This window comes from Muntiacus reevesi, chromosome 1 (genome assembly GCF_963930625.1).
Source record: "Muntiacus reevesi chromosome 1, mMunRee1.1, whole genome shotgun sequence".
Taxonomy (NCBI): Eukaryota; Metazoa; Chordata; class Mammalia; order Artiodactyla; family Cervidae; genus Muntiacus; species Muntiacus reevesi.
In genome coordinates, this window is record NC_089249.1 from 275,501,486 (window position 1) to 275,645,664 (window position 144,179).

The following is a 144,179-nucleotide window of genomic DNA, read 5'->3' on the forward strand; positions in this document are numbered from 1 at the left end:
CATAGCACAGCCAAAAAAAAAAAAAAAAAAAATCATTAAAAAAAAAAGGAGAAAATAATGCTTTAAATAAGCTTGGAGGCAGTTTTTTTGCATGCAATTATACTTAACATGCCACAGTTTTTCTTTGCTATAGTTTATTTAAAAATAAATTGTGGAATAATGCAGGAACAGTGAATATCTTATTTTAGGCAAATTGGAAGGTATTTCAAATGCTATTCATATAAATGATAGAGCCATTTGGTCTCTGATTTACTGGAATAAATATGACAAGTCATTTATTATCTCCTTGGCAGCAGAATAGCTGGAAATGGAGATACTAGTTTTGATGTAATTCAGAGAATTGTTAACACTTATAACTAACCTTATATATACATATCTGTAACACATTTTCATGTGCAAACTGTAATGGCAAAATTAAAAGTAAAATACTTTGTTTTTCTGATATTCTCATGTTGAACCCAAAGGTAAAAGAATATTGATTATTAGAAAACTGTTGGATCCTTCAGAAAAAAGTCAGTAAATATTTTGAAAAATACCTACAGACTTTATAAACTCCTGCCAAATTGTCTAGCCTCCATCACTGCCTTCAGTCGTGATAAAATTGCCAATTTCATGGGCTGTGTCTTGTAACTGTTCACAGGCTTTTCTTAAAACTCTCTTCCTTCAGTTCCTATGAAGTTAAGCTTAGTTTTCTCTGTTGACTCATGCCTTCTTTATTTCCTGTTTCAGCTTCTCTTCCCCAACTGCTAAATAATTTGTCAAGTGTCCAATTCTTTGTCTATGCTTTCTCCCGCATACTTTTTATAAACTCTATGGCTTCAAATTTTACTACTAAGTTAAGCATATCTTCAGCATCAGATCTCTTATGGTTCCAGTTCTAATTTCAGCTCCCCATCCATAAAATTCATATATGTATCTTATGTAATATTTATAATATGGGCATAATATTATCCTATGGAATATCCTATCCTATAATAGGACATAACTAGGACATAATCATATCCTATGTAATATCCTGTCCTATCTGTAATATTTTGGGCACCCAGACCTTTCTGACCATGCAGGGCTTGGGGACTCTGTCTTCCTCAGTTGCATTTGCCTCCATGTTCTGATCCTAAATACCAATCACCTCTCTAACTAAAATCTCTAGGCTCCAGATCAATACATTCAATATCTTCAATTGACTCTTAATAGCTGCATGTTAAAGTCAAAAAATTCTAGCAATTCAGCTTACACACGGAGCCCTTCACTTACCACCTTCTCAATTTGATCCTTTCCTAATGCTCTTCGCCTCATTGAGTTGTATCCCTCCCCATCACGTGTCACAAACCATGACATGGGGATTATCCATCACTCAGCCCAATCATGACAGTCCAATCATCACTATTGGTTTATTTAAACCTACCAGTGTCTTTCTAAATATTACCATATAGCGTCCTGACTGTTTTATGCACATAAGCATTTATTTTTTCTACTCTTATTTTTAACTGCAACTAGAATCAACATTCATTTTTTTCAAGTAGCTAAGATTTTATCCATTTCTTAAAATCCAAGTTTACAGTTCATTCCTTCTTCATCTCTTCCCTGATTTCCACTAGCTTTCAAGTTTTATTTGCTTTTAAAGTAGCAACGTAATGGCAAGCTATGGGCTTTGGTTATACCTATTTTTCAGATGTGCAATCTAAGGCTTAAAAAGAAAAATGATATGCCCAAAGTCACAGAACCTGTCAGTAATGGAGGAGGGCTTTAAAATCAGATGTATGTCACATAAAATTCATCCTTGTTGAAATATCACCACCCTCAATGTTGTCTTTCTCTAATACACTTGTGTTATTAAGATGAAAGTTACCTTGAGCTTCCATTCTTTCGTATTCCCACCTAGAACCTCCTAGAGAGAGGAACTGCTGCTTCATTCACTCACTTAATAAATGCTTTCATCTATGATACACCTGGTGCCACATGAGGATTTAGGAATATTGTAATGACATGTCATATTTTAAAAATATGTTTCCCACACAGCATATACTGTTTCAATGATCTTAATAATTATTAACAAACTATGAATATGCTCTATTTTTGTTTTAACATTATTAGTAATTTTCAGCAGATACAGGACTCTGTGAGTCTAATTATTGGAATCCTGAAAAAGTAAATTATAGTTGCCTATGATGTAATTCAGATGACTTTCTTTCAAAGAAATATATCTATAAAATACCCAGAGGTTCAGCCAACTTTTATACACCCTTTGAAAGATTATATAAAATTCAAAGTAGGAATTTACAAGCTGAGCTCAGAAGTGATTAAGTAAACAAATATGGATGTTTATGGCATAACAGACATAGTTTTCATATGATTAATAGTAGGTAGGCAGTGGAGTCAGTGGCTCAAATGTTCAATAAAAACCATAACTGTTAAATTTTGGGAAGATATGAGGGTATGATATGGTCTGCTGGATATGTTGAATGACCTAAATTCCGCCTCCTTAACCCCTGGCCCCTAGGACAGAACAAATGGGTACTAGGCTCAAATGGGGGTGGGGATAAATTAGTTCCGAGACGTTGGTATATCTGGAGCTGTGAATCTGTCTGGGAAGTTCAGCATATCCTCGATGGCCAAACAATCCATGCTTCAAGAGTTCAGTTCAGTTCAGTCGCTCAGTCCTGTCTGACTCTTTGCGACCCCATGAACCGCAGCATGCCAGGCCTCCCTGTCCATCACCAACTTCCGGAGTTTACTCAAACTCATGTCCATTGAGTCAGTGATGCCATCTAACCATCTCATCCTCTATCGTCCTCTTCTCCTTCCTTCAAGCTTCAAGAGTAGCTACTATGTTGAAAATAGGGCCAGTATGTCCGGAGCCATAAGAACGCCCTCTTCTCAGTTTGTATTTACTGGCCAGCCTATCCAGGGTAACTTTGAGGCTATCCATACTTTAATGATATTGATATCATTATCCTAACAACAAATATTTATTTAGTTGGAATCCAGGGCTTCGTGACAATTAATTTTAGCCATAATTCATATTGCATTTAGTCTTTTAAAATGTTAGAAGCACATTAATATTTAAATGCTGTCAGGCTTGTTTTTTTTTTTTTAGTGTCAGTCCAGGAAATGGCTGGCCTATTGTGTTGTGCTTGGTCGCGTCCGACTCTTTGCGACCCCATGCACTGTAGCCCCCAGCCTCCTGTGTCCATGGATTCTCCAGAGGAGAATACTGGAGCGGGTTGCCATGTCCTCTTCCAGGGGAACTTACCAACCCAGGGACTGAACCCAAGTCTCTGGCATTGGCAGGCAGATTCTTTACCAGCGAGCTATTATTTTTTCAGACCTGACTCTGCACAGCAGAAGGCCTTCTGCAAGCAGTCTGTCCCTAAAGAGTCATTAAGCATTGGGATCAGAGACACTTCACCTACTGACGGTCGGTTTCTGCCCTGAATAACCTGTTCTCAGACTCTCAGGTGCCCTGAAGTATAACTTTGAAATGGTAGGTGACATTCTGCGGCTTATTGTGTTCGCTCACAATGCAGCCCTTGATCATGTTGTCACTTCCCATGAAGAGACCACGCTGGAGAGTAAGTTGACTTTTGCTGTCTCTCCCTGGGAGAGTCAGGTCTTGAATTTTCTAACTTGATTGAACAATATTTCACCTGCCTGCAAAGCGACCATATGCTCACACTTTCCAATTGCCTTTAGACTTGCTAAATGCATTTATAGACAGAGAACAGTCACGAGGAAAAAGGTGGTGGATGAAATGAAGTCTTTTTCCCACTGCCCCTTTTATTATTGTGTTATAAAAACTCAGGCTCAAAACAGATTGAGGCAGATTTATCTTTTAATGAAAATCACCAGGAGGTTTGAAGTCAAATATTCTTATCTTTCTCTGCTGTCTCCAGTGCAGAAGAGAGAGCTGACCGTGTCACAGGGCTGACTGAGCCTTACGGTCCTAGAGGGAGCCACAGTGATGTTGCGGACTGACTTCCTTTGGAAAGGACTTTTAAAAGAGACAAAGAAGTCAGCATGCCTCCTTTAGGCTCCATTGTCCAAGGTGGTGCAAGTCAGCCTTTTCAGAGAGCAAAGGGCGGAAGAGTTCAAGGGCACTGTGTGTAGCAGAAAGCAGCAGGCTCTCAGAACGTTGTCAGGAAGCTGGCCTCGGCTGACTCGGGAGGCCTTCTGCAACCCTCACAGGCTTCAGAGCTCACCTGAGCTGCAGGTGGGAGGTTGGCAGGTCTCAACCTCTGGGCCCTTTCCTGGATTCCCCCTGCTGGGTCTGCACAGAATAAGTCTGGAGTCACTCCCTACCAGGCTCCTCCCATCGGCCATGCACCCGCCTCTTCCGCCGTCACTGTGGCCTCCCCACACTGTAAATAGACTCTCAGAAAGCTGTTTGGTGTGAGAGGGATTTTACAATTCTTTCTTGTCTTGGCTTTTCTTCTTACATAAAAATGTTAATTGCTCTGTTGGATCTGACCCTTGGTGACCCCATGGACTGTAGCCCATCAGGCTCCTCTGTCCATGGGATTCTCCAGGCAAGAATACTGCAGTGGGTTGCCATGACCTTCTCCAGGGGGTCTTCCAGACCCAGGGATCGAACCTGGGTCTCCATGCATTGCAGGCAGATTCTTTACCCTCTGAGCCACCAGGGGAACTTCTATATAAACTAGTGGAGAAATAACTTGGACTTCTTTTGCTTTCAGTTACTTCTTGAGTTTCAAACTTCATAATGGAAGAGACAGAGTGTTGGCATTGGGAAGCAGGAAGTAGAGGTAAGGAGAAAAATTAAGGAAATGGCATTGAAAAAGATTGTTATCAGTCCGCATTTCAACGGATGTATGTGAAAAGAGCACATGGGAAATACAGTAATGAGAATTTAATGTCATGATGATTGTAATTTTATGCCTAAGTACACTTAACATGACAAAGAATTCTCTTAATCTTAATTAGGAGTAGGTGGGGGCATCTTCATTTTTTTTCCCACTAACTGCTTAGCTCTTGGAACTAATTGCCTTCCAAGAGAAAGAGATAATAGAAAAACACGATTGCATCCTACATTCCGGAGAACATAAGGAGCATGTTGGGCTGTACTCTAAAGGCCCTTAAACTCTCTGCCTGCCCAGCTTCAAGACCCAAGAAACGGCCTTGAGTCAGTGACAGAGACATCAGTGGTTTAATGGATGGGTCAGTTTACAAGTCTGAAGAAAGTTCCTGGAGCAGCCCTCCACCTTGCGCGGCAGACAGCGGCCAAGACACGGAGGCAGACTTTGCTCCTGGAGGCCGGGGAGATGGCCACTTACCTGGGCAGTTGACATCAACTGGGCTCATCAGGTTGCCAGGGAAACCAACAGACGGGCGGGGGCGCCCCTCGCAGCCCCTTTGGTGAGAACAGTCACCAGCTGGGCCTGCGGCAAGTGTTGGGGGGAGGTCAGTGAGGTGAGTAGGGGGTAGGTGAAACATGTGCTGGTCAAGCGGGGGACACGCAGACACAAGAGGACAGCCGTCTTGACTGTCCTGGCCAGACACAGCATCACACTGATTTCTTGACCCTTTGAACTGGAGCAGCATCTCAATCTAGCTGGTAGTAATTAAAATGCCATACATCTAGCTATCTGACGGGCAGCTTTTACATTTGATGTACATTACTGTACAACCACTTCCTATGAATGAATTCCACGTGCAAATGGCAAAGCGAGCTTGAAAAACTGATTTGGGTAAGTTCTTCTGAATCTATTACCCCGAATGAAAGCCTCAATGACATTGTCTGCAGCTTAGTATTTTAATTATTTTTGTAAATTGGAAAGACAATCTTTCCTGAAACTAAGTATTGTCTGCTTCTCAGACTGGAAGAAAGAGTGCTGCATTTCTACATGGATGAACACCTGTGCCCGCAGTGATGGTTTTGGCTGTGTTTCTTTTCTAGTCTTAGTTTTGTTATTCTCGATTTTATTTTTCACTATGAAAAGAACTTCATATGTTTTCAACTAATAGAGATAAAAGTAAACTTTTTCAACCGGATCCAATTATGAACATAATTTTTATGGCACAATTGAATTTAACTTACAGTGTGTCTTAGAAAAATAAAATACAAAGAGGAATTTTTTTTTTTAGAAAGCTCCTTTCTTTCTATGTTCTCTCCTTTAGTAGAAGGTCTATTTTCAAAAGTTAGAAGCGCCTCCTATGCCTCAGATATTCCTAAAGGAGCACATCTGACATTATGAATAAAGAAAAACAGGCAATGCTAAAGGTAAACAAATTTCATTTTGTCTTATTTGCTCGGTGAATTTCTCTAAGATCAGAAAGTCTGTGTTTACTGTTTGTTGCTGTTTCGTTTTAAAAGGTCATTCATCATAGGCTAAATTGACTTCTAACACCATGAAACTGTTATGAATACCTGCCACGGAAAAGGTATTTTATAACCCTTTATTATGAGATGGTTAGATGGCATCACCAACTCAATGGACATGGGTTTGGGTAAGCTCCGGGAGTTGGTGATGGACAGGGAGGCCTGGCGTACTGCGGTTCATGGGGTCACAAAGAGTCGGACATGACTGAACGAACTGAATTGAACATGCAGATGACACCACCCTTGTGGCAGAAAGCTAAGAAGAACTAAAGAGTCTCTTGATGAAAGTGAAAGAGGAGAGTGAAAAAGTTGGCTGAAGGCTCAACATTCAGAAAACTAAGATCATGGCATCCGGACCCATTACTCCATGGCAAATAGATGGGGAAACAGTGACAGACTTTATTTTTTTGGGGCTCCAAAATTACTGCAGATGGTGACTGCAGCCCTAAAATTAAAAGATGCTTGCTCTTTGGAAGAAAAACTATCACCAACGTAGATAGCATATTGAAAAACAGAGACGTTACTTTGCCAACAAAGGTCCGTCTAGTCAAGGCTATGGTTTTTCCAGTAGTCATGTATGGATGTGAGAGTTGGACTATAAAGAAAGCTGAGTGCAGAAGAATTGATGCTTTTGAACTGTGGTGTTGGAGAAGGCTCTTGAGTGTCCCTTGGACTGCAAGGAGATCCAACCAGTCCATCCTAAAGGAGACCGGATCTGGGTGTTCATTGGAGGGACTGATGCTGAAGCTGAAACTCCAATACTTTGGCCACCTCTTGCGAAAAGCTGTCTCATTGAAAAAGACCCTGATGCTGAGAAAGATTAAAGGCAGGAAGAGAAGGTGATGACAGAGGATGATATGGCTGGATGGCATCACCAACTTGATGGACATGAGTTTGGGTAAGCTCCGGGAGTTGGTGATGGACAGGGAGGCCTGGCGTGCTGCAGTCCATGGGGTCACAAAGAGTCGGACACGACTGAGCTACTGAACTTTCTTAACTGAAAAGGGTGAACAAGTGAATGAAGCCTTCCTTGAATTTACTGTATAATTTTGATATCAGAAATTATTAAAATCTGAAGGATGAGCACCACATAAAATTTATAGCTTGAGGTACTTTTAAAAATCAATACTCAGTGCTACACTGACTTTCAATGGAAACAATTATAAGTTTTATTCTTAAATAGCAGGTTTATGGAATTAGACCTAGGATGTTTTCCTGCTTTAATCTTTTTAGCAATCAGAATTGCCAGCCTGAATATGGTAACCTTCAAGGCAACCATGAATCTTCAAATATTTTTAAAACGTTTCTTTTTCTCAAAAGTTAGTTTCGAGCACTTACTATGTGCCAGTGTGGTCCGGCCTAAGTCGTGTCTGACTCTTGCGACCCCATGGGTTGTAGCCCGCCAGTCCCCTCTGTCCAAGGGTTTTTCCAGGCAAGAATACTGGAGTGGGCTGCCATGTCTTCCTCCAGGGGATCTCCCTGACCCAGGGATCAAACCGTGTCTCCTGTGTCTCCTGCATTGGCAGGCGGATTCTTGACCACTAGTCCATCTGGGAAGCCCTAAAGGCAATGAATTGAGAAGGGAGTCACAGAAGCACGATGTAAGTCTCAAAGGTAGCATTCTAGTAAAGGGAAGTAGGTGATAAGTAGAAAGTAACATGTAGGTATCAGATAGCCATGAGTGGTGGGGAAAAACCCAAAGAGGAAAGGGAGATGGATATGAGTTAACATATTGTAATTAGGAAATGCCCATTGAGACTGTGGCATTTGGGAAAAGAGCCGAAGATAAAGAGGAAATGGGCCGAGGAGAAATCCAGGGGGCGCGGGAACCCGAGCGAGAAGGTACGGTAAGGAGTACAAAGGCTCTGAGGCAGAAGCGTGCAGAGATGTTAGCAGGCCAGTGTGACTGCGTGGAGTGAGGGAGCGGGCAGTACGAGAGGCTGGGCTTCGCAGGCGGCCCGGTGGTAAAGCATCTGCCTGCCAGTGCAGGAGACCCGGGTTCGATCCCTGGGTCGGGAGGATCCCCTGGAGAAGGAAATGGCGACCCAGTCCAGTATTCCGGTCTGGAGAAGTCCATAGACTGTATAGTCCATGGGGTCGGACACGACTGAATGCCTCCCTTTCACTGGGACTAAACCCAGATGACCTGCGTGCATTTCTCATACTGATGATCATCCTGCAAACCCCAAGAAAGGCTCCTTGGTGCAGGAGGTGGGGTAAAGAGGCGGTCAGGAGCCTGTTTCCATGTGTCCAGGCCTTCTTGCCAGTGCCAGAATCAGAGTTGATCACCACCTGCTATCTGACTTTTCAGGAAAGTCTGGAGACCAAGGGGAAGGAGTGCATGCTCGGCAGTGGAGGCGCAGAACAGGGAGACTGGTGTCCCCTCCCACTGGGCCCTGGAGCCTGGACTTCAGAAAAAGGCACTGCCAGGGCCCCTGTGTCCCAACACATTTACAGAGTCAATGTGCACAAGCAGTTTCTGCCTCAAAGGGGTCCACAAACCCTGCCCTTCACATGAAATGATTTGCATTCTGGGTCATCTGCAGATGGTTTCTAGTATTTTTCTTATTCAAAATGGAAAATAAAAGAGTTTAGGTTTAAACACATGGTGAAACCATTTTTGGTCAGAGTGCTCAAGGCCTGAGTATTGTGGCCAATGTCCAATTAGTCAGTGTGAAGAACTAGCCTCATAGGAACACAATTTTTTTTTAAAAGCATTTGATAATGGATTGAAAAAGTATCAACTCAGCTCCGAGACTTATTTTACTTTCTTACAATTGTTTTACTACATAGTAGTGTTTCTATTTTTTATTCTATATAGAAGGACACTATACATTTTTAGGGCTAAATTCTCTGACGAATGTGCTTCTTGCCTGACTAGATCTAACTTACGTTCCTCTTTAAAGCTGCAAAAATTTTGTGGATAACCCAGTGATATTAATACATAATGCTTCACAAGAAGAAATTTTGAGATCTTGAGCTGATCAAATTTTGAGTTGCAGCAGTTGGTGGAATGAGAACAAGATAATGCTGCAAGAAAGAAATAGTTAAGCAACTTCTATTGAGAATACAAAGGTGACAGAAAGGATGTGATCAACACTAATCGATGGTTAACAGTGAATTCATTTTCACTTATTCATTTCACTTATTAGTTTACTTACTATTTACTAAATATCAAACACTACAGTGAGAAAATGATCTCAAACTTCAAGCATTTCCATCATTAATTATCATCTTTGTGTAGACTCAAACACCTCCTCAATTGTAAAACTATAATTTTAGGTGAAATGAAAGCAAAACAATAGAAATCTCATGATTAATCTATAAACACTACCAATGCTAAAAAACACTGGCTTTGGAGATGTTAGAATATTAAAATATGCATGCCTTGGAATCAAGGAAACATGTAATTAAGTAATTCATCTGACTAAAAGTACCACAGATCTATGTGCTAGATACTTTGAGAGTCCTGAGAGGAACTCCAGTCATAACACACAGAACTGATGCGAAACAATCTCTGTCCCCAAGCTGTCACCGTTTTTTGCAAATTCAAAAAGTAACAATAAAGTTTGGACAGTGCTTTTATATGGGAAATACAGTTTGATGCTTGAGCTGAGGCTCAAATAATATACAGATTCTATTCACATAAAATGTGGTGGGTGCTAGGAAGGAGGTTCTGGCTAAACAGAATAGATAGACCAGAGGATATAGGGGGAAAAAAAAAAGGATGGTGCTGAAAAAAATGTAGTATTACTAGAACACGCTGTTTATCCCATGAAATTTAAGTGTCAAGAATGCAACTAAAGAGACCAAAAGATACAAGTTCTTAAAGGGTTGATAAGGAAGGAGTAATGGAAAGTCACAGTTAGACCTATAGTAGCTATTGTTTCATACAGTCAGGATCCTAGTCACCCTGAGTTCATCTTCTACTTGAGATACCCTTTTTCCTTTGGAGTGAATGGAATTAAATGTTTGTGGTAAAGGAAATGTTTACATGGAGGATCAACCTGCAATTAACAGAAACTTTTGACTTGAGGCTTACAGATGGGCATGTGGAGTACACCTTAACACATGCAGAGAAATTTCATGCTTGCATTTGGAAACCTGGAGGCAGGATGTCAGCTGAAAATTATTCGAGTATTCCAACAGACAGGCTACTTGAAATTTATGTTCACAGAACAGCATACTAAATAGTAGTAAAAATAACTCACATAGTGCCTACATTTATCAACATAAACATAGACCATGCCCATATCATGCTTAAAGAAAAATCCATCGGTAGAATGATCAAGTATGATTCCACTTTTACTGAGATTAAAAGCATGCATAATAAACGGTATATTATTTAATAATATAAGCATGTAGTAAAATTATCTTAAAAATCAAGGGTTCCTATATTCTATTTTGTTGTGAACATGTGTTAATATATATGTTAAGGTTTCTAGTAACAAATAAGATGATTATGAGAAACTAGTTCCTTTGCAACATTTGTAATACCCAGAGCCCTCAGGGCACAGTACCTCACTCGTTCTTCTCACCAGTAAAATTATTTTCTATTAACTATCACATCTTAGCATATCTAGGTGTCAGACTCATAAGGGTGTGATTGTTTTCTCTGGTTTACGGATAGCTTGAAAAGTAATTTCATGGCAAATAAGCACAAGAGCCAGGCCAGGCTAGGTCTTTTGTCTACAGCCCTGGAGTCCTTCTTGCATAGACACAACACAACAATTATTGACTGTGAAAGTCGCCCACAATTTATCAAAGAAGAACTGTGTGGAGCTCTGCTCTCCAAGTCAATAGTCAGGAGCTCTGTGTTGCTATTGAACACTGTAAAGTGGTTCAGGAAAAATCTTTGAGCTCAATATCTTGGGAGGAGTCAACCTATGTGTCCCTGATATTTTTGCCACCTCAGTTCAGTTCAGTCGCTCAGTCGTGTCCGACTCTTTGTGACTCCATGAACCGCAGCACGCCAGGCCTCCCTGTCCATCACCAACTCCTGGAGCTTACCCAAACCCATGTCCATTGAGTCGGTGATGCCATCCAGTCATTTCATCCTTTGTCGTCCCCTTCTCCTCCTGCCCTCAATCTCTCCCAGCATCAGAGTCTTTTCAAATGAGTCGGCTGTTCACATCAGGTGGGCAAAGTATTGGTTTCAGCTTCAATATCAGTCCAATGAACACCTAGGACTGATCTCCTTTAGGATGGACATCTTAGATCTCCTTGCAGTCCAAGGGACTCTCAAGTCTTCTCCAACACCACAGTTCAAAAGCATCAATCTCTGGTGCTCAGCTTTCTTTATAGTCCAACTCTCACATCCATACATGAGTACTGGAAAAACCATAGCCTTGACTAGATGAACCTTTGTTGACAAAGTAATGTCTCTGCTTTTTAATATGCTGTCTAGGTTGGTCATAAGTTTCCTTCCAAGGAGTAAGCGTCCTTTAATTTCATGGCTGCAATCACCATCTGCAGTGATTTTGGAGCCCAGAAAAATAAAGTCAGCCACTGTTACCACTGTTTCCCCATCTGTTTGCCATGAAGTGATGGGACCGGATTCCATGATCTTAGTTTTCTGAATGTTGAGCTTTAAGCCAACTTTTCACTCTCCTCTTTTACTTTCATCAAGAGGCTCTTTAGTTCCTCTTCACTCTCTGCCATAAGGGTGGTGTTGTCTGCATATCTGAGGTTATTGATATTTCTCCATGCAATCTTGATTCCAGCTTGTGCTTCATCCAGCCCATCATTTCTCATGATGTACTTTGCATATAAGTTAAATAAGCAGGGTGACAATATACAGCCTTGATGGACTCCTTTGCCTATTTGGAACCAGTCTGTTGTTCCATGTCCAGTTCTAACTGTTGCTTCCTGACCTGCATATAGGTTTCTCAAGAGGCAGGTCAGGTGGTCTGGTATTCCCATCTCTTTCAGAATTTTCCATAGTTTATTGTGATCCATACAGTCAAAGGCTTTGTCATAGTCAATAAAGCAGAAATGGATGTTTTGCCACCTAAGGACCTGATTTTGATAAAACAAGTCTTCTTGGTGAAGAGTTCTACCTTCTTTGAAGCTGGGTTCTTCAGATGGCTAAGTTTGGGGCTAGGTCTTCAACTTTCTCTGACTTCAAAAGAATTCATCTGTCTAAGCTCCCAGGGAGTCCTTTTCTTTATCATTCATAATGCTTTTCAACTGCCTGTCAATTAGACATTCAATCCCACTGTCATCTAAATGACCATTTCCCCTGTACCTCTTACTGGAGTTAGTATGTTATCTGAATTCTCCAGGTGGCAGAGAGTTCCACATCAGCTACTTCATAGTCTTAAAAAATGCATATTTATTTATTTAGCTGTGCTGGGCCTTAGTGGTGGCATGTGGGACCTTTAGTTGCAGCATGTGGGATCAAGTTTTCTGACCAGGAATTGCACCCAGGCCCCCTACATTGGGGAGGAGCTATCTTCTTCACCACTGGACCACCAGTGAAGACCCCAAGTGCTTCTTTTTTAAAATTTTTATTTATTTTTATTTTTTGGTCATGCCATGAGACATACAGGATTTTAGTTCTCCAATCAGGGATCAAACCAACACCCCCTAAAGTGGGAGGGCAGAGTCATAACCACTGGGCCACCAGGGAAGTTCCATATCAATGACTTCTGATGAACTGTTTTTAATCCCTTAGGTCACATCTATGGCCTCCTAGGGAGTTCCCTATGACCAAGTGACAAAGGGAAAATTCTGGTCTGGTTCTCAGATGGGCCAGCCTACCAGTCTGATGGAAGCTGCAGATACCTGCTGTGCTTCCACTCAGCCTAGCTACAGTTCTACAGGCCAGTTGTGAGAAAAGACCCTCCCAGTGGGCAGAGTTGGGGGTAGTATCACTGGTCATTCATTCTGCCGAATTGGGACCTAGACAGACAAAGATTGGAAGACAGGAGGAAGGAAGATTGGAGTATTATATGCTGAAGGATTTGGGATAAGGTACAAGGCTTGTGGATTATTGTATGTCTCACAGTAATGTCTGACAGACATTAAGCCTCTTTGACAGCAGAGAATTTCAGCCGGAAGGTGGACAAGATGGCCCGCAGGTCAGCTTATTTCTCAGCCAGCACAATGTTTGTATAATGGGCTGATGGATAGACTGTCCATTAGCGCTGAGAGGGAGCTATGTGTGAACCCAACGATGGGGGCTCCCTCTCACTCTGGCTGTTAGCTATTGTGACCACACCGAATGGATAAACTGTCAATGGCAGCAACCAGAGCCCTTGGTGTGAACAATCTGGCCCTCAATTTGAACAATTTGAAATTAGACCTTTTCAACCTCGGAGGAGGCAGCGATTTAATCTTACTAGCATTGACACAATTTTGGATATGGATTTGCTTTCCCACACACAGTACTGGGCCAGCCTTACCATCTAGGCTCTTACAAAATGCCGAATTCATCAGGATGAGATCATACAAACTTCCTCCTGTGCATAAGACAACTTTATGGCAAGTCTACTTGTCTCATCATACACCTTATCACCACAAAGTGTCAAACTAATAGGGTGAGGGGACTACCTCGTAACTGTTAAGTGAAATGAACGCTCAGAGCCTCAATACCTTGCAGGTTTTGTCTGCTGTCCTTAAGGTGTGCCTTATGTGTTAAACTAATGGCCGATATTCAGTGCAGGGTCCCTCATATCTATAACATCAGTTCCATAAGCAATATAAAGGTACCACTGGCTCTCTCCCCATTACCCTTGTCAATCCACTTTGAAAACTGTGTTTCATGTACTCACAATTTAGGCTCTTTTATAAATTTTGATTTTTATTGGGGAAATGTTTCTTCCGGGGAACACAGTAAAGACCTCAATGTACCGGAAGCTAAAATTAACACCTCATGGAATTTGGGCTGCTCATGCCAATGAGCCAGAGGTGCTGATGCTGGCAGGGTATTGACACTGATCATGACAAAGAGTCGGCATGCATGCTGTTTGTTGGGGAAGGAGGAGGGCTTGTCTGGGACCAGGAAGATTCACTGGGCATGTCATGGTGTTTCAGGGCCCAGAAATAAACCTGAGTGGATAATTGCAGCCATTTAGGTCCACCACACACTGTCGGACACGACTGAAGTGACTTAGCACAGAATACAGGTCTGCCACAGCCAAGTCAGCCAAGTGTCGGACTCCTTGAAGGTTGGGTCACCCCTTTGGGCAAGAAACCCACACGAGCTGCATGAAGAGCTCTAAGAAAGGAGATGATGAATACCAGTTATGACTTGGAACTGTTTACACATGATAGAACTATAGCTGCAAAACATCTCCCCACATAAACTCTTCTGTAAAGCTTACAGCCAGCCAGCAGTTTGGAGAACTGCATGCCGCTTGGGTGCTTTTCTAGCATATGTTTCACCTGTGGGAGCTAGCTGAGAATTCATGTGTGCAACTCAGAAGTTCAGGGAATTTACAACTCAGAAAGGAACTCTCAATGGGAGACAGGATCTGATGGGTAATTGCTGCTTCTTTACATTCCTTGAATCCTGAGATCCTTACCATAAATTTCCCCCGATAGTCCAAGTGGGATTATACACTCAGTATTCACAGAAGTCAATTTGAAAACATATCTTTTATATAGACTTTTTTTTCTCCTTTATTGTTACACTTTCCCCACATCTTAGCGCATTCAATATGCTATGTGAGTGTTTTTCAGTCAGTCATGTCTGACTCTTTCCGATCCCATGGACTGTAGCCCACCAGAATCCATGGGCTTCTCCAGGCAAGAATACTGGAGTAGGTTGCGATTCCCTTCTCCAGGGGGATCTTCCTGACCCAGGGATCGAACCTGAGTCTCTTGCATTGCAGGCAGATTCTTTATCATCTGAGCCACTAGGAAACCAAATATAATAGACTAGGTGGCTGTAATAGGATAGAAACCAAATATAACAAACAACAGGCATTTGTTACTCACAGTTCTGGAGACTGGGAAGACCAGATTCAAACCACTAGCAGACTGGTGTGCGGTGAGGGCCTGCTTCCTGGTTCAAAGACAGCCATCTGTCTCCTTGCTGAGTCCTCACAGGAAGCTGAGGTTAGCGAGCTCCCGGGTGTCCCCTCTACCAGGGCACTAATCTCTTTTATGAGCAACCCACCCTCATGACCTGATTACCTCCCAGAGGTCCTCCGAATACTGTGACACCGGGGATTGAGTTTCAACATAGGGATTTTGGAGGGATACAAATACTGAGTCTATGGTACCCTGGTTCCACACTTTTGCTTCTTGGGAGCATTTGTCCATTTGACTATTTGCACTAAAATGCCTTTGAGCTATGTTTTTAAAAGAACCTAGGCTGAGATGGTACAGCATCTGCCTACAATGCAGGCTTGGGAAGATCCCCTGGAGGAAGAAATGGCACCCCAATCCAGTACTATTGCCTGGACAATCCCATGGACAGAAGAGCGTGGTAGGCTACAGTCCATGGGGTCACAAAGAGTCGGACACGACTAAGCGACTTCACTTTCTTTCTGTCCTGTGAATATGACATACATATGCACATTTTTGTATGAATAGAGTCCTTAATTTTATTTCCTCCACATGTTCGTACATCTTCTGTTTTACAAAGCAACGGAATAGATAAGATCTCTAGGGGTGTGGAGATTAAAGAAGACAAGAAAAATCCTACTGAAACACATTTAAATAAGGACATAAAAAAAGGAGCCCACAGAGAAAGAAGGTGCAGTCATTCCCTGAGAGGTAATACTAGAAGGCTCACATTCCACGTCTTGGAAAGTCTAGGCGCATGGGATTTTGAAATTCTGGCATTATCCCAACATCAATCTTAAAATTCATGATAATTTGGAAACATGTACTGAAGTGAGAGAAATAAATCACTTTAAAAAGTCATTACTTGGAAGTAAGCACAAGATGCTTTCTTTCATGTGCATTCCTTCAAGCTGGAAACAAAGTAAATATTGAAACAGGGACATTTGGAAGTGGAGGCTTCTGTGTGGTGGATGATTTCAAAAGGTCTGTGGTTACTTGGTCTTGGTAGTGAGTGCTCGTTTTAGGGTGAATTTCAGCTTTATTGAAACTTGTAATTCAACAAGGATTCTGGGGAAATATGGTCAGGAGCCTGGGTGGAAACTGTGTTATTTCCATAAGCAGGGACTGTTGACTGTTTTAGTTTCTTAGGGTAATCGTTTCTCATTCTGGCTAGATTACAAACATAAACAAAAAACCCACAGCTAGATTCTGTTCTTTGGGTCATCTGTGTTAGTGGAGTATTGCTTGTCTTGATCTGACTACCTGACTACAAATCATACTCAAAATAGCCTGTGTCCTCTGCCTGGCCCCTGCTGTGTTCCCCTAACTCTCTGGGCACTCTAGGAGTAGAATCCTTGCCACTAAAGGATATGATTATTTATTTTCATGTTTGTTTCTTTCATCTAAATTTTGAAAACCATGAGGAAAGGTATTCCTCATGTTTCATGGAATATGCCAATAGGGAGTATTACTTTATAAATGTTGAATAAATGTAACTATTTTATAAGATATATTCTTTTTAGATAATACGTGCATATTTTATATAATACTTGCAAAGACAGACAGACTTGCAAAAACATGTTAACAGAGTTTATAAACTCACATAAGAAAATATGCCATCAGTGTCTGTAGAATTAAATAGAATTACCCCATAAATGAATGCCTATGTATTGATAAAAAAAAGTGGGACCGAGAAGCACGAATACAGATGATTATTCTGACAACTCACAAGAACACTAACAATTACAACGATGTCCATTGTCCATAGAAAAGTAGAAAATACGCCTACTTTTCTTTTGCTAAGCCTACTTTTGACCTTTGAGAGCTCAGCAAATAGGGTCTTACTAAAAGCCCGTATTTTCAAAAAGAAAAATCTTATTAGGAGAGTCTTCAAAAACATTTCTTCATATATGCACATGGTAAATATCACACATCGGAGCCTGCACCTCCCCTGTGGTTGCTCTGTACCTGAGAGACAAATGATGTATTTGGACCCAAGGACCTCATGCCCGATGGCGGAGATCAGCGCGCATCGAACCCGAAGCGGAACAGCTCTGCTGGAAGTGCGCTTTCCTGGAAACATCTGCTGCCAGCGGAGTGTGTTTACATTTTGGCAGCCCCGGCAGATGGGTTCTTAGACAGCCCACCTGTGTGCGGATGGAGGCTGGAGCGACGGAAGTGGCAGGACAGACTGCAGAGAGACCGCTTTCTGCGACGCACTGAGTGGTACTAGAAAATGCAAATTAGTGCCTCAGAGCAGGCTTTTTTTTTTTTTTTTTCTTCCTGTGCTATTAACGTTTCGAAGCTAACTAATTTGTGTGTTGTCTGGAATGAGTCATAAAGTTTAGGTTTGAGACTGCTCTTAGGAATGTAGTAGGATTACTATTACAGAACAGAGAATAACTGCTAGTAAAAATTAATATAAAGAGAGTAGAGAACAAATATATGCCTAAAATAGTTTCCTGTTTGAAAATATTCTTCCAAACGACTTTACCCTGCAGGAAAAAGAAAAACCACCGGGGAAAGGAAGCATCAGCCTTTCTAACCGAAGCTCTTAACGTTTTCTCTGTACTGTTATTTATATTCATAAGTGTTATCCAAGAAGCTGTTCTGAAGAACACAATTTCATATTTAATAGGATTTTTATACAAATTATGTATGACTTTTAAACAACAGAAATTTCTTCCTTTATTGCAAGATTTGGCCGATCTTTTCCTGTGTTAATAAATTTTCTGAATCTCCAGGGAAGAGACAGGCATACAGAGCTGTCATCCTTTGAGCACATTTTTGTGGTGTGAGTCCTGGACCAGTGTTCGCTTGTGTTTACTTGAGAAATTCCACGTTGGGGGCTGAGCCAGAAGTCAGAAATCTGGAAGCAAAAATATTTTTAACAGTGAGGTACTTATGTTAGCATTTCATAATTTGTTGATTGAGATTTCAGAAATTCAGCACCTACATGACTGAAATCTATCTTTTAGGAACAGACTGAACAATGCTTATATTCTTCTATCTGAGATCTTTTTATTTTTTGCTTTTATGGGCTTGTGCATGATGAAGCCAGTATGTAGGGGAAATCATTAAACTGCTCCTTAATTTGGAGACTAGGTTACTTCCATTTTCAGGAAAAGAAGGAAACTAATAAAAAAAAAATCAATATAAAATGGATGAACCTAGTCATTTGCAGAATTTCAACCTCAAGATATTTATGTAAATATTTAGTGCTAAATTGTTAATGGAGAGGAAACAGTCAGATTCAATCAAAATGTTTGTATAGAAATCTCATAATTAGACTTTAAGTGCAGTGCAATATATTTTGTGATACATAAATTCAGATTCTAACGTAAGAGTAATCCAGCTTCCCTGGAAAAATATAGGAAGCAAGAATTAACAGTATTTATGGAGAACCATACAGGAGGCACTGCCCTGGAAGGTGCAGCTCTGTCACTAGAGGTGATCATTCCTTTTTCACTTAGTAGGCTGCTCCCAAGTCTAAATTGTGACGCTGCCTATATGACTCTGCCTGTAGTTAGTGAAGAGTCGGACATGACTGAGCAACTGAACTGAACTGATAGACTTACCTCAGCTTTTAATCTGTGCTCACTAAATAATGAGTTACTTGCAAACTAAGTTTCCAAGGGAACTTCTTGCCAGTTAAAAAGTACTGGCATCAAAACCTGATGGTTAAGAAAGTGTACACTGAAGTCAGATGGACCACTTGAATTCAAATCCTTGTTTTCTCATTTCTGGGCTTTGTGACCTTTAGCAAATCACATAATCTCACATCTATAAAAATGGGATATTGCAGCTCGCATCTCACGGGCTCATGTTGAGGTCTGATTATATCCCAAGAATAAACAGGGATTGCCCACTGTGTATGGATCTTTGAAAGAAAAAAAATTACGCAAATACAAACAAGATTGATATTCACCAACCCTTGTTCATGGTTCACTGTTGGTCTCTAGCAAATATTTTAAAATTACAGAAGGTAAAAAGTGACCTCATGAAACTAAAGTTAATAATTTCTGGAGAAAATAATGCAGTCTGAAAACAGGTCAGTCAGTTCTAGAAAGCCATGAAAGCTTTAAAAATGCGGTTTTTAGGATCATCCTTTGGAAGATGAGCTGCAAACAAGAGCCAGTGGGTGCAATAGCATTTGCAATCCCAAGTCACAGGGCAGCCGTAAGAATGTGTGAGGACCTGCTGGCTTCTTCAGCCATGAAGCTGGACTGACTCGCTGACAGCAGTCACTGGGAGTACAAATTGGATATAAATGACTGTAGCTTACGTAACACTCCATTCCCTCAGCTACAAACGCAAGGCACCACACACACAAAAACTGTTCAGGATTTCCGGATGTCCATGAGGGTTTTGATATTGTCCATATTGCTCTGAATACACTTTAAAGAAATGACTGGCTAAATTGCAAATTGCTGGCGCTGACGGGGAGGGGAACCAGGAACCCTATGTAAACTTTTTAAAGCTGGTATCACCTTAGGTTGACATGCAAAGTGGAATAGACCTTGTAGATATAAAAGATAAGAGAAAGATGAAAAAAAAAAACAAAACGGGGTTTAATTTATTTTACAGTTTTACAAATGATAAAACAATAACACCCGATTGCTATACATAAACAAAAGGGAAACAGTGTTGAACAGAATGAACTTGACAGAATAAACCTCATCTTTCAATTCCACAAATGATAGAAGAAACAGTAGCAATTATTCTGTGCAGCAGTACTCTCTCTGTAAACTTTTTTTTCCCCCTGCTATATACATTTGAAACTCTTGTGCTTTTGCCTACACAAAGAAACAGTAATTATTAAAAGGTGCTACTTAAATGCGGAGACAATGGTTCTGGAGCCACAATCTGAAAACTGCAATTCAAATACATTGCCAGCTTGAAGACTTTTTTTTTTTTTAATTTTTTTAAAGATTTGGATATACTAGACCCTCATTGTAACTCTAGGTATGAACAACATAGAATTCAGTTACAAAGTAGATCCCTTTAAAGCAGGTTAGCAACTGAAGTTTCAAAAGAACTTCTTTATTCTAAAGAGGTCTTATCTCCAGAGTGCTTCACAGTGCAAACCCTGAAGACATGAGCGTAACACAAATCCAGTGTGTGTATATTACAGACTCTGTGTATACACACAGACACACATATATAGCATTGTATATATGCATCACACGTCTATTTGTACTATGTAGATATATCTATAGCACATATATAATAAAATATCTATTTCTAGGTGGGCTTTATTTGGATTTTCTTTCAACAGATAGGAACGATAACCCTTTCTCACTCAAGTTGTCAAACATTGGTATATTGATCATGTCTGATGGGGAAACTCTCAAACTGGTAGAGGTCACAACTAACTATACATAACTCTTCCTACACCCCTTCCACAATTATAGATACTCCCAACAATAACCACATAAAACAACTCTTTTATGAACCAAATACCACACTGTGTGTATTATGACTAACTGGCTCAATCAGAAATAAATTACTCTGTTCACCCTCTTCCTGCGTAGTAGCTTAATAACTAGATGGTATGTACACTACCTACAGCATTATTTAAATAAATTGCTTCTGTAAGCATATATGTAGAAATTCCCATTAGCAACTGATATACATTTCATTTCATATACAATACATAAACACATTTGAATGCCCAGCACCTTATTTCAGACAGAAAAACTTCCAGTCATTTCATCAGTCCTGTGGGCTCAATCATCAGATCTGCCCAGAAAAATCTGTTACTGATTTATTATTTTTTATTCCAGCAACTTAATATTAAGTATAGAACAGGCTGGGTAATAATGATGAAAATGTTTCCATGGCCTCTTCATGTCAACAGCAAGTAACAACCATGTTCTCGAAGGGACAGGAGTGTTTCACAGTCAGCTGCCTGCGTATTGCCAGGTACAGGTTTAAATCATGAAAAGGAAATAAAATATTAAAGCTGTGAACATAGTCTCAGAAGAAAAAAAAACACTCAAGAATTTCAAGTATGTACTTATAATTTGATTTCATCATGATCGCTTTTGCCCCCTGATTGGCTGGATCTGAATTCTTTTTCTCATTCTTGCCTTCAGTAATCTCCCTGCCCCACCCCTGTAAGAAGGCCACAGTGGATGGTGAAGGGGAGGGGAGATGGAAAGCGCTACGATAGGGAATGGGCTGGTCTTGTACAGGCTGTCTTCTTTGAACACTAAACGCCTTTAATTGAATTCATTCTTGAGTATTGAAAGTTCCCTGAGATGAACAAAAGTAGTCTCAGTCGATACTGAAGCCCTTTTTATATGCTGAGAATTTTCAGAACTGGGCAACGTATTTAGAGAACATAAAGCATAGGGTAAGAAAGCAATGTGAAGCGAAAAAGGCACTACTCAATGCATTTATGAGATAAACATCAACGCATGGACAGTGAATGTCTGGGATGCTTTTGCTGTGGCCTTAAAATTGTCTAAACACAGTTGTTGAAAGCACAGTCAAAATGGCAAGGTACCTTGATGCCACTTTTTACCTTCAATGAGTTCTGAGATGTATCTTATCTAAAAGAATTGACTTGTGACTTCAAAGTTTTTATTGAATTTAAATTAAAGACTACTCAAACAGCTTGTCTGCAAGTCCAAATTAAGTAATCACCTGCGTTTGATGAGTTGGGTATATCAGACTTTTCAAGTTTACATTCAAAACATGGACTTAATCCTTTAAAAACTTCCAATAATAAGAGGTTCAGTGATAAATTTCATTATATTCTATCAATTTTTAGCTATGTATCTCCTTTGTGGATTCTATTTTGTTTTATTAGAGACACATAAATTCTCAGAAAATATAATCTTCTCTATCCCAAGGTTCTATCATATTTTTAAAAAGAATACCACATATTATTAATATATTGAGAACTGTATTACTATGAATATCCTTTTTTTGATAACATATATGTATATGTATATTCTTTAGGCTATTTATTCTTTTTCAGGCCTTCTTCTCCAAGAAACAAAATATATATATCCCTCATACTATTTCTTCTTTTCACAGATTGCCTTCCCTAAGAAACAAGAAGTAATCTATTTTGTTTTAGGGCAAGAGTAGAAGTGGGAACGTAGCACTTCTGCTTTCTAAAGAAACAATTTACCATCAGAATTACCTACCAGTGTAGTAATTACCAGAAATTGGCCTGTTGGTCAATTCTGTTATATGTTAAAATTTTCAAAAATCACTTTATTAATAATTTCATGTGCTTCTCTGAAAACACATTAATGTGATGATGTGAATAAATTTAACTATAGAAAAAATATTGGTCAATTTAATTAATCTGAAGTTCAAAATACTGACATACAGTCTCACTGTTAAACCTCTTAAAATTATCTCTGTGATGAAAACAGCACTCTATTAATCATTTCTGTATGAAGAAATTTTAACAATCATCTACAGAGCAAGTCAGTCTTTCCATCTGAATTAACAAGTGGGATATCAAAGAACTGGAAGTCACATTTCAGACCTACCAGTCAAACATTTACTCTAATGGGCAAAATGCTTCCACAAAATCATTATGAAATGTAAAAGCCGTGGAATCTCCTTTCAAACAAAAATGAAGTTTGAGTTTGGAAAATTTAAAATACCTAGAGACAATTTTTACATTAGTAGCATCCTGATATACTAATATGTTATTTTCATGAAAGGAGACTTGTTTCTCGTGTAGACACATCAGTATAATCTTTGGTACCAAAAGTAATTTTTTTTTTCCTGCTAATTTTACCATCTCAGATGACACAGAATTTGTCTTTCCTTTAGAATGGCTCAAGATTGCTGAGTGATACAGTTTAGCTGGTACCTTCTACACCATTCCTGGAGAATGAAATAGCAACCCACTCCGGTACCCTTGCCTGGAAAATCCCATGGATGAAGAAGCCTGGTAGGCTACAGTCCATGGGGTCGCAAAGAGTCGGACACGACTGAGCGACTTCACTTTCACTTTTTCTACACCATTGGAAAAAAAACTGGGAGGTTTACGGTTGTGCAAAACAAAACTTTTTTTACAAAGTTATTGTGTGATACCTGTTTAAAAATATAAGAACTTTAAAAACGATCACTTAAAGGTTACTTATCTCATTCATATTTATCTCAGAAAGGATTTCAAAGCACCCCGAATACCCAAACAAAAACAGACTCCAGAAGGCAAACAAGAACAGAAACAAAACATGAAGTTCATCATGATCAGACTCAGAGTCCTGACTGAAGGCGTTTCCTTGAGTTGTCTGACCTCACGGATTTCCCTGCTCAAACTGTTTCCATCGTGGTTTCTGCTGACAGGACAGTTCGGTTTCCCCAAGGGCTGAGTGGTGTTCCCGGCTTCCTCTTCTCATGCTTGGCGTTGCAGTGCCAGCCCGACAGTGATGAACGTTTTTGCTTCGTTAACTCGTGACGAGTGCATTGTTGGATCTTGTAAACACTACTGGTTATACATTCAAACTGTGTTCTGAGTGGAAGTGGCACTTACTAAGGACCCTTGAAGTCAAAATACTTAATTTTTAGAGCACTTTGCAGGTATGTCGTCAGCTGGTAGTGGATTTCTCATGAATGTCCTTTGATCACCTTTCAGGTAAGTGGTGGATGCTGCAACCCAGTCTTGTGTTGGATCCTGTTTTTCAAATCTTAGGAAGCATCTTCAGAAAAGAAGTGCATACTCAGTCTGTCTGTCTGTTTCAGGTGCTTTATTGCTTTATGCACTTTCCTGTCGTCAGTTTCAGAGCTCCTCTGTTATGTAGCACATTTAACGTTTTGAATTCTAACGGCATTCTATGAGGACTTGCATTGGAAAAGTACCTATATTTTAAGTCATCATAGTAATGATATTTGACAGCTTTCCCATTCAAATCCTTAGGGAATGGCCAGAATCCATACAGGTGAATTTCATCGCAGAATCTCGTGGCAAGTGTGTACATGAGCAGACCTGTGCTGGGCCTTTTGATGGGGACTTTGTTTGTCAGCCAGTAACTGGGAAGGAAAAACACACACAGAAGAAGTTAGAGAAGCATTCCATATAACCTATAGCAAGCATACTACGTATAAAGCAAATGAAATGTGAAAAGTAACTGTATAAGTGACATTAAAAAATTGCTGAAGAAGTAATATATTTCTCATGCATTTAGAAAATTGGATGCATTTACTTTATCTTTCTTATCCTTTATTTTCTTGCTTATTTTGAGCTCACATGAATAGCCAAGGGGCCTGGAATGTGAGTAAATATTACTGGGGAATCTTGTATTAAAAAGAACTAGAAGAAAAAAAAAAAAGAACTAGAAGAAAACATTTATAGAACCTGCAGAGTAGAATCTTCTCAGAAAGGGTTAAACATGACTGCAAAAGCCATAGCAATTGGGCAGTGATTAAGCAATTTTTTCAGAAAAAGAGGATTTGAAACTATGCCTACAGGTTTTCAAAATCTTTCATATTTCAATTAAAAATCCAAACATAAATGCTTTGCCTATAATATACTGACTTATTCAACTCCAATTTCTAAGTCACATTTTACTAAAGCTAATTAAGAATACTGCCTCAACCCACAGAAGAACGACAACATAGCACAAGTAACAAATATTTGTAAAGCGTTCACTGCTTATGCTGTTTAAAATTTGATTAGATAGAAAAATATTTTTCAATGCTGGTAAGTATTTTATACTATTCTTTTAAAAAGGCAATAAAATACTCCATAATGTTTGATCCATTTTTGTTGCCAAGCTTTGTTCACCTGAAAAGCATGCACACTCACAAGTTAATCATCACCTCAAACAGGAAAGCCTTCTTGCCACAGTCATGATCAGCTAAAGTTAAGTACCCTTGCCTGGAGAATCCCATGGATGGAGGAGCCTGGTGGGCTGCAGTCCATGGGGTCGCTAAGAGTCAGACACGACTGAGCAATTTCACTTTCACTTTTCACTTTCCTGCATTGGAGAAGGAAGTGGCAGCCCACTCCAGTGTTCTTGCCTTGAGAATCCCAGGGACGGGGGAGCCTGGTGGGCTGCCGTCTATGGGGTCGCACAGAGTCGGACACGACTGAAGCGAATTAGCAGCAGCAGCAACAGAGTTAAGGGAGAATGTGGATTTTCTTTGATATAAAAAGTTGTCTAGTTACACTGCCAGAGAACTCCTAATCCCAGGGACTATTAATTAGTGAGAACTTCCACAAAGGACTATACCTGCATACAAAACTCATTAGCACCCAGCTGCCAACGGCACCCCGTACAGGACGCCTCTCCCAAACAACAAGCAAGAAAAAAACCCAGAAGCAGTCATCAGCAGATGGGATTCCCACAGAAGCCCCAAATCATACCACCTCACACAGTCCTGTCCACTGCAGGGGAAAAAGGTAAACTCACCTCCTCCACTAGAATGCAGGCACAAGTCACCCCCCAACATGAAGCCAACACAAATCACTGGGCCAACCCTACCCACCGAGGGCAGAAACCAAATGGAAGAAGGAATACAACCCTCGAGCCTGGGAAAAGGAGACCTCAGACGGAGCAAGTTAGGGAAAAAAAAGACAAGACAGAAATATGGTGCAGATGAAGGAACAAGGCAGAAACTCACAAGATCAAAAGTTGTCTAGTTACGAATGAATTTAATAAATTTTGTTTTTGTTTTTGCTTTTATTATTATTTTCTATTCAAGGAAATATATAACTGGATATCCAAATATGCATATAAGATTGTTCTATTCTGGTCATTGCTGTGCTTAAATCCTTTCCTTAGATTTTACATAATGTTTTCTTTTTCTTTTCTAGAAAGTAATTTATGACGTTTTCCTGGCTGGATCAAATACATCTATCTACACTAATGAATACAAAAACCTAAATTTTGTTTCATTTAATTTGGTTAAAGAAATATTGGACTTTCAAACCTCACTACAAACATCCAAAACAGGGAAAATATACTTAGCTGTTATTATTCCTGTTTTTCTTTTTTCACTCCCCCCCTCCTCCTCTTTGAACCAGTATTGACCTTTTATATTTTTTATTTTTCTTGTTGGGTAAAGGGCACATGCTGAATGTGGTGAGCAATGTGAAATGCGTTATAAGCTTTCTGTTAATGCAAGTGTTTTGAGAACGCATATTCTCAGTAAAGAAGGTTATTAAGGAATTTTTAGAGAAGAACATCTAAGAATTTTCTCAAAACCCAAGGCATGATCAAACCCTGTAGCACATATACTGTTAACATCATGAAGAAACCACAGAAGGATTTCGTGCAAGGAGCATAAACTACAGCCTGGAGGCTTTGAAGAAACTTTGATACAGCCTGCAGCTCTCAGCTCTGAGAAAGCAGGTGTTCTTAAGATGAAATGGTTATTACAGGAAAGTTTTGTGAGCATGACTTGTGTGTGGTTACAAATGTCAGCTGAGGCAGTTGGTTAGTTTAAAAAGTGCATTTATAAATTTTTAAGTGAGTGAAGTAAGTTCAGTCAAAAAAAAATAATAATAAGATAATTTCCATCAGGGAATGTCAATTACGGGAAATAGTTTGGCCATATATGGTCTTCCCTGGTGGCTCAGACTGTAAAGAATCTGCCTGCGATTCAGGAGACCCAGGTTCAATGCCTGGGTCAGGAAGATCCCCTTGGAGAAAAAAATGGCAACCCACTCCAGTATTCTTGCCTGGAGAATTCCAGGGACAGAGGAGGCTGGCGGGCTACAGTCCACGGGGTCACAGAGTCAGACATGACTGAGTGACTACACCTGGCAGTATATTGGTCATGCTGAATTATCTTATTTCTAAAGTGGGAGAAAAATAGATAGGAGAAGAAAATGTAATACTATAGCATTTGTATGGGACGTCAAGGTCACATTATGTGTGATTACAAGATTATATTATAAATAACCCTTGTGATGTTTGGCTTACAACAATTTGAATAATTTTTAAAAAACTGACATTTTTTGAGAAATAATGAAAATAAATAACACCTTGTTGATTTCTAGAAAGAAATCACAGGAAAAAAGGCCTTAATAAATGGCATCAATATGTAACAGATAAATTGAAACAAAATCATCTAAAGCAGGTCAAGAACTAAAGTCATGATTATTATAGTAACATTCTGTGAAATTAAAAAAAAAAAAACATAAAGAGCCAATCCAAACACAATCAGTAAAAATTTGCTGAGTGTTTAATATAGCTCTAATGTTATGCTTGAAATTGTTTAGGCCAACCTAAACTATCAAGATTCAGTATTTGTCCAGGAACACAGTACAATTTTAAAGAATCTGTTGAGTATTTACTTATATACAAGCTGGCATTTAAAAACTATAAATTTCTTGTGAACAGTTCATCGAAATAGACTGTTAAGTTTTTAACTCTAATTAGGAAAAATGATGGAAAGCAATTAACTGATAAAATAATGAACTATTCATTCTCCAATTCAGTACAAGCTGTTCTAATTTTTATTTCAAATTCATATCTATTATAGTTTAAAATTCAGCAGTGTTTTCAATTCACCAAATAATCTAGTTTCCATATATCTATTTCTTTGAAATGAATGCAGAAGAAAAATATTACCTATACTCCAAACACAAACTGATAATTACTGCCACAAGGTACTGAATCCTTTTGTTTCCCTAGCTGTTTTGAATCAATATGTATTAAAACCATTCATAGACATACATAGGATATTTTCTATCAGCTAGGCTCAGTTTTATTTCAGAGACTATTAATCCCCCTTTACCTCCCTTCCTTTCTACTTTAATATTCTAATGCTCTGTCTTGTATGAAACAAACTCACCCTGGATTTGCCGTGTAACTTTCTATAGATGTAAAACCTTCCACAGATGTTACTGCTGCTCAGCAAGGTATCTAATCTACTCTTCCTCCAACACATCAGTCCCATTTCTTATTTCAAACAAACGCAACTTGAAATGCCTTCACTCATGACATTAGTGTGCTATAGAAGGCCAAATTTATTGTCAGAAGTTATGGGTGGGAATCCATAATATAATGCTTATGAGTCCTTCGGAAAACTACTTTACTTCTTCAGACTTTGGTTAATACTATTTAACATATAACATCGTTATAGCTCAGATGGTAATAACTGCAATGCAGCAGATCTGGGTTCGATCCTTGGGCCAGGAAGGTCCCCTGGAGAAGGGAAGGTCTACCCACTCCAGTACTCGAGCCTGGAGAATTCCACAGACAGAGGAGCCTGGTGGGCTACGGTCCGGGGGGTTGCAGAGAGTTGGACAGGACTCAGTGAGGAACACAACATCGTTAGGATAGAGTAAAAGAGGCAGTGAGGTCATAAGAACATAGCATAAAGCCTGACACAGCGGGGGCGGTGGTTTAGTCACTAAGGCGTGTCCTGCTCTTGTAACCCCGCGGGCTGTAGCCCGCCAGGCTCCTCTGTCCCTGGGATTCTCCAGGCCGGAATCCTGCAGTGGTTGCCATGCCCTCCTCCAGGAGATCTTTCCGACCCAGGGATCAACCCACAGTAAGTAACAGTAGTTGAACTTCCAGGTAGCCCACAAAACCCATTCTTCAATCCCGCGCCCACAGACTGCCTTCTCCCGGCAACATCTGAAACTACCAATGGGTTGGATGTGTCATTTCATCTCAGTGGTGTGTTTCCTTAGCTGAGAAACAAAACCATCTGACCATATATATGGCTTTAGGGTTTCCTCTGCTTATAAGATTCGATTGCTGTTTCAAATCTCTCTCCGAGAAGCTGCGTGCTCCCTGAAGCCGCATGAAACTCTTGTTCCAGCTCTAGCTTCCTCCTCCCCATTCTGTTCCCGTTACCTTCTTTAGTGTTTAATACACTCAAAGCAAATGCATTTGATGACCAATTGATATTATAATGGGTAATCACAAGCTTAAAATACAGAGTTGAGAGGTCACTGCGGATCTGGTCTCAGACACATCTCTGCACCACTGAAAACGTCACCTGTCTCTGAACGGTACCAGGCCCAAGCTCACCACCAGCTGTGTTCCGAAGAGCATCTGCCAGCTGCAGCCTCCAGCTCTCAAGGTCTCTCCCTGTAACTATGCAACCATTTTGGATTCCAACCGAGCTTTACTTAACGAGCACCCTTATTTCTTTCCAGGTCCAATTATAATGATTGATACACAGCTCATGTAACCAGGGGCTTCCCTCACAGCTCAGTTGGTAAAGGATCTGCCTGCAATGCAGGAGACCCGGGTTCAATTCCTGGGTCGGGAAGATTCCCTGGGGAAGGGGATGGTGACCCACTCCAGTACTCTTACCTGGAGAATCCCATGGACAGAGGAGCCTGGTGGGCTACAGTCCATGGACGTCACAAGAATCGGACACGACTTAGTGACTACACCACCACCACTCATGTAACTAACTGCAACCTTGAGCTTTTTTCCTTCATAAGCCCCCTCCCATTGTATAGTTTTGTGGTACACAATCCAAGTGTTTCTTGGATATATGTCTCCTGGGCAAATATATGTCTCCTAACAAACTCCAAATAAACACCTTTTTATTTCAATTAGGTCTCCATTTCTAAAATTCTGCCTAACATACTTAGTAGATGCTTCTTGATTTTAAAGCCTGCAACAGGTTCCATTTTATCTCATAATCAATTAGATAATAATCACCTCAGGAGCCAAAATACATGATTGTTTTCAGAAACCCAAGTTTTTGAAATAAAAGCAAAAAATATTACATTCAAAATAGTATTTAACATGATGATGAGAGCTCACACTCAACACACTGGCAAACAAGGAATATTAATTTGTATTTATATTTAAACAAAGAAGCCAAAAAGTTTAGAAGTGATATCATATTTTTTTTCCTCTTAAAATATTATTCTTCCTGAAATCAACCAAGAAAATTTCTAGAAGAATTTGAACATAGAGAATGAATTCCCACTGTGCCAACAGCTTTAATATTATACTATATGCTAAATATCCATTCAAGAGTCCAGAAATTATTTTCTCTGGGATGGGAGGTGGAGTACACAGTCCAGGGTGCCAGTACATTCTGAGTTCCAATGAATCTTCTGTATTTCTCCACTCATACTGACCTTCCCGCAACCAAACCTGGAGCTTGGCTCCAGAGGAAGATTCTGTTAAAGGTAAATATTGCGGCTTCTGGCTGTACAATGTCTGCAGAAATCTCAGACATTATAAAAGAATTCGTCTTCATCGTCTTTGCAGAAGATGTTTGCATCTTACCAATTCTACACTCCACTCCCCTAAACTAATTCTTTTATAATATCTGAATATTGTATTCAGGGATTGTGTCTTCCACGCTTGTCATTATTTAAGTTCATTGTTAGGAGGAGTATGTGTGTTCAGATTATAAAGTTTAAGACTTCAAAGCAATCATCCCTGGGCATACTGAAATGGAATATCGCTGCTGTTTTATTTTCAACTATTCAAATTGCCCTTTCACTGTATTCCCAGTCTGCAGCATACTACGTAACATGATTCAATTTTAAAAGGGCATAAAACTTATTTTTTTCATAAAACTCTTGTAACCTTCATGATACCTTTTAAGATTATTGAGATAGCTTGGCTTGTCACAAAACTAGGGTTGGTGATCATTTCTTAAAAAGAAAAGCACTTCACTGAGTTCTCACTGTACTCATTGAGAATAATTCAGTCCACCATGAGTTAATTCTTCCATTATTCCAGAGAAGCAAAAAGTGATGGATCTTATACCTAATTCTTATGTGAGGAAACAAAAGGACAGAGTAGCATATTTAATGAGATTTGGCAAGATAGGAGTAAAGCCAGGAGTAATTTATTAAAAGGTAGTAACAGTAATAATAATTTGTTATTTATAATGTGCCAGAGACAGTGTTAAGAGCTCTGCATATGTAGCCTTCTTCCTTTAACCCCCACCACAAACCTGTGTGTGTATATCACAGATGAGGACACCAAGGCTTGGGGAGACTCAATCACCAGATTAAGGTCATAGAATTTGAGAATGACAAGTCTACATCTATCTGGCTATGATGATTTCAATTTCAGCTAAAACAGAATAGGATTCCTTAGCTTCTACAAAGCCTTCATCTTGGAACAGCAAGCCCTTAGAAAAATCTGCAACATAGAGTTCACATCAGGAAAATTAAACAACTGCATGGTGTTGTGGTGATTGACAGTCTAGTATCAACAGTGATGTGCTTTATGCAAGGAACTGTCTTGGCTTTCTTTATTTTTCTCAAAGGTAAATAAGAGCTGACCAGTATAAAGCACCCACTTTTCCACATAAGCACTCTCAAAAGTGTTTGAAGTCAGAAGATGATTTCATAGTTTCAATATGTAACTTATTTAACCACATTGAAAATGCCAAAGGCAGTGACACTGAATCAAAGGGTAGGGATTTTCATGCAGATTTGAATAAGGCTTCTTAAAGTATTTTGAAGTGTCATTAAAATGAAAGCAGGAATTTGCAACCTCAAGAGGTCAAATTTATCAGTAAGTTTTTCTGTGTGTCCTTTATATGCAGAGCTCTGTACTGAATAGGTGATAAAAAGAAGACAGAAAATTCTTTCTGCTGAGTATACAGCAGTATACGGAGTATACTCGTAGTATACATACAGAAGATATTTTATCCACCTTCATAAGTCTAATTCATCAGAGGCATAGAGAACTCAGAGTTTCTGAAAAGGAATAGGGTTACTAATTTGGGCGAATATTCTACATTGTATTCGGTACCTATCTGTTACTTGATGTGTACTATAGGAATCAGTCTTTTGCCTGATTCTTTGACTCTGAATTCACTCTTCTTTTCATCTGGCCAGGTACACTGTCAGGTTGAGCATAGATATAGGGGTAAGAAACTCTAGATCCACTTACACTGCATTGGCTTTGTCAAGGTCTCATGTTTTATCACTGAATATGCAACTCTTATCATTGTGACATTACTAATTTCACTCCATATAGGTTCAAAGTACTCTCACATGTTCCACTTAAATCCTGCAACAGATGCTATAGGATATATTACTATCCCTGTTTCACACAGGTGCAGTTAATAGCTCAAGAAGTAAAAATAACTCATCCAATTCTGCTCATTGAATGCTTGTGTTGTTCACTGGCCTGTTGGTAAATGTTTTAAAGCAGACACTGGCTAGGGGAGAGACAGAGTTGCATTTTTGTAGTGCCTGCCAATTTCTGTGGTGTAAATATTCCCATCAGGGTTAATTGCAACCGACTAAGCTGACATCATACTGTAGGGTCCATCTAGTCAAAGCTATGGTTTTTCCAGTAGTCACATATGGATGTGAGCGTTGGACTATAAAGAAAGCTGAGCACCGAAGAATTGATGCTTTTGAACTGTGGTGTTGGACAAGACCCTTGAGAGTCCCGTGGGCTGCAAGGAGATCCAACCAGTCCATCCTGAAGAAGATCAGTCATGAATATTCATTGGAAGGACTGGTGCTGAAGTTAAAACTCCAATACTTGGCCACCTGATGCAAAGAACTGACTCCTTGGAAAAGACCCTGATGCTGGGAAAGATTGAAGGCAGGAGGAGAAGGGAATGACAGAGGATGAGATGGTTGGATTGCATCACTGACTCAATGGACAAGAGTTTGGGTAAACTCTGGGAGTTGTGAGGGACAGGGAGGGCTGGCGTGCTGCAGTCCCTGGAGTCACAAAGAGTTGGACATGACTGAGTGACTGAACTGAACTGAAGCTGACATCAGTTAGCACTGAGCTGGGGGAGGCATGGCAAAATCAGCTCTCCCAAGGCAATACAAGCCAGCTTCACTGCACTACTGACGGTAGAAAAGAGACGGAAAATAGTCCACTTGACCTGCAATCTCATTCCGTGTGTACAATAAAACTCAACACTAAAGAACCTTGCCTTAGAAAGAGTCCCAGATAGTTATTTATATCCTATTTTCAAAGAGAGAAGATGGAGGTATGACGTGTATCTTTGTAAAGATAACTTCACTATATCATAAGAGGGAAGCATAACTTTACGATATAAAGCACAGTGCTCTCTTTATATTTTTATCGCGTTATGTTTAACTCAGCGCTGGACACACACTGAGTACTTAGTAAGTCCCCACTTAATGTGTTACTTCTGGCCCCTTACAGATCTGCAGTGTTAATGAGATGGAGCATGCATGCGCTTTGGCCATCTCCGAGTGACAACAGTCATCAGTGGGAAACTGCAGCAGAAGTTGGCGTCTCGGCTTTGTTTTGTGTTCAGCAAACTTTGTGTTCTTGGGCAAACCACTTAAACTTATTCAGCTTTGGCTTACTATATAATCTCAGTAAAATGAGATTCTACATATGGCTTCTCCTACTCTTAAAGCTCTCATGTGTAAAGGTCACAAATAATACCTGAAATCTGCCTAGGAACATGAGTGTTTATCCACTAGTAGCAGCAGCCCAACCTTTACGCCTTGCTGTTAACTATTAATCATTCTGACTTTGATAATGTGTCATGGGACAGATATGCAGCCTCTTCCTTCAACATTACCCAGCTCTTTTATAAAAGTCATCCCTGCTGAAAAAACATCATCATTTCTAGTTTCCTGTAATAGCTGTAATGAGCGAGCAGACGGTTTTATTTGCTCTCCAAATCACAGTAAAATGATACTTGTTATCTAAAAATGATAAAATCATTCAGCACAATTTTAAGCATTAATGCTTAAAATCTTGAACTGGCACATGGAGGCTATGGTAAAAAAAAAAAAATAACGTGGACATAATGCTACAGGCTTTAATGAGTTTCTGTTATAACCCACCTGAATTCTGAAAGACAACTGAGTGTATAATCTAAACTGCCAGAATGAGGAAGTGGTGAGCCCAAAAGGTGAAATATTTGCAACATAGAAGAGGGACAGTCTTCTGAAGTATGATGAAGGAATTAAGTGAGGTTAACGCTAAAGTGCTTTGTGAATGGTCCTTTTCATGAGGGATCAGGTGGCTTTTTGGAAATAAAAAATTACAGAAAGTTTATATTTCTCCTCCTAAAATTAAAAGGAAGCTGTGAAATCACTTCTCATAAAACAGGGAGTCTTACAAGAAAAGAAAGAGGAATTAAGAGTAAGTAGAGTAGGTAATGCTAACACTTATCAAAAATGGCTTAGATACTGGCAGGTGAAAATGATAGCCGTGATTCATCCATGAGATTTTCCCCTTTACATAAACATTTACTCTAAGCAGGCACTTAGAGATTATACTTCCACATTCCCCAGCAAACCCAAGTGAGGTTTCTCAATAGAAGTCCATTTTGCTCTACTTCAGTAACAAAATGTAAACAGCTCTTCTAATGGCCTGATGATCTTATTTTAGCTTCATTTGGACAATTTACAAATGGATACGCCCAGTTTACATCAATAAGTCAGGTGACATTAACCTTCCAGATAGGTCTGGTGCTCAAATCTATTTTAAGAGGAGTAAGGAGCAGCAAATGCAGGCTATGATCCATTCAATAATAATGTGATCTATAATCAACTAAATAATGGAAAATGCTTACTACCAAAGTGTACAAACTGAACATCAGCCAAAGATCAGAGTTCTTCTCAAAACCCAGTGAGAATCAGAATCAAGATAGTCATAAGCAAGTTCAAAGAACTTCTTTTAGGCTTTCTCAGCAAGTATAAAAACAACAACATTTGGGGAAGGTAGTCAAATATAGATCACTATTCTCTATCTTTACTCCTGTCATAAAGTGTCTGACGCTGAAGAGACAGACCATTTAGAAAACAACCTTGTCCTTGGCATGGCGTTATCACTCAATAAAGAAATTTCTATGAGCATGTAAGTTGAGAAAGGGGTTTCCGGCTGAGAGAGGGGTCCCATGAAGGAATATTGCTGAGACAATGACAGCAAAGCAGGATTTATGGCCTGTGGTGGTGGTAGTGGTTTAGCTGGTAAGTCATGTCAATGTCCGACTCTTGCGACCCCCATGGACTGTAGCCTGCAAGGCTCCTCTCTCTATGGGATTTTTCAGGCAGGAATACTGGAGTGGATAGCCATTCCCTTCTCCAGGGGATCTTTCCAACCCAGGGATCAAGCTCAAGTTTGATTCTTTACTTGGAAGATTCTTTACTACTGAGGCAGATTTTTTTTACTACTGAACCAACAGGGAAGCCCAATATGCTAAAGCTACCTGTCCCTAGAAATACTATTGCTGCAATTCTGTTCCACAAGTTTAATTAGGAGATAATTTAAAATTTTTATTTTTAAAACTTTGAAGGCAATAGGGTGATAAATAATATTTTTCATTATGTCAAATATTAATAAATATTTGGGGATTTTATTCCCTCCAGACGTCAATGTGCAGCTGATGAAAAGTCCAATCTAATGGAGTCAATGCTGTTTCCTGTCTTTTCTTTCTTATTCTTACTTAATGCTGATTCCTTCAACATATTTATAGGCAGAATCACTAAACTTATAAATCACATTTATTAAATAGTTGCTGAATAGAAGACCATTAGTAGATATCAAAAAGATAATGTTCTTCTGAGGAAATAAAATAATCAGAAACTCAGCTGTAAACACAATTACATTATGCAAATAATAGTCTTAGAAATGGAAAAGTAAAAAAGTGAAAACAGCATTACAAAATCAGGCTATTGTGCAACAAATTATATCTTGCCTAGGACTTCCCGCTATTATAATGCTTGTCATAATATTCAGTTAAAGTGCAAGGCTGAAAAAACTGGACCCCTCCATCATAGTACATGGAGGAAATAACTCAAAATGGATCATAGACCTAAATTTCTAAAACTCTTGGAAGAAATATGGAATTAAAATGCCATGACCTTAGGAAAAGCCTTCTTAGTTATGATACAAACGCTCAAGCTGCAAAAGACAAAACAGATGAGATTTCATCAAAATTAAAAATTTTTATGCCTCAAATGAGGCCATGAAAGTTAGGAAAAACCCCACAGAATGGAAGAAAATATTTGCAAATCATATATGTGCTGAGAGGCTTGTATCTAAAACATAAATAACTCCTACAGCTCAATCATAAAAAGACAGAAAACTCAGTTTTAAAAGTACGTAAAAGGATTGTCGTTTTTCCAAAGAAGACATACAAATAGTCAACACTCACACGAAAAGGCAATTTACATCATTACCCATTAGGGAAATGTGAGAGAATCTTGCAGCAACTAGATAGTTACAATAAAAAAGATAAATGATGATATTGTTGGTGAAGATGTGAATAACTGGAACCATCACAAATTGCTAGTGACTATGTCTGAGAGGACAGTGAGATAGCCTCTTTGGAAACTGTCTGCAAGTTCCTCATAATGTTAACATGGAGTTATCTTATCCATGCAGCAACTGCCCTTCCCTCAACTAGGCCTCTACTTTTTGGCTTTCTGTACCCATCTTTGCTGAGGCCAGTTTTAGCAAAAATCCTGCCAAGTTAGTTTAGTGAGAATCCCTCTACCACTGCTCTTTAACCACCACTCGTACCCCAACTTTGATGTCCAAGTTCTTGGCCTGGCTTTAGAAGAATCTCATTAAGCCTACTAAGTAAGAATTACCTCCCTGAACCCCCTGTCTTCTTTTAGAATTTTCCAACCCTTACTCTACTCAATGGCTGTAAATTTTTCCTTTTTTTGGCTGTGTTCAGAACTAAGCTCAGTTTGATTCTGAAGTCTCTTTTCCCTTATGGTAGTAGTTTCTGAATAAAATCTGTTATCGTTTTGGCCAGTGTCTGTCTGGCTCAGTTTCTCTTCCATAATTATCAAGAGAACAGAAAACACTTGATCATATAAAAACTTTCACACAGATATTTATAGTAGTAGTATTCATTATAGCCAAAAAATGAAAACAACCCGTATTTTCATCAACTGATTAACAGATAAGTAATATGTGGACCAATCTACACAATGGAATATTACACGACAAATAAAATGAAACACTAAAACATGCTACAAGGGTGTGGATGAGTGGTTGCCAAGAGCTGTACTTGGGGGTTTCGGGGGGAATAAGTATTGACTGTTTTGGAGTGAAGAAAATGTCCCCAAATTGATTGTGATAGCAGTTGCCCAAATCTGTCATTATAGTGAATTAATTGTGTAATTTAAAGACTGAATTATCTGGTATGTGAATTATGTAGCAATAAAGCTGTTATATTAAAAAAAATATAATAATGAATCTATACCTCATATTGGGAAGGAGATAAAGTCCTAAGTCAAAAATTATTTTCCTTTAATGTTATTTATATAAATTATTCACAACTCAAAAAATTAAAGGGTAGAGAGCTATAAGCCTACAGGACCTAAATAACAAATAATTTAAAATTACAATATCTATCCTCTATTTGGGCTTCCCAGGTGGCGTTAGTGGTAAAAACAAACAAACAAAAAACCTTCCTGTCAATGTAGGAGACACAGGAGACGTTGGTTTGATCCCTGGTTCCGGAAGATCCCTTGCAGGAGGAAATGACAACCCATTCAAGTATTTTTGCCTGGAGAATCCCATGGACAGAGGAGCCTGGTGGACTATAATCCGTGGTGTTGCAAAGAGCCATACATGACTGAGCACATAAGCACATCATCTATCTCAAAACAAGAAATGGAAAAAAAAAGTTCAGAAGCAACTATGAAACTGACCTTACTGTGTCGTACAACTATGCTGCTTTGATACTACGGAAACTCCGAGGACTTGAAATAGAGTCAGCTATCAGAGTGTGCTCTGCTCAAACTGGAATCTGCTTTGCAAGATTCAGCTGCCGTTTGTCATGACTGTTTCTGTTTCCTGTTCTATAAATTTGAGCTAGAACATCTTACCTTCTGGGAATATCGGAGAAATTGAATATGATACAAATAAGTGTTCACCATGAACTCATATGCAAATAAATTTTAGGACATTGCATGTGTGCTCAGGTGTGTCCAACTCTTCCGCAACCCTATGGACTGTAGCCCACCAGGCTCCTCTCTCCATGGGATTTTTCAGGCAAGTGTATTGGAGTGGGTTGCCATTTCCTCATCCAGGGGATCTTCCCCACCCAGGGATCAAACCTACATCTCCTGCATTGACAGGCAGATTCTTTTCCATGGATCTAGCCGGGAAGTCTTATTATATTGATGTGATCGTATTAGGTAAGATCAGTGACATTACCTGTGCACACACCTAAGTAACACTCAATTTGAGTTCAGTTTAGTTTACTTTGTTTAAAGAACTTGTTGAATTATTGCCTGCATTGTACAACTAGGGCTCAAAAAGCATCTAGCGAAACAAAATAAAACAAACAAACAAAAAACCCAATAGTTACTTCCTTTAAACTTGATAAATTTTAAGAGGCAGGAAGAAGTAATCATTAGGTTTCCATCTAGAATATGAGCTATACAATTCAACTGAATATAGCAATCATGAAATTCACATAAATTTAGAGGTACTGCCTAAGACAAACATTTATTTCCCAAGATTTGTTTTCTTTTAGACATACTGATATAATAGAAATTCAGGAATGAGAGTCACAAAACTTTCTTTTCACTCTTTAAACAAGAATATAAGTTGATGGAGATAATTACCTCAGACTTCATAACAATAAACTTATCAAGAGGGTGAAACATAACTCTCTTTAAAATGAAAATGTAATTGAAATGCCTTTTTGTTGTTGTTGTTGTTCAAGAGGAATATTTCCATGATAAAGAATCTCAAATCACTTCTCTGATGATTGATTCTACTTGGGGGGAAAAAAGTCTCAAGATAAGCAATCTGTGGGGGTTGGCTTACAAAGCATGTATACAGTATTCCCGACCATCTGCTTCTCTTTGTGTTAATACATTCATGTAATATTGTTTTGTAGGCTGACCTAAGTTGCATTTATAAACTTCATTAATACATGAAACACACATACAGTGCAGAAAGCAAGAGATGAATCTGGGGAATATACAGTTTCAGAAAGGGAGGAGGCACTTCTGGAGAATGAATTACATTTACATTCTGGAATAAGAGTGATCAGGCTGAAAATATTGAGAAATCTCACACTGAATCTCTAATGGTTTTGCTTAACAAATAAAACATCCTTGAAATGTCTCAGTTGCTATCTTACTATTCATCCTTTCAAATATGGAAGATAAATGAAGCACAATCCCAGAAAGCCTGCAAATCATTAAAATTCACGGAGACTCCGTTGTAAGAGCTGTCCAGAGGGTCCTTCATTTTGTACAGGCATGAACACAAGCCTTTTCATCTTTGGTCTAGCAACGGTATATGAAAGCAAACTCAGGAACTCAGGGACTGAGCAATATATCTGAGGAACACTAAATTATAGGCTCCAAGAGAACAAAAGGAGCCCATATAGGGCATTCTGGAGAGTCCCTCGATTAAGTAAGAAAATAAACCTAATGAGTTCTTAAAAATGTCAGCTTATATGAGATACTCGGTAAATTAGATCTTTAACCAACTTCATTAGAACCAGTGGTTATTCATATAAGAAGGGGAAACTGGTAGATTTTTGGAGTGAAGCGAAAATAGAAGGAGATTAATAAAGATATTATTGTTGTTTTGACTTATGGTTTAAGTCATACCATTTATTTTGAAATTGCAAATATAATTACAGGGCATGAAATTTTGTGGGTTTTAAAAGGGGGCAAAGTTTAAAGATGCTTTGAGGATTGTCTACACATTCTACCTAAAATATTTTACTATATTAACATTAAGCTTCCTAAATGATTTTGAAATGTAGTAATAAGCACAGACACAAAATGTGTATGGATAACTGTCTTTGATAACTGGGGCTCCCAAATTCTTAAGAATTTAAGTATTCTTAATCCTCTAATCTACACCGATTTCTAATTAATTTAGTCTCAAAGACCTTAAAGAAATTTAAAAAACATTCATTATAATTTTTCTTCTTATGGCAAGAGCTATCAGGTCAGAGACAGGCTCTGGAAGTACAGGTAAGTGACTGAATTCTAGACATTATAAGGGCTTTTTAGGCCCGGCAACTAACTATGGTGAGAAAAAGAAACTATACTGTTTGCAAATGCATTATCAATGTATAGATACACATGCATTTTATAGCTATAGAATTAAGACCTGTCTTAATAGGTAGATTTTTAAAATTATTTTTTTACAAAAGTATATTTGATTTATAGTTTGTGAACAGCTTTTCCTGAAACTGGATTGCCAGTAAGGGTCAATTTAAGTTGACTATATTAAGGTCAAAATATAATTTTAATTTGTATAGTTTACTTAGAATATAATTTGGCAAAATAAATCAAATCCTTGCCAGAAGGATAGTTCATTTCCTTTTCTCTTAACATTTCATCAGCACTTTCTGCATTTCCAGAACTTTAGTTCTTTCAACAGTATTTTAACCAAAGAGAAAAACAGGCAATTTTTACACTAGCTAAAAACCATCTTTTCAAGATGTAATAGAAGTGTGGTTAGTCTGGAATGACCTGAAACTATTTTTTACATGTGGTTCTATAGACGAAAGAAACTGGAACTGCGATGCAATGCTAAGTGATGATCTTCCAGATTTTAGTCACATACTCTGACCAGTTTTCCTGATGACTGTCTCTTGTCCATATTTAGGAGCTGACTACATATTCCAATGTGGGAAAACACTATTCTTTTTCAAAAATGAAATTCTACTCTAAATTTTAATTTCCAGTTGACTTATCAAAACAAAGCTGGTTCAGGGAGGGGAAAAATTATAAATTTCTTACATCTGTTCAACCTAAAACCTTGTTCATAATTTGCCAGTGATGATGGCTGAGCCATCTGGGGAATATGATGGGTACTTGGGGGAAAAAATCTGTCACAGTGCAATGAAGAAATGACATGTGTGAAGGTCTTAAGGTTACCTCATAGTTCAGTGATGGAGTTCAGGTATTTTGGAATAGACAAGTTCTGAATTTATATACACACAAACCACAAAACATTTATCTATTCAACAATTTTACACAGTAAGCAGGGGCATATTTGTTAATAAAATGAGCTATTGGAAGCAAGAAATAAATGAGTGAAACAAATTAATATAGGTTATGATTGGGAAACAGGACATTTTACTATAATTAATAATGTGAATCTCCCTACAAGTATACTATTAAGTATGGCCATATTATTTATATTTATATATATCTATATAGTTATATGGTGAATATTACACTTACAATACAATTATACATTAATATGTAGGAACACACATGTAAATAAACATATATACATGAATATGTGTAATATGTATCATTAGTTTGCTATGCAAAGATTATATACATACAAATATCTCACATGTGTGCATGCTAAGTCACTTCAGTCGTGTCTGATTCTTTGTTACCCTATGGACCACAGCCCGCCAGGCTCCTCTGTCCATGGGATTCTCCAGGCAAGAATACTGGAGTGGGTTGCCGTGCCCTCTTCCAGGGGATCTTCCCGACCCAGGGATCGAACTCGCATCTCTTATGTCTCCTGCATTGCCAGACAGTGCCGCCTAGGAAGCCCACAGACATCTCACAGGTACACTGACTATCAGAATATGCAGATGACAACATTGCCTTAAAATAAAAAATAGTTCGAGACAGCAAGACTTTTGAACTCTAGTGTTAGTTGCATCAAGTGTTTCTCTCATTTCCTCTTTGCTCTTAGAATGAAACTTGTTAGTTGACAATGTAGATCTGCATAATTCCTGATAAAACTCTGGCACTTTTGTTATGAGACTCACTTCAGCCAGTTTTATCAAGAAAATGACCCTATTTCCTACTTTTTAGAAGCTTTAACAACAAAATTAAAAGAAAAGAAATTTGCTCTAAAATTGATTTACTGTCATCTATTTAGACACACTTGAGGGACCATGCATGTTAATTTCCTATTAATAAAATGCTTATACATAAGCACTTATCTTACTCACTGAACTTCTCTTGACATTAATGGTACAAATGAGAAGTTTTCAAACCCTATTATAAGTTTTGGTTTTAGTGCTATAAGTCGATAAAAACGTTGACTAGAATAAGTTCCATATCAAGGAATAAATATGAAATAATTCTTTAAAATCTGGGTTATGGAATCATCTGTTCGGCAAACATTTTTTTAAAACACCTTGGGGGAATCTAGCAATTTTGTCTTCATTGAAGAAAGAAGGACACCAAGGCGTATTTTAAATCTGTCTGGCTTCCAAACACTGCCTAACCCTCTCAAATACAGATGGAGCGAAATACTGAACAAGTCTGCCTCCAGAAAACGCTCGGCAATCAGAGATGCTAAGAGGCACTGCGGTCACTTCTAGCCATCTGCATATTTAGTGCAGACCATCCTGTTGGAAAAAAAAAATCACATTCAAAAGATCGGAGCCCTGCATTTGTATTCATTCCACCATGGAAACGGTCCGAATGCTTTTCTCTGGAGACTTCTGTGCCTCCGTGACAGCTGCATTGCCACAATATGCTGAAGTGGCTCATCTTGACAGGTCATATCCTGGATTTCACATTCCGAATGGCAGCTGGGATACCAGAGTTTTCTCGCAGTGGCTCGGCCCTGGCTTTAATCAGACCCTCCCGAGCTTCTGTGACAAAGCTGCACGTGTGGCTACAGGCCACTCTGAGAAGTTCAAGATGTCCCTTTTTCACTCCCTAAATAGCAGGGACATTCACGGCAGCAATTCCCGTGCCTCTGAGAGCCTGCAAAGCGTCTTCTATCATCACGGATTTCCTGAGTCTCACTGTAGCGCTTTTTCCTGATACCACACACACGCTATTGGGAGAAACTGGTTAAGCGATTCAAGTTTCAGACTGAAGTCTGTGCCCCACATCCATTTATTTCTGTCTATACAGAGGTATAAAGTGAAATTAAAAAAAAACAAAAACAAAAATAGAGCATCTTAATTTAGTCCTGAGACACCTTGCAACCACAGCAAATTGGTGATTGTAATAACAAAACATGAGTCTCCCCCCGATTCACGGGAAAGAACTACATGAGTCATTAATTCCTTCGCTCCTAGAGTTCCTCACCACCTGCATAAACTAACTGCATAAACTAACCACGATGCAAGGCCCTAGTGCGCCGATATAGTTAAAACACACTGAAGAAGTATTAACCTCAGCTTCTCCGTCCCCACTTTGGGCCTGAAAGGCAGCAACCTCTTTGAAAACCTTTCTGAAAGAGGCTTGTAAGGGAGAAAAAATAATTTCTATGTTAGAGGGGAATGTAGGTTGAATTTCTGATTTTGAAGCACATCTTTGCAACAAAACTCCTTTTGGGTCAAAAGTCTAACCTGGGTCCTAGTTTTTCTCACTCGAGGGACTCCAGAGACATCTAAGGCTGTATTTCATGATTAAACGCGCAGTTTGCCTGTGGCAGCTCTAGGTAGATGGCTCCAACACCCGAATAGAAAGGATGAGCAATTTGCACGGGGTGTGAAAGATGCTTAGTCCACAGGTGTCAGTTCAAGTCAGCAGAGGTGAGGGGCTTCAGCTCACGTGAAAAAGTGCAAGTCGCTGATTCGTGTTCAGTTCTTTGCGATCCCATGGACTGCAGCCCACCAGACACCTCTGTCCATGGGATTCTCCAGGCAAGAATACTGGAGTGGGTTGCCGTTTCCTTCTCCAAGAGATCTTCCAGACCCAGGGAATGAACCTGGTCTCCTGCATTGCAGGCAAATTCTTTACCGTTTGAGCCCCCAGAGAAGACTCTTTCGGTTCACAACTCTCCCTAACTGAGCAAAATGTGAGAGCTTGTGACCCGAGAGTTCTTGCCCGGTACTGTCTCTTTGCCCCTCCAAAGCCATTATCTTTAGGCTTGATGCTCTCTCCCATCTTTTTTTCCCCCTCTCCTGGATTAGAAATTAAACCTTAGTCTTTTTTCAAACAAGCACATATATCCTGTTTTATCCATTTTTCTTAACTCCTCCCAGCTACTGCCTAAATGCTTTGATAAATCTTTTCATTTACTTGAAGCTTTTCTTTGCCTTAATTCTATTTTAGAGTAATAAAGAAAAGGTTGAAAAGCAAAAGCTATGGACAGTGATAGATCTATAATAGGGAAAGGAAAGTCATAAGTAAAACAGAAAATGGACATAATAAATCACTTAGGAGCTTGACCTCTAAAATGCTTGAGCATACCTTTCAGAATTACCACAATGTTTCTATCTAGCAACATATTCTCTGTTAGGCAAAACTAATCTTTCTAAAGTGCAATTAGAAAAGAAAGATTTATAAGGTAGTATCTATTTATTATTTATGCTGTATGTACTATTGAGCACAAAAATATAGACACAAATGTAAATTAAAATTAATTTTTAAAAGAGATACAGACAAATGATTTCTACCTAGGATTAAGTACACAGTCATATGTATTTATATAACCATACCTGCATAAGACTTCAAATCTAAGTATTAAATTCTACTACATTTGCTTAGGTTGTAACTATATAAGTAGTGTTTCAAGAACAAAATGCTAAAATATAGTAAGGCCATTAAGAACATTGGTTCTTAAAATTTAGACCCACTGTTTCTCAAAATAAATCTTACTGTAAATACAGATAGGCCTGACTTTGAGTGTACATTGACAACTCTCTTTAATAATATAAACTGAAATTGAAGTTGCTGATTTTACTAGTGGATCATTAGTAACATTACATAGTTATATTTTAAATTTAATGTTATAAATTACTTTTGGAAATATTTCTCTTTTTTTGCATTTATGCTCCAGGCCTTAAGTAACCACTTAGCTCTGATGGTCTACTATCTTCCAGGCACTCTGCTGGGGAGCAAGCATAGAACAAAGTGTGCTCTTATCTTAAAAGGAGACCTATAAATGCATGTATTACCCTATTATGAGGATTAAATGAGAAAATAAATGTTCAATAAATAGTTATTCTTATGACTGTTGTCCTTCTTCCCAGGCAGAGACACACAACTCTCCTCCAGCATATTTTCCCATCTCTCGACCTGGTTCATTGTATACATTTTTCCTTCCTTCTCTGCTCCTCTGCTACCTAACCTTCCACTGGAGGTGGAGTCCAGTTATTAGCTAGGTAGACTATAAGGAGATCCAACCAGTCCATCCTAAAGGAGAACAGTCCCGGGTGTTCATTGGAAGGACTGATGTTGAAGCTGAAACTCCAATACTTTGGCCACCCGATGCGAAGGGCTGACTCATTTGAAAAGACCCTGATGCTGGGAAAGATTGAAGGTGGGAGGAGAAGGGGACGACAGAGGATGAGATGGCTGGATGGCATCACTGACTCAATGGACATGAGTTTGGGTAGATTCCAGGAGCTGGTGATGGACAGGGAAGCCTGGCGTGCTGCAGTCCATGGGGTCACAAAGAATCGGACACGACTGAGCGACTGAACTGAACTGAACTGAGAGTGCTCCGAGATGGGTGAGATGTGACCATTTTTGAGGGAACCTCCCAAAAAAATCATTTTACTTAAAAATGCTCATCTGACTCAATGTAAATTTTCTACATTTTTTGGAAGGGGGCTGGGTGACATAGGAGTTGAGACATAGTAGGAAACTATATATGCAAGTGAAAAATATTTGAGTACGCTCTCAGGATCTAGAGCCAAAATTTTGTTTAAAACGTTGATTTCTCAAAACACTCAGAATTTATCTTTGAGCTCTAAACAGCAACTAGTTTTGCTTAAAAACAACACTTCATAATGGTCTACACAGATACCAGTTATCAATAGCGGAGGCTTCCTATCTAGATAAGTTAAATGTGCTGTGTTCATTCACACTTAAAACAAGAGCTTGGATACAAATCAGTTCACACTTTGGGTTTTAGCTTTCTTTCTTTTTTTTTTAAAGTTAATTCCACATGGACTAGTTTTTCCTTTCGAGGCTCTGTGGGCGCACCTCAGATTTTGCAATTAGACCTCAAATGTGCTACTGTATATCTGGGACATATGCCTGAGGGAAGCCTTCCCAATTCTTAAAAAAATATTGAAGATATTTCCGTATCACAGATGTTTCATAATTGAAGATATTTCCGTATCACAGATGTTTCATTTTCAAACATGCTTTGGACCACAGTAACTATAATAATAAGAGGAAAGATTTGCTCTTCTCATCAATGAAGTGAAGGAAATTGTTCTTATTTTCAGTGTGACTCACTCTCTTTCAGATAATATAGGTTAATGTACTGAAACGTATCACAGTGTTCTAAAAATTCAATACATCCTTAGCTAAGTTTCACATCTGTTTCCTTCTCGTATTTATTGGCCTTCTTTAGACTATCGGAAATTTGCACACAGTTTAACAAATTAGCTTTTAAAATATTCCTATAGACTCTGGTTACCCAAAACAAGACTAATTTTATGAAAATACTTCTTTGATCTGATCAGTTCTTGCTCACAAACCTGGGCTGATTCTCTACTTTCAAAAGAATAAATTTCTTTGTTACAGGATTCGAAGCTTTCTAGAAACTTACTTTAGTCAAACTCTCTTGTGCATTGTCTCACTCTCTTAATTATTCTCCCACTGTTCTTAGTTATTTCTACTCTAATGATTTTGTTCATCTCCTGTGTCAAGCAAGTTGGATTTTTTGTGGTTTTTGTTTTTTACATTTTTTAGAGATTGAACTAACCGTCTTAGATTAGGGAAATCTAATTCATACTTCAGAGCTCAAATGCTCCCTTTTAATTAAACAGTTCATGATTTACACCGATGAAAATAATTCTTCCTTTTATAACATATGGTTATAATCATTCAGTCATTCTGTGTTTAATCAGATGTTAGACATTGTATGGTGAATTCAAAGGTGAATAAGGCAAATTCTCCGCCCTCATATCACACAGGCGTCTATTTGGTTGCATTTGTTGTAAGTCTGATATACTGATTTAGTTAACATCTCACTTCCCTGGGCAGAACTGAGAAGCCCTGGAGAGCAGAGATTAAATGAACTGTGTCCCTCGGTCCTAGCAGAGAACATCGCATGTGGAGGAAGACAGCCGATCTTTGTGGAAGTGAAGTGGATTCTTGTTCTGTTATGGATTTCTGATTCATGATAAGTGACACACAGACTTTTTGGTGATTCATATTATTTTAGCTACGGTGAATTGGTCTCTAAAATAATCGTACTGGTTTCATTAGACTCCAACATGAATACCTAGCATACTAAATTAAAACTGAATTTTAATGCCTTTCCAGTGTAAAAGACACTGAAGAGTACAGATTATGAAAACAGGTTGCATGACTTGCGTTCTGGCTCTGCCTTTGAGTAGTTGTGTAAACTTGAGCCAACTTCTTACTTTCTCTGTTTCCTTATTTGGAAAATGAAAGAAACGGTAGAATTAGCTTAGTGGATTGTTTACATAGTGTAAAAATCACTTGTAATAGTGACTGGTACATGGTGTTACAAGAGTGTTGTAATATTATACAATGAAATAATTGCAACAAGGCATCTGTCTTTACACATGTCATTTTCTCTGCCTGAACCCGCCCCCCCCCCCATTCCTTGCATTAGCCCACCAATTTCAGGGCTTCTCTGAAGGTTCAGTGGTCAATAATCAGCCTGCAAATGCAGGAGACACAAGCTGGATCCCTGATCTGGGAAAATCCCACATGCTGAGGAGCAATTAAGACCTCTTGTGCCACAACTATTGAGCCTGTGTTCTAGAGTCCCGAAGCGGCAACTACTGAGTCCGTGAGCCGCAACTGCTGAAGCCCCTGTACCCTAGGGCCCTTGCAACGCAAGAGAAGCCTCTGCAATGAGAACCTGTGCACCGCAACTAGAGAGGAGCCTCTGCTTCTCGCAGCTAGAAAAACCCGGCACGGCAAAAAGAAATAAATCATTAATTCACTAATAAATAAATGAAGCACCAAATTCTCCAGCAGGTCTTTCGCTTGTCATCAGGCTCCCGTTCTCATTTCTTTTAGAAGTGATCTTCCCACGGCGTCCTCACCTCCCCTTGTCATAGCTCTTGTTACACTGCAATATAATTACCTGGTACTAATATAATCATGAAGACGAGAAACTGTATTTCTTTAGTCCCAAGTTTGAAGCCTAGACTGAGCAAAGTACCTAGCATATAGCATATGTTCAATAAAAAAATGAACAAATAGGTGAAATTAGAAAAGAAAGTTAGAGTTTAGGAAATCATCTTAATACTCATTAGTGAGTACTCATTAGTGAGTACTCATTAGTACTCATCTTAGTGAGTACTAATACAGCAAAAAGGGATATTAGTATAAGATGCAATCTAAACATATAGACGTGTACAAAATGTGCAGGTGAATATAATATTGATGTCTACTTTTAACAGAATTATAAGAGTCAAAAAAGGAAATCATAATAAACAGACATGAAACATGAAATCCGACAGTGACAAAAGGAGCAACTGTTAATCTGTGGGGCACAGAAAGAGTAGAGCGACTTCTCTGATGATTCAGTTTGTAAAGTGGCGTCCGATGACTCAGTTCGCATTTGCCTGCAATGCAGCAGCCGCAGGAGACATGGGTTCGATCCCTGGGTGAGAAAGATTCCCTGGAGGAGAGCAAGGCAACCTACTCCAGTATTCTTGCCTGAAGAACCCAGTGGATAGAGGAGCCTGCTGGGCTACAGTCCAAGGGTTGCAAATAGCTGGACACAGCTGAAGGAAGCTAGCAACACATGCAGAGAGAATAGAATAGCTTAGGATTCAGCATTTCTTAAAACTTTACTTGGATATTAAACAAAGCAAACTCATGGTTGTCCATCTCACATAAAAGAGAAATGTGCTTAAACTTGACAATGCCTGTAATTTGGTATCTAATGGGGACATTTCACAACAAACTGTAGAAAATTCTTAAAGTGAAGGGAATACCAGATCACCTTACCTGCCTCCTGAGAAATCTGGATGCAGGTCAAGAAGCAACAGCTAGAACTGGACATGGATCCTGGTCCAAAATTGGGAAAGGAGTACTCAAGGCTGTGTACTGTCACCCTGCTTATTTAACTTAAATGCAGAGTACATCATGAGAAATGCTGGACTGGATGAAGCACAAGCTGGAATCAAGATTTCCAGGAGAAATATCAATAACTTCAGATATGCAGATGGCACCACCCTTATGGCAGAAAGCAAAGAGGAACTAAAGAGCCTCTTGATGAAAGTGAAAGAGGAGAGTGAAAAAGCAGGCTTAAAACTCAACATTCAAAAAACTAAGATCATAACACCCAGCCCCATCACTTCATGACAAATAGATGGAGAAACAATGGAAACAGTGACAGACTTTATTTTCTTGGGCTCCAAAATCACTGCAGATGGTGACTGCAGCTGTGAAATTAAAAGACACTTGCTCCTTGGAGGAAAAGTTATGAACAACCTCAACAGCATATTAAAAAGCAGAGATGTTACTTTACCAACAAAGGTCTGTCTAGTCAAAGCTATGGTTTTTCTGGTAGTCATGTAAGGATGTGAGAGGTGGACCATAAAGAAAGGTGAACACCGAAGAATTGATGCTTTTGGACTGTAGTGTTGGAGGACTCTTGGGAGTCCCTTGGACTGCAAGGAGATCCAACCAGTCCATCCTAAAGGAATCAATCCTGAATATTCATTGGAAGGACTGATGTTGAAGCTGAAGCTCCAATACTTTGGCCACGTGATGCGAAGAACTGACTCATTGGAAAAGACCCTGATGCTGGGAAAAGTTGAAGGTGGAAGGAGAAAGGGACAACACAGGATGAGATAGTTGGATGGCATCACTGACTCGATGGACATGAGTTTGAGCAAGCAATGATAATTGGTGATAGACAGGGAGGCCTGGCGTGTTGCAGTCCATGGGGTTGCAAAGAATTGGACACGACTCAGTGACTGAACTGAACTGAATGGGGGCATAAGAACATATTTTCTGGAGGAATTATTGTGACTTACTTAATCTGATGGCTTTGAATTTTCTGAATGCTTAAATTTTTTTTTCTCACTCTCAAGTGATGATTCTTGATGAAATTGACCTATCCTTCTTAAATTAATTTTTTAAAGGCATAAAACAAAGAAAAATGGGAAGAAGTCTTTCAATTCATATTCTTTCACGTACAGCTATAGCAATTTTGCATCTTATGCTAACTCTGCATAGATTTTATCAAAAGTGAATTCAATTGTTGGACATATCCTTGGTGTCCAAGGAATTAGAGAACTGGTCGTTGGTATCAGAACACACTCCAAGGCGTACTGTGCGGGGAGTTAGTCAATTGTTTATGGAAATGTTAGATATTCTGACAGCCAAGCCTGATTCTCTATTTATTTTGAATTATGTTGCCATATTCCCCAAACATAATCCGATTATGTGGGTGAAGAAATAGAAAAATACATGGGAAAACCATTAACTTTGAAAAAAAAATGTTTTTCAGTCACAACCTATGTGGCCAGCTGAAATTGGAACACGTATGATGTTACGGAAGGTAAACTCTGGACAATGTTCGTCCTGCAGAATCGAAATTACTAGTAGTTGAGGTATGCTTCACATTTATTCTTACTAAATGTTGCATCAGAAGTTGTATTTGTCACTCGTGTGAAAGGTCTAAGATGAAGTTTAAAACAGAAAAAGACATTATGGATTCGGTGGTTGCCAAATAGTATTTCAGAAATAACATAGAAAAGATGAGAGAGGTTTCCCAACAACAAATGCAGATCTGTTTCACCTGCCAAGTTTAGAAGAGACACATTTCTCCACTTAGTATTCAGTAGACATATTCATCCATTATTAATATTCACCAGAATGGAAAGATAAACATCAGTTAACTTCAAACCAAATTGAGGGAGTTATAGAAGTGAAGAGGAATATAAACACAGACATCTGGAGTACAGTATGTTCTGATATCAGGGTAAGGCATAAGATGTATTAATAATTACAGGATCTCCTATTATTTTAGCTAAAGATTTTCATTTATTTCAATATATTTTATTAGAAGTACCTGCTATTAATTTAAATAAATCAGCAGAAAGAAGAGGTTGGAAGCAAAGAGAGGGATATCTGAAGAGAGAAGCTTTTCTTTACAGCAAAGGAAACCATAAACAAAATGAAATGACAACTTACAGAATTGGAGAAAACATTCTCAAAAGATGCAACCAACAAGGGCTTACTTTCCAAAATCTGTATACAAACAGCTCATAGAACTCAAGAACAAAAAACAATCCAGTTGAAACATAGGTAGAAAGATCTAAATAGACATTTGTGCAAAGAAGAAACAGACACAGACAAGAGACATATAAAAGATGCTCAACGTCACTAATTATTAGAGAAACGTAAATCAAAAAGTACAATGAAGTAGCACCTCATGACAGTCGGATGACTATGATTGAAAACTTTACAAATTAGAAATCCTGGAGAGGATGTAGAGAAAAAGGTACCCTCCTACACTGTTGGGAATGCAAATTGGCACAGCCATCATGGAGAACAGTACAGACGTTCCTCAAAAACTAACAGAATTACAATATGATCCAGCAATCCCTTTCTTGGGCATGTATCTGGACAAAACTAATCCAAAAAGATGCATGCACCCTATGTTCAGAGCAGCAGTATCTATAGTAACTCAGACATGGAAACAATCTAAATGTCCATTGGCAGATGGATGAAAAAAGAAAATGCGGTGCACATGTACAATGGAATACTACTCAGCCATAAAAAGTACAAAATAATGCCATTTGTAGCAACATGGGTGTAACTAGACATTATCACACTAAGTAAAGTGAGTCAGAATGAGAAAGGCAAATACCATTTGCTATTGCTTATATCTGGAATCTAAAATATGAAACAAAGGAAACCACTTACAAAACAGAAATAGACTCATGGAAATAGGTAACAGACTTGTGGTTGCCAAGGGGAAGACGGTAGGGGGAGGACTGGAGAGGGAGATTGGGGTTAGCAGATGTAAAATATTATTTACAGAATGAATAAACAACAAGGTCTAACTGTATGGCACAGAGGATGCATTCAGCATCTTCTGATAAACCACAATGGAAAAGAATATAAAAAAGCAATATGTGTGTGTATATAAAAATTTAAATAATTGAATTCGTATAAAGATTTATATATAAAATAGATAAATATATATATATATGTATATATATATATATATTAAATTGAATCACTTTCCTGTACAGCAGAAATTAACAGCACATTGTAAATCAACTATATTTTTTTTCTTCAACTATACTTTAATAAAAAACAAATAAATGTTTCTTAATTAGCCAAAGGGTAATTTATTGAACCTGTTTTTCAGGGATCTTTTAGTTAGAGCCAAGCCTTGTTTAGTACTTACAATGTGTCAGGTACTAATCTCTATGCTTTACATATAACTCAAATGATTCTCTCAGCAATGTTATGAAGTAGATATTCTTAATAGCCCCATTTTACAGATCTGAAGCCTGAAGCATAGATGAGCATGAAAAATTGGCCCGAAGAGTGAGCTGGTACTGGGAACCGGGAAATAACAATCTCCCTTCAGAGTTTGTGCCCTAGAAACTAGGTTGAGCTGAATCTTAGTAAAGCTATTAATCTGGCCAAGCCATTTTTAATTGGCATTACATCAATTCAACTGGAAATTAAAAAATTAAATTACTAAAAATTAAAATGTGTCTGAGAGTCCTATACTCATTCCATGTTAGAACTGTTGTGGGTATTATTCTGAGATTAGTTAGTAAGTATGTTACATTAACTTATAAAATGCAGAGAAGTAGGAATACTTCTAAAATCTAGCATAGAAAAATAGGTCAATGTGCTTTTCTTGGTTAAATATATGGCACTCTTATTAACTGTAACCTAGAATTAAAAAACTTTCACTTTTCTATGGCAAATGTTAAATTCTAAGTTTACTTTATACTTGCCAAAGTTATCATTCTATATCTCTGAAGGGGACAAATAATTTTAGGAATAAAATAAACAATAAACTTGAACTATGCATAATTAGAAAAACATTTTCTAGGAAGTTATTTTACCATCTCTGGATTTTATTTTTACTTAAATTTGGCAGCAGTAACATTGATACGTGAAAAAGAAGAAAATCCACCAGAGAAAACTGCCACTGTTCTGCGCTGACATTAAAATGGAGTACTTTGGAGACTGACTCTCCAATTTCCAGGCAGAAACACTCCCATGTCAGTTATTATCACTATTGACTTTACTCACAGGAGCTCTAATGGAAGTTCAGGGAATTTTATCATTAGTGCTAAAACACACACACACACAAACACACCCATTATACCTGAGGGAAATAAGAGGTCATTCTGACTATTAGCTCTCCTTTCACTTGGAAAATCCAAGTCATCATGTTAGAGGTACTTCGGGAGTCAAGGCTGAATTGGTTTACAAAGGAAAAAAAAAAAGAGATAGGGCAGGTATAAGATAGATAGACAGTTTAACAGATAGATGATAAATAGGTAGGTAGAGTCCTGCAGCTTTATTTTCAATATTTTCTTCAAATTTGGGGAGAACACATAAAACACAGTCATAAGCCAATCTGTTTCTTAGTCTTAATGTATCCAAGTTCTGTCTTGAAGATAATTCTAAAATATTAAAGCACAGGCAATTTTACTTTTCTTTTATGTATTTTTCCTTCATATATTGTTCACCCCAAACTCAAAATCCTAACCCTCTCCAATGTGTGTGTGTACATGTGTGCTGAGCAACATAAATTATTTACTTTACATGATAAGTGCAGAACTATAAATAACAGAAGGTGGTAGAGGTCACCAACTGGACCAAGTGATTCTTCTGGCACAGGACAACATACACCACAATGCGTGCGCACACACACAAATACACACGCACACACGTTCTTCCATTTGCCAGTATTCTCCACAGAAAAAATAAAATAAATGGCATCCACAGGTCCTGTAAGCATCAGGAACCTTTCACTAGGGTTTCCTTGTTCATCTCCAAATGCTCTGTTTCTCGCTTTCCCTAAATCAAATACTATGTCTGTTGCTCCTCATTGCTTCTTCACCAGGGTGAAAACAATTAATGGAACAAATGGCACATATTTGTTGTCTATACCATTTACTGGTTCTATGGCATGGAGCAAGCCCTCTCCAGGAAGTAGGAGCAAAATGTTGGAGATGCAATGGTTACAATGGAACGACATTCGAAGGAATTTAAGAGGTTTTTAGATAAAACACCCACTATATTATTTTCCCCGTGCATGCTTGCTTGCATGCTAAAGCTGCTTCAGTCGTGTCTGACTCTATGTGACCCTGTGGACTGTAGCCTGCCAGGCTCCTCTGTCCATGGGATTCTCCAGATCAGGATACCGGAGTGGGTTGCCATGCCCTCCTCCAGGGGATCCGTCCAGCCCAGAGACTGAACCTGCGTCTCTTACCTCTCCTGCGTTGGCAGGCGGGTCCTGCGTTGGCAGGCGGGTTTCTTTACCACTAGAGCCACCTGGAAAGTCACTATTTTGCCTGTACAGCTCTATACAGCCAGTTTTTTAAGAAAAAATCATCCTCCTCAATTAAAATATTGAAACTTCTAAAAAGAGAGTAATGGTGAACTGATGATTTCAAGTATTGGAAAAGGTCTGGTTATAATTCTCTTTCCTGAGAAGCTTTTATTATGAAATAAGAAGAAAACAATATTTCAGTTTCTTAACATAAAAATCTCTGAAATAAATAACTAGTTATAGTAAATCATAGATTAAATGAAATACTTTTCCTATAAATCTAAACTGCTACTTCACACATAAACTTTTTTTCTATTTTCAAATGAGTCTTAATCTGTAAAAACAATTATTTCCATAGAAGTCTGCATTAGACTCCTGGAATATCTAATATAGAATTGGAAGCACAGTTACATGCACATATATATTTTAATTGTGTATTATTATATCAAGTATTAAAGCTTACTTCTGCTTTCTTTATAATATTTTTACCCAAAACTATCTTCCTATATTTTTCAGTTATAACTAAAGGAAATGACAATAAAATTTTACTTACTCAGATTGTTATCATTTTTACATATTATCTTTGTTTTCATGTTATGCTATTAAGAAATCAGAAATTTCAAATTATGTACGTAAGCAAATCTCTTACTTGTGAGAATCAGTGTCAAAAAGCAGTATAAAATGGAAAATTTTGACTCTTGTCAAAATACTTTAAAGTATTTACAGTAGAGAAACTAGAACATAAGAATTTTGCCATATTGTAGCTATCATTAATAAGATTAGGAGTTCTTACATTAAAAAATATTTAGATAAATAATAAAAAGTTTAGAGTACATATTCATTTCTGACAAACAGAATAAAATTGAACACCATTCAAAGCGTTTAGCTAGGCCAAACTAAATAGCAGATAAAGAACTCGAGTAGTTTTTCCTTAGTCAACAACATTCAAAGACTCCACTTTAGAAATTATCATATAAATGATCCATTATGCATGCTTATATTTGGTCAGAATAATAAACCGAAGAGATGAATTATATAAGAGTGATTGATTTTGCTTTTATATGTATCAGTATTGTCAGTGAATTTCCATTAGCTGATCTAAGCCATGATAACAGGTAAAATAAAAAAGAATATATTCTCATAAGTGAGACAGAATTTTTGATAAGGTTGCCAGTGTAATAGAAAGGACTTTGTTTAATAAGCATGTATGTTAGCCACCTGAATTTCTCTAATATACACAAGATCCTTGAATCGTACATGTATTCTGGAGGGCTGGATGTGGCTCAATGATTGACAATAGCTATTGCTAAATTTTCTCAAATTTTATAAGCTGGTTAACGCCTCATCAGTAGCTTGAAATTGAACATGGTGGGATTATTTACATTATCAGCAAATGCTATAATCCAGGTTTGTTTTCCCAGAGAGTTGATATTAAACATTTATTTGCACACACTGCCTGAAGAGAAATTCTACTGGTAAAATGATGAGTAATTTCCTGCAACTATTTCACAACCAGTTTCTTAAGATGGTGAAAAGAGTATGACATTTAGTATCAATAGATGAATATTTGAGACTAAATTACTGTCTATATACAAATCTTAGCAAGCCACCTAACCTGTCCATATATGCATCAATGTCATTACTTTTAATGAGAGTTTTGGTTAGATGATATGAAAAGTTTTCTCCATTTCTAAGATTGCCTGAATCATGGCCATATATGTTTATATCTCATTCTCCTCCCCAAAAGTAGCACAGTGAAACTAATGGTTAAGAGCTGGATAAAGCTGAAAACTGTGATAAGTGAATCAGGCTGACTGTCAGGTTGGAAGAGACAAAGGCCTGTGTGAATGGTGAAGAACAGGACAACCACCTCTAGACTCAGAAGACAACAGTTCAGTTCTGGCTCACAGTCTTTCTGAAGAAATGAAGGACCAAGTATTGCCAGATTTTCTAAAGAATCAACAGAAATTAAAATTTGTATAGGATAGTTCAAGGATCTTAAATATTGGCAACAAGTTTCATTTTAAAATATCTGTATTGTTCAACAGATCAGTAGACTGGAATCGAATTGTTAGTCATCAGTTTGATATCCCTAGTCCATAATCCAAGAAGAGGAACAGAAACAGTGATAGGGAGTTTCTACAAGAGAAATGAAAGAAAGCAGGTGTTTTAGTGAAGTATGAAGTATGAAAGTCGCTCAGTCGTGCCCATCGCTTTGCGACCCCATGGACTGTAGCCCACCAGGCTCTTCTGTCCATGGGATTCTCCAGGTCAGAATACTGGAGTTAGCCGTTCCCTTCTCCAGGGGATCTTCCCAACCCAGGTGTCGAACCCGGGTCCCTCACATTGCAAGCGGACTCTTTACCATCTGCACCACCAGGGAAGCCCAACATTATATTACTGATACTACTAGCAAGAGATGAGTGCCAAATAGATACCATAACAATATGTTAAAAAAATCTGCTTTGACCGGAAATAATACATAAACTATATTTTTCTTATTCCAGTCCAAACATTAATAACAAATTATGTTTGGTGCACTAGAGAAAACATTTGCCAAATACACACTAAAAGAGAAGTCCCAGTGTAACTTGCCATTTGCTTATTTATCTATAAGAATTCAGTTAGTTTAATCTGAATTTCAAATAAATACAGACTTGAGTCCAGAGACTTAGGTCTAAGTCATCAACACTGCAGCTACTTAGAATACAATCTCTGACAATTGTCTCAGGTGTATCTCCATGAATGATTGCTTTGTAGGGAATGATAAATGTATATAATAGAAAACACAGGCGTCACTGTGTATTTTCAATCAGTTGTGAAACAATGTCATCCACAATAAGCTTCCCAGCAAAACTGTTTAAACCATGTGAACAAAGCTAGTTAAAAAAAAAAAAAAAAAGATTACTTTTTGTTCCTATACCCTTTCACCAATTTAGAATATGTAAAATTTGTTATTTAGTTATGATACAAATTTCACTGATTCTCTAGGCAAATAATTTTAAAGCTCGTTAACGGGTTTCAAATTTTGCTTAAAATATTTCAAATATAGATGGTCTGAGGTTTACAAGTAATATGGCACAAAATCATTCAGTTTTATAGAAGAGATCTTGATTTTGCTCTGCAGAAGTCAGCTGAAAGCCTGGGTAGATACATGAAGTTCAATTTAATGAAATGCTTCAGAACCCAGCTATAGGATTTGTGTTATTTCTTTAAGAGTTGGAAAAAAAAATGGTATTCAATTTTAGGATCACTTAAGAACTTGTGTCTGAACTTTGGCGTGTAAATCCTCAGCAAAACAAAGTTTACTCAGTTGTTTCCTCTTTTTGTCTATGAAAAATAACATTCTTTTATCTCTGGCCAGGAAACACAAGTCAGAAATAGTTCAAGATATGTGAGAAGATATAAATAGGAATGCATTCACTTTTTGAATATCATTCTGGCAAAGAGTACAAAGCTACATAAATTAACAGTTTTATTATAGTCAAAAATCATACATTCAAAAGGAATGATAAAATGGTGTAATATTGCCAATAAAATATTGTCATGCTAATATAAAGCTACATTCTTCTATAGAGACATTGCTGGAAAGTGAGCTGCTGAAATCAGCAATACAGGTTCTGCCACTAATTGAATATCTACAAGTCTTGGATCAGACTGGGTTTTAAAAGTCTGCTCTGTAAAATGAGGGGTTTATAGCTCAATTATGTCTAAGGATCAGCCTCTTTGATATATACTAATTATCTATGTATAAGGTATCTCTATATTTAAAATTATATTCTGCCTGATTTTTGATAGGGTTGTTTGATTTTTTTTTTTTGTTATTGAGCTGTATGAGCTGTTTATATATTTTCCATATCAAGCCCTTGTTGGTTATATCATTTACAAATATTTTCTCTTGTTCTGTAGATTGTCTTTTCAAATATTTTTTGACACACCTCAAATCTTTTTAAACTATTCCTGATCCTGAACTTTTAAAGTGTGGTTTTATCAATAAGGCACAACAAAATTTTTCTGATGTGAGAAATGACAGTCTGAAATGCTTTTCAAATGAGTTAAAGTTTTCTCAGCGGTTATGCATTTCCTCACACCTTCTTTAACGTTTTAAAATATTTTCTACTTATTTTAAGGAAGACTATAGTGATATTTTTAAAGAAATCCAAATCAGAGGATACAGTTGCTTTAAGGTATGTATATAAATGCATGGCAATTTTAGAGGTTCCTTTAGACTCTTGAGAGTCCCTTGGACTGCAAGGAGATTTAACTAGTCCATCCTAAAGGAGATTAGTCCTAAATATTCATTGGAAGGACTGATGCTGAAGCTGAAACTCTGATACTTTGGCCACCGGATGCAAAGAGCTGACTCATTTGAAAAGTCCATGATGCTGGGAAAGATTGAAGGCGGGAGGAGAAGGGGACGACAGAGGATGAGATGGCTGGATGGCATCGTGGACTCAATGGACATAAGTTTGAATAAACTCTGGGAATTGCTGATGGACAGGGAGGCCTGGCATGCTGCAGTCCATCGGGTGACAAAGAGTCGGACACGACTGAGCGACTGAACTGAACTTAGGGTAAAATATGGGGGATTTTCAAAGAAACTACAAAATTAGTTTTCAATATATTACTCTAACGAAATGAAGAACAAGTTATGAAATTGTTCCCTAAAATCATCAACCATCAGCTTGTTGAGAAAGTCCCCAATCAAACCTAAGTGTTAAAAGGTCCAGAAGATTGAGTGAGGATGCCAAATTCCCCAAACAGTTCACTTCGTCGTGAGTCACGGGCTTGGGCAATGCAGAGTCATTTCCTAGCACACTAACTGCTGGGGAGGAAACCGCACGGCTCCATCATCTCCTGGCCAGCTGGGACAGCATCACATCTGAATAGTTCAGTCTGCTTTCAGTCTCCTTCCCAGACAGGCTATGTTTGCGTTTGTGATTTCCCTGTCCCCAAGAGTCTTCAGAATACAAGAAAACCAGTCTACAAAGATTTCCTATTATTTAGATCCAAAAGAATAAAGTGAATGAAAATAGTGGTGTGTCACTTTTTTTTTTTTTTTTTGTAATCGTTTCTTCCTCTTCTGTTTTCCAGTAAATCTCTGCCCTCCATGTAATCTGTTTGCAGGCCAAGTATGCCTCCTCATCATATTTAGTGCCTGGCATGCTGTGAAATGGGCTTCCCTGGTGGCTCAGAGGGTAAAGCGTCTGCCTGCAATGCAGGAGACCTGGGTTCGATCCCTGGGTCGGGAAGATCCCCTGGAGAAGGAAATGGCAACCCACTCCAGTACTCTTGCCTGGAAAATTCCATGGACAGAGGAGCCCAGTGGGCTATAGTCCATGGGGTCGCAAAGAGTCGGACACCACTGAGCGACTTCACTCACTTCACTGCTGTGAAATATCAATAACCTCAGATATGCAGATGACACCACCCTTATGGCGAAAGTGAAGAGGAACTAAAAAGCCTCTTGATGAAAGTTAAAAAGGAGAGTGAAAAAGTTGGCTTAAAGGTCAACATTTGGAAAACTAAGATCATGGCATCTGGTCCCATCACTTCATGGGAAATAGAAGGGGAAAAAGTGGAAACAGTGTCAGATTTTATTTTTTTGGGCTCCAAAACCACTGCAGATGGTGATTGCAGCCATGAAATTAAAAGACGCTTACTCCTTGGAAGGAAAGTTATGATCAACTTGGATAGCATATTAAAAAGCAGAGACATTACATTGTCAACAAAGGTCTGTCTAGTCAAGGCTATGGTTTTTCCAGTGGTCATGTATGGATGTGAGAGTTGGTCTGTGAAGAAAGCTGAGTGCCGAAAAATTGATGCTTTTGAACTGTGGTGTTGGAGAAGATTCTTGAGAGTCCATTGGACTGCAAGGAGATCCAACCAGTCCATCCTAAAGGAAATCAGTCCTGGGTATTCACTGGAAGGACTGATGCTGAAGCTGAAACTGCAATACCTTAGCCACCTCATGCGAAGAGTTGACTCATTGGAAAAGACCCTGATGCTGGGAGGGATTGGGGGCAGGAGGAGAAGGGGACGACAGAGGATGAGATGGCTGGATGGCATCACTGACTCGACGGGCATGAGTTTGAGCAAACTCTGGGAGTTGGTGATGGACAGGGAGGCCTGGCATGCTGAGATTCATGGGGTCGCAGAGTTGGACACGACTGAGCGACTGAACTGAACTGAACTGATGCTGTGAAAAGTCCATGGACTTAGATCCTGTGCATACCAGGTGAAATGAGAAAACCAGAGCAAGGGAAATGTCAAGCCCACCATATATCTTGGTGGAGAAAGAAGAGAGACACATAAATCTATTTGAATATAATTTTGTTCTGTCACCTTGAATTATTTCTAAACAGGTTACTCTCTTTAGTAGTTGTATGCATGCTAGTCGCTCAGTGGTGCCCGAATCTTCGCAACCCCAAGGACTGCAGCCCTCCAGGCTCCTCTCTCCATGGGATTCTCCAGGCAAGAATACTGATGTGGGTAGCCGTTCACTTCTCCAGTGGACCTTCCTGACCCAAGGATCGAACCCGAGACTCCTGCATTGCAGGCGGGTTCTTTCCCGTCTGAGCACCAGGTTCTATACCTGTTTCCTCTGACACCTTCCATCCCTTTTTAGAAAAATATTTAGCATGTGGAATCACTGTTTGGATCTTGCAGCTTTTTGTAAACTGGGATTCTAATAGTCTTTCATTAAAAATCAAGCCATAACGTATTGAAGTCTTTCTATTTATTTCTGTCAAAAGAGGACTATGATGCAGTCTTTAGCTATCAGACATTTAGAGAACAGGCCCTCCTGTGAATTCCTGGTCTCTTCTTTCCCAGTTAACCTCTGACCCTGCTTGGAAACTGTTCTGTGCATCCCTGCTCCGTGAGTCCATTCAGCCTGTGTATCCCACTGGATGTTCCAGGCATTTGCCAAATTTGCAAACTACCATGTATCTTCCTTATATGAATCTCTGGATAATGCAGGAGGGGAATCCATCACTAGAGGAAACGCACACTTCTGTTACTTTCTTTGCAGCTTCAGACCCCACCCATCTCCTGGAATAGGTTGCATCTATAATCGTTGAATGGGTAAACATGCAGAAACACATCTGTTCACATCTTCCAAATGTGGAATTATGTGATATAAAGTATTTTGCTACTTAAATGTAAACATTTTAATGACAAATTTTGTATTTCATTTTTTTGTCCAGTTTGATAGGAATGCCATGTTTTTTGCATTACTAAAATATTTGTCTGAAACATATTTTGTGTTAATTATTTTCCATAAAATAATCAGCTTACTAATTTTGAAACTGATAGTTAATACTGTTGTAGGCATCTGTTCTAGGGGAAAAAGAAAGAAAATATTTTCCAGCTGAATAAACTACAAAATGTGCTAAACAGCACTGATTTTGCCTATTAGTGACGTTTATTAATGGAGACTTGTTGATAGGTTATATGACTACAACTCTATGAATTCTACAAAGTGTCAATTTCTTTTGTTGTTGTTGTTGTTTTTTTTTTATGGTGACTACCATGAAGCAAAAAGAAAGATGAGAGTTTTGGGAAACTGCCAATTTTCCACTCCAACAGTTTCTTTAATTTTTTATTATTTTAAAATAGATACTGCCAAGTATTTATAATGACTGTACAATTTCCCCAAACTCTACTGAAAAATAGATACTTTAATATAAGATCAGGTTGTCATATTGTGAAAATTTTATATATAGCTATAAAGTAATTTCTGTACAAAGTTTACAAAATTCTGTTGAGATGAGTAAGATGATTTAATGAAATAAAATGCAAAATCATGACTTTAGCTGTAATAATTTTGCTTTAAGCAAGATTCAATGAAGGAAAGGAGAAAATAAAGTTAGATTCTATTAGACTAAATCATCAAAAAGTATTAACATAGAATCCCTCGCATTCTAAATCATGGGAGAATATCCAGATGTCACATGATTGTTTTAGCTATTTAATTTCACCCAAGTGTGAACTGAAAAGACATCATATGGGGTACCTGAAACAAGGAAGCTCTAAATCTGAACTCAGTTCCTTGGAGCTACAGCTTCATTAATTTTGGCCAATTTCTCTGATTTTATGACAAAGGCCAAGGAAAGTCAGTACATATAATTCATTCAATGGAATCTATACAAGTATCCAAGAATTCCTAGTTACTTTATTGCACTATTCCCTCATTACATTTTATTTATCTTTTAAAGGGGAAATGGATTCTTCCACTGATTTTACTATCTCTAGAATGACATCAAAGGGTGATTCTTTCTTCAAAAATCCTTCTTTAAATGAGTTATTAGAGAATAGGACAAGCAATATGACCCACACGTTAATTATGGTGAAACAATTTGGTGTTGAAAATGGAAATGTATACTGCCTGAAATAAAACCTGTTACATGTTTAGTAAGGAATTAATGATAAGATAGCAACTGCCAGCCTAATCTCTGTAACACATTTCATTTGACCACCAACATGGTCGTTGGATGATGGTTTGGAGGATAAAAGTTAAAGCACGGTGAAATTGAATGATTCTGTGTCCTAAATATACTAGTATGTGACTGATACTCTCTCTAGGAACATTTAATCAGGGAATATAGCTAAATAATACCATTGCTGTGGTTACAAGGTCCTGAGCTGAAAACTCACACAAAAGCAAGAACGCAGCAGGTATTTATCCAATACAGAGCAGTGACTTGTTACCGATAGTTTTTTGTCCTAACCTTAACTGAGAGATCTCCCTTCATGATCCAGTTGGATAAAGACACACAGATAGGCTAGGAGCAACAGGAGCACAGAAGTCTCAGCACTGCTGCCCCCAATGTATATTCACTGGGCCTTTATGATTACTTTCCTTTAATCATGGGGCTTCCCTGGTGGCTCAGACGGTAAAGCGTCTGCTTGTTATGCGGGAGACCTGGGTTTGACTCTGGGTCAGGAAGATACCCTGCAGAAGGAAATGGCAACCCACTCCAGTACTCTTACCTGGAAAATTCCATGGATGGAGGAGCCTGGTAGGCATGGGGTCACAAAGTCGGACATGACTGAGCAACTTCACTGGTTCCTTTAATCCTAACAATTTATTTGCCATTAAGTAAAAATTACTTATCAGTTATGTATATCTTACTGAATATCTTAAATTTAGGTAGCAATTTTTCTTTGAGACAAAAATCTGTTCAAATTGCACAGAAGTAAAATCCTTTGAGGGATGAGGAATCCTCATGGCATATACAAAAATTATACCAAACAGACAGAATTTTACTTTATGGATGAGTCATAATAATAGTGTATTAGGCTAAAATTCTTAGGAGATGATAAACACTGTTTGTAAGAATGGAGAAAATACCTTAGGATTTTATCTTCACTTAGGCCCACAAAGTGAGAGTCCCGTACAATATCAGATGGTAAAGAATCTGCCTGCAATGCAGGAGACCCAGTTTGATACCTGGTTTGGGAAGATCCCCTGGAGAAGAGAATGGTGACCCACTCCAGTATTCTTGCCTGGAGAATTCCATGGACAGAGGAGCCCGGTGGGCTACAGTCGATGGGGTCGCAAAGAGTCAGACACAGCTGAGCAGCTAAGACTTTACCACTTTCAAGAAACTGTGTATTTTAAAAGATTTATGGGACACTTGATTCAGTTACATTCCTCAGCAAACTTAGACAATATATAGTCATACTGCTTAAAAATGTATTATATATTTGCCTTTTATTTAAAATTCACAACTAATTTTTTCATGTATATAAGAAGTCTCTGAATGTAGTCACTGCTAGATCACTTGAACTTAAATTAGAATAGCTTTATGCAGATTAATTCAAGACAAATTTTGCATAGTGATCAGTGTTCTTCTTTTTTCTTTAAAGGTCAGAGAAACAAGGGGATTTCTAATATTATTTATGTGTTTTCTACCACTCATTACAAGCCTGGGTTTTCAGAGTAGAAAGGAATAAAAGAACTAAAAGCAAGTAATGAATATAACCTACGAAATAAATTCATGAATTTTCTGTGTAGCTCTTAAAATAGCAGAGAAAACCTTTGTTCTGAATACTAAGTGTCAGTATAGGAATTTTTAAAAATGATGAAAATAAATTTATTACCTTCATTACTGTGTGTAAAAGAAACATTTTCTTCTAGAAAGCATCATAAACAAACAGTAATAGATACTAATGTAAATATATATATATATACAGAGAGAGAAATATTGCAAAACAATAATCAAGAGATAACATTAAGTTACTAAATTATGGAACAAAGACAATATTCCTCAAATGACCAGGATGAATTTGTAGATGTGCCGTCTGAATGTTCCCATGTTACACTTCATTATTATGATCCATTTACTTTTTAGTTAGAACTTATTCTTATATTTTCATTCTAACAACAACTTAGGCAGGTAAAATTTAGTAAGCATTGCTTTCAGAATTTTGTGAATACTGAGCACAAGTTGGTCCTTGATGTGTACCAGTTGATTAATTAATAAATTGTAGGAAAGACAAGTTATTCTAGTTTTAACCTCATTATTTGAGTTGCAAGCCTTCCTTATTTCCAAGATTTCCTTCTATTTTAAAATAAGCTGAATGGTTAATGTGATTCCCAGTGGTATTCAGATTCATATTTTAAAAAGTCATTTCCTCCTTCTGCTTGCCGCTTTACTTCTTTGCTCTAAATAATGAACCTTAAACAAAACTTCAAAGTCTTTTTTCAGCACAACTTGGCCCTTTTTCGTGAGTCCATTCTCCATCCCCTTGCACCCAGGCCCCAGGCCCCAACATAATGAACTTTCATACTTTTTCCTAGGTATACAACGGGATGAATAAATCAACCTTTTCTCTCATGAAATATGCAATATAAAGACACAGAACAATATAAAAAATAATCATACATTCTGAGAATTGTTCTGTTTGAATATACATCCCTTCTGAAGAGAATACAGAGAAAAGACATCCAGGGTAATTTCAGAGAAAGGGACAAGAGTGAGGAATTGTGTCCAACTGGTTCTTACCTTTAAACTGAAGAAGCAGAATGTTCTAGGTGGAGAAAAGAAAAAAAAAAATGCCTATGAGGGAGAAACTCCAGGATATGTCAATATCAGCGAGTGCCATGAAGGATTCTCGACTCCCCCAAAAGCACTCTAGATACTCTGCAAAAGCTTTTAGTCTCAATGAGAAGAATCAAGAATTGGAAAACAGGCTGGCTGAGGGCAACCTGGCAACTGTCTCCCACCGGGTCCCGTTGAGTCATACACCTATGAATGACTTCTCAGATATAAACTATTTACACTGTCACATTCCACAGTAAAATATGAATGATAGAAGCTGCCAGTAAACAATACCACGGCTCAAGGCCAACTAGATTAAGATATCAAGAAATCCCGCCATGCAGAAGCGTGGATAACAGAGTTGCCAGTGAGGGAAGAAATATTCCATCATGGAAATATCATGATGTTTAAAATACCCATTAAGCAGTTTCTAGCTGCTCAAAGCATTAAAGAAGGATACATATTTTACAAAGAAGTATTACAGCTGTGTTGCTCATTAGTCAAAATGGAAACCATATGGAAGTGTTTTTGGCATAAAACTAAATTTAAAACAAGTAAGCCATTTTCAGAAAGTGTTTGGAGTGAATATCTCCATTTTCAAAGTTGTCTTTTAAAACTGCTTTTCCTTATACAATTTTGAGTTGATTCAATACTCTAAAATAATCCACTTGTATAACAGTGGTAAACTCAAGTTTTCTGAAGTCTATCTAGTATTGGTCTATGTCAGTGTATTTTGTTACCGACAATTCTATTGGAAGCCTGGTCTGATTCAACTTCTTCTGCAAGTACATGTCATTCACAAGAATTTAGCCTGCAGAGGATCAACCTAATCTTATATAGCCTTTTATCTTCATACTCATTTAAAAATGACAGATTTTAACATCTAAAAGATAAGTTCAGGAAATAAAGTCATTGATACGGTATTTTTGTGTTAGTCTTACTGGAATAGACATTGATGCTGAAACATGTATGAAAATACAATGTGTTTATTTTTAAGAACCATATTGAAAATCATACATTGTAACAAAGGAACTAATATGTGCTTCTTTTCATAGAAAAGTATACTTGAGCAATGAAATAGTTTATAACAGAGAGATAGCTACACAGATAAGGGGTGAGCTAGACATGTCACTTGATATCATTTCTGTCAGGTGTGTTGTTCCTTCCTACATTGAAATCCACAAACTAGGAATTACGACTTTACTCACAGCATTGGGAATTAAATACTCAGCTATAATAGCCTATAGGCTGCATGCTAATAGAAAACATTAATGATTCAGCAAAACTCTGAGAAACTTGGGAGGTTATATTAAGTGATATCCCATTGTTCAACATAAAATTATTTTAAAAAAATGAAGAAATAAGTTTACTGATCATGAAATATACAAATAAACTAGAATATATCTTATATTCTGAATAATAAGAAAAATTCAAGTTACTTATACACTTACAGTGATAATGTAATAGAAATAATGCAAAGAAATAGAGGAAAACAATAGAATGGGAAAGACTAGAGATCTCTTCAAGAAAATTAGAAATACCAAGAGAACATTTCATGCAAAGATGGGCACAATAAAGGACAGAAATGGTATGGACCTAACAGAAGCAGAAAATATTAAGATGAAGTGGCAAGAATACATAGAACTATACAAAAAAGATCTTCACAACCCAGATAATCATGATGGTAAGATTACTCACCTAGAACCAGACATCCTGGAATGCGAAGTCAAATGGGCCTTAGGAAGCATCACTACGAACAAAGCTAGTGGAGTTGATTGAATTTCAACTGAGCTATTTCAAATCCTGAAACATGATGCTGTGAAAGTGCTGCACTCAATATGCCAGTGAATTTGGAAAACACAGCAGTGGCCATATGACTGGAAAAGGTCAGTTTTCACTCCAATCCGAAAGAAAGGTAATACCGAAGAATGCTCTAACTACTGCAGAATTGCACTCATCTCACATACTAGCAAATTAATGTTCAAAATTCTCCAAGCCAGGCTTCTACAGTACAAGAACTGTGAACTTCCAGATGTTCAAGCTGGATTTAGAAAAGGCAGAGGATCAAATTGCCAACATTCGTTGGGTTATCGAAAAAGTAAGAGAGTTGCAGAAAAATATCTATTTTTGCTTTATTGACTACGCCAAAGCCTTTGATTGTGTGGATCATAGCAAACTGTGGAAAATTCTGAAAGAGATGGGAATGCCAGATCACCTGACCTGCTTCTTGAGAAATCTCTGTGCAGGTCAGGAAGCAATAGTTAGAATTGGACATGGACCTACAGACTGGTTCCAAATAGGAAAAGGAGTATGTCAAGGCTATATATTGTCACCCTACTTATTTAACTTATATGCAGAGTACATCGTGAGAAACACTGGGCTGGATGAAGCATAGGCGGGAATCAAGATTGCCAGGAGAAATATCAATAGCCTCAGATATGCAGATGACACCACCCTTATGGCAGAAAGTGAAGAGGAACTAAAAAGCCTCTTGATAAGTGAAATAGGAGAGTGAAAAAGTTGGCTTAAAGCTCAACATTCAGAAAACTAAGATCATGGCATCTGGTCCCATCACTTCATGGCAAATAGATGGGGAGACAGTGGAAACAGTGACAGACTATTTTTTGGGCTCCAAAATCACTGAAGATTGTGACTGCAGCCATGAAATTAAAAGATGCTTGCTTGCTCCTTGGAAGAAAAGTTATGACCAACCTAGACAGCATATTAAAAAGCAGAGACATTACCTTGCCAACAAAGGTCCATCTAGTCAAGGCTATGGTTTTTCTAGTAGTCATGTATAGATGTGAGAGTTGAACTATAAAGAAAGCTGAGTGCTGGAAAATTGATGGTTTTGAACTGTGGTGTTGGAGAAAACCCTTGAGAATGCCTTGAACTGCAAGGAAATCCAACCAGTCCATCTTAAAGGAATTCAGTCTTGAATATTCATTGGAAGGACTGATGTTGAAGCTGAAACTCCAATACTTGGCCACCTGATGCAAAGAACTGACTCATTGGAAAAGACCCTGATGCTGGGAAAGGTTGAAGGCAGAAGGAGAAGGGGATGACAGAGGATGAGATAGTTGGATGGAATCACCGATTCAGTGGACATGAGTTTGAGTAACCTCCCGGAGTTGGTGATGGACAGGGAGGCCTGGCGTGCTGCAGTCTATGGGGTTGCAAAGAGTCAGACACAACTGAGCAACTGAGCTGAACTGAACTGAGTAACAATATAGAAGGAAAATTAGTCCTCCAACACAAAATGAAATTACTAGAAATAATAAATTCAAGATGGCACAATAAATGCCAACAATATAAATACAGAATGGGAGACTGCTCTATATTAAGCAATGTAAGACAATGTATTATTGAGTATTGTTTGACACACACAAGGTCTAGCAAAGCAACCTGCATGGAATAAGTTGTTATATATGTATTATTAGTATACTGTACTTTATATCTGGATATATAAAACAGTGTATTACACACTATTTAGTCAGTAAATATATGTACGGTATTAAAAATATATTAATATATTTTAATGTATTATATAAGAATGTACTTTGTGAGAATGTATATGTAGCATATATGAACATTACTTTTATTTTTCATGTATGTAAGAAATAAGCACTTCTCCAGAAATAATTTTCCATAATTTGCATTTATAGAAAGATCTATGCTTTTTAACAATAAAAAATCAAAGAAAGAATAATTCAATAGATAAATGGCCCCAGAAGAAACATATATAATTATCTCTTCTATATCTTCATATATTCATATACATATTTATGTGTGTATATTAATGTGTTTGCATGTGTGTAACATTCTGATGAGGATCTTAATTAATTTCGGTCTTGAAACATATGAAGGGGATTTAAGTTCCTAGACAAATGACTTTCAAACAGGAATATTTTAGAAAGCTACCTCAGTTATTGTGAAAATCAAAAGTTAACTGATGCCTCCCTTAAGGTTATAGAGAGGATATTCCTGAGGATATTCATGAAAATTCAGTACAAATGTTTGTGGCATTTTGAATATTCATGTGAGTAAGAAAACTAAAGAACAGAACCAGTGAAACTCAAAGCCCATAGGATCTCAATGATTATGTCAACATCCACATTTTATAGAATATAAACCTGAAGCTCAAGATTGTAAACAGTCTTGTCTATGGTCAGAATAACAAAGGTTTGCTTTGACTGTCTTTGGAAGTCAAGCTCCTAAGTAATCTTTAAAAATTCTCTAAGCCAGTGTTCTCAGTTCAGATCAATATAAAAACATTTTTTTTAAAGAGAATAAGTATTTTTTCTCAGAGCCTGAGAAATACATCTATGAACTCCAATTTGTGTGATATTGCTGTAGGTCATGAGGGTTATCCCAAGCATTTCAAATGGAAATTCTTAATTCCAAGCAAATTTAAAGCAGTCATATAGTCAACTTATCTCACACTTGCACATTTCTTTTGTAGTTGCAAAATTATCCTTCAAAGAAAAAAAATCATTTGGAATACTTCTCAAATACAAGGGTAGATACATATTCTAAGCTAAAAGTTAAGGAAGAAAGTCATAAAGAGAATTCACATAAAATTTTAAAGAATAAGTATGAATTGAATTTATCATTTCCTTAAAGATTGTTTTGGTGAAGATATTTGTTTACAAAATTGTTGGATAACTTTAGAATTATTAACTATGAAGGTTATATCACTGAACACTATGCATGTTGATCAATCTCAATGATCACCAGCAAATCATCAATCCTAGTATTTATCCTGATTAATACAAAGTATTAGCTTGTCAACATAATGAATATAGTCCTTATTATTGTATTTATATTAAGACAAATTATCAATTAGAATGTGGTGACAAAATAGGGTAATTGACTTATTTTTGTTTTGGTAGAATTCAAATAACAAAACTGGATCATAAAAATTTATAAAATAATTAAAGGGGATGTTTTATTTTTGCTTTAAGTACTTCCATAACAGTTCATAACATTTGCCAGGAAGCAAAGCATTCAAATAGAAATGTTTGAATATTTTTTCCAAAACTATTTATAAACAAATCTAAAATTTAAATCAATTAATCTCTTTAAGGGGCTTCCCAGGTGGTGCTAGTGGTAAAGAACCTGCTTATCAATGCAGGAGACATAAGAGATGTGGGTTCGATCCCTAGGTCAGGAAGATCCCCTGGAGGAGGGCACAGCAACCCACTCCAGTATTTTTGCCTGGAGAATCCCATGGACAGAGAAGCTTGCAGGGCTATAGTCCATAGGGTCGCAAAGAGTCAGACACAAATGAAGTGATTTAGCACACACAAGCTCTCTAACATAGATATCTGAACAAAGTTAAGCACATTCTAAGGGAATACAGTTGAGAACTACAAAGTAAACTCTTCAAAGTACAGACTCAAAAGAAACTGCAGAAAGTACACATGATTCTAATCTAGAACACTTTACATATAATATATTTATGCATACAAAATAAAATTTCAAAATATGCTCATTTATTTATTGCCTGGAATTCTTAAGAAGTTATCCATTGGAGTTGGTAGTGGAACTGAGAAGCTACTTTATGCACTGTTTAATTTTCTTTGACATAATGATAAAAACAATGAGAAAATAAAAGTATAATCATCCCATTATTAAAAACAACACTTGACTATCACGAATCAAACTATAGTAATTATAAAAATAGAAATTTTTGTCTAACATATTTTGCAAAATATATTTAATATATCTTACAGAATAATTAAATTGCATATTAAATCACATTATTAGGTTAAATTCTTTTCAGATTTCAGGTTATACATTGATAATTTTGTTATCAATATATAAAGAAGAAACCTTGATTTTTATATTTTGTAATCACATTTTTAAAGGTTCAACAAGTCATTTTAAAGTTTCAAAATAACCTCTTCCTCTTGAAGTCTTAGGAAAATTGTTCCATTCTTCACAAGGGAAATTACAAAATAGTAATAAGAATATTAGACATGAGAAGCTTCAGAATAGATACAAATGATCAGCTTGCAATTCCAAACCAGTGTAACACTGATGTATGCACTTTAATTTGTAATTATAGTTTTTTTAAAATTTTCTCCATTAGACTACTCTCATTATTTTGCAAGACTGTTTCAAAATTAGAAAATAGAGATAGTTTCCCCTCTTGTTTCACTTAACATGACTTAGGAAGAATGACCACACATTAAAAACCATCATCAAGTTTTATGATTGATGGTTATATTTTCAGAGCTTTAAAACACGTACAATTAATTTGATGCTTAAAGTTGGTAAGCCATCATAATTTTCAGAGAAGAAAAGTTTAAATCATGAAGCTTGACAATATGATTTCTACTTGTAACTGTAGTACTTGGAAGAGGCTTCCCATTTTAACACTGTGATGGCATGCACCATAAAATGGATGGACAGCACGAAAGCCCTCTCATGAAACACAACAAACTCTAATAATCCATAGACAATACAAAACTCTCTATTTTCCTGAATTGTATTAACCACAGGGTTTCAGAGACATGTGAAAAAATACGTAGAGAATATGTCTTCGGGGAGTTTGCTCATGGTTTCATATCATGTGAATCTTTTCTGTTTCATCAGTATTCCCACTTCCTTATTTTCTTTCTGAGTCTCGGTAAACTTACAGAGTACAAATATTATGTTGAAATGCCACATCTGCCTGAATCAGTGTGTTAATTTCATTAGTTCCATAAATGAAACAACCTTTCACAAACATCATGTGTACAAATTTCCAAGGTACTTGAAAGGTGAAAGGTAAGTTTAGGGCTACTTTTTATACCCCAGGCCACAGTTGAGAACTTGACCTTGAGGGGAAATATGCTGATGTGTAAGCATGAAAATAGCAAGTTAAGTTCTTTCTGGAGAATACAAAATAAGTCTTGTCAAAAATACCTAAAGTACAGTAGTCAAAAGAAAGCATATCACTGACTTCACTAGTAGTCAGAAGCTTGACTTTGTTGTTCTTTGGAATAAAATGTTTAGAAAATGGTGAGATATTTTATATGTATAATGTTTATGCAAGAAAAGTGAATAAGACAAAAGGAGAGGACTGATGAACTAACTAGTAAAAAGTTTTGTACTTTCTATATTTAAAATAAATGCAAAAAGGCTATATGAATTTACTGCTGTTAAACATATGTAATTCTATCTAGATTCTAACTTATTGAAAATGCCCTATTTCAACTATTCCTCTGATTAAGTGTTTTGCTATTGTCAGTAAATGGAGAGAGAAAAAACAGGACCTAGGGAATAAAGTAATAAACCCAAAGTTTATGCAGAGATGCAAAAACCCAGAATAGTCAACACAATATTGATAGAGGAATAAAGTCAGAGGACTGACACTACCTGACCTCAAGACTTACCATAAAGCTTCGGTATTCAGGATAATATGATGTCGGCAAAGAACAGACAAAATAGATCAAATGGAACAGTTAAAGAGCTCAGAAATAGACCCCCCACCAAAATTTAGTCAACTAATGTTTGAAAAAGAAGCAAAAGTAATACAAAGAAGCTAAAGCAGTCTTTTTAAGAAATGGTGCTGGAACTATTGACCATCCTCATTAAAAAATGAATCCTGATAAAAAACTTGACACCTCTCACAAAAATTAACTAAAAGTGGATGATAGATCTAAATATAGAATGCAAAAACTATAAAGCTCTTAGATGATGACTCTTAAGACAATCTAGATAACTTTGGGTTGGTGATGACTGTTTAGATACAACACAAAAAGCACAATGAAAAAGATAATTGATAAACTAGACTTCATTAAGACAATGGGAACAGAATGAAAAGACAAGTCACTGTCTGGGAGAAAATATTTTCAAAAGACATATCTGATAAAGGATAGTTATCCAAAATACACAAAGAAACTCTCTAATAAGAAAACCAACTTGACTAAAAAAAATGGGCCAAAGACTTCAACAGACATCTCACTGAAGAAGAGATGCAGGTGGAAAATAAGCATATTCTAAGATGCTTCACATCATATGTTGTAAAAGAAATGTAAATTAAAACAACAATTGAAAGTGAAAGTCACTCAGTTGAGTCTGACTCTTTGCGACCCCATGTACAGTCCATGGAATTCTCCAGGCCAGATATTGGAGTGGGTAGCCTTTCCCTTCTCCAGGGAATCTTTCCAACCCAGGGATTGAACCCAGGTCTCCGGCATTGCAGGTGGATTCTCTACCAGCTGAACCACAAGGGAAGCCCAAGAATACTGGAGTGGGTAGCTTATCCCTTCTCCAGCGGATCTTCCCAATCCAGGAATCAAACCAGGGTCTCCTGCATAACAGGCTGATTCTTTATCAACTGAGCTACCAGGGAAGGTACCACTATATACCTATTAGGATGACCAAAATCACCTAAATATATACTGAAAACACCAAATGCAGAGAAGGATGTGGAACAACAGCAATTCTCAGTCATTATTAGTTTGAATGTAAAATGACAGTCACTTTGGAAGTTTATCGTCTCTTGCAACACCAAACATACTCTTATCATAAGATCCAGTAATCAAACAAGCTGAAAACAATGTCCACTCAAAAACCTGCACACATATGTTTTTAGTAGCTTTGTTCATAATTGCTAAAACTTAGAAGAAATAGATCAATGAATAGACTAGTACATCAAAACAATGAAGCATTATTTAGCCCTAAAAACGGAATGAAGTATCAAGCAGTAAAAAGATATGAAAGAAACCTAAATGCATACTATTAAGTGAAAGAAACCAATATGAAAAGGCTACAGACTGTATGGTTCTAACAATATGACATTTGGGAAGAGGCAAAAAACTATGGAAAAAGTGAAAACATCAATGCTTGCTATGGCTTAATGGGAGAAAGAGATGAACAGTCTGAACACAGATGATTTTTAGGACAAGGAAACTTTATATGATATTATAATGGTGGATACATGTCATATCACATCTGTCAAAAGTCATGGAATGTACAATTAAGGGTAAACTCTGGTATAAAGTATGGACTTTGGGTGATGATGATCTATAAGTTCAGGTCCACTAATTAAAACAAAGGTAGGTCTCTGCTGGAAGATTTTGACCATGGCAACTATGCATGTGTAGCGGCAGGGAGTATATGGAACATCTCTGCACCATCTTCTCAATTTTTCTGTGAACATAAAACCACTAAAAATAGTCTACTGGAGAAGTTCTCATTCACAGTAACCTTGAATTTTATTAGTTTCCTACAATCGAGTACTTAAAAATATTTGTATTTAATCTTAATAAGATATCACTGGTGTGTGTGTACGTGTGCATGCTAAGTCACTTCAGTCGTGGGCAATTCTTTGAGACCCTTTGGACTGTAGCCCACCAATCTCCTCTGTCCATGGGATTCTCCAGGCAAGGATACTGGCATGGGTGGCCATGCCCTCCTCCAGGGGATCTTCCTGACCCGACCCAGGGATCAAACTCACATCTGTAATGCCACCTGGCAGGCAGCCAGGTTCTTACCACCTGGGAAGCCCGTGTGTATATGTATGGGTGTGCATATATGTATGTGCATATGTATGCATGTATGTATATGTATGTGCTACACTGTGTGTGTGTGTAAGACAGGACAAAGTGAGTTCTTTATTTTCCTATGAATCAATGATACTCAACTTCAACACATTAATATGGATAAAAATATAATTTTGTGACACCAACAGTGGAAAGTTAGTGGGGACAGAACTTTTTGTATGTTACTAAAGTTCAGCTGGTATAAATTCAAATAAAAGTGTTATAACTTTCAGATTTCAAATGAAATCCCCATGGTAACCACAAAGAAAATAGCTCTAGAATACACACAAAGGAAATGAGAAAGAAATTCATATGTTGCACTGCACGCATAGACATACAAAATACTGAAAAACAAAAGACAGTAATGGAAGAACAGGAGTGACTATACCAATGTCAGACAAAGCAAATTCTAACTTAAAAAAAAATTATAAGAAACAATGAAGGACATTACACTAAGTGAAATAAGCCAGTCATAAATAGACGAATACTGTACTATCCCACTTATATAAGGTAGTTAGAGTTGTCCAAATCATAAAAACAGACAGTAGCATGTGACTGCCAGTGAGTGGGGGGAGAAGGGAATGGGGAGCAGTTGTTTAATAGATAAAGAGTTTCAGTTTGCAAGAGGAAGAGAATTCTGCATGTGGATGGCAGTGATGGTTGTTCAACAAAATGAATGCACTTAATACTACTACATTGTACACTAAAAATGGCTGAGGTGGTAGATTTTGTTATGTGTGCTCTATCACAATTTTTAAATGAAGGAAATAATATAGACCAAACTAGATTTTGTTAAAATTAAATTCCCGTACATCAAAGGGCACCATTTAGAGAGTGAACCGCAAACCACAGACTGGAAAAAATATTTGCAATACATGTGATTAATAAAGAAATTAAAAAATTAAAAAGATATGCTCCTATCACAACACATTACGAAGTTGCTCTCTATTAAGAACACATTTTTTTTTTCAGACTCAAACTATAATTATAGGAATCAGTAACTTAAAAAAATTACTTATCTTCTAAATGCACGTATTTTATCTTTGTTGAAACTTCATGCCAAATGTCAAGAGAATGAATGCTGAATAACCAGCATCTTATTGCAAGAATGTAATTTAATTGTGTGCAGAATAACAATTAAAAAAAAAAAACCTGTCTCAAGGTTTAAACAAAGAAATGGCAGATTCCTGAAGGCAATTATCTCAATAACAAAACAAACAAAACAGAAAATACCTTAGCCCAGTCCAAATGACAGTGTATAAAGTAAGCTATTTTTAACTCTTGAGTTTGGAAAGATTTTTCTTTTGGGACTTCTGTCCATTGTGTTTAATTGGTACCCTGAACTTGCCCATCATTTTCATGTCCACTGACTTTGCTCTACATTTTTATCATTTTATGAGTAAATTAACCAAAAGCCTGTATGGTCTTCGTATCTCTAGCAGTTCTCCTTGCCAATACAGTCTGCAGTTACAATATTTAATCTCCTAAATTCACATATCTAATTGTGCTTCATGAAGGATAAAACTGATTATCTTCCGAACCAGATCACAAAAGTTATTTTGTATCCTATTGCACCACAATGGGCTCCATTATCACACAAATTTACAACACAATTATTTTCCTGCCTCAGTTTGCTCTAAAGATGCAATAAGATTTCCTTCTGGTTTCTTCTTTTTTCCCCTGACAATCACTTTAAAGTTCTTAAAATCACTTCTTGCATTAAAAGTTTAGTTTTGATGTTAGATTTTTAGGACTTCTTTGTTAACATGAGGAACAATTTCCACACTTCAGCCAATATTCCCCCTTATCATTTGTTTATGCCTTAGCTCACTGTACAGGCTTCTATTTCTACCATAAAGCCTATGCATTCCTCTAAAGCAGTGATCAGCTCTTCAATTTTAAATCTACAGTACCTGACATTCAGTAGATATCTAATAAATATATAGTATTGCTTATATTTGTGTTATGCATGTTATACACATATATATACGCGACTGAATTTAGCCTTTTGGTTATTTGCCACTTTGAAACAAGTCTGCTTCTGAGGTCTTTCTGTTGAGCTTGTATTAATAAAAGGAAAATATTGACATAATCCATAAAAATGGCATCTGTGACTTTAGTGGGGAAGCATTAAGGCATATTATCTCAGTCAGCTTTATCACTCGTTGGCCTCTTAACTACAGATGGGATTTAATTACTTCTTTCAGACATTTAACATTTAAGCTTCTACAACATTGCCCACTAGCTATTTAGCACTTCTGTTCATAGTTTTTACCCCAAATTCATCAATTATACTATGAATTCTTATTATTCTTTAACACAGCAAAATATAAAAATCAGTAGTTTGTTCATAAGCAGATAGAAATAAGTGCCAAGATCATATGCTTGCCTTTTCAAAGAAGAGAAGCACTAAAATAAAATAGTAGGTAAATAAAATTCAAGTTGGTAAATAGAGTAGCCATTATAAAACAATGGAAACATATACATATATACATATATATATATATAAATTACTGCAGTTCCTTCTGGTCTAGGGAAACCGTGTAGGTAAATGCACCATTGTGCCAAGGACAGACTGGTCCTTTGCAGACACTTACCCTCTGACAGCATGAATAAGTCTCAGTGATGGATAGGCAGTCCGCACTTTCAGTTTATTCTTAAGGATTAACGCATTAACCCACTCCACATGCTTCTCTCCTCCTTTGACCATGAAAGCAGGGATCCAAAGGACACTGTCATTCAGCATGGAAAGTCTATGCACAAATTTTTCTCTGTCACTCTCATTCCGAAAGCCTCCAAACGCTCTTTGTACAACTGATGGATTCATGGTAATAAAATCTGATTTAGTTCCCACATCTGCAGCAAACTCCACCACAGGGGCTAGATTACACCTGAAGAGGGAAAACATTAATGGACAAATGAAAAGTATGAAGCATTCACTTATAAAATGGCATTCAAGAAAAGAAAAAAAACAGAATGAGCATGTTTTTTGTTTTTTAGTTTTTTTTAACCAGGTAGGGAAAAAAGATAATCTGCCTGGAAAAATTACATTTTCAGCAAGTCATCACACTTTCAGGAATACAGTATTGTCTTCAATAAGGATTATAGTGGGGCTCAAATTGTCACTTATACTAATACAACCTGTTGTTGAAGAATATTCATTGCTATTATCTTCATAAAACCACATGATATGAATTCCTAATAGGGGAATTTATGATGGTAAATTCACAAGAGCTCTGCCATGCAACAGGCAGTCTAAACCACATGCTGTTCTAGAAGGAAGTAAAACGCACTTGACCTGATAGTCTAGCCTGCACCATTTGTCAAGCTTAAGTCATTTCAACAAGTTTCTAAACATATGTAAGTGGAGATGGCTTTTCTGTACCCTGAGGTTAAGGGGAAAACACAACTCCTTGCAACATTTTCCACAAACCTATTTGTAATTGCTTTCCCTAGGCCTAAATGGGGAGGAAAAGTAAGCAAATGGAGTTACTGCATTTAATATGCCTCTTTGAGATGTTACCAGAGAAAAACCCTCTACCAAGGGATCAGATATCTTTCTGTCCCTTTTGAGGACATCCTCAAAATGCCTGCCTTCCTTCCTAATCAGACATGAGCCCTTTGTGGAGGAGGACCCCTGTTCTCAACACCTGAGCTCCTGGGCCTCACGAAGTACCTGGTTCTGATTCTATTCTTGTAACCTGATTTCTGCATTTTAAGAAAGCTTTGGAAAGCACCTGGAATTTGTCTTCCATTTGTGATACTTCGATTCTGTCACAAAGAGTTCTGGATTTGATGAAACTTAAAAAACAGGTTTTAAATTTTACAATAGTTTAACTTGCTAAAAAAAAAAAAAAAAAAAAAAAAAAAAAAAAAGGACACATTTTAACTAGTTGATCAGTGAAAAATTAGATTTTCAACCAACAAGAGTTTGCTAATTTTGAAAAAAATAATTTGACTCTATACATTCATGAAAACACACTCTCACATGCACAGATTTTTTGTTTTCTTTTCTTTTTGGTTGTTTACATCAGCCTTTCAAGTGAAGGGAAGATAAACTAATTTCCTCTTGCTGCATTTTTGCAGGTTTGACTGCATTATGAAAGTTTCTCACATTCCTCTACCTGGCGCATTTCTCCACATTAACTAAATTCTCAAACCAGTTAAATTTAATTAGAAAGTATAGTGTGTGTTCTACTAAAATTATTGGCTAATACATCGTTCCTTATCTCTCTTAATTAGTATATCTGATTACTTCCTAGATCTCTGACAACACTTATCTAACACAGCAGATACCTTTTATCTCACACAATGAAGCAGTCTCTGTTATCTAGGCTGAGCTACAGAGAGAAAACAAAGTTAACACATCATATTATTTAGAAATAATCTCAAGTCATGTAACTTTAATTATACCCACTAGATTATGTGATAGAGTATTTATCTGTCTCCATCCATGATCCATGCACTGTTGGAGATTACTTATTACTCATTCCTCTCGTAGTAAGAATACGAGTGATGGGACTGCCCTGGGGAAGAACAGCTACATGTGAACGTAAGCAAACTGAACATCTTACAGTGTAACTCACGGAAGACTAAGGATATGATTATTTTTAAAGTCTTAAAATGTGCTCCACATCAGCTTCAAAAACAGTCTAAAATTCTAACCAAGCTGATTATAAGATGGATTTGGAAACTGTGGAAACACATTCTGAACAACACGGGTACAGACACTTCCCCTTCCTTAGGGAAAAAATAGACAGTACTTGCTAACAGGACAGTTAACATGTTCCTGTCTGGGGAGATAGCTTCAGACAGATCTTTCTGCTGTAACGCTACCTCAGTCATCCTTTTCAGAGGATTCTATCAGAGGGAAAACAATATCTATAAATGTCACTTTCTCTATAATTGTACAAGCAATCAGAGCCAACCCTGTTAAAGAGAGCCAAGATAACTTCCCAATGAATTATCTTTTCAGGAAAAAAAAATGACTTATTTTAGTTTATGCTTTTCATTGCTTTTTCTTATCACATGTTTAAAAGCCCCCCCACATCTCATGTTCGCAAACACCCACTCTTTTAAGAATAGCCTCAGCTCAGTTTCTGAAATAGGACTGTCTGGCCAGGTGTTATTGAAGAGTTAATAAGGTAGTCATCAATAAAGCTGGGTGCTGAAAGACAGGGACTTTCCACCTTGGAAATAAATGGAAACTAAGAGAATAACAAGATTTCTGGAGAACAGGGGTGATCAAGAGGGAACTAACGTATCTGAGGTCAAAAACGCTAAGTGGCTGTGATGCAAACCGAAAGGGCACCGGGCGATCAAAGAATCATCAGTCTACCTGAGCTTTACTGGAAAGTTTCTATGACCCAAGCACAGCCCAATCAGGCTTTGCGAAGGATGGAAGTGGAAGTATTGAAAATAGCATGGCAGAAGGACACACCATAACATCTAGACTATGCTGGCTCCACAAGCCCGCCTGTTCTTTTGGTTTGGAATGCCTCTGACTAAGTTTTTACTGGAAGGAAAGATTGGTATCATGTCCACATGTGGCCAGCATATTAACTTCTCTGCAGTTGGATTAGATATTTAGTCATATAATTAACTGAATGTCACATAATCAGGGCAAGTGTTAAGGAAGCCAAAATAACCGACCAGCTGTGTTGTACCCCAGCAATTCAGCCGACTTGTTGTGAACTTCACAGCCTTACCAGTAGCAATGGTGCTGATTGAGCAAGATTATAAATAGGTATGCAATCACACATTCTTCATCTTCTTTTTTAATAAATCTTCTCAGGGATTACAACAATCAAAAGTAGCCAGAATGGGTAAGCAAGCATTTATGAAGCATTATTTCCCACTATTCTTAATCTTATAAAATTGAAGAGTGCTTGATTTTTAAATGATGGATTTCTGTGAGTCAAAACTACTGAGTATGCAAGAATATTTAATGCACTCAAGTTCTGCTTCTTTAGCCTAATTAAATTTGTGTGTGTGTGTTAGTTGCTCAGTCATGTCTGACACTTTTCGACCCCATAGACTGTAGCCCACCACGCTCCTCTGTCCATGGGATTTCCCAGGCAAGAGTACTGGAGTGGGCTGCCATTCCCTTTTCCAGGGGATCTTCATGACCCAGGGATGGAACCCTGAATTCATGCATTGCAGGCAGATTCTCTATCATCTGAGCTACCAGGGAAGCCCCAAATTTTTATACTGACCCACTATTTTGACATATCAAAAACATGAAACCATATCTAAGAATTTGGTATGGTGGCCAAACTCACTGCTTACTCAAAGCTGCCCAATTTTCAATTTGTTTGTTTTTCTTTTTCAAGACTGATTAAAACCCTTTAGGAATGCAGCTGGCTCCATTTCCACCCTAGATCTCTGAAATTTCTTCTGTGATCTCAAGCTAGATGTGATGCCCTCTCAACAGTCTTTCTACGTAGAATTGAAGGCACTTTCACTTATCTCACAGCCATATAAAATATTCTTTAATGCATTTTAATTTTAATTCATTTAATTTTTAAGGAAAGCTGTGTTTATTTCATGATAATCACTCAAGACCACCTAATTCTCCAGCAAGACATATCTTTTAGACTTGTCAACATTCTCTGCATTTCCCTTAAGTTATGGCTGAAGAGTCTAAGCAACTAGGAGGTCCCTCTTTCAAAAGTTCAACAGATATGCCTAAGAGTTCATGGTGCAAACACAACACATTGCTCAGAATTATTTTCTGGCTATTTTACTATTTGTGCTAGTTGGCAATGATGTAGTCTGGACAAAATATGATCCTGACATTTATTATTAGTAATAGCAATAAGAAAATGCCCAATTAGCCACATGTTTACATATCCCACAGTGTGTGTTATATACCTTTATGCTACCTACCAAACTAGTCATTTGAGATATTGAGGTGAAACGGCATGCACTGTGATACAGGAGGGTGTTAACAACAACTAAGTGGATTACAGCCTTATCTTTATTATCTTTACTATCTTATCTTTATTCTTTCTCACACTAAAGTTCAGACAAGTTCCAATCACATAATTTTACAAACACATCCTTTTTTTCTGTTAGCCAATTTCACTGTGTATTTTACTGAAATCCCTTAACTCAAACCATCATCACCTTGGAACCACAGTTGTCAACTAACCACGAAATGGGAGATGACTCTTTTCTACCCTTAGAGGAAGCATTCGGTTCCTATCTGCTCCCATCCTGTTTTTGACCTTGAAGAGTCAAGAGAACACTGAATCTCTAATACCTGGTTTTGTTCTAGGCTTTGTGGTTATCTTCTCAAAATTGCTAGGGGAAGCCAAAACATGCAACCCCTAGCCTCTCTGACTTTCCCTGAGGTGAATGTGGTAGAACTGAAGGCAATACTTTTGCAATACTTTGAGGCCAGGAGTAGTATTATCTCCACTGAGGGGTGAGGGAGGCCTGGCGTGCTGCGATTCATGGGGTCACAAAGAGTCGGACACGACTGAGCGACTGAACTGAACTGAACTGAGGGTGAGGAACTAGGTCAAAGTGATGAAGAAACAAGTCTAGGGACAGTGTATAGAATATAAAACATAACTATTTAAAAATTATTCCAGGACAGAGGTTTTCATTGACACTATTTCCACACTGATTTCTTTCAGAATCAGTGAAAATCTCTACAGGTTCATGTTTCACCCAGCCTTCCTGTAAGGAAAAGAACGCCTTACCATTTGGTCTTAAGCATATTCTATAAGGTCACTCAGTCACGACATTCCCCAAACATTGAGCAGTGATTGAACAAAGGGGTTTTAAAAATATAACACAGGAAAACAATACTTACACCTCAGGTCTCTTGAGAAAAAGGATTTTTAAAAATGCTAGTCAAAGGATTAAATAGCTAACTGATGTCACTTTTTGAAATATGAAGCCTAGAGTTAACCGATGACTTATACGTGGTATGTTATTATGTAGAAGGCAATGTGTAAGAAATGGAGATGAAGCATCATGTTGAATATTTGAATTTTCAGTATAGTAGATGAAAACAAAAACCCAGAAACACACGTCGTATGTTACGCTTGCTGATAACGATGAATAAAATCCTCAAGTTGACAGAAATAAATGCAAATGACACATATCATGAAAATGACTAAGTGACTAAGTAGAAAAGAGGTTTCTTTTCACAAACGCAGATTTGTTTATATTACTGGCAAGGGTGGGAAGAACAGTGTCATATTATTTCTAGGGAAATCACAGAATGAAAAAAAGTCAAACTCATACTAGAAGACAACAATCCATGTAACAGAGAAATATCTTAGACTATGTCATTCCCACACTTCAGTCAAAATCAAAATAGCATTACCCTTCTGGCAAATTTGCTATAACTGCACAGATACTATTCAATAATACTTAGTTTTTTTCTGGGGTGGAGGGAGAAGGAAATGGATGCCAAAGAATGAACATATTGTGCTTAAATCAAATGAATTTCCATGCATGTGACTGTTTTCTTTTTCACAAAAGTGAATATATATAGTTGCAAGACTAATATTTATTTGAATTATAAATGTAAGTTTCTTGAAAATGCATATGAAATTAATATTAGGCATACACTCTAAATCGTTCCTTTGCAATTAAAAGTGAAGGATCATTTTAACTTTTCTGAAAGGGGTATAAAGAAAAAATTCTAGCAAAAAAATCTTGTTGAGGAATTCCTTTTTTTCTGGTAAAAATTCATTACTGGAAATATTTAAGACAAGGAAAACCAAGCAAGATACTTAGGATGTATTTCTCAGCCCTCTTTTCCTAGTCAGGGAACTGAACCACTCCATATATCAGGGGTTGTTGAGCAGTTGCTATTTTTTTTTTACAGAGGGAAGAACTGATTCAGCATGGAATTTATGTTCTTAAAAATTATGTTGTATATTAAAAGGAAAGAAACAGCATTCATGAAATATTACGGCTGATACTTTAATCACCCACGCCAGAAAACCAAGGCAGAAAAACTATAACATTTTCTCTTTGCAATTCATAATGTTAATAAACTAACTGCCCCGTGACCATTCAGTGGTGGTGGGAAACACGCCTGAATTTTCTAACATGTAGTGATGATACCAGCAAACTTGTCACAGTAACATCACGCTGACACAACTTCCTTGTTTAAGAAGACAAAAACATTTTGTCTAAACTACACATGTACTTCTTCTTTTCATTTCTTTTGATCCAAGATTATAAGATGATTTCTTACTTAGTATATATAATCTATTTGACACATGATCCTTGAAAGACGGTTGATATAATGTTCAGAAGAGTCAGGTATTCTGATGCTCACCAAGCATTCAGAAAAGTATCGTACCACGCGTGGATAAAAATGAATGTTTCATTTGCTAATATCACAAGCCAGGCCAAGGCAATCTCACATTAATTACATCATATTTATTCTAAGTGGGTCTTTCTCTATCTCCATTTAGCAGGAAGTCACATTTTGACGGACTAAAAGGACTTGATCTCCACAATTCTTTTATCTTCCGTATCTGATTCATCATAAAGCCCTAAAAATTCATCTCAGAAAATTTCTCCTGAGTATATTCTCTCTTCTTTATTCTTATTGGTATTTTCAAAGCTTAGGCACCACCATGTGCTTTTGAACTATCACCAGAATAATTTCCGAATTAATTATTACTTAGCTATAACAATTGATGAATCATGCATTGATCTGCAATTTTTAAAGAATGAAGAAGAATAAGATGGATTACAACAGAATATGACAGTGTTCCATGCACTTCATCTTATGGAAATTTATTTCAGATTCACATGTGTGTAGCATTAATGACAGCAGCTGGGGAAGCAACAGGAGGAGGGTATCATGATGTAAGTTGTATTTCTTGCTGTAATATTTATTAAGCATTACTAAAAAAACACTGCTCTAACCAGTTCTATAAAATTCAGACTCCAACTTGATCCATCTGTTTCAAGGATGGTATCATCTTATTAATAAGCATATTTGATCACAATACTATCCTAACCAAAAATCTTCAGTGATATTCAGTGATATCCAAGGGTTTTCATAACTTGCCCCTACCCTTACTTTCCAGAATTTTCTCCCTACGTTTGCCTGTCTTGTACCCCAATGGCATCAGGCTACTCCATGTAGTTTTCTATCAGTGTCTTTATTTTAGATGAACGTCTCTGACTGAAATTACTCCCTCCCTAAGACACTCTAACCTCCAACCTCAAAACGTCCTATCTCTTCCTAAAACTCAAAGGTTAATATCTGTTGCAATGCTTTACATATTCTTTGGCAGAACCGACTGCTTCTGTAGCACTGTTCTAAAATATTTACCTTATCTTTATTCTATCACATATGGAACTCCATTACATTTAGTTGCTTGTATAGGGTTGCTATCTCTTTAATGCAATTAGTTAAGCTAACTATAATAATAATGTCAGTTACTCTGTGTATGTGAATTGAGAACCTGTTTAATTTACAGTGGTTATTTGATCTCTCGGTCTTCTAGGAGTGCTGTGGAGGCTCTCAACCAAGTCCTGAAAATTCATAGGCCTCTGGGTCACAGGTTAACATAACTCTGAAAAATGGGCAATTTTGCTGGGCTATTTCCCCATTTAAGGGGACAGGCTCTTGTGGGCTTGCGATGATAAATGCCAAACAGAACAAAACTACCACTTGGTTTGTGCCCCAAGGGGGTCAGTTCGTGAGCTCTGCACTAAATCTTCTGATTCTCTGTACAATCACTTCAATTTTCACTTTTAACATGTTTGTTCTGTTAAATAAGTTACAGACGTTTCATTAGAAAGTTGATATAGTGTGTGTTTTGGGAAGTGAATTGAGGAACACCAAACATACTAATAAGCATACGTTAAGCTGAAAACTCTGAAGCTGATAAAATGTTTAACTCTCAGAAGGTGTGCTAACCAAAATAAACAAAAATTGAAGAACAATCATCCTCTTAAGTTGGAATTATTTAAATTACAATAAGAAATGCAATCTGTTTCACTGGTGCTCCTATTCTAGGTGATTGGCGTTTTCTGTGTGCAGAGCCATCATCATTCAGAACAAGAAACGAAAGGCTAGAGGAGTTCTAAAGGCTGATAATAATTTTTCATTTTGATTTTTAAAAACGCTCACAAGTCAAAATGTACCTATAAGAGAACACACAGGGATGATGCGTAGAAAAAAAAAACAAACTGCTGCTTAGCATTCAATAACGGGTAGGATCACCTCTCCCTTTATTATATTAAAGTCTCACAATTTCAGTCGGTGGTTTGTATAAATGGTACTTTGAGTTCTCCTTTAACCAAGACAGTGTTCTGTTTTTTTGTTAAACGTCACATAAAATGTTGAGGTACGCTTAAAAGTCTATTATACATTAAAATTACCCAAGACTCTGAAATCTCAGCAGATAATTAAAGAATGGATCAGAAACATCTTTGTATTAAAGGAATCCAACAATACATTCCAAATGTTAATAGCTTTCTTAAGTTACATACAGAAGATCATGCCTAGGAAAGTTGAAAACATAAACTGAAGGACAAGGCATGTGCCATGTATGTTTGAAACGTAAGTAGGATTATTATTAATAATCTCAATCACTGAAGCTATAAAGCATGAAAAGCATACCCATGCAATCCTTCGATAAGATGGTGTATGCCAAGAGTAGGGGCAAGAATATCCATACAAACACAACATTCCTGGATTGGGGGCTATCTTCCCATCCCAAGTTGAACAGGCTTAAAACTCAGTTTCACTCATTTTTATAACTAATTTCTTTTGTCTACCTGGCAGCAATGTTATGTACTTAGTTTCATTTTTACTGTTATTATTACTGCTACTGTCCTATTTTGTTATTCCTCTCTCCATCAGACTGTGAACTTCAAACAGAATAGACTATATAATTTATCCTTATATCCCGAATACAGACTGAAATCCCTCAGATCTTGTCATCTAGTGGCTGCTTGATAATTATTAGTTGAATGAAGAAATACTTGCTGATATGACTACAAATTAATGGAGTCACTGCTTCCATTTGAAACTTCAAGTAAATGCCTTTTATTTGATATTTAGGAGACATGTATTTGTGTCAAACATGATTTGCGTACTTACAAAACAGTTGTGGACCCTAACTCTGGACTTCTTTTCTAAAAAATTATTAATCACAATAGAAAAGTCCCTCCCAATTCTTTATAGGATCTCCATGCTGCTGATGTGTCCAGTCTGATCATTTATATAATTCATTAAACATAATAAGAGCTATCATATACTACCTTATGACAGATACTATATTATCTGTTATTCAAACTTACAGAACATCCAAATAATGAAGTATAAGTAAGTAATCATATCCTACAAATGAAGAAAAAAGTTTTAGTTTACGAACCTTCAGAGCTGGGATTTAAATCCAACTTTGTATCGAAAACACTATGAATCCAAAATTTACTGCACAATACCACATCCAAATGATTTTCATTGTCTAAAATACATATTCATTTTCTCCCCGCCCCCACACACTACACTTGGCACTAAAGACAGAATACTAAAAACAAAAGATTACAAAATCTATAAGTTGCAGTTTTATGTGTTTGTTTAAAAAAATATTTCCAGATCACTCAGGTAGTGATAGAGCTGTAACACGACCCCACATCTCCTAAGTCCCTGTTTATCACTCGTCTTCTCTACACCTCAGGTTTTTAAGATAATTTTCAAAGTTAAAATTGTTCTCATTTCCAATTTAAAAATAGTATTGGTATTCACTACATGGTAAAACACACACACACACAAACACTAACAAGAACAGAAGCCAAATTACTTTTCAAACATAGGACACTTGCAAGTCTCTCCCAAAAGACAATCACTATAAACATTTGCTACCAAACTGAATTCTAATATTCTAAAAATAGTTTCCATTAATGGCATAAATCAAGCTGTAGTTCCAAGAATTTTGGTGGATGCCAATGAAATAGATGGGAAATTCTGAAAGAGATGGGAATACCACACCACCTGACCTGCCCCCTGAGAAATCTGTATGCAGGTCAAGAAACACCACTTAGAACTGGACGTGGAACAACAGGCTGGTTCCAATAGGGAAAGGAGTATGTCAAGGCTGTATATTGTCACCCTGCTTGTTTAACTTACATGCAGAGTACATCATGAGAAACGCTGGGCTACAGGAAGTACAAGCTGGAAACAAAATTGCCGGGAGAAATATCAATAACCTCAGATATGCAGATGACACCACCCTTATGGCAGAAGGTGAAGAGGAACTAAACAGCCTCTTGATGAAAGTGAAAGAGGAGAGTGAAAAAAAAATGGCTTAAAGCTCAACATTCAGAAAACTACGATCACAGCATCTGGCTCCATCACTTCATGGCAAATAGATGGGTAAATAATGGAAACAGTGAGAGACTTTATTTTTGGGGCTTCAGAATCACTGCAGATGGTGATTGCAGCCATGAAATTAAAAGACGCTCGCTCCTTGGAAGAAAAGTTATGACCAACCTGGACAGCATGTTAACATGCAGAGACATTACTTTGCCAACAAAGGTCTGTCTAGTCAAAGCTATGGTTTTTCCAGTGGTCATGTATGGATGTGAGAGCTGGACTATAAAGAAAGCTGAGCGCCAAAGGATTGATGCTTTTGAACTGTGGTGATGGAGAAGACTCCTGAGAGTCATGAGGATGTCACAGTCACAGAGGATGAGATGGTTCGATGGCATCAGTGACTCAATGGACGTGGGTTTGAGCAAGCTCTGGGAGTTGGTGATGGACAGGGAAGCCTCGTGTGCTGCATACGATGGGATCACAAAGAGTTGGACACGACTGAGCGACAGAACTGAACTGAACTGAGTACAGTATATAATGAGAAGTGGGAGGTCTTATCTCCCAGAAAAATGTCAGGGTCCTTTCCCCAAAACTATACAGCATGATACTGCTGTGAAGCAATTTCTCTCTCTTTTGATAGTACTTTTATTCACCAGTTCTTTATGTATTTTGTACATATTGGGACTTCCCAAGGCCCTGATCTCATCTCACTTAGAATAATCTGTATAAATCATTGAAACTTAGTCTTGATCCATAAATAACAAGCTTATGGAGGGCTACAGTCCATGGGATAGCAAAGAGTCAGACACAACTGAGGGCCTAAGCACAGCACATAGTTATCAAAGGCGGACAGTTTATGTATGGAAAGTTGGATCATTTTGCTATACACCTGAATCTAACACAGCATTGTAAATCAACTATATTTCAATCAAAATTAAAAAGAAATGAACAAAAACTTAGTCTTGTCTTTCTTTGGCTGAGAAGTAAAACCCTTCCCCTGATTTCAGGTCTGAACATTGGCTCACATATATCAAGAGAAAAGACAAAAGTCCTGGACCAGAGGAAACAGAAAACCAGATTAGAGGATCTACAGTATTAAGCAGAGAATGCTATTTATACAAGCTGATTGATGAGAAGGAAATTTATTCATAGAACATGACAACCAGAAGGAAAAGAATTCAAACCACAATGCAAGTTGACAGGCTCTATTCCAAAGTCGTCTATTGAATCATAAGAAGATAGCCGTAGAGTTTTAGAGCCAGAAAGGAATTTATGAGTCCATCTAGTTCAACGGCTAGATTTGGCATATTAGGAAACTGAAGCCCAAAATGGTTTACAGGATTTGTTCAAAGTCACACAGTTATATTTAGAGGCAAAGCCAGCCAGGGGATCCAAGTTTCTGAACCCTCTGATGGTTATTATTTTAACTGCACTTCATGAGAGATTATGTACTGCTGAGCAACAGCGACCCTTTAAGCACAAATATTTACATCTTCTGTGTACCTGGGTCACAGATATAATTTTACCACCAGGAGCATACCACCAGTATGTTAATCCTGATACCATCAAAAAGGAAGGAAGATCTATCTACATTTATGGAATAGCTGATGTGTATTTGGATTTATTCTAGGCAATTTCACACATATTATCTATACCCACAGAAAAAGGGAAGAGATTATTTTCAGCATATTACATATAAAGAAACTGGGGTTTAGAGAAGTAAATAAATCACTTAAGACTGAAAACAAATTGGATGGAAAAGATGGAACTTGAAACCAAATTTATCTTATTTAAGGGTTTATCACATTTGATTATTGGAGAGAGAAGGTCATGAGTCTCCAGCTCTATTATCTGTCTCTAGAATATGTTGACATATTTCTGGCACACAGCAAGTGCTTAGTAAAAGAAAAGAATTCTTATTGGATGATCCACAGACCACAACTGGAGAAAATGCTGAATATTATAAGGTTGGTTTGGTGTTTATTTAAGTTTTTGTTGCTCTTCTTTGTAGCATTAGTGAGACATAATTGATATATAACATTGTATATGTTTAAGGTACACATGGTTATTTTATACTTGTACATATTGTGAAATGATCGCCATATACAGTTACCATTCACACAGCTTTCATGTGATTTTATTTGTTGTTCAATTTGCTTTGTTAACCCAGCCTTTGAAGAATTGTTGGTACCTTGTGGAAATGTCAGACATTAAAAATGGCCTTCCCTCTTCCATTTTGCATGTTAAGTCATCAAAATTTGAAATATATCCTAATTAAGATAATTTCTCACTGGTCTCCACATTTCAGAATAAACATGCAACCAAAAAACTTCACACTCTAGTGCAACACTATTATTTCTAATTTAAGAAGATAAGTGTTTTCAGGGACTTATTGGTGGTCCAGTGGCTAAGACTGTGCTCCCAGTGCAGGGGGGTCTGGGGTCAATCCTTGATCGGCACACTAAATCCCACATGCCACAACTAAGAGTCTGCAAGCTGTAATTTAAAGACTTGCATGCTGCAGTGAAGACTGAAGACCTCACATGCCACAATTAACGCTTGACCAGCCAGCAAATAAACAAATATTTAAAAAGACAAGTGTTTCCAGTCTTCATTTAAAAATAAAGTATTAGACTCAGTATGAGAGGAAAAAGATCTGCTGTTTCCTTCTTCAACTTACTGTGTATACTTAGGAAAGTCATTTAGACTTTCTGATTTAGACTCTCTGATCTATGAGAAAATGTGGTGTGTGAGCCTAAGCCTCATTAGAAAAGACCTCGATGCTGGGGAAGATTGAGGGCAGGAGGAGAAGGGGACGACAGAGGATGAGATGGTTGGATGGCATCACCGACTCAATGGACATGAGTTTGAGTAAGCTCCGGGAGTCGGTGATGGACAGGGAGGCCTGGCGTGCTGTGGTCTGTGGGGCTATAAAAAGTCGGACACGACTGAGTGACAGAACTGAACTGAAACTAAGCCTAACTTTCTCAGAGGAACCAATGGAAACCAATTTGGATTATTCAAGATCCATTTTCTGCCATCCAAAAATATGCTATGTTTTAAAACATGGCTTATCCATGCTCACTATTACTTGACCTTTCCATGAATTATTTGTTGTTCAGTCTCTAAGACAGATAGGATTCTTTGTGACCCCATGGACTGCAACAGGCCAGGTTCCCCTGTCCTTCACTGTCTCCTGGAGTTTGCTCAAATTCACGTCCATTAAGTCATAAATTATACAATTCATATATTCTTTGATTTTCTTAAACTCCCTTCCACCATGTATCCCCACTGCCACTCTCTCACTTTGCCCCTCATTATCTCCATATTTAGACTATTTTCAGTATTATCTCATCCTCTGTCATCCCTTCTCCTCCTGCCTTCAGTCTTTCCCAGCATCAGGGTCTTTTCCAATGAGTTGATTCGTCACATCAGGTGGCCAAAGTATTGGAGTTTCAGCTTCAGCGTCAGTCCTTCCAATGAACACCCAGGACTGATCTCCTTTAGGATGGACTGGTTGGATCTCCTTGCAGTCCAAGGGACTCTCAAGAGTCTTCTCCAACACCACAGTTCAAAAGCATAAATTCTTTGGCGCTCAGCCCTTCTTTATGGTCCAGCTCTCACGGCTGTACATACTAGTGGAAAACTACAGCTTGGACCATGTGGACCTTTGTTGGCAAAGTGATGTCTTTGCGTTTTAACATGCTGCCAGGTTGGTCACAGCTTTCCTTCCAAGGGGCAAACATCTTTTAATTTCATGGCTGCAGTCACCATCTGCAGTGATTTTGGAGTCCAAGAAATAAAATTTGTCACTGCTTCTACTTTTTCCTCCATCTATTTGCCATGAAGTGACAGGACCGGATGCCATGATCTTAGTTTTGGGGACGTTGGTAGGCAGGTAACAAATGCTTTAACCCCAAAACTGAAGCTATATTTTGAAAATCTACGAAATGGTCAACTGTTCATTTGCTAATGCTCCTCTGGTGTCAGGGAAGCATGCTCTCCACCATATTTTACATTAGTGTGACTCTTACCATCGAAGTCTATCATCTTACTCTGTCCTGTGATTTGTAATTCACCACATTTGCCTCCTCTAGTATCTTAGTGAGTGCTCTTTCTCTTTCTTTTCTTTGATTTATTCATTATCACGGTCTTTCCATTTGCAAATATGCTCATACTTCTTCACCTCTATATTCCTCTCCTGCTTAATAGGAAGAACAAAACCCCAACAAGAACAAACAAATAAACCAACAAAGTGCAAGGCCGTCTTTTGGACTATAGGAGATCATGTGAAACCTTCATGTGAAACAATCCTTCACGATTTAAGGCCAGCATACCTTGCCATTTCCTCTTCCACAGCATCCCTCGTTAAGAAGCTAACAGCAGAGGAGTCCCAAATACTGCCTTCTTCTAAGACCATTGAAGGCAACACTCGTCTCTGCCTGAGATTCCTATTTTCCACGTGTTGAATGACATATCATCCACACGTACAAGGTATACTCATCCTTTTCTTGCTCTGAGTTATAAAAGGCATTTATACTTAAATAGGAGTTCACATTTGGGTAGATTCCTAGAATTGGAAATGGTAAATAAAGCAATCTACTATTTTCAAGGCTTGCAGGACATTGTCAACCTAAGTTTTGGAAAAGTTGTATCAGTTTTCATTTTTAAAAACATTTCATACGAGTGCCAATATCAACATAACTTTATGTTGAATATTAAGACTTTTAAATATCCTTGTTGGATTGACAGACAAGAAACTGTATTTAATACTGCATTTTTAGAAAATGAGATAAGCATTTTAAAATAATGTTTTGAAACTTAAAATAGCTTGTCAATTCATTGTTACTTCCATTAAAAAAAAATTTCTTCTGGATTAAGTCTTTTCATCCAAGGAGTCACATGATTATAAGGAAAAAAAGAGTCTTATCTCACATCAGGTATGCTTATTAATCACTTAGACATGTCTGACTCTTTGCGATCCCATGTACTATAGCCCACCAGGCTCCTCTGTCCATGGGGACTCTCCAGGCAAGAATACTGGAGTGGGGTGCAATGCCCTCCTCCAGGGGATTTTCCCAACTCAGGGATCGAACTCAGGTCTCCTGCACTGCAGAGAGATTCTTTAGCGACTGCACCACCAGTGAAGCCCAACTCACATCACAATCCACAAAAATTCCATATTTAGTTTTAAGTTAATTTTAAAAACCATAACTAATTAGAATTAAATAGAAATTCTGATTTCTACCTAGAATATGAATTTTACAGTTAAATCAATAGAAATAACAATGGTAGTTTCTTGAAAACTACAAAAATTTCATAGATCAAAAATATGAATAACATACTGAATAATCAATGTTGCTATTTCTAAAATATAATGTGGTTATCTTAATCAATAAGAATTAAAAAAAAAATTTCTAATGCCTGTACCAGATTCACTACCAGAAATTAGTTGTTTGCAGTTAAAACACTTGAGTTAATGACAAACATTCTCAGTGACAGTGGAAAGAAAAACAAATAAGGCCATTTTTGTGAGCACACAGAAGAGCAACCATAATTTTTTCTCCCAGAAAAGATTCCATTTTGCTATAAAAGAGTTGGCATTTATAGAAGGTCAAAGAGAATGATTTAAAGTTTCCCATAAATTACCTACCAGTGGAGAATGAAATACTGATTGAGTTATAAAAATGCATTGGGATCAGTCACAGTAAGTCAGTTCTTCCATCTTTTCATTTTGTGAAACATCTCATCCCTTCTCTTAGGAAGCTAGATCATCATAAAGTAAAAAATTTTTATCTTATACTTTGGTTTCCTGAAGAAATATATCTCTTCACTACAATTATTTCTAATTGTATACACTCAAAATTTTATAGACACTCTTGAGTAGTGTTCTTGTGCCTTCATATTATCTAATATGTTATTCAGGGTCGACTATAGACATATTTGATAAAATTGACAAATTTGGGGAAGGTCTGACTTCTTGTTTATGTAAGACAAAGAGAATTTGCATTTCCAGCCAATGGTCATGGCTACTAGAAAATGCAGTAACAAATTTAACCTTCAACTATGACATTTAACTCAAGCAAGATATGCTTTAATATCATTCATCATTAGTTTAGATTTACAGTTTATACATTTCTTTATTATATTTCCCATCTGATACTTAGAAAATCACTTTGAAATTATAGGTCTATTATTATCATCATCACTGGACACTGGAAATAATGTTTAGAAATTAAGATATTTGTGCAATATTACATTTTCTGGCTTTATTTCTTCCACTTTATTTTTTTATTAAATTATAGTTGATATACAACATTATATTAGCTTCAGGTGTACAACATAAGGAATCTAGTAGTTGTCAGAAGCCCAGCTTTCCTGATTCTCAACATCTAGTACATTTCATTATACTATTCATATTTCTATATTTTCTTTTTAATTGTAAAGGTTTAAATGACCATAAATAACCTTATACATGACTGCTCTTACATATTAATTTTGAAATTCAGTATTGTATAAATTTAATACAATAGAACATGAATACAAAACAAAAATTTCTCAAATCCTACATTAATTCTTTCATTCAATAAACAGCACATACCTCAATGTACCAAATTTGGTGCTAGATTCTTGAAAATACAGGCTACATAAATCAGACATACTGGCTATTCCCAGCTTCTCTAGAGCATGCTGTTTAGCCATATTGGGAATTCTAGTACATGGCAAACCTTAATGCACAAAAGCAACCCCTAGGTACTATGATCAAATGCATATTCTGACTCAGCAGGTCTTTTGCAAGTTTTGACATTCTGTATTTCCAACAAGCTTCCAAGTGCTGTCAATGCTGGTAGTTCAGAATCTCAATCTGAATGGCAAAGATTTATTTGTATAAATATGAATATATTTAAAGGGATATTTTAAGTGATCTTTCCTTGCTGTTCCTGTGTTTTTAGGAAAAAAACATTAATGAAAAGGAAATTAGAAAGGAACTGGTCAAACAAGGCAGGAGTTGAGAATAACGATTAACAGGAAAAATGAGCAAAGTTGTCTATTCGAGAGGAAGACAGGGACAAGACAGAATGGAGAAATGAAAGGTGGAAAGAAAGAAATCAATAAACAAAATTAACTGCAATCCCAAGCAGTCAGAACAACAACACAAAGTGTTTTGCAGCTCTTACTTGACCATGTCCAAATCACTGAAGTCTTACTCATTGCTTCTAGTATCTGTTTAAGCACAGTGGGGAGAGAGAGGAGTGGCAGCTGATGGTGAAAAAATATCAGCTCCGAACTATAACCGTTATTAACTGCTCCCTCACCTCCTCCAGGCTTCCCTGTTGGCGCAGCCAGTAAAGAATCCGCCTGCAATGCGGGAGACCTGGGTTCGGTCCCTGGGTTGGGAAGATCCCCTGGAAGGCTACCCACTCCAGTATCCTGGCCTGGAGAATTCCATGGACTATATAGGCCGTGGGGTCGCAAAGAGTCACACGCCTGAGCGACTTGCACTTGACTTCACCTCAGTGTCCCCCATGTGGCATCAAAGACAGCATACTGTGGGCTCAGTTCACTTTAGATGAGGCTGGACACTGTCCTAGGAAAAACCAGCACTGGTAGATGCTTGACATTTCCTACCATCGCACCCACCCAGAAAATGGAAAAATGCGCGATCGCTTCCACACCACGATGAGGGGAAGAGAAGAACCAGGGAAGATGGTCCTTCAGCAGCTTTCAGCATCAGTATCAGGAAGGACCTTACTTTTCTGGTTCTCATTAGGAAAAGCCACTCTTGGTGGTGGGATGGGGAGAGAGGTGGGAGGAGGTTCCGGAGGGAGGGGATGTGGGTCTACCTGTGGCTGATTCTTACTGATGTATGACAGAAACCACAAAGTTCTGTAAAGCAACTATCCTTCAGTTAAAAGAATAAAGTGGTAGAAAAAGAGAAAGCCACTCTTGTTAAGTCTACGAAATTATTGAGTATAGACAATACAAACATTATAATGTACTTTTTTTGGTAAATACACATGGGACTAAAGCGTCCAAAAAATGAGAAAGCACCCAAAAACTGCAGGACAATTGAAAAGCACTTTAAATATCATTTTGCAAAATCCAACTTTGACCACTAAAGAGATATATTCTTTAGTCTAAGATGTGAACTGTTGAAATAACTTTATACCTAACACAAAGCAAAGGAAAAAAAAAAAGACCCAAGAAAGGATTTAAAGATACTTTTAAATAGACTGCAGGAAGGGACCTTTCTTACCGTTTTCTTTTACTTATACTTTTACATAAACAATGCAAGATGTCTTCCAAACTCTAAATTCTTGAAATTTTACAGCATACCGTTAGATGAGTATATAGGGTAAATTTAGCACCAAGATTGTGCAGAGACAATACTATCACTCTAGGTTCTATGAGTAGGTAAATTGTAACACTTCAGGAATAGAGAAATAGTTCACACAATAATATCAGTTTCTAAATTATAAGACTAAAGTATAGAGAGGTATACAGCTTCATCCAATATCACAGACAATGAATTCTGCCTGAACTCTTGGACTCTATATTGGGCAATAGGATTCCTCTGAAGCATTGTCTCTCTCTCTCTCTCTCTTTCCAATACTTAGCAGGCCAGGCCATCCAGATATAAAATACAGAATTTAATATCAATAGGACAATGTTTCTAATGCTTACGAGGTGAGAGAAGGTTTCTATCTGACACATTGGTGCCAAATTAAATTGAATTTTTGCTTATCTGGAGCTATATGACAAGATCTTTAGCATCACAAGAGCGTTATCATCCTTAATGAACTTTCCCTATCAGACAGGATTTCAAGTCCAGGAAAGCAAGATATTTTCAATTTGAGTGAGTGACTGGCCACCTGTATTCTCTCCTGGCCTCTTCCTTCCAACATGGTACTCACCGATTGAGGAATTACAGATTAGGGGTCTTATGGGTAGCACATGTGGACAAAATGCTAATATTTGAATTATGATTTTAGGCATTTTTATTGAGAACTAAAAATATTTCTCTTATGCACATTTTTATGTTTTTTAGGTACATGTGAAACCTAGATTTTACAAATCAGTTCAATATTTAGTCGGTAATTAGAGAATCACAGTAAGGTTTTGATTTTTCTGACCTTCATTTTTTCCCCTTTAAGCATCCTGATATTGATCGTACTCCCATTTTGTGTAATATCCCTGCAAACCCAGCATTTAATTTAATTGATTAACTTCTAATACAAATAGCCCCTGAGGGAGTATCTCTTCTAAGAGAAGAAATGCAGAACAATGTGTGTGTGCGTCAATTCTTATGTACAGCTATCACTACACATGCAGACGCAGAACATGAGCAGTTTTCAGCAGCTTATTTAAAAATATTGTGGGGCATTAAAAATAACATTCTCCCAAAACACCAACAGGACAATGATGCCATGTATCTGCAGCTTGCTCTCCTTCTCAATAGGACAACTGTTTGGAGCAAGAGATTCCTGCTTGCATGTGATAATGCATTCTGTACATCATTAAACAAAGAAGACAGCATTCCATTTCTCTAAAGCACTTTCAGAAAAAGTACAGATAAAGTTTGAAATCTAATGTTGAATGGATATTTTATCTAAAAAGAATGCTTTGCTTCATGTCAGAGGTCAAATTGAATATAATACCTGGGTAAATCTGATCCTTGAGGGGTCACTGAACTAACCGTGTCCTCGGCAAGAGATCAGACATGTCATCTCTCCCATAACAAACTACTATCTAACAAGAAAAGAAGAAAAACAAACAAACTGGGAGTAATAGGCGATACAGGCAAACAACCAATTAAAACTATATACCTATGCAAATGCACGTACATACAATATAGCTCTGAGAAGACAGGAAATTTGAAAGATTTTTAAAAATCGTTACTAAAATCTGTGACTTTTACCAGTTTGACCTGGATGGGAAACTACTGATGTTTTAATGAATGGGGTTTTGATTGAGTTTTTTTTTTTTTTTTTTTTGATTGAGTTTTAAAGCAAAAATCCTTTCTGTTGTTCTAGAGTAGAACAGACTCTTGTATACTAACAAAAGGCCACATATACCTGGGGAGGGAAAAGATGCACGCAGATCAAGAGCCATGTGCCAGGGGGAAGATTAGAGTTTTAGGAAGGGTGGAGGTCTCTTATAACGATGTGTCACTGAAGTCTCTTGTGTCCGAGAGACTCAAAGGAATGGATTTCCAAACTAGATATTATGACCAAAAAAACAGGTTTCCCTCCACGGATTCTCTGTTTCTAATGTTAAATGTATTCTTGTCAAATTTTTTCTTGGAAAATCAGAAACCTATTTGTAGGCTACACTTTCCTAGTAGATATTTTAAGGTAGAACATTCCAGTTTCTAGTTTCAGAAACTAGAAAAAATAGAAGCAAAAGGAAAAAAAAAAGTAGTTCTGGCAATAATCTTATGCCTTCATTGAAATGCTTATCCTCAGTGTTTTCTACTTTTGGTAAGACCATAACACACTTCTAGATGCTAAGGATTGACCACTATGGTATTCTTGTTAATAAGCTTTTAAAATAATCATAGCTTAGAAAAGTATAAAGAACTTCTACAGTTCAGTTCCTAAAAACACTCTACATTTGCAAACGCTCAAACATCAGCGTGTGTTAAGTCGCTCAGTCATGTCCAACCCTGTGCGACCCCATGGACTGTAGCCCACCAGGCTTCTCTGTCCATGGGGCTCTCCAGGCAAGAATACTGGAGTGGGTTGCCATTTTTCCCCCTAGGGGATCTTTCCGACCCAGGGATTGAACCCACGTCTCTCATGCCTGCTGCACTGGCAGGAGGGTCCTTTACCATCAGCGCCACCCGGGGAGCCCGCAAACGTTAGTGAGTGATTTGCAACAAACACATAAGTATACTGTATTACCCACTTCAAAGTTGCTAAAATACAAGATCTTAATTATTCTCACCACAAAAAAGAAGAGATAATCATGTGCTCTGGTTGAGGTGTTAGCTGACATTACAATCTTAATTTCAGAGTGAGGCTGAACCCAGTGCGTCATGTAGATCTCAATGCTGAAGTTTAAAGAGATGTAGGAATAAGGAGTCAGTCCTTATTAATAAGGATACAGGATACAATCGAATCCTGTATCCCTCCAGTATTAATCATCTTTACAAATTACCTACTTTCTGAAATTTCTACTATACTCTAAAATCTTTTCTTCCTCATCTTATCTGAGCTCTGATTTTAATCTCTCCAGAAATTCTAGAAGCCTTACTTTTTCTTCCCAACCATACTTCACGCAGACGTCAATGTCTGAAGCTCACTGCTTCCATTCCCACCAGCATTCCCTCATCAAACATTTTTGTTTCTTCTTTGGACACAATTTTGTTTGTATACCTACATGTTCACAGGGTTTTTCTCTCAGTTCAATTGATTTAAAAGCTCATGGTTTTAAAGGGTCAACTGATGTCAAATCAATCACTAACCCTGCATGTGGCTGAGAAAAGTAAGATACTTATACAAAATGTTCCTAGTAATATTCATTGTTATGAATTGTATTTCCTGAGTGTTCTCTTATGATTTTTCATGGCTATTATTGTTTTATAAAAAAAAAAAACCTGTGGCCTATTTATGATTAATACTTATTAAATTTATTTTTAATACTATAGTCCAAAAAAAATTTTTTTCAAGATCTATACTACCACAAGCAGGATTCCCACATAGCTTCAAGACTTCAAGCTATTTGTCAACATGGCAAATCAGCATACTTTCCTATCTATCTTTATATTGCAGCATTTCATATTTCAATATACATGTTTCATTTATTTAGCAAGTATTTCTGAAGAAATAAACCAACAAATCTATTTAAAAATAATAACTGAGAATTAAAAAGTGCTAATTAATATCTATGTCATCATTACAATCCTGTCTACTATTGTCTTTCTTTCAGTTAATCAAAAGCTAACCAAACATGTGATTCATCAAATATCTGTTGAACATCAATGGAAAATAAATAGCTAGGTTTAACTCCATGAGAAAACTACAATATCAAAATATACTAACATTCACAAATACCACATATAAAGAGTGATGAAATCAATTTGGCCCAAGGTATCAAATATAAATTTGCTACAGTATATTCCTAGAATATGCTAAATATTCATTATTAAAACAGTAAAATTAAGTTACATCTGTTATATCATTGCAGAGTAATGTTCATAATTTTGTGAATAAGTAAAATAATTTATTGAATATAAATGGATTATAAATACAATTAAGTGAATTAATTCATTCACGAATAGAAATAATTACAAATATATTAAAAATTATTCACAAAAAACTATTCAGTAATAGAAATAAACAATTATATAAATTAAATTATAATAAATAATTACTTCTATTAGCAAATAGTTTTTCTGTGTATTATATATAATAAAATTATCATTTGGCCAAAAAAATAAAAAAAACAAGCTGGTGTGAAATCTCATTGCTACAGATTACCTTTTCTTTCACTGATATAATAATTTTAATTTGACATTTCAGGGTAAGTAAATTTGGATACTACACAGATAAAGATATTGTAGATGAATGTTAGGTTTAGCTTTCAGTAATTCTTAGTATTAATATTAGATTTAACCATTTCTGCCAGTGGTCTAGTCCTAAGTAAAAGGTCTTTGAAGAAATTACACATTTTAGGAACAGAGGAAAACTCACCTTATTACAAAATCGTGACTGTCGATCTCTTTTCCACACTCACTATCTAGCAGAACGCCAGAGTTTCCAACAACCGCGCAGGTCTTAAATCTGCGGTTCTTCATCGGTGAGACTTCGGGCAGGAGGCTGTGCAGGTCCTGGGAGATGTTCAGCGTCCGACGTCTGTCTAGCACGTAGTGTATGACGTCACCAGGCTTAAAGCTGCTCTTGACGACGGAGACGTCGCGTTCGGCATCCAGGAAACGGAGAATGTTCTTCCTGTGTGTGAGATACAAGCAAAGTTTCCCGTTAACGACCACGCATCCAAAGACTGGTGACACGTTATTGACGGTGGGGGCGGGTGGTGAGGTGAATTTTTGTAGAAATTAATGCCGGTGGCAAGCAATTTGTTATGTGAGTGAAACTGAAACATCTCTGGTCAATAATGTTCAGGTAACAAAACGCGTCTCTGGTCAATAATGAGGTGATATCATTTACAAAGGAACATATTCGGTAATTAAACCCACCAATTAAGTTGGTATTACAGGAAATAAAGTGCATTTTTAAGAAGTCATTTGCACATAGTTCCTCAATGATTCTGTAAGCAGATATACACTATACACACCTATATGTGGAGTGAAAAAGGCCCCCTATCTATCAAACGGAAAATTACTTTATTAAATGAAATACTATTGCCATGACTTGACTTTCCTGAGCCTGATAGTATTCTGCCAACCTTTATTAATTATCCATAATCATCTATTTTGTTCAATATAGTTAAGGTGCATAGAAGAAACTTGAAATTGTTTGGGATTATACTTTAGTTAACTCTATTAAAGGACTGAATGTTCCAATAAGATTATTGACATTTGCCAAATCATGTATATATCGTTATTATTTGAAGTAATGTTAAAAATACAGCAATATGTACTTATGAAAGTTTTCCTCCAAGCTCAAGAATCCTGGGAATAGGATGGCTATATTAGAGGAAAACATGGGCAGATAGAATACTGGACCTTGCAGGCAGAGACAACTCACTGTTCTATGTTCTTTCTTCCCTTCTCTCCTTTCCTAATCAAACCTTCTAAGTTTTGCTTGGGTCACGGATGCTCAGCTAGAACATGTCCAAATTTCCAAACCCAAGTATAGCTGGATTTGGTCATCTGAGTTACTTTTCTTAAACAGGATATGAGTGGATCAAGTATATTCCTATAGGAGAGAGAAAGAAACATCCAACTTGTTTGATTGGCCCACTGTATTTTTTAAAAGTTTTAATCGGGGGATGCTTGCTTTACAATGCTGCGGTAATTTCTGCTATACAACAACGTGAATCAGCTGTAAGTACACACATTATCTCCTCCCTCTTGAAACTCCCTTGCACCCACCCACCCATTCCACACCTCTAGGTCATCACAGCACCCAGCTGAGCTCCCTGCGACCCACTGCATCTTAAAGTCTCCTTTCCGTGGAAGCTTAGCCTATCCCCTAACTACTAAAGAAACTGGTTAACAGACATGAAAAGCTACATAAAGATACATGCATTTATGCTAAGTTAGATGACGGAAAATGAGAAAATAGATCCAGCTGCCTGGAGAGCTGGTGACTCCTGGCATGGTACAGGATAGCACCTGCTGAAACTGTGGTCTGTAAATACCTGAGAGTCATATTCTACATATAATAGCTTGTTGCTCTTGGATAACTATGTTGGTTACCCCTTTCAGCGAGGCACTAAAAGGGGTTAAGTCAGACACGAAACAGCCAAGTTGCAAGCTGAGCTAGAAGGAAGTAACTCCAGCAGTGGCTGACCATTTAAACTGTGTGAAAGTTCAGTAATACGGATCTTCCAAATGTCTCCAGTAACACATGGACAGAGGAGCCTGGCAGGCCCCAGTTCATGAGGTCAAAAGAGTCAGACATGACCAAGTGACTTTCACTATATATTAACAAAGAAATATTTATGAATCTGGCTTAACAAAAGTCTAAGATTGTTTGATCCTCAAGTTACCAAACAGAGACCCACGAGTAGTAATCTGAGAAAGCAGTCTTCTGAGTTGGAAGTTGGATATTATTTACTGAAGTGCTCTTAACTGCAAGCTTGAATTTTCAGAAAGCACAAAACAATGTCCTTATTATAATATTCATGACAATGACAGACACATTTTCCTCTAATGATATTACTGTTTAAGCTTCATCACTATTTGTAAGTTTTATTATTGAGCAAAACATATGATCTCTTCCTAACACTCCACCAAAAGGGAAATTCCCCGAATCCTACTTATGAGCCAGATGCATGACTAGCAAAGAGGGATGTAAAACAACTCATATCTTTGCTTATCACCACTCTAATGACAGAAAGTAAAGAGGAACTAAAGAGCCTCTTGATGAAGGTGAAAGAGGAGAGTGAAAAGGCTGGCTTAAAAGTGAACTTTCCAAAAACTAAGATCATAGCATCTAGTCTCTTCACTTCATGGCAAATAGAAAGGGGAAAAGTGGAAGCAGTGATGGATTTTATTTTCCTGGGCTCCAAAATGACTGAGGGTGGTGACTGCAGTCATGAAATTAAAAGACATTTGCTCCTTGGAAGGAAAGCTATGACAAATCTAGACAGCGGAAACTATGCCTTTTCCAGTAATCATGTACAGGTGTTAGAGTTGGACCAAAAAGAAGGTCAAGTGCTGAAGAACTGACCCTTTCGAACTGTGGTGCTGGAGAAGACTCCCGAGAGTCCCAAGTCAGCAAGGAGAGCAAAGCAGTCAGTCCTAAAGGAAATCAACCCTGAATATTCACTGGAAGGACTGTTGGTGAAGCTGAAGCTCCAACACTTTGGCCACCTGATGTGAAGAGCTGGCTCATTTGAAAAGACCTTCATGCTCAGAAAGACTGAAGGCAGAAGGAGAAGAGGGCAGTAGAGGATGAGATGGTTAGATAGCATCACCGACTCAATGGTTATGAATTTGAGCAAACTCTGAGAGTTGGCGGAGGACAGAGGAGCCTAGTATGCTACAGTTGCAATGGGGTCACAAAGAATGGGACATAACAGCTACTGAACAACAACAATCTTTCCTTTCATGTATTTCTTAATTGGAATATAACTGCTTTGCAGTGTCTGATCTACAACAGAATGTATTCCTTCCCTCTTGAGCCGTCCTCCAACCTCCCCCATCCCACCTGCCTAGATCATCACAGAGCAACAAGCTGGGCTCCTTGGACAACAGAGCAGCTTCCCACCAGCTGTCTCTCTTACACGTGGTAGTCAAGGTGTAACTGACATTACAAATATCAGTGCTACCCTCTCAATCCGTCCCACTCTCTCCTTCCCCCACCGCCTCCACAAGTGTGCCCTCCACGTCTGCCTCTCTCTCCCTGCCCTGCAAATAGCTTCGTCAGTACCGTTTCTCTAGATTCCATACGCATGTGTTAATATGCGGTACTTGTGTTTCTCTTTCTGACTTACTTCAATCTGTATGACAGACTCTAGGATCATCCATACCACTACAAATGGCCCTCACACTGGTCAGAATGGCCATCATCAAAAACCATCAAAAACAATAAATGCCGGAGAGGGTGTGGAGAAAAGGAAACCCTCTTGCACTATTGGTCAGAGTGTAAATTGATACAACCACTATGGAGGTTCCTTAAAAAACTAAAACTATAATATGACTCAGCAGTCCCACTACTGGGCATATACCCTGAAAAAACCTTCATCCTTTGGTTTTATTTTGGTTTGCTTTAAATACATCCCACTCTAATGTGTGATCTAATTAGGAAACCAGATGGCTGAATATTTTATTTGTCCAGATTTGATACATAAGGAATATGCCCATCCACTCCAAAAAAAAAGAACATTTTTTTGAATTTTTATCAAATATTTGGATTATCAGGTTCATAAGGAGTAAAATTTATACAGGAAAATGTATATAAATGCCCCACAAATGAAAATTTAAAATTAACAAACATTATAAGGCATCATAATAGTCATCTTAACAAAGTACAGACTACATCAGAAGAGAATCGCTGGTGAAATCAGCAACCATGGAGTATATGAATTGCAGAAAATTGAGAAGCCTTTCATTATGTTAAGCACGTGTGATTCTTCATAAAAGTTAACTAGCGCCAAGAGCGGCAATCAACTTTTGTACATATTAACTCCCACTTACTTTTCTGGTGAAAAAATTAAGTAATGCCTGATACCTGTATTTTAACAAATTTTTTTTTTTTTCATTTCCTGTGAAAATGACAAGCTTGACTTTAAAGATTGCACGGATGTGGTCGAATTGACAAACTAGATGATGTTTATCATTTTCCTTTGAACATAATTTAAAGGAGTTGCTGTAGGTATTTGAAGAAGTAACTCAGGAGTTGTGGTACGTTTGCAAGCCTAAGGTGAACAGATTTCAGGTCCAGCTTTGATAGAGGACTCTTCAGCTTGGAAATCCAAACGGGGAAAATCCCCTTACTCATAACTTAATGAGTTATGAGTAAATGCTTTTAAATTCAGTAAAAACTTAAATGCTTGTCGACTGATGGCAAGAGGGACTTTCCAATGGCAGTATCTTTGCTGTGCTATAAAAAGTTAGCAGTAAAAATATTTTGCAACACAGATCCCTAAATCTCTGAGTTTATATAAGAGAACACTTCAATTCATTCATTCTTAGGGAAAATTGATATTTAAAAAGTAGACTCTATGAGTTCAGGAAGAAATAATGCTTAATGTGATAAATAAGTATTAAGTACAGATGACATTATTGTATGTATTATTCCAATGCTGTCTTACAGGCTCAACAGTGGTTTTATTTTTTTTTAAATGGAAGCAGTAAAAATAGTAAAAGTACTTTACAAAACAGAATACAAAACACCAATTCACACGGACTAACTGAAATATGAAAATGTAAGCTTCTTAGATAAAACTCAGAACAATTGTTGCCATAGAATTTGCTTTTTTAAACTGAAAAGGGGAGGTGGACCTTGAATGTCTCCAGCTTATTTTTCCTACACTGAACCAAACTTTTCATTTCTGTGGGCTTAAACCTATGCTTTGAAAATTATCTGAGCTAAAATTCTTGGTGTAGGGTGCAATAAAGACTGAAAATAATTACAATGAGTGAAAATATCGATGAAAATGCTTGATATTTGTTTGGAAACAAAGAAATTTAGTTTGTTTTTTTTTTTCTCCCCAGTAGGCTGTAAGTATTTTTTAGATTATAGATTTAATGTACTATAAAAATTCTATGGATTTTGCTAGGTCTAATTATTGTTCAGACTATAAATCTATTGAAGAAAAAAAACAGAAAAAAGAAAGTGAGTGGGTGCTTAGTCATGTCCAACTCTTTGCGACCCCAAGGACGGTAGCCCATGAACCTCCTCTGTCCATGGGATTTTCCAGGCAAGAATACTGGAGCTGGTTGCCATTTCCTCTTCCAGGGGATCTTCCCAACCCAGGGATCGCACCCATGTCTCCTGCATTTCGGGGAGACTGTCTACTGCTGAGCCACTGGGGAAGCCCCAGAAAGAAGGAAACTAGAGCTTGCATATAATTAACTGAACGTCATTGGAAGCCTGAAAAACGCGTGTACTTATGTTGAACTGAAACAACATGTTAAGTGTTACCAAGGGGAACATACATGTTTTACTCAAAAGATAAAGCTGACATGAATGAAAACAGCTTGTTTAAAATTTAAAAAAAAAAAAAAAAAAAAACAACTTCAGAAAGACATAGAAATCTCCAATTTCTGGACTTGGAAGCATGAATCAACAAAAGGTCATGTTGAATATGCAGGCTGTACCAGTGTAAGCGTTCCTAACGTGTGGTCAACGTATCACCAGCTTTTTAAAGCAGAGAATTGTGTTGTCTGTGTGTGACTTCAAAGAACAACACAACAGAAGGATTTCATCTGAGCCACCAGGGAAGCCAGAAGGATTCCTTACAGGTCTTTAACTGTTGTTTCGTAAGCATAATGTAACTTCTGAAACCCTACTGGAAAGCAAACACCTAAAGTCAGCAACTGTCTTAACGACAAACTGACAGAATCAGAAAATATGTCTCACTTTTGGTAAGACTAAAAAGTTAGTCATAAAGATAATATTTTGTTAGGCAATGTTGGCGTAAGCCGAAAGACTGGTTTAGGCTGTGAAACTGACAGGAATAGATTCTATACAGAAACTTTTCAACTGAATTTTCAACTACAACTTCCCTTTCAGCGTCACCCACCACCTGAAATAGCAGCCGCAGAGTCCTGGGGAATTAATTTACTGAACATTGTTTTCACTTGTGAAATGTTAAATATAGCTAACCTATCACCAGGTGCCACTCTTTCTTCTCTGTAGGTTTCCTAAACGCAGCAAGCACACGTGCTGTGGCAGCTAAAGTTTAATTTAAAGACATTGTTGACTTCGTCAGTAAGTACTGTGAGGCAAATCTTACAGCTGGAATGCATCACACGTTGAGAAATGAATTAGGTGCTAATACACATATATTAGGAATCAGTTTTTGCAAACTTTTGACTCTAGACAAAAGTCACTGAATCAATTCAATTGTTTTCACTGAAATAAAAAAACAAAGAGTTTAAGAAATGCCCAGTGTTTCATTATACCTACGAAAAGCAGAGAAAACACAATTTTTTGTCTCAAAAGATTAATTCTGCAAGGCAATGCACCTTAAAGCTCTGAAAAAACAAAAACAAAAACATAACCTTATAGCTTGTTAGGGCTTCTGAGCTTAGGGTTCTAGCTGTTATAGGAAAGATATTATAGTGTTAAAAAAAAAATTCTGAACACAACCAAATGAAAAGGCAAAACTGTCTCAAAAAACCTTGAAGAAAAGCCTGTTTTAGTTTAATTTATACCTCAGATAGCCATTTGATATTTGGCTCAGCGTTTGGTAATACTGAATGAATACTGTTATATTTTATTATTTTAGAGCAAAAAACTCCACCTTGTCTACTTTACATAAAGATGCATTTTAATAGTATGCACTCTAAGTATTAAACTTGAGCCTTCCAAAAAATTTATCTCATAATAAGAGGCTCTGGTTCCACAGTCAGAGAGGCCCGGCTTTGAAGAGTGACCGGAGGACCAATATGCTATGTGACCCAAAATGGTCACTTAACTGAACAAGTAGAACTGTATGTGGATCTTCTTCTAAAGTAAATCAATGCATGCAACAGCAAATTATTGTTGACAGCTGAAGCACATACAAATTTGCTGTTATGGTTAGTCAACCTACAAACTTTATCCACTTAAGAACTTTGATATGTAATGACACTAAGAGTTGAAGATACATTTGCTGACCAATCATGATGTGCTTATTCTGGTCCTGAGGAACAGTAGCTGAGCTCATACATTTCCGTACATTTATATCTGGTATTGTAATTCTTTAGATTCCCATTCAACATATGAAAAATGAGGGAACAAAAAGAAACAATACAAAGATGGGAAAAAAAAGTCAAGTCACAAAAGTTGGACATGACTAGACAATTTCTCAGTACAATGTTCACAGATAGACTCACAACATCTGATGTGTCTTAAACATGTCATTTCTTAGCTTACAATACAAAGAACAAGCTACTAACAATAAAATCAAGTCTTTAACCAAGTTAATTAGTTTAATTGTGAAGTTAGCTGTGGGATGCATAAACTTCCCTAAATCTCGAAGAGTTTTCAAAGTATAATGAACTAATATAGGAAACCATCTTTCAGATGACTCCCCAGAGGTACAGTTGTTTGATGAATATGAATCCTTTCTTGATGTGATATGCAGGCAGCAGAGTGTATTTAAGACTGGAAGAATTAGTAATAAGAAAGAAAATCATGTCTACAAAAGTAGGGGAAAACAATTTATCTTCAGTGACTGTTTCACATTTTAATGCAAATAGATAAATAATTTATTAGGAATGTCACAAGCGCATTATAAGTGTAATGAGATTTCAAAAATGAGAAAGATTTGTAAGTACTGTTCAATCCTGTAAGATCAAAATTGATTAGTTGTAATGTCTTAATCAAAAACTTCAAAGTAGAATTTTGAAAACACTTGTAAAATATGCCCACACCCACTCGAAGACACAAATTTAATGTGGTTCTTCATAAATGCTATAGATGTGGGGAAAAACAAAGGAAAATAACCAAAATAAGATTAGTTTTAGGTTGAACTTAAAAAGAAAGTTAAGCCACTAACTAGCTATTTTATATTCTACATTTTTTATATTAGGTGTCAAATTGATACTAGTCACTACTGTGATAGGCAATTGTACAATTTTTATAAACTGTATATTGAGCAGTAATGGTTTTATAAATTATTATTTCCTTGAAAGGAAGTGACAACTTTGTATGTCTTATTCAATATTTGCTCACTGTTTAATTGTTTACTTCTTTATCTGTTAAGGAGAACCAAGTGAAAAGAGTATTAACATTTCATTCCCATTATGAGCTATTATAATTGAAAATAAATCACCCTCAGAGATATGAATGCAACTGTCACTAATTTGTAAAGCTGTAATAATAAATTGCTTGGGTCAACTTATGTAAAATACTTTTAGCTTGAATATCTTAAAAACAGCAATAGATGGAGCCTCATGCCCCTATGTAGTATTCATTTTTTCACAGATACTAAGAAGGCATGGCCAGATTTATTGATTAAACTATTGTTAATTATGTATTTATTTATTAGACTTTACCTGATTTATTATTCAGCATGGCTAGATATATTCGTTACATTAATTATTAGATATAATAATTATATTAATTATTTCAATATCTGATTTTACTTCATTTTCTTCTTCATTACTTTCCTTTTCCTGATCTACAGAACCTTACGTAATTGACACCTTTCTCACCAAATCATTCAAACTTAAAAGTTTTCTTTCCAGGCATTCTTGTAGATGATATATTTTCTTTTTAATCACCCATATATATCTCTCTCTGATCTACTTCTAAGAAATATAAATCCTTACTCCATTCCTAACACAAACACACTGTACTCATGGCCGCTATGAGTTCCACATCCCGTAGCTTTTCCTGCATAGTTATCTCATCTCTCACAGAGGTTCTAAATTGAAATGTGGGCAGAGGAGTATGAGATAGTAAGGATGACACTAGGTAGGTACCATGAGAAAACGGAGCCAAGGTATAGAACTGTCCAACTGGAGAGCCCATGATTAGTGTTGGTTTCAGCCAAGGAACTCTCAGGAGGAATACAGGTCCAGAGTGGTCACATTTTTCAGTCTCTCAAGAGAATACGAACATCTGTACTTTTATAAGGAATCTGCTAATTTATTAGAACTGTTTGATGTTTCTTTTTACCCACTGGAAACAAATATTGATTGCTGCACATACTCTACCCAGAAGACATTGATTTATAAACTGTCAGAGTTGTCCTGCATCAGTCAGATGCTACCCATCTCCTTGCTCTTGTACTCTGCCTTCAAATATACAGAGTTCACCCTCAACTGAAAACAACCAGACAGTCACACTGAAGGGTTTAAAACAAAGAGGCCTACCAATTCTTGCATTTCCATGGCACCCATCTCTTTTAATTTCCAGCCACTCTTTCAATTACATTTCAGCATGTAGTGAGTGCCTTTGATGCGATGCATTCTATGAATTGCTATGCATACACTGACGATGAGGGTAGTAGACTCTTCCTTCAAGTGGCTTATTCTACATCATATATAGATGTGAGGCAAGAAGTGAGGACGTAGAAACGCAAAGAGATCAGCCAGCTTACCCTCTTAACCACTAAACCACTCTTACAAAATCTATATGCTAAATCCAGTCATTGAGTAATTAGCATTTTACCAATGCTAGAAAAATGCAGTGTTTTATTATGCAAAGGATAGTTGTTCTCTTGAACTTTTAAAGAGTTCTGATTTACTGAAATGCTCTGATTTAAACATGCCAACCAACACAGCAGTGAAACTATAGTGAAAATGATCTCGTTTCCTCCATAATTAGGAAGGCCCTAACTTTCTTGTTAGTTATAGAATTATAATGGTAGAAAACAAGATATAATGAATATAGATAGGTGCTGTATTTGATTTCACTTTGATTTCAATTTGATTTCAAATACAAGAATCTTACAAAGAATAAACCTCTACTCTAGAAACCTTATTTGCTAATTTTCACCTGTTTAGGATATAATTATTGAATAAGTACTCATAGAATAAGTAAAATTTATTTATAACTGTTGGCAAAAATAGCAGTTGAATAGGCTCTACTTGTATCCAGTATGAGAAAACACAAGATTTTATTAAAGACTTTAGAGAAGTTAAAGATAATTCTAAAAATATATGTCTATCAAGATAAAAGTATGTTAAATATTAGGGTTCTGCTGAATGTTTTATTTCATTAGTATAAAGACAGTATGTTAAAAACTCACATGTTCATCCTTATATTTCTGACTGTATAGTAATTTCAGTTTTATGACTTCACATCTTTCAGCGAGCAACATTAAGCACTGGTTCACTCTTACTGAAGTATTTATACTTAAACTATAAATCAAGCATTCAATGTAAGTTTGCCAAGTCCAACGTATTTGCGAACATGATATGAAATTTATTATGCCTTATTAAAGAAACTCACCTTATTTCTAGGACCAAAGAGGAATTGATTTTCCAACCTTCTACAGAATGCTGGAAGATTGAAGAACCACCCTTTCGAATGATTTTATCCGAACTATTGACAAGGGATCGACTCAAACACAGCTCACCGTCTCTGGAACAGAACACAATAAAAGCTTTGTAAAAATAAGAAACACTTTGCATAACATCATAATACCTGATTAGATTACTGGTGACAACTTACAGATACAACACTTTCTATATGTTAGAAGAAGAAGTATAAGCATGATGAAGGGTATTACCAAATTAGGTGAGTATGACTTTATTGGGCAATCATTTACACTGATTATTTCACTTACTCTTTTTAAATAAAACTGTTTTCATGTAAAGAAAAGACCTTTGTGGTACTTAAAGAAAAAAATTCTCATCAAGGTTCTGCTCCCCTTTAATCCCTCCCTCCCAGCTGTGTGTAACAATAGAGACAGGATGTTTGGCCAGTTCTCCTGCATCTGTGTAACTGTGACTCCTAAGATAGCAATTTTATTTTCACAGAAGACGTGAGACATAGCGGAAAGAGCTTTTGTTTTGCAATAGGAAGACGCTGGCTATCAAGGGATCTAGGCATGTTTGTGATTCTGTCACGCACTAGCCCCTAAGTCCTTTGACCATATTCTCTTTCCAGGCCACCGTGGCTTTCAGTTCAGTTTAGTTGTTCAGTCGTGTCTGACTCTTTGTGACCCCATGGACTGCAGCACGCCAGGCCTCCCTGTCCATCACCAACTCCCGGAGCTTACTCAAACTCATGTCCATCCAGTCAGTGATGGATGGACCATCTCATCCTCTGTGATGAGGTGGCTTTAATCTTACCTTGAAAATTGCAAAAATATTAAGTAATATGCTTTGACTTTGTGAGGATTAAATGGGACTCTGCATGTGAAAGTAATTTATAAAACAACTGAAGTGCTAATTCTGAAATTACATTGGTCTCAAAAAATCTCAACAATGAGGTGCTTTCCTGATAGTTGTTTGGGGTGGGGAGATAAGAGATTGCAGTTGGGGGTGTACTCATTCAGTAGCCATTATTATTGGTATTTTCAGTTATATCAAGAAATCAACTGTGCTGCCCCCATCAGTCAACAGCTCGGGGTAAGTATATCATGAGGCATGCCAACAGCAGGGGTCCTGACTGGAAGTGACAGATACCTATGATGGCATTTAGGCCCTTAGGGCCTTTATAGTTTAAACTGTTCATTGTTCAGTAGACTATTTCTTGGCATTTTATTGATGTAAACCCAGAGTCAGAGAATAAAAAAAAACCCACCTGTCTATGGCCTAGCCCTTTCAAATCTGTATTTCTTTACATATCACCTCTTTTTTTTTTTTTTAAGAATCTAAAGAACATAGTTAAAAAGCAACATGGCTATTTGCTCAGTCACAAAGTCTAAATCTGTGTTTATTATGTAGGCAATCCCCCCCTACTATCAACGGAAACACTGCCTTTGCAACAGCTGCTAGATGAATTCTGTAATTGGAGGCTTACAGTTTGGTATTTTGGTTTGCATTCTTTTTGAAACATGTAGTTCCAATTTGAAGCAACTCAAAGCATCAAATGCAACTACTCCCTGTAAAATTTAGAACTCTATAAAAATTAATATTTTAAACTGTTCTACCAATGAAAACAATACACTCGCATGCCTAGGCATGGCTAATAATAGTCATTTTATAGAGATCATTTAGGAGGTAAGGAAATAGAGTGCAATTACTATTCATTGGCCCAGAGTCAAATTTTATATTACATGTCTAATCATGATAACTACATATGAATGAAAACATGGATGTACAGAGTTAACCTTCATACTTTTGGAGATGTGTTTCCAAGGGTCTGGGCACAAACATTTCTAGGGGTCAGTATCTTTCCAATCTTCATCTTGCTAATAATTGGCCTGTCAATTCATCTTTTTCTAAACACAGATTGCTACAATTAAAGTAACTATTTTTGCCACCAATAAACTTTTATAGAAGAAGTAAGCTGGCATTTTAAATACCTGTGGAAGATTGCTTTACTGACAGGTAGATAAAGATACATTTTTATAAAGCAGAATGGTTGCGATGATATCGTATGGAGCCTTTTCAGAACTGCCCAGATTTAAAGAGGTGCTTTAAAAGTTTAAATCAGGTTTACTAATATATTAATGAAATGCTGCCACATTACTCTGCTCTTTGCATTGTTTTGTTTTCACTAAACTGGTGATAAGCCAAACTTCAGACTTTTAATACTGGAAAGTATTTTGAATGAAAGTATCTACAGCTAGTCACACTTTTCCTTGAAGTCAGTGGAACTCGTGTGAGAAGGCCAGGCTCCCAGCAATCTGAGGTTCTGAAGCAAAGTTTGTTATATAAAGTTAAACGAGATCCAGGGAGTTTTTCACTTGTGACCTTCATAGTACTTGGTCTTGGACAAGCCTTTTCCTTCCTGTGAATGCAAGGCATGAAGGATGTTACCACCCCCTCCTGGCTTCTCATCCCAGATCCAAACAGCTGCACTGAAAACATGTCTTGCACGGGGCTATATACAGGAAGATTCAATATGTACTTCTAAAGGGATAATTACACACCATATAAAAGAAATAAAGCCACATATAAAGTATTCCTGCATATACGCAGCTAAAATTCCCACTTAGATGGCTATCTATGTAATAGCAGGGATAGAAGCTAGTCAGTAGTTATGTTGATAGACTTTACAAATATTTTTCTCTTTGAAATATGAGTTGCCAGGCATCACTATAATTTATTCTATTAATTCTGCAGTACCTAACACATAGGATAAATTCAGTTTCATGAAATTAGGTACAAAAAAAAAAAAAGAAGAGAAATTAGGTACCCAAAAGCCCTGTATTCCACCTCATTGTAAACTCTTCTTGACTTGGATTTAGAATGTGTTCTCTTAGGTTAAACTTCCTATTTAAAATGAAAATGTAAGTTATTTACACAAAAAGAACTTGCATCAAACTAAGCCTCAACAGAAATAGCAGGCAATTTTGTGTTTTCATTATCTAAAACTAGAAAACATTGAGATATGCTACCTTAACTCACAGCATATGGCTTTTAGTAGAATTCCAACTATAACATATGAAGTAACATGCAGATTCTGGTTTCCTGAGTTACCAGAGTGTGTTCTGCCCTAGATCAAACTGGAATGAACACTGCTAACAATGATAAAATAAGTATGAATACTTATCTCCACTGTCAATCCTATCATAAGTTTCAGAACTAATACTGGAGATAATCTAGTCAGACAACCTAAAGTGCACAGTCAAGTGAAAAAGGAGATCTCTAGATAATAAGAAAAGTAAGTTAAAGTGCCATTTAAAATCCACCATTAAAAAAGTATGTGGCAAGTTTTAAGGAGTAACAGAGCAAATGTCTATTTGGTATTCAAGTTTGTTACTTTCCCAAATGCATTATTTCATTAAATGAGTAAGCCCACATAATTTTATCTGTAATTTTATCTGTAAGACCTTTAAGTTAGAATGTTTCTAATTATATCCAAAGAACACAGAGTCAGTAAAAGAATATGCCAACTGAAAGGCAAATGCCATTTTCCCATTTCCCATTTGGTGGGAAGTAAGTATTTTCCCATTAAGTAAAAATATCAGTTAAGAACAGACTCCTTTATACCCCTAAATGCCCTTTCAGTTTAACTTTATTAACTAGCCAACAGATCAGAAAATTAATAGGCTAGCTTTGAAAGAAACAATTCTGAACATCCAATAATTAGTCGACCTATTCTTCAATCATTACTTATGACAAACATGCTGCTGGAATTCCTCTGGGGATTTGTGAATGTGGACGCTTGTTGTGGGAAGCTGAGCGGCTGTTTCTTCTCTTCCCCCTGTGTGGAATGACTGCTCGACCCTGTATATAAGAAGAACCAGGGCACATCGACTCTAGGTGGGACCTCCAGTGTTAAAAGGCAGGCAGGTGGAATAAAGAAAGAAACTACCTGTCTGCTGCCAAATGGAAGCAGGGACGCTAAATCCGAATCCAGAAGGATGTTCTAAGATCCAAGGACTATGGAATTGCCCTTCACCGAATCTACGGCCCACTCAGAAGGTACGCAGCGGCGCCCCCAAAGGTCAGAGCCTCCTGTTTACCTCTGGCGATGAACCGGCTGGGTTCCGGCGGCCAAACCGCCGCGCTGGGTTACTCATCTCCAAAGAGACCAGCCCCTCCACGTGGCTTGGGCAGAAAGAGAGTCAATAAGAAGAACCGTTGTTTGGGATGAGTCAACCCCGCCACCAGAAGCACTACTCAGGGGGAGTTGAAATCATCAACGGCTACCCCCGCTTTTCAGGGGCACGTTTCAGCCGAGGGGAAAGCGCTGGGGCGAGGGTGGGCTGGGGGGACCAGCTGTTCTCCCGGTGCGCCCCCCGCCCCCGAACCCCGGGCAGCGCCAACTCCCAGGTTTCAGCGACCCGCGCGCGCCCCCCGCGTGGCCGTGATTGCGGGTTTTAATTAGGGAGGAGGCGCGCGGGGGCCGACTGGAGCAGTAAAAGTTATTTTTTATTTGTAAAGGGGACCTGATTCTTGCAATAGAGACTGCTTCCTCCACCCGGGCGGGCAGCTCTCTCGGGGTGGGGGGGGGGGTGGAGGGAGGGGAACCAAGAGAACCCCCGTTCCGCGCACCCCTCTTCCTGTTGGATGCGCCCGCCCCGCGCATCCTCGGAGGGGCGGGCTCGGCCCGGGGAAGGTGCGAGAGGAGCCCCGCGGGGCTGGCCCGACCCTCTGGCCAGAGCCTGCTAGCCCCCCGCCTTCACCCTCCTCCCCTACCTCCTCCTCCAGAGCGCCCTGGCCTGCGCCCACCGGCAGGCAGAGGCCACAGGAGGCAAGTCGCCCAGGAAGGGGGGAGCATCCCAGGACTCGGGGTGCGCCCCGCCTTCCCACCGGCGGGTTACGGAGGCCTGGGGAGAGGGCTCCCCGGGGGACCCCCTCCCCCACCAGTCTCTCCCGCTCACCACCCCCAGGGTGGCCCGCCGCCGAGGCCCCGACCCTCGGAGTCCTGGCCGAGGACGCGGCCGCTTTGTCTGGGCTCAAGGCGCATCTGCGGAGCCCACCGAGCCCGGAAGATCACCGAGAGCCTCGATCCCCCCACCCCCAAGCCCAGACTCAGCCTCTCTCCCTCGGGCGCCGGTTCACCACCTCCCGAAAGACCCCTTTGTCAGTCTGCAAAGCCCCAGGTCCACCCGGGGATGCCCGCCCACCCCCGCCCCCCGCCCAGTCCTTCTCTGACAATCGAGCCAGGCTGAAGGTTCAAGCCACCCCCTCCCGGTGTGAAGGACCTCACCCAGTTCGGGGACCCTCCTTCCCGAATAGCCCGTTTGGATTTATTGCGGCGTAACAACCATCCCGCACATGCCTCTCTGGCTTTTTCATTCTTTTCCAGTCCCCTTCGACTGTAGTTCTGTGTGAATTTTCTATCAAAGAACAACGTCTTCTGTACAGATAAGCCGGCGTTTTGCTCACTTAAATTTTCCTTACTTAGGGAGGAGCAGGAATATTAAGAAATGGAGTGCGTTAAGTTTAGTGTGTGTGTGTGTGCGCGCGCGCACACACACGTCTTAGCCGCCCTGTGCCCCCGCCTCCCCGCCCCAACATGCAAAGGTTCTATCTTCGTCCTCATCTTTAGGGAAAAGAAAAACCAGGCTGGCATCTCTGCCAGTGTGGAGTTTCAGATAGCAACAGCAGACACCTCCGGATGAGGCAGGATTTCCGAAACAGGACTTTGAGCAGAGTTGACAACCAGGGGTCACATCCTCAGGAAAGAGAGAGAAAGAGAGAGAGAGAGAGAGAGAGAGAGAGAGAACGCTTCCAATCTATATAAGCAACAGAAAGTTGCAACCACCTCCTGGGTAAACTTCAAAGTCACAGAGGCCGGGGGGAGGGAGGAAGGAAGTGTGATATTTAGAGAACTGACTAGGGTGGAGGAAGATTCTGAACTCATCTAGACAAACTAAAGAAAAAGCAGAAATCTAGTCTGTGTGAAGTAGGACCCAGTTTCCAAAACTGTAACCATGACGCCCATGCATTTGACCCAGGGACAGCAAAGAAGGAAGTATCATTGGTTGACCTGGAGCTTCTAATTAAAATGATGATACACAGATCTACTCGACGCCAAAAAAAAAAAAAAAAGCAAACAAACCAATTGTGAAGAAGAGGAGACGCATTTCCTACTTTCTGGGCTTTAACTTCAGCCTTTCAGGAAGCCAGCTTCTGCTGGTACCTCCCTTTAGAGCTAGCAGAGAGAAAGAAGGGCAATAAAAACATCTGGACCGAGTTCTGCCCTGGGAGTAAAAAGGGCGAGAGTGCCCGTTCTTTGTTGACACTCTGCGGGGACTTCTTTGGCTTTCGAGCCCGGCACCAAGGCAGCTGTCACTATCACCGCGCAGGGCAAGCTGAACTCCTACTGAGAACCCGCCGTGGAGAAATCACACACCTCCACAACACCCTTTGTTATTTACTTCACCAGACTAAGCCCTCGCAGGCGGACCCCACCGCCGACACGACCCCAACCCTCACGCGATCGCTTCTATTCACATCTCATTCACGGCTGGACTTTTGGTCAGATCCTAGAATGAAGCTTTGCATTTACCCGATGAGTTGCGTCTCCTGGTGCTCCTCGGTCCGGGCCATCTCTTTTGTCTTATAGAAGATCAGGAGCAGACTGATCGTGCAGATCGTCCACCTTTTCCTGATGGAGCGCATCTTGGGCGCCCGGGAAACTCCTGGTGGCCCCAGCTCCCTCACCTCCTCTTCATAGAAGGACTCCGTTCCGGGGAGAGGGAGTCGCGGGGCGCGGGGGGTGGGTCTGTAAAAGCCGAGGAGAGCGTGGAGCCGGGATCTCCCCAGCAGGTCTCGAGGGTCCTCTGCGGCCGAGCTCCGGCTGGTCCCCGAGGGCTGCGCGGGGCGCTCTCTCTCGCGGTTCCCTCCAGCTCTGCCCGGGTCGGTCCAGCGCCTCCTCCCTGGGGCTTCGCTTCCTTTGCAGGAGAGACACCTTGTGCATCGGAGGTGGCGGCCGCTTCTGCAGCGGGGCTCGGGGGCGTCACTGGCCCTTCCCTTTTTGCTAGCATGGAAATGATGAGCAAAGCCAGCCAATCACGGCGCCGAGGGGGCGGAGGCTGCTGTTGCCTTCGGTCGCCGGCTGCTGCTTGCAGAGTAACGTCGCCGGCATTGCCTGCGCGGTGCGTAGAGAGGAAGCTCGCGAGCTCAGTCGTGTACAGACACAATCGCGCTCACACACACACACACGCACACGCACACACACACACACACACACACACACGCACGCACCAGTACTCGCTCACCGTGGGAAGAGAGCAGCGCCTGAGGAAGAAGTCAGCTCGTCCTCTCGGGACAGCAAAGCTTGAGCTCGATCTGGGGACCAGGGTGCACCTAGATAGTCTTGCCCGCTTCCGCGTGGAGAGGACCCCGGGCTGGGGACACAGAGCGGAGACGCGATCTGAGAGCTGGGGGTGGCTAGCAAGAGGGGTAGCCGCTTCCAGTCGTCTTTGCTAAATATACACCCTCGCGCGCGCACACACGCCAAACGCACGCCCTCCAGAGGGGAGTGAATTGGGGGCGGGAGGAAGAGGGGGTTGGAGGACGTTTAATATGCTGGGCGCCGCTCCATCCCGAAAGGGCAAACACACGCGCGCTCGAGCCGATCTCCCACTCCGGGGGGGGGGGGGGGGGGTGGTGGTGGTGGTGGATGACCAGCCCAGCTCAGAATCTGGCAAGGAACCAGTGATGACAGAGGTGTCATCGGGGATTTGATGGATATTTAGGAGGGACGATCGCTGCCATTTGAAAACTCCTCACGCAGAAGTCAAGGAAACTCCAATCCCACTTTAACTTTCCTGCGAAGAGATCAGAGTCTGAGAAAAGCAGAATCTCCTTTTCAAAACGCAAGTAGACTTACACACACACACACACACGCATACACACACGCACACACCCATACACGCATACACACATGCACACACCCAGGAGAAAAAAAGGAAGAGAGAAGAAACGAAGGGAGGGAGGAAGAAGGGGGAAAAGGAAGAACAGCAAGCTTTTCTCTCAAAGTCTTAGTAATTTGTATTTAGCCCGATTTTCACCCTCTCTTTCCCTCTACTGTTTTTTTGTTTGATTGTTTGACTCGTACTGTATTGTGCGGTGTGGCGGGAGCACTTTTTCCTTCCTAGCTTCTAGTCTTCAGTTAGAGTCCCTCTCCAAGTCTTGGGTCCCCTAGCCTCAGCCAGGGAGAAGCTTGCAGCTTAGTCTGCCTTGGTTTGGTTTTTGTGTGATGTGGGTGTGGTGGAGGTGCCTGCGGGAGCCAGTACCAAAGTGAGACGTGCCTGGAAGCCAGAATTCCCCCATCTATCTGAGCAGGACCCAGACTCTCTGCTTCTAGCCCTGCCCCCAGAGGCTCTCTCAATTCAGTTTCTTGTTCCTTCAGGTTGAGCAGTGGCTTCTGCTGTCATCCACTCTTGGCCCCTAGGGCTTCCACCTCCCTGAGCCTAGAAATGGTGAGGTTCACAGCCAACCCTCTGCTGGAGGGGAGCAATAGTGACAAAGCAAAGTTTCTAGTCCCTTGACAGGGTAAAATAACAAGGATAACAGCCAACACCTTTGCTTTAAAACTCGGGATCCCTGGTGATGTTTGCCATTCTTTGCCTAAGATGTAGAAAGTTATCAGGTCTCCAACCTCCTATTCACAGCAGAGTGAAAGGAAGTTGGGTCTAAAAAGCTCAAAGGAGCAAGTAATTATGAACCTTTATTGACACTACAAGTGGCCCACCGGGAGCCTTTTGAGTTTATTGATGTCTCGGGAAATCCCGCTTGCATTAATGCAGCTTGATCATAGTGCCTTGTCAACTAGCAGAAACTGCAAGAATAAAACAGCTTCTTATTTAAGTGAGAAGGGTACTGGGATGCAGAGGAAGTGGGGGCAATGCATGATTAGGATGTTAGCTAAGTTAACTTCTGATGTTTAAGTGGTAAACAAACATATTCTGAATTTCAAATAAAACACTACTTGCTGTTGCTGATGGAGCAATATGTATAATTTAATTAAATTCATCCAACATTTCTTAAGCAATTACTATAGACCAGAAAATACATAGGTGCCTGGGAATACAGAAGTGAATAGAATATAGCATCTAAGCAAGACAGGAAGAGCACTCCCTCAGAGGGGGACAGATTGAGAAAAAGAAATCAAAATAAGTTGCAATGTGAAAGTGAAAGTTGCCTCTGACTCTTTTAGACCCCATGAACTATACAGTCCCTGGAATTCTCCAGGCCAGAATACTAGAGTGGATAGCCTTTCCCTTCTCCAGGGGATCTTCCCAACCAGTGCAGGTCTTCTGCATTGCAGGCGGATTCTTTGCCAGCTGAGCTATCAGGGAAGTCCAAGTTGCACTGTGACACCATGAATTAACAGTAGGGTTTGAAGTACGTATCTTGGATGTAGGTAAGCTCCTGGATGGAAGCACATAGAGTGCTTAAGTTTTTGGAAGCAAGGAAGGTAAGCTTTCTAGGAAAGGGCACACATAAATTGCGTTTACAAAGCTAAGAGGTAATCGGGCAGAGGGCTGAACCTTGCAAGCACAGGAAAGATATGTGTACGCAGAAAGGAATACAATGCCGGAGCTCTGGAATAGATCAGTACTGTTGGAACAAGAAATGGGAAAGGAAAACAGTGGGACATAGTCCTCAGTGTGATCGTAATAATCTCAACTTCCACAAACTGTTTTATAATAGGAAAGTTACAACATGAAAATCTTCAAGAGGACAGTAGGTTTAATTCACAAATTAAGCTTCAGGTTTCGTGAAAATGTTCACATGGCCCAAACAAAACAAAACAAATCCATCAACAACAAAACTAAAGCAAACCAAGAACTGGCTATGGGAACACATAAGACAAAAACGGAAAAAAAAAAAAGAACTCTCCAATTGTATACTGCTGCTTTTTCTGAATCTGTTAATCAGAGCACCTTTTACACAGAGGTGAGCACTTCTGAATGGTTGATAATGGTTCAGCGGAATTCAAGAGATTCCTTCTTTCCATATTTGAACAATTAAGCATTGAGAGTATAATTTAACATCATTTATTTCATCTTATTAGATTTATGAAATATGCATCCACAATAATTTGCCAAGTTTAGAAATGCATAGAGACCAACACTTTGGCCAAGTTGAGAACAGCCTGATTCTTCTCAATGTGCTATTAGGGACAAGAGCCATAAATATGTATGTTGGGTAAAAACTCTTATCCACACAAGTGTCTTTTGAACTTACCGCCCTCCATTAGAATGCTGGTTTTGATGATCCTGAAAAATTAAAGTTGCTCCTAAATTTCCACTCTATCTTTGGACTGTAAGTTCTTCAATAAAGAGAACACACTTGTCTTTATTCAGCACAAATCTGCAATTACACAGTACCCTATGAATAAATAATACAAGTAATGGCAGCTGGCTTCAAAATGCAACTTTATCCTTTAACTTAATGTAAATCATGTTTTAATTACTGGCTGTGCCCTCAACTTCAGCTGGAAAGAAATGAATAGACACATGCAATCTCACAGTGGGGTTTTTTAATAGCCCATGACATTTTTAATAGGCTATTTTTTTTACAGCAGTTTTAGGTTTACAGAGATATTGAGTAGCAAGTTACAGACAGCCCATATATGCAGTTGAGAGGTGGATATACTGAACATCCTCCGAACTGAGAAGGAACTTTGGAGACCAAAAACCAAAGCAGGCAACTTCAGAAAGTGCAACCTATGAAGTATATTGTGGGTAATTTACAGACAGAGGATCCTGAGACATTTGAAACTGCATTCCATACAACAAAAGGGGTACTGGGGGATTCAAAGGGACCAACCCTAAAAAACAGAACCTGACCACCCAGTGAGACACACATAAACAGGGACTGGGACCAGGGATCTTCCCTCCCCCTGGAGGTCTCATGACTGTTAGCCATCTGCATTAGCAAAAGGCATTCTTCCAGTTTTTGTGTCTGGTAAAGGCAAGGATAAAGGTTGATAGGGAACTTGTTTGGCTTAGGTGCATTCCTTATGAGTAGGAATCAGTCATAAGGAAACGGGGCTGGCTAGGACTGTGGGTCAGTCCTCCAAACATGCACAGCCTGACTGACTCTCAGCATCCCACAGCACAGCGGTACATTTGTTAAAGTCAATGAAAACACGCTGACCCATAATTGGCACCCACAGTCCGTAGTTGACATTAGGGTTCACTCTTGGAAATGTACACTCTGTGGTTTATATATCTAATTGGTTTGACAATTATACAATGATATCCACCAATATAATGATAAGATAATATCTAGGATTATAATATACAAGCAAATTCACTGCTCTAAAAATCTTCTGTGTTCTGGCTGTTCACGGCCCCCTCCCCAGGCAACCACTGTTCTTTTTATTGTATCTATAGGTTTGCCTTTCCCAGAAGTCATAGAGTTAGAATGATAAAGTATGCAGCCCTTTGCTTCTTTCACTTAAAAGTATGCTTTAAAGATTCTGCCATATTTTTTCATGGCTTGAAAGCTCATATTTTTAACACCAAATATTTCACTATTTGGGCTTCCCCAGTGGCGCTAGTGGTAAAGAACCCACTTGCTAATGCAGGAGACATAAGAGATGAGGGTTCGATCCCCGGGTTGGGAAAGATCCCCTGGAGGAGGGCATGGCAATCCACTGCAGTAGTCTTGCCTGGAGAATCCCATGGACAGAGGAGCCTGCCGGGCTACAGTCCATAGGTTGCAAAGAGTCAGACACAGCTGAAGCAACTTAGCAGACACACATTCCATTATCTGCATGTACCATGGTTTATTTATCCAAATGCCTACTGGAGAACATTTGGTTACTTCCAAGTTTTGGCAGTCATAAAGCTACTACAAACATGTATAGGCTTTTATGTTTGTGTGTGGGCATGTTTTAAATATTTGGGTAAATATGGAGGAGTGCTGTTGCAGGTAAGACTGATGGTGGCTCAGTGGTAGAGTCTGCCTGCCAAGCAGGAGATGCAGATTCAGTCCCTGGGTCAAGAAGATCCCCTGGAGAAGGAAATGGCAACCCACTCCAGTATTCTTGCCTGGGAAATTCTATGGACAGAGGAGCCTGGTGGGCTACAGTCCGTGGGGTTGCAAAAGAGCTGGACATGACCTCGTGACTAAAGAATGACAACAACAAGACCATGATTAGCTTTGTAGGAAACCTGAAGGGAAAGACTTCCAAGTGGCTGTGTTACTCTCCGTTTCATCAGCAAAGAGTGTGTTTGTGTTGCCCACATCCTTACCAGCATTTGGCATTTTGGGTTTTGGCCATCTATTAGGTATGTCGTGGTATCTCACTGTTGTTTTAAATTTCATTTCTCCAGTAACATACAGTATGTTTATTTGTCAGCTGTTTATCTCCTGTGATGAGATGTCTGTTCAGATCGTTTGTCCATTTTAAAGTTAGGTTATTCATTTCCTAATTGCTGGGTTGAAGAGTTCCTGTTTATTTTAGATAACAGTCCTTTATCACATGTCTCTTGCAATATTTTCTTCCAGTTCATTCTCTTGACTTTCACAGAGTAGAATTGTTTAGTTTTGATAAGTCCAGCTTATCGACTATTTCTTATACTGATCTTGTCATTGACACTTTATCTAAAAAGTCATCATCAAATCCAAGGTCATCTAGATTTTCTCATGTGTCACTTTCTAGAAGTTTTATAGTTTCCCAAATTACACATAAGTCTATTGTCTATTTTAAGTTAATATTTGTGACAAACATACAGAAGGTATACTTGCATATTGATATCTAGTGTTTCAGCATTATTTGTTTTGAAATGACTATCTTTTCTGAATGCTGCTTTACTCCTTTATCAAAGATCAGTTGAATACACTTGTGTGGGTACTTTATTTGTTCCATTGATCTGTTTGTCTGTTCTTTTACCAGTATCACACTGTCGTGATTACTAAAGCTTCATAGTGAGCCTTGAAGTCTTGTAGTTTCACTTCTCCAACTTTGTTCTTCTTCAATATTGTGTTGGCTATTTTGGGTTTTTTATCTTTCCATATAAACTTTATAACTGGTTTGTCAATATCCTCAAAATACCTTGCTGGGATTTTGATTGAAATTGTGCTGATTCTGTTGAAAGCTGAGAAGAACTGACATCTTGGCAATACTGAGTCTTCCTATCCATAAATATGGATCATTTCTTCCTTTACTTAGTTCTTTTGTGATTCCTTTCATCAGAATTTAGTAGTTTTCCTCATATAGATTTTGTGCATATTTAAATTTATACTTAAGTATTTCATTTTTTGAGTGCTAGTATAGATACATATATTTTTTTCCATTTCAAATTCCAAGTGTTCCTTGCTAGTACCCATGACATTTTAATAGTAAGAATACTGGTGTAGTAGTCAGGAAAAGAAACAATAGAAAGTTGTATGTACAGAAATAAAGAGATTTATTTTAAGGAACAGGTCGCATGATTGTGGAGGCTGGCAGTTTCTAACTCTGAAGGACTAGCTGCCAGGCTAGAGACTTGGGAAGAGGAAAGAACTGATATTGCAGCCCCACTCTCAGGTCATCTGGGGCCAGGCATCCCTCTGGGGGAACCTTGGTCTGCTTTTCCTTGAAGTCTTCAGTTTACTGGCTAAGGCCCACATTATGGAGGGTAATTGGCCTTACTCATAGTTTATTGATTTAAACGTTTAGTGGCTGAGTCATGTCTGACTCTTTGCGGCCCCATGGACTGCAGCGCCAGTGGTGGACTGTAACCACCAGGCTCCTCTGTCTATGATTCTTCTCAGGCAAGAATACTGGAGTGGGTTACCATTTCTTTCTCAAGGGGATCTTCCCAACTCCTGCATCTTCTTGCATTGGCAGGCAGATTCTTTACCACTTGACCGCCTGGGATGGCCCATTTAAATGTTACTCTCATCTAAAAGATGGTCTGCCCAGGCAGCTCAGGGGTAAAGAATCTGCCTGCCAAGCAGGAGACACAAGAGACAAAGGTTCGAAACCTGGGTCGGGAAGATCCCCTGGAGAAGGAGAGGGTAACCCACTGTATTCTTGCCTGGAGAATTCCATGGACAGAGGAGCCTGGTGGGCTACAGCCCATATGGTTGCAAAGAGTCAGACACAACTGAGCAACTAAACAACCACCACCACCGCCTCATCTAAAGGACGCATCACAGCAACATCTAGACTGGTGCTGGGATCAAATATCTGGGTGTTGCGGCCTAATCAACTATAAAATTAACCACCACAGCTGAGCTAATTGAAGGTCTTATTTATGACCTAGCAATATAGTAAGAGTTATTCAAACAAATCCTTTTACCTATGAATCAATGATCAATAAGAACAAGAAGCATATTAATGAGAAAATTCAGCTGTTCACCAATAGGCTACTCAACCTCTTTGTTTCTGGACAAAATATCTAATCTTTAAATTTCATTCTAAATTAATTCATTTTGCCAATGTAAAAATTCATAAAATCTTCACTTTTTTATATGTATATTCACTGTCTGTTACTATTTTCATTCATAGGAACCAAATTTACTAGGCTTACAGCACAAGAGTGGTTTTGGCTTGAGGTACCAGATACAATCATGAATCTAGTATAACTGGAACAACAGGAAAAATTCCACCATTGCCATTCTCAATTCTTCCCCATTATTTAACACATTATTTAAGTGATGCATGTCATTGACATCATCCTTTGCTTTTAATACTTAATCGCAAAACATGAAGTCCTTAGAAGAGACAATTCTTATGTACAATTCTTATTTATGTCAAATATTCTTTAAGTTGTAATATCCATTTGAAATATTCTATGACATCTTTTAACTTCTGCTTGTCAAGCATATCTCAATTGGAAATAAGCACTTCTCTTGCTCACAGTTCACATTTTAATTGTTTATAAACTATTATTTCTTTTAGTTCTATAGACGTAGTTCCTGGTGTTTTATTTCCCACTGCACTCACCTCTGGAATGTTAAAATAAACAGACACACATCCCACGCATGTTTTGGCAAGTTCCAGATGCCCTGCCTTGTTACCTAGTAATACATTTTGTGTTCTCAATTTGCTGTTTTTCTGTGCTTAATGGTGATGGGAGAAGCTATCTACTAGGACAAGAATAACCATAAGGCTCAATATTACTTCAGACTGCTCAGCTATTGAATAGTGGTCACTTCAAAGGCAATTTTCTGTGTCACCACCTAGGGAATTTACTGTCTGGGGTTGCAATTTCTTTAATCTTTCTGTACCTTCTAAAAGTCTCTCTTGTATCTGATTCACCCAATTTATCTTTTCTTCTCTTATTATCTATATTTCCTAAAAATTGCTCAATCTAATCACCCACTTAATATCTTCTTTAATGGAACCCACCTTCTTTTTATATTATTTTCCATTCATCACAATAAAAGCAAAAGAGAAATAGCAATAAAAATTGTTCAAGGCTAAAAAAATAATTTGTGTGAATCTATCTCTTTCCAGACATCTATATTCATGTAATTGCTTTTATAGTTAAAAAAATAGTATTTAGTGAGTATCTCTGGAAAATATTGCTTTGATGTACATATTATAACATAGAACAGTTCTATGTAAATTGAATTTTGTAAAACAGGCATTTCAAATTATTTTTAATTTGTCATTTGAAGATTTTAAAGAAAAATAATATTGAGGTAATTATTAACTGGCAAACTAGTGATCAACATAGCCTGTAAAAGGCATTTTGTTTTCCCACAAAATGGGGAAATGACTGAAATAAGATACACAGACACAAACACACACATACACACACAAAATAGTTGTCAGTACTTCAAATTTCTTTTCAAAAATATCATAAGACTTGTTGATATCAGATTCACCTATTCTGATGGTAATAATTAGGTGAAGTTAAGCAGCAGCTGTTTCATCTCTCTCTAGTTTGTGTTTATTCCAGAATTTTAAAATTCATGTACACTTTAACTTCTTGGCCCCTGTAGGTATTTGATTTGCAGTCCTTCAAGTAAATGATTCTTTTAAAAGATGTATACTTCATGATTAACCTGTCTAATGTATTTAACTTTAGACAAGATCAGCTTTTTTGTAAAGTAACCAAATAAAGCTCTTATTAACCAAATTTCAAATCCCAAGTCTACAAATGCCTGTCAGAAGAGAAAGTTGCTCTGGGAGAATGAATCAGTAGATATTCCCTAGAGGGCACCTGTGGGAATAAAGGAAAAATAATGAGTCTAATTAACATATGACCTGTGCCTCATAATATAAATAATTGATCTGTCTTCTACATTACCACTAGGGGCTTCCCAGGTGTCTCATTGGTAAAGAATCTGCCTGCCAATGGCAGGAGGTACAGGAGACACAAGTTCGATCCCTGGGTCGGAAAGATTCCCTGGAGGAAGAAATGGCAACCAATCCAAGTGTTCTTGCCTGAGAAATCCCATGGACACAGGAGCCTGGTGGGCTACCACAGTTCATGGGTCACCAAGAGTCAGACACGGCTGAGCACACACACGCACTGCATTACCACTATTGTCTATCCCTACATTACACCAGAAAACTTTGTGTAAATAGCTATGGATAATGGAGGCATTGTGGCTAGCCACATGCTCACAAATACACACCTTATCAAATTGTGATAGCTTGTTAGTTACAATTGTGAGCCTATCCTTAGAAAAATAAATAATTGTGTTTTAGAATTCTACTGGGAAGATCAAAAATATCTGGGGATTTTATCCCTCCTGTGTGACCTAAATGTGAAACTCTTTACCTTTTTGACTACATGTTTTAGAAAGAGATAGGAAGAAGGACACTGGTTGGATTTATCCACTCACAATCTTTTTGACAGAGTAGTTTGTTTACAGGGAATTCTCTGATGTGAGTGGACTATGACCATAACATTTATGATGTATAGAATTCCTGGGGAGATTAACCTAGAACCTACGAAGATTTTGAACATGTGTCCTTGGTATTAGAGATATCTGTCATAGGTCTGTTAAGGTGAGCAGAGATATTTGGGCAGTTGATTCTTGCCCATGGATGTTGCAATCCCTTTGAAGATGAAGTCACCTACCGGAAGCATTAAACCTAGTCTTATATAGCTCTCTGACAACAACTGGTAGAACAAGCATAAAAAGACATGTCAAACTGCCAGTACAACTAGTGTTCAACTATCCACTTAATCCTGTGATAGTTATTCACAACTTACAGTTGAGGCATTTTAAAAAACTGACTAGAATCCTACATGACACCTTGGAAACCATACACTATTATATGTACTAACACACCCTCACTTTACAAATTCAAAAAATGATTATTACAGGTACTATTACATCGTCATTTTACATATTTTAAAATGGATTAAACTATTATCAAGTGATTTGCAGATCGTATTCATTCGTTTATGCATTAGTCAAAGTATTTATTAGATAATTTCATATTGTGATTAGTGTGTGAAGACGTCAACAGGGCAATGGAATGGAGGGGATAAAGGAGTTTTTCTTTGAATAAGATGGTCAGGCAAGGGATCCCTGAAGACATCACGTTTGAAATGAACTTGCCAAATGAGAGGGATATAGGAATCCACAGAACTCAGTAAGAGAAATACAGGCTAAGAGAATAGCAAATACATTGGCCAGGGAGTAGAAAATGGCTAGACAGAAATGTCAGAAATAATAAATACAATGGCAGTCATTAAGAAAAAGAAGTGAAAGTGTTAGCTGCTCAATCATGTCTGACTCTTTGCGACCCCATGGACTGTAGCCCGCCTCTGTCCATGGAATTCTCCAGGCAAGAATACTGGAGTGGATAGCCATTCTCTTCTCCAGGGGATCGTCCCAACCCAGGGATCAAACCTGGGTCTCCTGCATTGCTGGCAGATTCTTTATAGTCTGAGCCACTAGGGAAGCCCCTAAAGGCAAGGGAAGTTGGGCCAGCCAGAAGTCATTATACAGTGCACAATAAATTAAGTAAGAAGAAGACATCATAAAAGAAGGTATTTGAGGAAAACAAATTTCTGAGATATATATATCTCAAAGCCTGTGAAAGCCAACTTATTTAGGACATGTAGTATTATTTTTAGGCAATCCTACTTTGAGGCTTTACCTCATGAATTTAAGGACAGATATGTCTGTATGGTTATATGACTACTTCCTACTTCCAGTTGAGCTGAGTTATACAGGTGTCAAACACAGAATTGATATACTTGCGTTCAACCAGGGTTGAGGTTTTGCCAGATAAGAATGGCAAAGGGAGAGAGTTAACAGTGATTAACAAGGGTTGAAAGGGCCACCAAACCCAATATGGGATAAAGGGGAATCAAAACAGAATGGTACCACACAATACTGTCAATCAACTATACTTCCAAAAATTTAAAATAAAGGGGTACAGATGCGTAAAGTATATAACTCAAGAGGATGAAATTTCAAGACAATGAAATAATTTTAAAGGGCTATAGAAGAAAGATCAAAAGGTGAGAGTCAGTGCTCAAAGAGTGAGATACTAACAATGTGGATTTCAGGGGAAAATAACTTAATGGCAGGGTAAGATACAGAATCTCTCTGGGAATGGGAGACTAAATTGAGGTGAAACCAGATTTTGCTAGAGATGAAAAAAAAATGCAGAGAAAGACTAGGGCTTCGGCTGGATCATTTAGATGATTATTTGACGTCACCGAGGAGGACAAGAGGAATAGGTATGGACTGTGTGAGTTGAGCAGGCCTTTAATTACTGGGAGTGATTAGGTGTTTTGTTCAGTTCAGTTCAGTCGCTCAGGCATGTCCAACTCTGCGACCCCATGGACTACAGCACGCCAGGCCTTCCTGCCCATCACCAACTCCCGGAGTCTACTCAAACTCATGCCCATTGAGTCAGTGTTCTGCAGATGACAGCATCAGAGTTGGTAGAGGATGATGGCATAAGAATCAAAGGATATGAAGAGATGTTTTGTGTATGTAATGGGGAAACAAAAAGGATATTTCTCCTATTACTGCCCATGATTTACACGACATGTCAAAGAAGAACAACTTCCACTTGAGAGGACTTGTTGGAAAAAGAGAGACCTCTCTTCAAATGCTTGGAAGTGTTCATCAAGAGATGAGAACACTAGTTACTTAATCTTAAATAATTATAGCCAAAAGACAAAGAAATCATTTTTTAGCAACTCTGGATTGTAATTGCTACCATGTTTAAGATTCTTCTTGTTTGTATTAATGTGAATTTTAAATTGCTTTATTATTTTTGCTTGCATGTGTGTTAATCGCTCTGTCGTGTCTGACTCTGCGACCCATGAACTGTAGCCTGCCAGGTCCCAGGCCCCTCTGTCCATGGAATTTTCCAGGCAAGAATACTGGAATGGGTTGCCATTACCTTCTCCAGAGGATCTTCCCAACACAGGGATTGAACCCAGTTTTCCCACATTGCAGGTATTTTCTGTACCAACTGAGGCACCGGAGAAGTCCTATTCTTCACTCTTAGGTGATATATCAGCTAAAATGGGTTCAAATTTGCTGTCACAAGAGTTCATTTTGATTATTTCCTAATTCAACATGTGAATTTTATTAGTAAGCTTTGTTAATAAAAAGTGACCCCACCCAAATCACAGTGGCTCATGACAATGTATATTTGGGTTTTGCTCATGGTAGGTGTCATTGGCCTGGGTCAAGTTCTGTGGTTCTGATCCACAAGTCTTCTCATTCTAGATTCAAGCCTCAGGGAACTGGCCTTATTTGGGACATTCAGAAAGGCAGCTGGCAGGAACTCTTGATGTCTCCTAAGGTTCGCTTCAGATATTTCTGTATGCTATGTTCTTTCACATTCCTTTAGCTACAGCTAAAGACCCAAATCAATGAATTAGTGCTTTAGGGGCCTACCTGCATGCTCTGTGTCCATAATAAGGATGGGTAATCCCTTACTAGGAAGAAAGTGAAAATTTAGCAGAAAAATAAGATCTACCACCGGTAGATCTAATACATGACTCAAAATATAAGATTTAATAATAAATCATTAAAAGACAGATACTCTGGAGATAAATCCATACTGGGCAGGTAGAGTTGCATCTATCATGGATAGAGATCCAAGCTGACAAAGTCTGTAGAGCCTGAAGGGATACGAGATTTAAAGACAGAATACATGTTAGCAATATTTTTTTCTATAAAAATCACAGAAAATAAAAACAGGTGAAGCAACAGGAATAATGCTGTTAGAAAAGAATGGTTTGTCAGTCCATACCTTAAATCCTTCACAAAATGGCAACTCTTCCACGGTAAATTATTCACGATCCAACATCTAGTCACCAAATTTAGTGACTCTGACATATTAATTTTGTCATCACTACACAAAAGCTCTATGTGTCAAAGAGCAAAGCTTTTTTTTTTTTTTTTTTTTGTCTCAGCATAGGGATGTGGGCTAATGTATTTGAAGGCTGATGGCCAAAGTTCTCTTTCCTTAAGTCTATTCCTTGGCTGACAAAACTTTTATCTTCAAGTTTCTTCTATGTAGTATTTCTGATTTAATCTTGACCCTTTCTGATTGGCACACTTCTTATTTAGCAGGCTTATTCCATTTAAGTTGCATTTATAAATTCATAGCTAGGTAGCTGTCCTGCAATTCTAGAGAATTCACATAATATACATGTCTTCCTGAATTTTAAAGTTGGAGAGTTTTCCCTTGACTATATTGCCTCATCAAATTACTAACATTTATATATAGTAATGGGCTTCCCTTGTGACCCAGCCGGTAAAGAATCCGCCCAGCTGGGTTCGATACCTGGGTTGGGAAGATCCCCTGGAGAAGGGAATAGCTACCCACTCTAGTATTCTGGCCTGGAGAATTCCATGGAGAATTCCATGGAGAATTCCAGCGGGTCCTAAACAGTCAGACATGACTGAGCAACTTTCACTTCACTTCAAATATAATAATATAAGTTAATATGTTTATATCTTTTGAAGATAGACTTCAAAACTTTCGAACATCAAACCAACAACACTAAATAATTATCTGATCAAGCAGAAAGACTTACTCAAAGGAGCAATTAGACTTGAGAATTGAGGTACTCATAAAAGCGTAACAATGAGTTAGCTATTTACTCTCATGGTCCATTGTGGACTTTGGCAAGAGTCATTTTTATTTCATTATCAATAAATCAATACATATATCAAAATACTTGACAGTTGGTGAAATGTACTATTATGAAGGTACAATTTGATGAAATTAGTAAAGTCTACAAGCAATAACCGTCACTCTGATCAGAGCATAGAACATTTCCATCATCCTGGAAATGCCCTTTGCTCCCCTTTCCAGTCAGTCTTCACCTACCATACGCAGTGAATCTTTGTTATTTATCTCACTATACATTTGTTTATCTTGTTCTTGAGCTCCCTAGGGATGCACTCATGCAGTAACATTCTTTCCTAGCTTGGTCTTGAGAGTTTTCAACTTTGTGTTACAGCAAACCATATTCTGTTTAGCTTCTAATTCCTTACACTTTAATTCAGAAAGTGGCTGCCCTCAGCAACTAGTGAGGACATGAGGCTCACCTTAAGCATTTCCCTTCTCTTAGGGGTCACAGGTGTGTTAGCTCATTTCCTCTGAGAAGCAGAAGTCAAAGCAGGATTAGACATGCAGAAGATGTACTGGAGGACGGGACCGTGAGGAATACCAGGAGGCGGGGGGCTGCATCAGACTGTTATACAAGGCTTAGCCCTTGAAGAAAGAGGGGAGGAAGGAGGGCTGGGGAGGAACATAAATGTCAGCCTCCAGTACAGTTCTACGAGAGTTTCAGTCATGCCTATGGAGAGCCCTGAAGACAGAGTCGCCCGTCGGAAGGCATTCATGTTTCTGCCATAATCATTCGTTGGCCGGGATCAGCTCATGGGAAGTGGGGTCCCGGCAGGACTGTGGTGGGGAACTGCGGCAGTGGTTGGTTGAACAAGTAGCGTCTGTGTTTGCTGCTGGTCATAGGGCCATAGTCTGTACTCATTGTCGCCTCCCCGTTTCACCCTTGGCAGGCACTTTTGAGAGTCTGGTGCCTTACCTAGGGGTTTCATTCAGACCTCCATTCATGATGGTTCTAACCTCTTGGTGAGCATCATCTTCCCAGGACAGGTTTCCTGCTTGTATCTCTTCACAATCACTTCAGAGGAACATGGCAACAGGAGCGTCCGGGTGGGCCACTCGATTCCATGTCGACGCCTCTCTGCCCCCATCACACCTGCAAAGGCGCTCTCTTCTGCAAGGTCGTTTTCGCAGGTCACCACCTGTGTGAATATGAGGGGTCGGGCCATGCCTCACGTCAACATCCCACCTCCTGTTCAGGATTGCATTTCCTCTGCTTGCTGGGTAGTGACGGAGCCAGTCCCAAGTCTCAGTCTTAGCATGTGTTTGGGGGAGGTATACCAGTAGTATCTACATTATCTCATGTTGTCGGAAAGGTAACTTTCCGAGAGGCAATACCTGTGGCAGCCATACCAATTTCACTACTCATCATGGTAGCTGCACCCACGCTGCTTCTGATGGGTAGATGCTACCTTTAACCTCTGTGTTTTCAAGATTCCATCATCCTTCTTGTCTGCAGAGGACACGGTTCTGACAGTATTTATTGCCCTGAGACCTACCAACAGGCAATAGCTGTCCTGGAGTTTCTCAAGGATGATGGTGTTCTGACACCAGAGTCTCACTGTGCTTTTGTAACAGAGGGGGATCCCAGGCTCTTCCTCAGGACATGATCAACTGGTGGGTTTTCAGGCCGTATATAATCCAGCAGCTTGTCCATTTTTATAAATTTTTGAAATTCCCTTTTGCCCATGTCTTCCATGGCTGTTTTGGCTTTTCTACTCTACTTATTATGGGCTTTCACTGTCTCCAAGCTTCCAAGAACTATCTTAACATTGATTCGACACTATACTTTGAGATCTTGTAAAGATGCCAAACCCTTTATAGCAAGACAGTTCTCCCCTTGTTAGTAAATTAAGGAACCGTTATCCAGTTTCATGTTCTGCTGTTTTTGATACAGGACCATCAGGATGCAGCCTCAGTAAGGTTCTCCCAGCTCCTCTCAGTGTATACCGACTCAGTCCTGCAGAACCACTAGGAGTCTGCTGGGAGGTGCCCGCGGGTCATGATTCCTTCTCTCCCTTCGCCTGCCCAGCACTTCCCCAGCTTGGAAGCTAAAACAGGAGCCAACAGCCAGGTGCTGAGGCATGTTCATGTTTCCTTGTGAGGCAGTGATCACTCAGTAATTTCCAAGCAGTGGAGGCATGCAGGCCCTTATTAGGAAGGAGCGGGCCTCTTCTTCAAGTCAAGATGATTTAAGGGATCTGGAGTTAATATAAAGAGTTCATCAACCCAAATGTCCCCAGCTCGAGCCTCAGGATCTCAGTCTTTCCAAGCAGGGATCTATCACTGGCACAACCTTTGCAGGAAAGACTGACAAGTCAACCTTCTCTGGAAGGTTCTCTGCTATTACTGTAATTAATTCCTGGCAGCATACTGGGTTTTTTTTTCCTGTCTCTAGCTGCAGGAGATAAGAGTCCCTTTATAAGCTGCCAAGGAGGCCCTCTGAATTTATACTTCACCTTCAATTGGTGATTAATCCCTCACGGCCTTTTATTGGTTTTCTCAGATGCATTAAAGTCATGCAATATGAGACACCCGTCGTGATTTCCTTCTAACGAATACTTTCCTCAGCCACGCAAATGCCTGAGATACTGTACCTGTGAGTGTATACCAAACCAATTCACCATAGGTGAGAGTTTTAACAAGTGCACTGCTATAACTGTAGGACTGTGCCTACCACCAGTGATGGAGTCTTCCTTACCAGCTTGCTGCCAAAGCATCCAGCTTCATCAACTCATCTTAAGAACTATTAACCTGGACCACTGCTGGCACGTTGCTTTAAGTCAGAACTCTGGAAAGCAGACCATGAGTGGGAGATTTTCAAGTGGAAAGTGTTTGGGGGGGGGGGCGGGGAAACAACAACAAGGTGTCTTGGGCAATGCCCTCAATACCAATATTTAGATACAAACACTCTAGAACTGGACAAAGAGAGAATCTGAACTTCAGTGAGTTACAAAGATAAACTCATAGTTTCATAGGAAGCACTGGAACTGGGGTGGTCCTTTAGAGTGGCCTTGCCTTGAGACCATTTGTGGATGGGAGCTGGCCTGAGTTTAGATGCTTACTTGAGCTGAAGGAAATTTCTAGAGGGGGACACAGCTGTTGGCATTCCCCAAAGGTGAGAGAATGAGGGTCTCAAGTCTGGCAGGGGCAGTCTGGGTGCACTCTGTATTATCTACTATAGAAAGTGATTGGAAATGGCATCGCACTGTTTGGTCATTCCTTGATTTTGCGTTCACAGGAATTTTAGGACCTTTATTTTCCCCTGTTTTTAACTGTAGTTTCTGAGGATATGAAGTTGATTCAAGTTTTACTAGGTTTATTCTGTACTGTCATTAATGTTGACACACATGACAGCTATTTTAACTTACGAATGTTGGAGTTTTGCTACTTAACATTTTTCCGAGGAAGACAATATATTCCTTTCAAGAAACCCAGGTTTTTACAGTAAAAAGGCAGATTATGTCTGACACTTCTTACAATGGCTAACTTCAGCAAGCCCAGTATCTCTGGTAGGCTTTAGAAAAACGGGCTGTTTAATTAATTCTTGGAGGTTTAAAGGAAAATAAAAAGAAATGAAGGAAAAAAAAATACCACCTGTAGTTTGAAGTGGGTGTTCTTCATCTTGCTGTGTGAAGCAATCAATTGTTAATTTTGGAACTGCTTTGCAATGTTTAATTTTCAGATCACCCTTAATGGCACTGAGATTTACTAACTGAAAGAATGAAAGTAAGAGACATTGATGTAGGTGACAAGCACCTCTGTTTTTCCTTCTCTTTGCAGTGGGATAACAGAACACAGGTCGACTGATCCAGGCAGCAGTGTACCGGAGCATCCCTGGCTCATAGCACAGAATCCCAAAGATGATATGTGCAGAATCACACTCTAATACTGATATTAAAAGCCCAATGGTAAGGCAATATGTAACATTATCGTTTGAAGAAAGAGGATACTTTTTGTGCGAGATTGCACATTCAAACATATTGAATGCTCAATGTGGCATTTATTTGGATGGGCAATGAAAAGATTCATATAAATGTTCACGAGTTATCACACGGCTGCACATAACGTTCACCAACACTTACCTAAATGTTTTCATATTGTGGGAGATAGCTTCATCGAGAAAGCCTGAAAGTGCGCATTTGAATGGATGATTAATGAAAATAGATCTCGTTGATATTTATTGCAGCATCATCTACTCACTCTAATGTTTACGTCTGTCTTTGTATTGTTTCCAAACATCGACATAAAACTGTGGTAGGAGAGCTATAAGAGTAGCCTGCATGCTATTCTGAAAAATGAAGGAATAAAACGACAAATGAATTAGGAGCCATTTCATGATATGTTCAGAGATTAAAGAGAATGTTTGAGTGAGTGTTTAGAACCCTGTGATTACGGAGGTGGCTGAGTAACCCCTGGCTACCTGGGCGAGTACTGTGTATGACAGACCCAAAAAGCAGAGGGTCCTGTCTCTACCCCTCATTTCACACAGTGTGGCTGCAGAGTTGGACTAAAATGTTCCTAATCACTGGATAGGGCACTTATTTTTGGGTGGATGATAAGAATCAAGGGAGCACAGGAATTTTACATATTCTAAGTATCCTGGGCGGAAAAAAAGAAAATAAGGTAGCCAGGGAAAACTCACAAATCAGTCAGGAACACATTCATTTTTTTGGCTCCTGCCTTAGGACTGATAAGGGAGATTAAAAAAAAAGAAAGCCAAAAAAAAAAAAAAAATCAACCTGATCGCTATGGATTGGGAGGCAGAATTGTCACTGTTGTTTAGTCGCTGTGCTATGTCCAACTCTTTTGCAACTCCATGGACTGTGGCCCACCAGACTCCTCTGTCCATGGGATTTCCCGGGCAAGAATACTGGAGTGGGCTGCCATATCCTTCTCCAGGGGATCTTCCCAACCCAGGGATTGAACCCAGGTCTCCTGCATTGGCAGGGGGATTCTTTATCACCTGAGCCAGCAGGGAAGCAGTAGGCAGAATAGGAACTCCTTTAACAAAGTTTAATTATTTAGTCATCACTATATATAATATGGCTTTCTCTTTAGTAGTGTTTACACCAAAAGCTAAGGCTAAAAAAGTCTCTTAGCCCTTGTGTGACTTAAACTGCTAATTAATTATCACACACAGTGACTGTAGGGCTTTCACATGTGACTCAGTCTCTGCAGCCGAGAGTACTCACAAGACTTCACAGTTCTCCTTCTGTGCCACTGGCAAGTAAGGCTTTGAGACAGGAGGTATTTGATCGAGATTCAACAACAGGATATGGCAAATACGCCATTTTCCCTTTATCTCATCCTCTTGAATATTTCCCATTCTAATGCATTTTCTTTAACCCACACCTTCTCCTCCTCACAATACCTCTTGTCATTTCATCCTATGAAATGAGCATGTCTTTGTTAACTTATCAAACGTTTTTTACTGTAAGTTGTCTATTTCTCAGCATTTTAATAAGCCTAAGGGATTAACATTAAATGTTCTTGTGACGGCTGCTTTTATGTGTCAACTTGGAGGGTTTTGGATGAAATTAGAATTTAAATTAGTACACTTTGGGTGAATCAGATAGCCCTTGATAACCTGAGTGGGCCTCTTCAAATTAGTTGAAGACCTGAATGAAGCTTTAGCAGCCTTTGGACTTCACCTGCACCGCTGGTTTAACTGTGTCTTCAGCCTGTTGGTCCACATGGCAGAGTTTTGACTCACCAGCCTCTGTAATCGTGTGAGCCAATTCCTTATAGCTAACTAACTTCCCTCTCTCTCTAAACATATCTTATTGGTTTTGTTTTTCTGGAAAACCCTGGACTAACACAGGTATCATATGAAACTTGGAAGTTCAAAGTTAGGTAAAAGTATACTTCAGAAATTTTACTGTGATTACAATGTTACCTTCTCTCTCTGAGTATAACTAGACTCTTTTTTTTTTTTTTTTTTTTTTTAATAACTAGACTCTTAAATACTGTCTGCTTGGATAGCAGAGCCTACTTAATGGAGAGATTACATCACTAATTGCATAGCCAGGCCAGGCTCTTTACTGTACACTAGTGATCTCTCTCAAGAAACTGGCAATAAAAGCAGTTTATTGAATATCTGAAGTCCTCAAAACCAGCAACAGCAAATAGAAAAGGAAGAAAGAGGGAATGACATAGAGAAAGAGCTGTGGAAATTGACAGAAGTGTCTCTTCAGGTCTTAGGCTGAACACCAATCTGCATGTCTACAGTGAAACTCCAGGGCAGCAAAGAAGAAAATCCGGAGGAAAGAATAGTTACCAGGTACTCCTAAGAAAAACAGATACTCTTGCCATAAACGCCACCCCTAGCACAGCCTCATACAACTGAGAAGGAACTCCCACCTCCCACCTCTCACCTTCACTGAGGGTTGTGTCCATGAAACCTACAAGATCACAGCAAACAAGGAAACAGTTATTAATGAAGGCAAAGGCAGCCCCATTCCTACACCTTTCCTACTCTACCCAGGGCTCAACGTAGAGGGAACAGTTAAAATCGCCTATCTCCCAGTCTTTTCCTGAAAGGGGTCCATTTGCACACCTTGAAATCACTGCCCAGGAGCTGGACTTCTCTAATTCAGCACACATCTCTGTTTCTCTCTCTATTTATCTATATGTCTTATGTTTCCTATTCCTATCTTTAGATGTCAGAGCTTTTGTGATTTTTAATTCTCACTTACATATATGTTCCCCAGAGATTTTTAAATGGAATTTGGAAGATAGAGAATGAAATACTGTTAATAACCTTCCTCAAAATTGACAAACATAATTTACTATGTTTTTGATAGTTGTTTTATTGGCCTCATCATTGTCTTAAATTTAATGGTTATGGTACAATATTCAACTTACTAAGAACTACTCTGAAGTATAATTAATAAAATCAGGTCTATTCAATAGATCATTTCTTTTAGGTTTCTTCCCATTTTTCCATAGGATTTTGGGAAGGTGATTTGTATGCTTTGGCTGAATATTATTATTGTTACAACTTTACCTTTATGTAGTTTAATACACTTACTTCATAAGTTGTATTACATTTATATTTTAATATGAGGTTCTAATTTTCACTGGGCTTCCCTGGGGGCTCACTGGTTAAGAATCTGCCTTTCAATGCATGAGATGTTGGTTCAATTCCTGGGCCAAGAAGATCCCCTGGAGAAGGAAATGGCAATCCACTCCAGTATTCTTGCCTGGGAGATCCCATGGACAGAGGAGCCTGGTGGGCTACGGTCCATGGGGTCACAAAAGAGTTGGAGAAGACTCAGCGACTAAACAACAACAATTTTCACTAGATTACATGAGTCAAGTACTCTTTCCTGAAAGGTTTAGCTACTTATATATTAATTTTTGCCCCAATTTTACCAACCCTGTGCTTTCTTTAAAAATTTCATGGTACCTAACTGATAACTGGTAATATATTAAATGACCTCAGACTCTGGTATGGAAGACATATTCTGAATCAAGTTCTAGCATTTTGTCTGAGCTGTAACAATGCAAATTATAACACTGTACTAGAGCTCTGAGATGTACTAAAACAATAAGAGGCGTAACACTAATTGTGGCAGGTGGTGCATTTCATCTGCAATGACAAAGCTTATTACTATACAAAATGAGTTTACTGTAAAAGAATGTTAAAAATTTCTATCTAGTGCATTACCAAGTCTTTAATTTTCCCCTGTTAATGCACCTTCAATAGCAATACACAGTTCAGAGAAGCTACTAGAATTAAATATTTAAATGATATTGTGCATTTTTTATTAAAGGGAGTATTTAACTAAAGCAAAAGTAACTTTATATCTAAGAAGCCTCACTTATGTGATTAAAGATTAAAGCAGTGTATATTCTCTCTCAGGGAACTTGATAGCAACTGCTGAATTACTTTAATAATGAAAAATTGGATTCAACAAAATTTAAACAATGCAAATAATCATGTATTTTAGTGGTTCAACAGTTTAGTGTTAATTACCTTCAAAGATATATTCTGCCTCAAAGCCTCCTTGCATGCCGAGGAACATCTCGAAGAATTATAAATGAGTCGTGTAAAATATGTTGTCACATATTCTTCAGTAACTGGGTTTTAGAAAAACCTGCCCAAGGCGTAAGGAAAAATGAAAGAGTTTAAAGTGTTATTTGTCTGCATCAAAAGCAGTAGTTCATCAGTGAAATGAATTATGGTAACTTTGTGAAATGTAGAAATTAAGATGCATCTGTGTAAAAGAGGGCAATCAGTAGAACAGTATAAGAAAATCTGAAGTTATTAAAATGTTCATGATATATTAAATAAAATACAGTTGATATAAAACAACATGTACCTTATGTTAAAAATAGCATGGATAAATGTTGTATGCATGCATATATGTATATACACAGTGTGTGTAGAAATTGAGAAAAGATTGCTAGCTTACATCTTGAAAGAACTGTAAATGAATGGCAACAAGCATCATCTGGGTAGTGGAGTTTTCTGTTCCTATTTTCCTTTGTGAGCTTTTAAAATATTTTTAAAGCTTTCATTATGAATGTGTATGACCAGTACAATAAGACAGTAATAACTGCAAGAGAAGTAGTGCCATTAATGTTTGTAAAAAGTTATTAATTTTTTAATACATACTATCCTAATAACTGCCTGTTTCAGCAGAAAAAAACTTTGTTTTTGCTAAGAAAAGAAACAAGTATTAACCAATTATCATTACCTCCTATCTAGCAGTAAGATACTATTATATATTATGATTATGATAACACTTAGAACCATCTTCTTCATTGTTTACTCATTCTTTTATTTATCTTCAAGGAAAGAATCCTGTTCATTGTTGCACCTCTAATTTCTTTTAATTTATCTTTTCTGGTTACTCCCATAAATGCACCTGAAGTTTGTGGGGGCTGTTGGGTGTGCCTCAGGAGACTCATTCCATTAGAATCCAGGAGTGTTGCATGATGGTGACTGGCAACAGAGTACTTCCCTCTGAAATGTCTTTATTTGAAGGGAGTTGAGGCACTGAGATTTGGTAATCCCTCTCCTGGAGTGGCGGAAAGTGAAGAAGAACTAAAGAGCCTCTTGATGAAAGTGAAAGAGAAGAGTGAAAAAGTTGGCTTAAAGCTCAACATTCAGAAAACAAAGATCATGGCATCCAGTCCCATCACTCCATGGCAAATAGATGAGGAAACAGTGGGAACAGTGGTTGACTTTATTTTTGGGGGCTCCAAAATCACTGCACATGGTGACTGCAGCCATGAAATTAAAAGATGCTTACTCCTTGGAAGGAAAGTTATGACCAACCTAGACAGCATAGTAAAAAGCAGAGACATTACTTTGCCAACAAAGGTCTATCTAGTCAAAGCTATGGCTTTTCCAGTGGTCATGTATGGATGTGAGAGTTGGACTATAAAAAAAGCGGAGCGCTGAAGAATTTATACTTTTGAACTGTGGTGTTGGAGAAGACTCTTGAGAGTCCCTTGGACTGCAAGGAGATCCAACCAGTCCATCCTAAAGGATATCAGTCCTGAGTGTTCATTGGAAGGACTGATGCTGAAGCTGAAACTCCAATACTTTGGCCACCTGATGCGACGGACTGATTCATTTGAAAAGACCCTGATGCTGGGAAAGATTGAGAACAGGAAGAGAAGGGGATGACAGAGGATGAGATGGTTGGATGGCATCACCAACACAATGGGCATGAGTTTGGGTGGACTCTGGGAGTTGGTGATGGACAGGGAGGCCTGGCATGGTGCAGTCCCTGGGATCGCAAAAGTTGGACACAACTGAGCAACTGAACTGAACTGGACTCCTGGAGTGGCCAGAGTCCAGCGACGGCTACTGTGGGGCTGAGGATGACTAGCCCCTGTGCCTTGATGCCTGGCTTCTCTCAAGGGCCATACTCATCTCAGGTTTCCTCTGGGGTCATCTGAACCTTCTGTTCTAACTGCATCCAATTCCTCCCTTCTCTCCTCCAACCCTGCCTCGTGCCTTCCCTCACAAATTCTGTTTTCAGAACATGGCTCAATACAATGTCTGCATACACATCTCTGTTTCTGGGTCTGTTCTGCAGAGAATTTATCAAACTGATGTTACAAAATTGCTTCCAGGGAATATTTATTGGAAAATGTAAGGCCCTATATATGAAGGGCAACCCACTTTCAGTTCAAATCCCTCATGAGAGAAGTGTCTTTCTTTTTCCCTCACACTTAACATAGCAAATAACCCTGAGGTAGGCAGAGAATTTCAGAACAGACAGAACTGCAGCCAAAGCTGCCAGACAGACACTGCTCCTGTGGAAAGCAAGTCAGACTGTCAGTCAGCATATTGCAGAACATCTCAGAGGGAAGCAAAGTCTCTGTAGAAATCAATCGATGCAGATTCTACTTAAAGTGAACTCTGGTCTTTTATTGTTTCAAAGGCTAAATATTTAGTGATAATGGCTCATAAAATCATTGTCAAAAGGAAAAGGATCAGCAGAGTTGAGATAATTTAATTGGATTCAATTAAAGAAGTGCTTATCATATTCTTATTCCTACATGTTTTTGGCACTGTTCTGATGCTGGAAACAGAGAAGCAAGGCACATAGAGTAAAATAAAAATCTGCTTCATTACTAATGCTAAACATGAAGGGGGAAAACGAAACCAGGAAAAGAAATAGGTAGTTCTAGGTGGAGTTGGGGATTTAAATAGGATAAAGAAAGAAGGAGTAGGTATATTTGAGTTCACACCTGAATGAGTTCACAGAGTGAAGCATCTGGTTATCTGGGGAGAAGAAAATGAAAAAATGAATTTTAGAAAAGAATGTAACAGAGGTTTTATGGGAAGAAGTTGGGAAGATCCTCTGGAGTAGAAAATGGAAGCTCGCTCTAGTATTCCTGCCTGGGAAATGCCATGGACAGAGGAGGCTGGCGGGCTACAGTGCGTGGGGTCACAAAGAGTCAGATGAGCATCACCACCACCAATGTGGGTTAACATCTCTTTACTTCCACAGTGAGATGAAATGCAGCGCTCCTACCCGTCCATTCCTCACCCACTTCTCATCGTTCAAACTCTTCACTTGCTTAACCTGCCTAGTAGCAAGCACTCATCCAGTTCTGTCTTACATGCCCACAATTCTTGAAGCCTGAGAGCTAAATTGAAATATTGGTGGTGGTGGTTTAGTCACTCAGTCATGGCTGACTCTTTTGTGAGCCCATGCACTATAGCCTGTCAGGCTCCTCTGTCCATGGGATTCTCCAGGCAAGAATCCTGGAGTGGGTTGCCATTTCCTTTTTCAGGGAATATTCTGGACCAAGGGATTGAACCCAA

General features: G+C 38.3%; 1 protein-coding gene across 1 annotated transcript; it reads right to left on the reverse strand.

Annotated features, from left to right (window-relative positions):
* Positions 1 to 19,909: 19,909 nt before the first annotated feature.
* ST8SIA4 (ST8 alpha-N-acetyl-neuraminide alpha-2,8-sialyltransferase 4) lies at positions 19,910 to 118,819 on the reverse strand. Its single transcript, XM_065919783.1, has 5 exons — positions 118,364 to 118,819; positions 111,737 to 111,868; positions 101,186 to 101,443; positions 77,776 to 78,069; positions 19,910 to 24,358 (listed from the first exon to the last, which is right to left on the reverse strand). The coding sequence occupies exons 1-5, from the start codon at positions 118,474 to 118,476 to the stop codon at positions 24,076 to 24,078; spliced, it is 1,080 nt and encodes a 359-aa protein (XP_065775855.1). The 5' UTR covers positions 118,477 to 118,819; the 3' UTR covers positions 19,910 to 24,075.
* Between the last annotated feature and the right edge of the window lie 25,360 nt (positions 118,820 to 144,179).

Bases quoted from the DNA above. Each gene is read 5' to 3' on its own strand.
- ST8SIA4 (XM_065919783.1), bottom strand. From the start codon at position 118,476: ATGCGCTCCATCAGGAAAAGGTGGACGATCTGCACGATCAGTCTGCTC. The intron at 111,869-118,363 runs GTAAATGCAAAG...GTTCTGTTCCAG, and splicing joins CAGGAGACGCAACTCATCGG to AGACGGTGAGCTGTGTTTGA. The intron at 101,444-111,736 runs GTGAGTTTCTTT...TCTCACACACAG, and splicing joins TCTTTGGTCCTAGAAATAAG to GAAGAACATTCTCCGTTTCC.